Below are 113,999 nucleotides of genomic sequence, written 5' to 3' on the forward strand. Positions count from 1 at the left end.
TAAGAGAATATCTTGATAATATACGGATTCCAGTAGAAGCAAAATACGGAAAAGGTTCAGGAGAACTGTATGAAAAAGTCATACTAAATACCTTTTTGCAAGGGCTACCCCCAAAACTATATAGAATGGTAATATCCAAAAATATTCAGACGTTGGATCTTGCAGTTCAGGAGGTAGAGCGATTGATCGAAGTTGATACGATGGTGGCTAATCACAGTAAAGCAAAAATAAATAGCCTAGGCAATTCAAACGCAAGCATGACCTTCAAGGGCGATCAGGCGTCTCCCAATTTCTTTTCAAGGGATAACTCCCCAGTGCCACAAAGAAATAAAACGCAAGGACCCGCTAGGCAGAAAACAGTACGTTTTCAGCCTGTCAAACAATCTAGTTATGAAAATAACCATACAGTAATAAGATGCTATATTTGTGATCGACCTGGGCACATCGCGCGGGAGTGCCGTTATGTCCCCAATAGTACACCAAGAATTGCTCTCGGCAGTATGCAAAATTATGGCAACAATTTGTTCGGAAGAACAAATTTTAGCGCCAGTGGTGCACTAGGTTATAGCCAGGGAAGATTGCGGGAATCAGTACCTTACAACGCGTACCAACCAAATTTGTACAATCCTCCCCCCAATAGACAGATTAATTACCGATTTGAAAATCCAAATAATCGCCAAACCCAAGATAACTCGAAAATGCTATGTAGAAATCTCGAAAATTTGCCGACAGAAAATGAAAATTTTGCGAGCCGACAGCATTGGCAGTCAGTACCAGCAAGCAGCGCCGACACCAGGCGTCCAAGTTACCGTAATGATATGCGGAGAAGACAGAAAGATGTAAATCAATTAGATATGCCTACGGAATCTCATATGTCTGAATCTCTATTGCAGGCACTGACGCACAAAGTAAATCAGCAGGAGAACGGATCAGGCACCTCGCCAACATAAATGGCACCCAGAGGGTGCCCAGAATATTTAATAGGTCCAAACTCTTAGTATTTCCATCTGTTAGGAAAATTTATAACAAGTTACCGATATTTAACGATTTTTGTGTGACAAACGTTTACTTTAAAGCTTTAATTGACAGTGGTGCCACGGTTAATATCATAAGCTCATGCGTATTTAATATGTTGCCTCCGCATATTAGGCAACAAAGAAATTTTAATAATCCCAATTTAACTAGCGTGACAGGGCATAAATTGGATGCAAATGGTTCAATTCGCCTAAACGTAAAAAGGGATAATAGAATCTTTCCGACAAGGTTTATAATATGCGATAACTTTCCGTACGAAGTCATCATCAGCGCAAATTTTTTAAGGTCTAAAAGAGTACTATTAGACGTGGCTAACGAAAGGCTTGTCTACCCGGCTAAGGTAGGGGAAGAAATTTCTACCTTAAGAAACTGTAACAGAGGTTACGAAGACAACGTAACAGTAAATACAATTTCTGGTGGTATAATGTCGCAATCTTTTAAACCTCATGTCTCGCAAGGACATGACATTATCAAAAAGTTGTTCAATTATTCTGAAACACATCGCAGAAACGAAGTAAATTTAATTAATAAGTGTCCTGAATCTGCAAAAATAAAAATAGGAGGTATGCGACAGTATAGATCAAGCCAAATTAAGAAAATAGCGGAATTATGGAAAAAAGTAGTGACCCTCATTGCAGTTCAGGTACAGCCAATGCTATTGACGGATAGCGCCAGTCTAAATTCAATAGACAATGAAAATAAAGAAAAATATTACGGATTCGCGATAAGGAAAACAAAAGTCCCTCCCAAAACAATGCAAAGAATTCAAATATCACAGATGGTTGAGCCAGTAGACAGCAAATCTGAAATATGGTTTGCGACCCCGTCAAATGAAATTCCTGAAAATCTGCTATGCGAGGAACAGATTATATCTTACGACAAAGGAGAAGGTTTTATTTGGGTAAGAAATAACCACGAAAATGACACAATTACAATAAAAAAGGGGACGTTTTTAGTCCGGATACAAGTTTCATCAGAAAATGATTTAAATAGATGGGAGAATTCCAAGATAAACTTTGTTATCGGCATTAAAACCTCAATTAACAAATACAGTCTATTTAAATCGCAATATCGAAAAAAATTTAATATGGATCATATTACGGACTTGTAACTTTAGAAAAAATTATTCTACTTATTATGGAATTTAAAAGTTTTAATTTCCACATCTGAATATGAAATCGGACTTATACCATTTTATTAACATTAAATTTTAACGACTGGTAATCCCGTACCGAAACAACCATTTCATGTGCCGTATAAGCACAAAGAGTGGTTAAAAAATTAAATCAATGAATTAGAAAAAAAATGAAATTTTACGCCCCAGTATAAGACCGTATTCTGCATCAGTGATCTTGGTACCCAAAAAGAATGGTGATCTTAGACTTGTAGCAGATTATAGAGCCCTTAACAAACAAGTAGTTAGCGATAAATTTCCTTTACCAAGAATAGATGAAATTCTTGACTCCATTTCAAGCAAAAACAAAATTTTTACTTCTTTGGATCTTACCCAAGGCTATCACCAAGTGAACATAGCCGAAAAAAATGTCTAAAAAACTGCGTTTTCTACAGCTGAATGTGGTTCCTATGAATACTTAAAAATAGCTTTTAGGCCTCAGACAAGTTCAAGCGCGCAATGTAGACCCATATTACATCTGTTAAGAGAATTAAAGAATATCATTCATTTTGTTGATGATGTCATATGCTTAGGAGAAAACGCTGAACAACACTTAGCAACATTAGCTAAGGTGTTCAAGAAATTCAGACAGGGCAATTTAAAATACCGGCCTGAAAAAGTAAATTTATTTCAACCTAAAATCAAATTTTTAGGAGTAGTAGTGACACAAGGAGAGATATCCCCAGACCCCGACAAAATAAAATGTGTTGAAAACCACAAACCCACAAGAACTATGAAAGAATTAAGAGGAATTTTAGGTCTTACTGGCTACTTTAGAAAATTCGTGCGCAATTATGCCCAAATTGCGAAACCCCTCACGGAATTAACTAAAGGGAACTCCCAAAATGTTACCTGGTCCCAAGAAGCTCAAACTTCCCTAGACCGTCTCAAAAAGGCACTCACTTCTGAAAAGATATTATCACTTCATATTTTCGAAAACAAACAATTTGTGGTCAAAACTAATGCAAGTGCAAAAAGCATTGACGCTATGTTTTCGCAAATTATACCAGTAGAAAACCTTAATCTTCTAGAGGAAACGCCTAAACAAAAGAAAATAGAAAAAGTTATATGCTATTCGAGTAGAACCTTAACAAAAGGCGAAAGTAGTTATTCCGCCACAAACTTAGAATTATTATCTATAATCCACCACTTGGAGAAACTAAGACACTATTTAATCGGTAAAAAATTTATCCTACGATCAGACCATAAAAGCTTGCAATACTTGCGCATATTTAAAAACCCCATAAGCATTGTAGTCAGATGGATTATGAAAATCCAAGACTTAGATTACGAATTTGAACATTTAAAGGGTAAGCAAAATGCAGCTTGTGACTTTTTGAGTAGATACCCAGAAAATATTCTGTCGGAAGCTGAGGAAAATGAAGTTAACGCTATCAATGCTAAGAGCAAACATGAATGTAACAAAAATAAAGTCAAAGACACAGTAAAAGAAAATAAGGTTAACTATTGTCCCCTGTCCTTAGAAAATATAAACAGAAAGCAAAAAAAATACGAAATGTGTGTAGCACTTATTTATTATTTTGTGAATGACGATGCGTTACTGGATAAATTCAAAACTCTTAGAAAAGAGATAGACAATTTTTACTATGATCTTGATGAAGAAATACTATGTAGAATCGTGACTGCTGAGACACATAGAAACCAAACCTCAATAATATCTGTATTACCACAAAACTTAATAATACCTGCCTTCAAATATTTTGATTCAGATATAAGTGGACACTTAGGAGTAACGAAAACTTTCCATAAATTTAAACAATATTTTTACGTGCCGTCGGGACTAACAAAACTTAAAGAATTCGTAAGTACATGCGAAGCGTGTAACTTAAGAAAAAACCCCCAAGCTTATCCTAATCCTCCAATGGGAAGGGTCCCGGTAGCAAAATACCCCTTCGATATTGTCTCATTTGACTTATATGGAACCAGCGGAGGCTTGTCTGTTTCCAACAGAGGCCAAACTTGTATTCTTTCAGTTATAGATCACTTTTCTGGATTTACTTTTGCAAAAGCATTAAAAAGTCAAGGCGCTTACGCCACAAGTAAAGCGTTAGCGAAATTATTTTTAAAATTTGGCATTCCAAATAAGGTTTTAAGTGAAAACGGAAGCAATTTTGTTTCAAAAGTAACAGAAGACTTAATGAGTTTCCTTAACATAGAGAAAATGGTGACATCCCCATATCACCCACAAGCTAATGGTAAAATAGAAAATAGGCATAAAATATTTTCAAATGTTTTAAGCATTTATACAAAAGACAGCAGGAACGATTGGGATCAATTCTTAACCTATTTAACCAACGTAATCAATATTGTTCATCCAGAAACAACTAAGAACCCTCCGTTTTATTTACTTTTTGGTTATGATTTAAGAAGTCCCGTATGATGATATTATTCAATCTCTGCAGTATTATAATTATACGGAGGATTAAAAACACGAACTCATATATAGGGTGAGGAAAACTTATAAAATAGTTAGGCAAGAGTTGGAAAAATGTAAAATGAACCAAGAGCTAAGAAACCAACCAAAAGTCAAGGGGAGCATAAATTTGAAAATAGGAGATTGCGTCGACCTAATAAACGAGGCAAAAACTGAAGGCAATAAGCTTTCCAACAAATATTCTGGACCGTACAGAAAAGTCAAAAAGTACAATAACGACTATACTTTTAAAATGGAGAACCCCGATAGTGGAAGAACATACAAAGCACATGTTAGCCGAATAAAAAGAGCAAAATTTCCTGAAAGATGGGTATCACGTCCCTCATATACTGATTCGTCAGATGCCGAAAATAAGCCCCCTAAATCAAGATTGGCAGAGCTAAAACCTTTTAATTTCAAGCAAGACTATTTCGAGGATGAGAGTGATGAGGAAAACTTTGAAGAATTTTTAGCTATGAAAAATCTAGTTTTTCCCCAGAGAAAATCGCTAATACCAGAGAGAGTAAAAACGCCAAAAGATCCAAAAAGTTCATCATCGGAGAGCGCGGAAGAATTAGATTATACAATATATCCAAAAGCCCAATTTTTCCCTGATAGAATTTCAACCCCTTGTCCCCCCAGAAGATTTCCAGACGATATGGTTTCCCCGGCAACACCAATAGAGAGGCCCCTGTCATTGCAGGAAAAATTGAACAGAGCTCTAGAAACTCCGGGTATTACTGTAAAGAAAATTCCTCCCAAAGATTCAACTAAAACATCTGCGAGAAGCTATGGATTTAATAAATTTCCCAATAAAAACGAGTCAAAGTACGTTGCCTAAGAATAAAGCTCCCGGGGATGACCGGCAAGGACAATATCATGATATAACTGTGTCCAAGGTCAAGCCTAAACAATGGACTTCATGGAGGGAAACACTAGTGCAAAGAATGCCCCACCCCCCTGAAGACATGGCATTTAAACCGTGGAGGAACCCCACGAAAACTTTTGATTCCTCTCAAAGCTCTCAAGAATCTTTCAAATCTCCCGAGTTGAAAACTCAAAGCGAGGACTTAGAGAATAAATCTTCTACTTCCAGAGGAGTAGAAATTTACGAAGGAAGGGGAGGTGATACCTCAAAGATGTGAGGTGCAACTTCTAAAACTTATAATACAGAATCATCGGAAACCAGTTCCGAAGAGTCTGATGGCGAATCAGACCATATAGTAGTTAAAGAAATAGGGAAATCAAAACTGACTTCCGCAGCCGCACACGCGAAGGAAACAAAATTTAACGGGCAAGAATTTTTTAAAAAATAATAAAAAAAGTTTGATCTTATTTCGCAGGCAGAACCGAAAAAGAAAAAACCACAAGAAACAGAAGAAAAAGTAACGACACAGTCATGTAGAACGGTTAAAAAACCCGATAGATGGAATTACACTTAATCAGTATAAGATTAAAAGATGTTTATGGATAGGCATCATAAAGGAATAATAATTTAAATACTTTTAGCTTGCAAGTAAAAATCATACAATAATAAAAAATGCTGTAGAAAAATATTGTTCAATGTGTGTCATGGCTTCGCATGAATCAAAACCGTCTGACTCCATCTGTTTATTGCGTATCAGTTCCCAAAAACAAATTATAACTAAAAAATAGCATATAACTAATTCAAATAATGTCCTTTAATATAAAAAATTTATCTGGACCATTGCAGTACAACGTATCCAGTACAACTTAAAGAAGACGTGACAGGAAGCACTAGATGATAAATATTCATACACCTTAGAAAAGATTTTTGGCTTTTTTTACTACCAAAAGAAACTCTTGAAACCATTTATTGTTATAATAATACGGAAAGAATAGACCCAAGTTACAAAACAGAATTACTGTTACAAGATGTCGGTACGATAATCATAAAACAAGGATGTCGACTTGTAACTAAAGAGTCAACTGTTCGAACGCCGTTAATCACCACAAACACAAAGATAATAAGTCCCAAAATTATCAATTTCAAGGTAATGAACCTCTCGTACACTATTCCCAATATAGAAAATGAGGAAATGAAAACCTCAATATTGTCGAAAACGGAAAAAAATAAAGGGACATTAAAGCTTACAAAAATAAAAGAAGCATTAGACACCCACATTCCCTTATTTACAAATGAAGACCAGAGATTAACGTACGTGGATGATAGATACGGATTATTCTCAACCAATTTCTGGTGGAACATACTACTAGCCGTATGTTTCTTATTCGCGACTTCCCTGGACATAAGAACCTTATTGACTTTTAATTACGGAAAAATCCTGAGACCAAGAAGGCGAAAACCAAGAGAAGAACACCGGGAAACGGCCGAAATGCAGAAGTTAAACCCGGAACCCCAGGAGAACGTCTAAGCCAAGAAAAAGGGAAGACATTAGAAAACGAGTGGGTATAGAGGTCTCCACTCGTCCTTGCTATGTCTTGTTCCCTCGTTGTAAATGTCGTTTACGTACAATCGTGTGGTTATGACGCTGCAACATGCGTTTCTTAAACAGCACGGACGTGCGTGAACAATGCAGGCATGAAATATGTTGTAAAATTAGACCTCAAACTTAATAATGTAGAGTACCTTTTGTTTAAAGGATTGTTTTAAACCTAAGGGAGAGTTAAATAAGTATTGAAGAATTAAATAAGCCTTTTATCGTTGTTTCCTTTCTCAAAACAAATTTGAAGACATCTCTGCTTTAGATTTTCCAATGGGAATTATATGTATATGAAACCAACATGATAATAATGTCGTTTTATTGAAACCAATGTTATGTAGTAATATCAGTGTATCTTTTATATTATCTTGTAGGGTAATCTTCACCCTAAAATGCACCTAATCGTATTGTTTATTATGTATTAAGACTACTTGATTTTAAAGAACGTGGGATTCTACCTCGTTATTTTTATTACAGGAAGTAAGATTGACATATTGGATATCGATCATTACAATGAGTTGTCCAGTGCAGATACAACCCAGTAGCATCTATTTCCATCATACCTCAACCAACAAAGAGTACTCCCCATAGACTCCAGCCAATTTCCATCCCAGCTACGTCTACGAAAATTACAGTTACCTTTTGATCGTTGTTTCCTCGACCATGAACCATAGTACGTATCAGGTAACATTTTATTTTAATCTTAGTATCCAGTGCATTATCGAACTATATAATCATATAAATCACGAGAGCCCCATCGACCAGTGTAAGATATAATTACTTAGATAAAAACTATGACCATGCTTCCGGGCTCTTGCACCATTTGACTGAATGTTCATTATTCTGCATGATCCTGAAAATGAATCATGTGACGTATATTCGAATGTCAGATCCCTTTCTACCGTCTCGGAGAACTCCTCCTCTTCGCCCTGTGTGGAAAGTTCATATATCTGTTATCCCATAATGTTACGAGATGATTTCTTAAAAATGGACCTGGAAACCAACCATTGAATTACAGAAACCAAAATTAGACTCAGCGACTAACCCCTCAGTGACAATATACCCATACCACAAGTTAAAAACAATATGTTGAAGGAGTCACTTTAGTTTGATGTCGACCTGTTCCAAATCAAACTACAATTCCCCTGTGATTAACCTAGGAATCACCGCAAGGGTTAATAGACGCAAGCCATGAACTAACAATTTTATAAGAGAACTGTGATGTCTAAGCGCACGAATGAACAATTTTATATGAGAAATACATTCTCTATGTGCCTTAAAATATCACAAAAATGACATGATGAGAATAAAACGAACGCACTCTCAGTGTTCAACCCATTAATGATAAGGCACCCTATGAACTGTCAAAAAGTAGGTGGGAATGAACCCTGATAGCACATTCCTACACCTGTAGTTGAAAGTACCATTTCCCAATTGACAATTAGCGAAAGCTTGTCGTGTGAACACAATCATGCTCGAACTGTTCCATGAAGAAACTATATCGTAAGTGCTTTAAAAATTTTGCCAAGACAAAAGGAGTGAAGGACCGTAATTTACAACAGAAGGATTGAGTACGCTAAAAAGACATGAATGGTGATGAAATAGATTTGAATTTACATATGTTACTTCTTAATAACTTTGATAACTCAAAAATCCCAATATCCTATCATTAACATTGCTTAGCAAACATCCCCAGTGAAAATGTTATAATGTTGCCAGTGAACATGGTAAACCCAATGTTGTGTGTTTTAAATCGTTCTTATATGTAGTGTTAGATGTTCAGATAGATTTATGTGTAGCGTTGTCGTGCTATTAATTTAAATTGGTTTAGATAGAAAACGGTGTGCCCTATAGACAGCAATATCAAATAAAAACTTGTAAAAGGTAACGCCTCAAAAAAATCTTATGTAAAGGTAGAATAGCCCCAACCTTCTTGGAAATGTAAAAGTAATCAGTGTTAGATGTAGAAAAAAAATCTTTAGTATAGTAGCTAGGCTAGAACCATGAATAATCTTAGTCCGGTAGATGAATTTTAGATAGGGATGTAGAATAAAATAAGAAAAGCAATAGAGAAAACTTTTAGCACTCCTGATTATGCCAATTTAAAAATATAAAATAATACAATATAAATCAAAATTATGTCCAATAAATAGTTAGTAAATTGCATATATTTCAAAAGCCCAAGGGCAAACAAGTCCTAATCATGGGACATTATTAAATAATGGGAAGGGTAATATGTTCCGTGAGTAAAATATGATATATTTAAAATACATAAAATTAAAGTTTCTTCTTTCTAAAGATAATTCTGACTTCCTCTAATTAAGTTTAAATTTAGTTTCAAAAAAAGAAAAGTCCTTGATCATCAATAAAGAATATTGTATTTTAGCCACAGGCAACAAATGGCGCTATCCGGTTTTAGATTTCACTAAGACAGTGGGCAATAAAAAAGATGCAATACACAACGTTTCTCAAGAAGTTTAAACTAGAAGAACCGCGAGAGTGTTCAAATTATCAGAAATATTTAAAACAATTTATTGGACGAGAAGTTCGCATCCTTAAGCCACTTGTGCCAATTAGAGCGCAAGACAAAAACTATGTTTGATAGTGGGGTAAAAGTGCTTTTTGGAAGATTATTAGGACCAGAATTATTTCGGCACTCAGGCAATGCGATTCAGTCATCATTATTATCTCTGCTCCTATTTGTCGTTAATTGAATTGAGCTCTGCTGTATGTCTAAAATATAAGTCACAATAAATATATTGCTTTTCTATTTGTGTTTATTTTATTTCATATGCCTGTATCCAGTCGCAAGACAGGTAATTAGTTCGTATGCCTCCAAGGTAGCGCTCCCGGGGATCTGATTTCTACATACTCTATCAGGTAATTGATTTTGAGATAACCCATGGAAAGGAGGTTACGTTTATATAATTACATATATTATTTTCTCGCTTTCTGTGAGTGGCGCGATCGGTACACTACGTTAAATCATGATATTGCACATGGCGTAGTCCTTAGCGCTATAAGTGGCTCTATTGGAGAACTTAGAACTTAATAAGGTGTAAGTTCATAGCTTTAAAGCCTAAGATTACATTTGACGCGGTCAATTCTTATTACCACAATTATTATTAAGGCCAATTAAATTTTTATCGCTACAAGAGCTATCCACATTTTTATACCCATCACCTTCTGGTTGTCACTAGACTTGCATAATCAGCAGGTAGAATATCATCACTAATACAACCAAGAGCCAATGATCGAGTCAGAATTCTCACAATCCTTAGAGGTTATCTCTTCCTATCCTTCAATGAGGAGTATGTTCCAGATAAAAAAATTAGGCTTTCTCCCGTCCCATGAAAGGATCCAATCATGTATTTCTCATTTTTCAAGATGCACTTGGGATACAAAGGTGATTTGAGAGATTTTTGGAAGTAATGCGCCCTGAGGATTGAGAAAAATCTGATCCAGTCATCAGCCTTTATTACAAAATTCATTGTAATCAGTAGCATATATTCAGTTTCTTCTTTTTCTTTGGGGGGGGGGGGGATTTCAAATTTATTCTAGAAATCCAAGTATGATAAGTGGAGGCGGAAATAACCGGTTTTCACGGAGGGGCGAAGGTCTACAATGTGATGATCAAACATACCCACCTTTCTTATTCAGTACTAATCTTTAGAAAGACATAGCCTTTTTAGCCACTGGGCCCTGGAAATTTTTGAATTTTATTCTACCACACATTGTATTATTCCTCATATTTGCTTTTTAATACCCATTTTAGAGAAGTGAACACCCCTTAGAATTATTATTATGTTACAAAGGGTCTGAGTTAGTTAAAACGAGAGTTAGGAAATATTATTTTGTTCTTATTTATTTGTACACACAAGAACTAAATGAATTTCAACCAACCACTGGAATGTTGTAAGACTGTGGCTTTAATGTTCTCTTTAATTTAGCCCCTTAAACATCCTCGCAAGGAAAAAAGTAGTCTGAAAAAGCAATATTATGGCAGGAAGTGGCTAAAATTTTATATATAGGATTGAAAATTTTCTGTAGCTCTTGTATTTCTTGTTCTTTCGCCCTCTCTTATATACCTCTTTTAGGAAGTAGTAAATGCAATTTTGTTTCCTTTACTTGCAGATAGAAGGACTTAGTAAAGGCCTGAGACAGCATCTTCTGATGCAAAGTGCAGAAAACTTTCAAATATACCGCTGGAATATACATTTTCTCTTTGGTTAATAATTTTTCCATGAACTGTTCTATCACATTTACTCATTTTACGTAGGTTATCCTTTCCATAAGATTTTCCTATCAATCTCAATGGCATATATAATCCGTGTAACCAGCTGTAGAAATTGCTTGCTGTCACTCTTGTTAGCGAATTCACCCACAACCAAGCTTGATTTTGATTTAAGGTTTTCTTTAATTTAGCCCCTTAAACATTCTCGCAAGGAACAAAGCAGTCTGAAGAAGCAATATTATGCCAGGAAGTGGCTAAAATCTCGAATACAGGATTTAAAATTTTCTGTAGCTCTTGTATTTCTTCTTCGTTCGCCCTCTGTTATATACCTCTTTTAGGAAGTAGTAAATTCAATTTTGTTTCCTTTACTTGCAGATAGAAGGACTGAGTAAATGCCTGAGACAGTATCTTCTGAATCAAAGTGCTGAAAACTTTCGAATATACCGCTGGAATATGCATTTTCTCTTTGGTTAATAATTTTTCAATGAACTGTTCTATCACATTTACTGATTTTACGTAGGCTATCCTTTCCATAAGATTTTCCTATCAATCTCAATGGCATATATAATCCGTGTAACCAGCTGTAGAAATTGTTTGCTGTCACTGTTGTTAGCGAATGCACCCACGACCAAGCTTGATTTTGATTTAATGTTTTCTTTAATTTAGCCCCTTAAACATCCTCGCAAGGAACAAAGTAGTCTGAAGAAGCAACATTATGCCAGGAAGTGGCTAAAATTTTGAGTATAAGATTTAAAATTTTCTGTAGCTCTTGTATTTCTTCTTCTTTCGCCCTCTCTTATATACCTCTTTTAGGGGGTGGTATATGTAATCTAGTTTCCTTTGCGTGCAAATAGAAGGACTGAGGTAATGTCTGAGACAGCATCATCAGACGCAAAGGGCAGAAAATTTTGGAATATACCGCTGATATATGCATTTTTTCTTTGGCTAATAATTTTTCAATGAACTGGTCTATCACATTTACTGATTTTACTTAAGCTGTCCTTTCCACAAGGTTTTCCTATTACTCTCAATGGCATGTATAATCTGTGTAACCAGCTGTAGAAATTGTATTTTGTCACTGTTGTTGGCAAATGCACCCAAAATAATGTTTGCAATCAGCTGTTTTCCTCTTTCATAAAGAAATATTCACATTTCACGTCTTCTGGGAGTATCTTCTCATATACTTGACCAACAACCAAGATTTGACCAAACACCGAGCCAACAGACCAACAACCAAATAAACAAAATCTGACCATCAAGACGGCAATTTCTGTACATCGTTGTGGCTCAGGCGAAAAAACGAATAAGGAGCATAAAAACCTTTTCTCGTTTAATTTTTTTCAAGTGAAGATTTGGCATTCATCATATTTATTCTAGTAAATTCAAAATATTAACAAGTTGTGCCTCTGGTGGTGTGTTAGTTCTCTGTTTGTCTTATTTGATGTTTTCTTTGGCCGGTGAACTGTGAGTGTTTTTCTTCACTGTTTTCTAGCGAAGAGCATCCACCAAAGAACTGGCTTCTAAAGCCTCTTTGGATTGACATAATTTGGCTGCTAGAAATGATAGGCCTAATTGTAGCAAGGAAATTGGTAGGCTAGCCTAAGTGTTGCTAGGCTATTTACTATTTTTGCTTTTTTAGCCTTTTCTCTAACTTAATTCAGCAATTATTTCTTATTAGCACATGTCTACAACTCTGTTTTAGGTCACTTCATGAGAATTTGACTTAATAGCCTAGACTAGAAGTTAGTGGCTGTCCAAAAATATATAATAACCTTCATTTAATTTGTTCATCAGTAAGTTGATGAAAGTTCTCTTGTTAGTTGCCATTGGTGTTGGTCAAAAGACAGAGCTAAGCAGATGTTTTAGGAATAATTTGGGATATAGGCTAGTGCCATAATGAGAAAGGCTAGGATGACACTTAAATTTTACACCTCATCTTTCTTAATTTCTGTTAATTTCAACAAAGAAAAATGTATTTTTTGTCAAACCAGAGACCCAAGAGCAGAGAACTATGACCAGAGATTGAAATTGCACCAATTGCTATCTTCAAGTAGGCTAGGCCTAGGCTAGGCTATAGGCCTATACATATTTTTTTTTAATTTCACAGGTGTATTCACACAAGAACATCAAATCAACGGTAAAATTCTACTTTAGCTACTTTTGACTATCTTGGAAAGGGGTTAGGTTAAGAAAATGAAACTTTCAGGGATAGGTCTACAGGCTAAAGTATGTCCTGGGAAGATATTTTGAAGTACCCACCTCCACTCCTTCTCCCTCTAGACGGTCCTGACCTTTGATGACCTTTAAAAATATGTGAGTTATAGAAGTGAAACCTAGCAAAATAGATCTTCTGCTTAAATGAAGTACAACAAAATTGTTTTCAGCTTCACAACTTTGCTCAATCCCAATTTATAAGGCTTTAAAGATATGCAAATAAATTTCCTAAATTTTGGAAATAAACTATTTATATCTCTTAAAATTCTGATCAAATATTTGAAATTGCATTTTCAGAGCTAAAACCAGAGAAAAAGAAACTGATAACTGAAAATTAAGGTAAAATGTTGTTTTGTCAAAATTTCAATGGGTATAGACCTGTCATGTAGGCAAATTTGATGACCCTTTAGAGGGAGAAGGAGTGGAGGTAGGTACTTCAAAATACCTTCCCGGGACATACTTTAGCCTGTAGACCCATCCCTGAAAGTCTCATTTTCTTAACCTAACCCCTTCCCAAGATAGCCAAAAGTAGCTAAAGTAGAATTTTACCAAATCAACTAGTGCTTTCAAGCTATAGAGCATTTGTAGAATAAGGAGGCTATTACATCAAATTACCTTAAATTGCATTGTCCAGCAACTAAGGTAAATCCTCTGATGTTGCTAGTGAGTGATGGCAGTGATTCAAGTTGGCAGCATTCCATTTTGTTTTCCATGGCTGTTTGAGCCATTCACAATCAACTCCAGATTTGAACACATTGGTGGTAGGGGCTTTTGCCATCTCATCAGTTAAATAGTTCCAGAATGAAACAATTCTATTGGAGAAGAAGTGGTTAGCTCTACATGTATAGACTGGTTCTAGGTGTTTACCCCCCTGGAAAATCTCACTCAAGTTTACTCTGTATAAAATTTGAGAACACACCAGTTTAATCTTTACATTAGAATTAAATTTGGGCTACAACTTTGCATATTAGGGGTGAGGGGGGAGAGTAAAGTATTGCGGATCTGCATGCAAAATTTGTTTTGTACAAGTATCATGCATATTAAATAGACAGATAGAGAAGTGTATTTTAAAGCCTAATATGAGGCCATGAACATAGTAAAATAACATAAATGAAAGGCACAAATAACATAAATGAAAGGCACAAATAACTTTGATCAGTGATCATCATAAAACACTTAAATGAAACACTTCATCAACCTGATAATAGTACTTAATACTTGGAAAATTGGTCATTGAAAAAAATTAACACTTATAAAAAACACTTAAGTGAAACATTACATTTACTTTATACTGGGATTTTTTTTTTTTTTTTAGTTTAAAAATTTCAAGATACCTCATTATTCTTCTGTAATTTTTTAGTGGCCATACCTAGAAGGAATTATTTTCTGACTTCAAACTGTCCCAATACTTTATCCCCCCCCCCCTTATGTGCAAATATATAGCCCAAATTATATATTTCATATCTATTCTGTCACTTGTCTTTTTCTTGTCTCATGCTAGGAGGAAAGAAATTAACAAAGAAACCAGTTTGTTCTTGAGTTTTACACAGTGTAACCCCTACAGAAAAAAAAAAAAAAATAGAACTCAAATATAATTCTAAAATTTGGAAAGCCTTATTTTCCACGGGGGGGGGGGTATTTTCTGCAGGGGGGTGGGGTGGGTAAATTCCAGCCACAGTAAGGGCTCTCTCTTGGAACAATTTCAATGAGTGGCCTCTAGTCCTCTGCAGGGTGTCTGGTTAGAGGTAAGAAGGAGGGTTATTGCTGGTTAATAATTTGTTAGTCATTATCATTTCTTGCCTTTGTCTTCTATTAAACTAGTGAAGGTAACTTAAGTTTTTGTAATCTTGCCAGCTAGTCCAGACATTTGCACCCTTCTATACATTTTGTGGCCTTTTGTTGAATTTTTTTAAGGGAAGCTACATTATCTTTATTGATAGGGGACGCAACAGTCATTCCATATTCTATTACAGGCCAAACTAGGGCTTTATACAACTTTAGCATGGTCTGTAGAGCTCTGGAGGAGATTGTCCATTTTATTAACCCTAGTCTTTGTGAGACTTTACCCAGGGGCAGATCCAGGATTTTTTTTAGGAGGAGGAGTTGCAAAATAGGTTGATCCAATAAACTTGCATTAGGAGGAAGTTTAAATAATGCAAATTTGCATTAATTAAGCAAATTACACTACTTTAGACTATGTTAGGGGGGGGTACCCCCTGGCCCTGCCACTGTCTTTAGCAACAATTATTCCTTTGTGATGTGAATTTCAACTTGTTATCAATAATCAGCCCAAGATCTCTATCTTCAGTTGCAGCTGAAATGGGTTGGGGTTGTGAATTAGTTGAACTTATATTGTAAAAATGACTAGGGTGGGTCTATTTGTGAGGTGGTGTCTGCATTTACTGGGCTAATTATTTTAGAATCATCAACATATAAGCTCAGCTTATTTAGAACAACATGTGGGGCATCATTAATATAGATATTGAACAACATTGGCCCAATCACAGTACCTTGTGGAACTCCACTGGTGACTGTTGCAATTTCAGGAAAGAAAGATTGGCCTCCATCACCATGAACCTTGACCACTTGCTTCCTATTTTTCAAGACGGCCATTATCCAGTTGGTTGCAACTGAGTTAATACCAATAGCATGCAGCTTTATTTTCAGTCTTTTATGACATACATTATCAAAGGCCTTGGCTAAGTCAAGAAGCACAACATCTATATCCACTCCTTGATCAATAAGTTCAATTACATATTTGTAGGCATCTAGGAGATTAGTTTCAGTCAATTGCCCTTGTCTCAAGCCATGCTTTTTTGGGGTGAGCAGCTCATTAGAAACTAGGTGCTTAGTCACAGCTGAATTCATAAGACTTTCCAATACTTTACCCACAGCTGATATTATACTAATAGGTATATAGTTCTCAGCCACATCTCTATTACCCCTTTTGTCAATAGGTGTAATATGTGCCAGTCTCCAGTCGTTTGGTACTACTGAGGTGTCTGGTGATTTTTGGAATAGCTTAGTTAGTAGTTCAGCTAAAACTGAACATGCTTCCTACATAAGTCTAGGGGAAATTCCATCAGGACCTGTTGACTTATTTTGATCCAGATTTTTTAACTGGTTATAAAATAACCCAGAATCAAGACTAAGGGGTGGCATAGGGTTATCAATTTGGTTATTAGGCTCTTCTGGTAGAGTTGTATCATCTGGGGTTATGAATACTGACTTGAATTGTTCACCTAGTAGATTTGTTATGTTCTTAGGGCTGGTACCCAATTAACCTTGATATGCTAAATGGGTCACTGAGTGTTTACCTGTTTTTTTCTCTGATTTCCATTTTTTTTTTTTTTTTTTTTTTTTTTTTCTCTGTTGCCATTTTGTCTATGTTAGCCATCAATGTTAATTTTTTAAGCAATCTGATTTGTTGAAGCTGATGTTTTCTTGCTAGTGTACTACTTTTCATACAACCAAGTATCAACCACCAGTGGTGTTGCATCAGGAGTGGGTGTCTGGATTTCATAAGCCTACCCCCTTGAGCCTCTAAAAAAGGCCCCTAAAATGTCCATGAGAACTGCGAAATTTGAAAAAACAAAGTAATTTCAGTTTATAAGTAGAAAAACTGAAATTAAATGAGCAAATAGTTTGATTGCTTATTTATTTTGAAATCTGACCATTGGGGCCCAACCTCTTTTAATAATCTCCATTTTCCCCTTCCAATGTTGCCCTATATTAAAGACAGTACTTAGTGATGGCTCATTTTTCTTGTTTTTACTTGCCAAAATAAGACACTTTACAAAATGAAAGAGAAATCTACTAAAGAACTAATTATGTTAATATTAAAAAGAAATCAGACAGATAGCTTCATTAAGTTTATCCATTGCTATGGAATTCAAACAAATTAGAATAGTATAGCCATGAAAGGTTGTCTATAAATGAATTTAAGCATGTATAAAGCCATTACTACAAAAGCACAGTTTATTGCTTACACTAACCATTCCCTAAACCCAGGTGGAGTTCATGCTGCATCTGTAAACTTGACTAAGCCTCCAACTTTTAGAATTATCAAGTAAACGTTTGTGTTCTTTTCATTATCTAGCCATCAGTAGAATTGATTTGCTGCTATAAATGCTAAAGCAGTGAAGCAGTTGGTTGAAACAAGATGGGATGCCAGAAATGAAGCTATCAAAAAGAATAAGGAACCACCACTCCACAATTCTGAACATTAAGAACTATTAACTGATTCACCTGAAAGTATTTATTGCCCTAAATTGTAACTGTAAGTAACAAGGTGAAACTGCACCTGTAGACATTTCTGCAGGTAATTACCTTGACAAAATAGATAAACTAAACCCAAGATTTGCTTAAAAACATCTGCAGTGAGGATTGGTGTTGACTGGACATGTATTAGGCTCTGTAATTTAATCCACCATTAGACCTAGCTGTGATCATAAAGGCATATACCAAGTCTACACTTGGCATACTCTAATGGCCTAAAGTTGAAGCTATGACACAACAGCAACTTTGGATTGAGTATGGCCAGGTGATAGAGTGTGACAAGTTGCAGTACTTACAACTAGTTTAACTTTGTGCAATACCATCCATTATACTTTTGCTAAAAACTCAGGAGCTTCCCAGTCTAGTTCCCACAGTTTACTAGACCAGTCAGCATTCATACTTTTCTTGAATATGCTGAGAAGACAAAGATGTAACAGTATTTCAATCAGGGAATTCCAACACCACCCTATTTGAAAAGAATGTAGCTCTCTTCTTTTTGAATCATTTTCTACCCATAATTTGGGGCTATGGATGCAGGCTGTTGTGTTTGGGTCTAAATAGGGCATCTTTGTTAGATATTGTAAAAGTTTCTAGGCAGTCATTACATCTCCTCTTTTTCTTCTGTAAATAATTTTGGGTAAATGCAGCATTTCTAGTCTTTGTTGTTTTTAAAAGAGCTTGGTATGACTTTCAGAAGTTTTGTTGATTTTCTTGGAATTTTTAATATTGAAGTTCTTTCCCCTTTTTGATTAGGCAGGCTACTGTCATGCAATATTCCAGTTTTGGTCTGATTAAACCTTTGTAGGGTTTGTTAATAACTTGATCTGCTGGTTATGATTCTATTGATGAGTGTGAGTAATTTGTTGGCAGAACTGATGATAAATTCTTCTGATACTGCAAGAATCTGTTGATTCACATTTTTAATAAATGCACAGTGAACTGCACTCTCTTCACCAACCATGATCTACTTATGTAGATCAGGTATAATATACCTGATGTCCCAGTCTTTCTAATGAGCATCAACTTCCTGGACATTGTACAAGATGTGCAATGAGAAATTGATGTTGAAGCCCAGAACTGTGGTTGGGAAAAATACTATATAAGGTTGAGAAAATCGAAAAATATGGCTTTTTGAAGTTATTGTTATCTGGTACCACTGCACAACAGTACTTTTTGGATGGACCAGTTTGCTTTGACTGTGTTGTTTACTAATGTGTTTGTTAGTAAATCATATTAGAGCCATATTCTTATTGTATGCTTTGAGCAATCTATATAATCAAGAGATATTAATTAGATTTTCCATAGTTATGAACTCTGAATATGGCTGGTCAGGAGAGTGCATTTCAATTCATATCTAATAGACCTTGGTAGGGATTTACTTGGTTTTCAGTTGCCTTGGTCATGATACTTTTTCATGACCTGGACAGCCTTCTTGGCAAGTCTATTGGTTTTGTGATACCTGGGCTGGATGTGCTTAGTGATATGCTAAGCTCTGGCAAAACTGATGAATTCTCTGGAAGTGAATTGAAGGTTGTTGTCAGACATTAGCTGTGATGGTATGCCATACCAAGCAAAGTGCTCTTAAGTCATGTTATGATTGCATTTCACAAAGTTGCCCTGAGTCTATTGACTTTGAAGCTTTGATAGTTGAAAATTTATTAGGAAATTAGACAAATTCCATTCAATTAGATGTGCAGCCAGCTTTTTCAAATGAAGCGTTTCGAGGTTATGATTGGTCATTGGCTCCTCAAGTTGTTTTGCATTTTGCCATGTTCTGTTCAATATCTGTGATGAACCCTGGTCAATAAACTAGCATCTTTACATTCTGTTTGATTTTGAATAGGAGCCTTGACAGAGTATCAGCGACTAGGATTTTAAGTCCTGGTTCAAACTCCTGACTCATGTCATAAGGTTGGAGCTGAAGCAGTAATAGCTGTACTCATGGTGAGGCTTTTTAAATAGGACTTTGCACAACAGTTTTCAGAGGGCAGTGGTCAGTTGTGATGACAGTGTAGTGACTGAAAGTGTCTATATCCATACACAATGGCATATAATTCTTTTTCAAATTGTGAGTTCTTCTGCTCTGTCTTACTGAGCCCTGTCCTTCCAAACACCAGACACAGGTCACAAGGTTGGAGCTGAAACAGCAACAGTTACACTTGTGGTGAGGCTTTGTGAATGGGACTTGGGGCAGCAGTTTCCAGAGAGCAATGGTCAGTTGTGACAACAATGTAGTGACTGAAAGTGTTTACAGCTATGCACAATGGTGCATAACTCCTTTTCAAATTGTGAGTACTTCTGTTCTATCTTTCTGAGCTTTGCCCTCTTAAAACAAGGTGAACACTGAGCCCATGGCTGGAAGCATCAACAATGAGTTATAATTTCTTGCTCTGGTGGTTGAAATTTTGGGTGTTTGACACTTTAGAGCTTTTCAGATCCTCAAGTATTTTTATATATTCCTCTGACCAATAGGTTTGTTTTAGTTAAGTCATGGAGTAGTTTTTAGTGGATATACTTGGTGTGTATATAGTGGGATAGTTAATCATCTCAAGGAGGGTTAGAAGTCCTTGTGGCATGATGAGTTTGGCATGTGGTTTAGAGTGAAATTTTATTGGAATATGGAGGCATCCAAGTGGAAAAGATTATGTGGCTGTAAAAACTGACTCTGGAGGCCTGAGAAATCACTTTTATTTTTATTGAGATGGATACTCTTAGCTAGGGCACATTCAGGTATTGCATCTAGGTGTTCATCAGCCTCTTCTTACATTGCATCATACATGATCATGCTATTGATGATGATGAAGAAAGCCTCTCTGTATTCAAAAGCATCTTTCATCCTCAACTGAAATTCATCTTACACTGATGAATGAGTTGTAAAAACCTGTCTTTTTTCTCAACCATCACCCTTAAGTTGACCTGCTCTGTTTTGGCGACAATCTCTTTAATAATACCTACGGTTTTCAGTTGGGGTAGTTCTTGCTTAAATTTATCCTGCAGAGTGGCAGGTACTTGCCTAGCTGGGTTGAGAGTTGGGTTGGCACTGTCTTTCAAATCAATGCTGTATTTGACACTGTCTTTGAAATCAATGCTGTATTCTCTGTTGAATTTCCATATTCTTCTAATACTTTTTTATATTCCTCCTTCAGGAATGGTACTCTTGATGATATTAAGTCTATGTTTAGTACCAGCTTATTCAGGTCCAATTCAAGACTTAAACAGTAGCCTAGGATGGGGGTAGCTGAAGTTTCTACTGCATAGAACTGTTGTCTGACACCAATGTTATCTTTGTATACACATGATAATTTGCAGCATCCTCCTACTGGTATCCTCACTCCACAGGAAGTGGCAAGGTGTTGAATTGCAGGTTTCATGGTGGGTTTTGGGGTAATGTGGTAAAAGTATTTCTTTTGAATAATATTGACTTGGGCCTCTGTATTGATTCAGAACTGGACAGGAACTGATTATTGGCAATCAAGGCTGTTGCTGCTTTGTCATTGTTTTGGTTTGTTCAATGGAGTACAGGAAAGGTGTATCATCACTTAAGTCAGCTTCAATATCATCTTCATCCACTGTGTTTACTATCTTACTTTAACAAACTCATGCAAAATGGTTAATCTTTTTCCATATGGAGCATGGATTTCCCTGGGCTAAGCAGGCATGGGAGAGGGGGTATGTTCCACCACAGGAGCAGCATGGTTTGCTTTTTGAACTGCTTGCTTACTGTTTGTTCCTAAAGCTGTTCTGTTTTGGGTAACATCAAATGGCATCAATTTCTTACTTTTTTGAGAATAGGCTTAGTTCTGTGGAGCTTTTTAAACTGTTTCTTGGTCACTTCATGTGTTCTCCACATAAGGGTTGCTTTCTGAATTGTAAGTTCATCATCTTCAGTCAGAAGCTTCTTGTATGTATTTTGGTCTAGTATTCCACTCACTATTCCATCACAGACCATTTTGTTTGAGTGAAAGTATGAACATGGTATCACTAATGTCTTTAGCACTGTAATACACTTTTCTGCACTTTCTACCTCAGTTTGGTCTCATTTCTTGAATAGGGTTCATGCAAAACTATGTTCTTCTGTGGTGAAGCATAAGTCTTAAATTTTCTCAATGTATGGTTATATTCCGTTCTTTGTCTGTAATGATGAAGGTGTCATATGTTCTTCAATAATTTGCTCCAGCCCAGATAAGTAGGTGAGCACAATGGGTTTTCTCAGTTTAGCCTGCTAACATCAATTAATTTTGCTGTTTGAACATGTCCCATTCTATTGCTATGGAGCTGGGTTCCCAGTTTTTGATGGCTTTAAGGACATCCATAAAACCCATTTTGAAAACATGTAATGCATGTATATTATAAAGGTTTATTGGCCCAAGCTATCTACAAAATAAATGATATTTCACACTTTGTGTTGTCTTCACATAAGGGTTGCTTTCTGAATGGTAAGTTTGTCCACTTCAGTTAGAAGCTTTTTGCATGCATTTTGGTTTAGCATTCTACAGATTATTCAATCACAAACAATTTTGTATGGCGCCGAGTATGAACATGGTTTCACTAATGTCTTTAGCTCTGTATTATATTTCTCAATACTTTCTACTGCAGTTTAGTCTTGTTTCTGGAACAAGTATCATGCATAAACTATGTTTTTCTGTGGTGAAGCATAAGTCTTAATTTTCTCAATGTGTGGTTCTGTTCTTTGTCTGCAATGATGAAGGTGTTGAATATTTCTCTCAAATTTGCTCCAGCCCAGATAAGTAGGTGATCACAATGAGTTTTCTCAGTTTAGCCTGCCAGTGGGCCTGTAAACATCCATTGGACATGCTCTTGGAACTTGTCCCATTCTTTTGCTAGAGAGCTGGCTCCTCAGTTCATTGATGGATGAAGGTCATCCATTGGATCCTATTCTGAAAACATTTAACGCACGTCTTTTACAAAGGTTTATTAACCCAGGCTGCCTATAAAATAAATGAGATTACATACTGTACATAAGAATGCTGCACTAGCCCAATTAGGTCATTTCTATTTTTCCACAAAATATAGAGACTTTCTGCCCTATCTCTGTGGTGCATCTCATTGAGGCCTAGTTTCATGCTGAATAAGACTCTTTGATGATGCAGAATTGGTATTTTTGGGCATCTAGTTCCTAGTTAACCATGATTTGGTATTTTTGGGCATCTAGTTCCTAGTTAACCATGATTTTACAGTAGGCTAACAATGAAGCTAGTTCTTGCTTTGGTCAAAGTGTCGGGTACCATGCACACACCCACCATATCATAGCATGTCTGAAGAGGTACTTCGCAGGACATGGAATCCCATGCATACTTGTATCTGATAACAGTCTGCAATCTACCTCAGAACTGTTTCAGAAATTTGTAAAAGACTGGGAAATAGAACACAAGACTTCATCACCAAATTTCCCTCAATTGAATGGCTTGGTAGAAAGATCAGTACAGACTGTCAAAGATATCCTTGTCAAAACTGAGCTAGATAGAGGGGATTATAATTTGGTCTTATTTGAATACAGGAACACCCCTATTAACGGTTTTGCATTATCAGCCCAGCTACTAATGAGCAGAAACTTGAGATCGATTGTTCCATGCACAGGGAAACTTCTCTCCCCATGCAGTCCATTATGGTAAATTCAGAAAACATAGAAATAAGCAACAAACACTCCAAAAGAAATATCATGATAGAAACTCAAAGAAGCTAAATCCCCTACAAGCTAGACAAGCAGTCCAAGCCCAAATTTACAGCAAAGTATGGGAATCTGGTGTAATTAAGAAAGCAGACACTAATCCTTTATCATACATAATTGAGACAAATGATGGGGGAACATATTGCTGGAATAGGAAGCATATAAAAGTTCTTCACCAGCTAAACACACCACTTTCTACTGGCCAACCAGCAAGAACTCTACAGGCTGAACCCCTTGCACACCCATTTTCTGAAAATCCCGCATCACCATCAAACGTGCCAGGCATTTCTATTGCATCTCCATCCACAAATCCACTTATAGCTGCCACACCTCCATCCAAAACCCCTGAATCAAGCCGCCCACAACAAGTTGCCCACAATACCAGCCCAGCTTTCCACACACAAATACCCGCAACCAGCACTGATCTTGCTGCCGATTCTGATTTGCAGAATGTTTTTCACTCAGCCCACTCTGATTGTTCTGTAAAAAAGGAGCTTAACCTCTAAGTATCAAAAGTCAAATGAGATATATAGAGAAAATGAGTGGAGGGCTTTATTCCAAGCGAAGTGAAGTGAGATTATAAGCGAATATTTAATATGTTGTTAGTCCCGGTTAAAGTCAAGGCATTGTAGATAAAACCTTGTAAAGGATGCCCTGCTTCATTGTTTGAATTTAAAAAAAAGAAGAAGTGAATCTTGCGCCTTCTTATAAGTGAAGTGAAGTGAGATTATAAAAAGAAATATGAATTATTCCCAAGTAGCTTTGATGTTACCAAAGTTGAATTGGTTATCCCTTTGTTGTTATTTAAGTATATTTTTGTACCCACCCCCTGGTTTTGGAAAGGAGGAAAGGTGTAACATTCTAACTTATCTTTCTATTCTAGTGACTTGGGTTTCTACAATTATTGAATAAAGTAATTGCTGTATCTAACGAATTTTTACAAAGGTAGTGATCCTGGGAAATCTTGAATATTTTGTAGCATTAGTCTTTGTCTTGGACCATATCACATTTATCTGGGTTAAAAATAATATCTTAAGAGCAAGTTTATTATCCAATTCTTCTTAGAGGAACTAATGAATACATAATTTCTATTAAAGGTAACATTGTACCAGCAATAGTTCTTTCTGACAGGAGTTTTTGTGTAAGTGTTGTCTTGTTCTAAGAACCAGAGACAGTTTTGCTCCTGGCCAGTATTTTAACATTAACTGCACAATGTTTTAGCTGAGTGTCTGGTCAGTGTGAAAATATATCCTTTGGGGTACAATTCATTTCCTAAAAATATTTATCCTCAGTCTTCATTAGAGATTCAAAACCAAAATTACTTTGGGATTTTGTCATTCTTTATTTTTATCTACATTCATGTTTAATGGTAGTGATGGTCTGTCAATGCTGTCTGGGTGGTCTGGACAAGAGGAGCAACCTATAGTGTGCCAAATAGATTTCAAGATTGTAGGAACTTCAAAAGAACTAAGTACACTTTATCTGGATTTGCTGGTCCAAATTTTGATGCATAAGCTGTGGTGTTCCTACTGAAAAATTTACTTTTTTGAACAAAATTGCAACCAATTTTCAATTCCCTGAGCTTCCCAACTACAAAAGCAAAATCTTAAAGTTAGTACAAAAAAAAAACTTTGTGCAGCTGTACATGTGTGCCTAGATTTTTTAGAGTATGCATGTAATAGGGGTTTTGATTAGAGCTAGACTGGTATGGATTTTTGGGGTCAGTATATTGTTGTTGTACTGGTGCAATACAAATATAATTTACGGATAAATTCCCTTCCAGAAAAAAAACCTTACCTAAAATTTAAACCCTGCATTCTCTGCCCATATTCATGCTCACATCTTTCTTTCTCTGGTCTACTACACACAAAAGAACAACCTCAATAATTCTTTTTGGATTTCAAATAATGTAAAAAAGATTTATTTGGAGAAATTTTGAAAAACAATTAAGCCAAATAAAGGTCAAGTACAGACAGTAACACTATTTTAAGCCTGTTTAATTACATAAACATAAATATGTCAAAATCTGATATAAAAAAGTGTAAGATATTTATTGAAACTGATCATTCAGAACCCAAATTTTAATAGCGAGAATGTGAATTTTAATCATTCACATATTAATTTGATAACTTTAATTTACATTCATATGATATGGTCTCTTATTAAAGAATCCATGCTAGGCACACTGGATATAGGTGTGCAGCTAGGGTCTTAAGTTTGGAGAAGGGATTTAAAGGATGTGTTGACAAAATCGTCCAGTATACAGATACATAAGTTCAATTTCCAAGGCAAATAGGTAGATTTTCTAACAGGGGGGGGGGTGTCCAAGGGGGACACCTTGGAATCCCTCCGTTCTTAAACTCATAATGCATATCAAACCTTGCTGCACCAGGTGTGTATGGACAAGTATTGACATCAAATATACTTTGACTTCATTTGCCTCACCTCTGCTGCTCTCTACACCATGGAATCCCTCCGTTCTTGAATTCATAATGCATATCAAACCTTGCGGCACCAGGTGTGTATGGACAAGTTTTGACAACATATATACTTTGACTTCATCTGCCTCACCTCTGCTGCTCTCTACACCATGGAATCCCTCCGTTCTTGAATTCATAATGCATATCAAACCTTGCTGCACCAGGTGTGTATGGACAAGTATTGACAACAAATATACTTTGACTTCATTTGTCTCACCTCTGCTGCTCTCTACACCATGGAATCCCTCCGTTCTTGAACTCATAATGCATGTCAAACCTTGCGGCACCAAGTGTGTATGGACAAGTACGGTATTGACATCAAATATACTTTGACTTCATTTGCCTCACCTCTGCTGCTCTCTACACCATGGAATCCCTCCGTTCTTGAATTCATAATGCATATCAAACCTTGCTGCACCAGGTGTGTATGGACAAGTATTGACAACAAATATACTTTGACTTCATTTGCCTCACCTCTGCTGCTCTCTACACCATGGTTAGACTTAGCTGGTGGCTCCAAACCCAGGGACTGGAGAAGCGAAGATTACCTGAGGAAATCTGGCATCATCTTCTAGATCAGTTGTGCATTAACAAAAAGAAAAAATCAGCCAATATCTGATATTTTTTTTGTGATATCTGATAATGACACTGACCCCCAAATTTGCCAGCCAATATATCGGTCAGGCCTAGTTATGATGATGTGTTTCTGCTTAAAAATAAGAAAATCAATTTTATGTGACATCTCTTTTGAACTTGGTCAAGTGTTAACAAAAGAATGGTTTATGTTGTGTTCAAGCAATGTAGTGAATATTTTCAGAAAGTGTGACAGAAAGCTCAAAAGAGTAACGGTTTCAACCCTTACTCTGACCAGGGGCGTATTTTGCTATGGGACAAGGGGGGAGGGGGAACTGTCCCCTCCAGACCCAGGTCCCTCCAGCTGAAATTTAGTTTCTGCAAAAAAATCTTGTCAAAATTTAGATAAGCCTGCATAATTGAAGTATCCAGAGAAACAGGTCGGTTTTTTTCAGTATATCTTTGCCTTTATGGTAATATATTACTCATTTTTCAGTTTTTACCATCAGTTTTCACTTGGTTTGAGAAAACTGGCTCCAACTTTGCCCCCCACCCTCCAAGATTTTGACGAAATTACGCCACTGACTATGATCCAAATTTTTCATCACATCGCAGTTATGTTTGACAATTCGAACAAGTAGAGGAACTCTATGGGATCCTGACTGCCCACCAAATATGTTGTAATTTACTCAGACTCCCTCTCTGCATTGCAGCTATTAAAATAATATCAAGCTAAAAAAGAGGACAGAGATTTAGCCTATATACTATGCATTGCCTATTATATATAGTCTCCAATAAAAAGGCTCATCTATAAACTACCAAGAACATGTCTCTCATTCCAAACTTAGATCAAAGAACCACCACCCCCTTCAGAGACGCTCTGTAACTAAGACTTAAATGCATATCCAGTACTAAATAGCAAAGTTCCTTTTAAGACAAAGAAGAAAATCATTCTCTAACATTAAATAAGATGTAGCAATAACAGCCTTAGCATCAACGCCTGCTCCTGCAAAATACTTCTAATATCTGGAAGTGCCCACAGGATTTGAGCAAATTGCTGTTGATTTGCTAAAAACAAAAATAAAATGAGGTACTAGACAATTTACTGTTAAAGTGCATTGTTCTGGGTATAGAATCTAACAAAAGCTGTCTAGAGCTTTTCCTAATGTTAAAAAATTAAATTTCTCTGTTGCAACACCAGGGCTTATGCATCAAAATTTACAAGCAAACCCAGAAAAAATGTACTTAGTTCTTTTGAAGTTCCTACAATTTTGTAATCTATTTGGCACACTATAAGTTGCTCCTCTTGTTTGGACCATCTTGACAGTATTTTTAACCAATACCGTTACTATTATTAAATATGAATGTAGATGAAAATAAAGAAGGATAAGCTCCCAAAGTAATCTTGCCTCTGAATGAAGCCAGGCTAAATATTTGGAGGAGATGAATTGTACACCAAAGGATATATTTTTACACTGACCAAACACTCAGCTGAAACATTTTGCAGTTAATGTGAAAATACTGGTCAGAAGCAAAACTTCCCCTGGTTCTTAGAACCAGACAGTGTCTGCAGAAAAACACCTGTCAGAAAAAAAAACTATTGCTGTTACAATCTCACCTTTGACTGACATTGTGTATTCATTAGTTCCTCCAATAAGACCTAGATAATACACTTGTTCTTAAGACATTATTCGGCAGAATAAATATCTATTGAACAAAGCAAAAACAATGGCAAAGCAGCAATACCCTTGATTTCCAACAAAAAGTTCCTGTCCAGTTCAGAATCAATACAGAGGTCCAAGTCAATATTATTCCGAAGAAATACTTTGACCACATTACCCCTAAGCCCGCCATGAAACCTGCAATTCAGCACCTTGCCAGCTCCTGTGGAGTGAGGATACCAGTAACAGAAGACTGCAAATTATCATGTATATACAAAGATAACATCAGTGCCAGACAACAGTTCTATGTAGTAGAAACTTCAGCTACCTTCATCATTGGCTACTTGGACCTGGTTAAGCTGGTACTAAACATAGACTCGAAATCCTCAAGAGTAGTCTACCATGCCTGAAGGAGAAGCACAAACGGGGATTAGGCGAATATTAAAACTCAACAGAGAATGCAACATATATCTGAAAGACAATGCCATTCCAACTGTCTACCTAGCTAGGCAAGTACATGCGGCTCTGCCAGGTAAATTTAAGCAAGAACTACCTAAACTGGAAACTTTAGAGATTACTGAAAATGTTGTTACGCCAACAGAGTGAATCAACTCAATGGTCACTGTTGAGAATGAGGACAAGTTCATACAACTCATTCATCAGTGCAAGAAGAATTTCAGAGGAGGGTGAAAGATGCATTTGAGTGCATAGAGGCTGATGAACGCCTAGCTGCAATTCTTGAATCAGCCAACTTTCAGCTCCAGCCTTGTGACCTTAGTCTGGAGTTCCAGCCAGGATCTGAGGTCCTAGTCGCTGATACTCTGTCATGCCTCCTATTCAAAACCAAACAGGCAGTAAGGATGTAAGAGAGAGAAAAACGGGTAGAGTTTAGGTGAAACAGAGGAGCAAAAAAAAAAAGAACAAACTTCTAATAATAAAGATCCGAATATTTCAACTCCACGTCTGGAAGCATTTAACAACGCGAAAAAACATTATGTGCACATTGTGCGGTTATTCAGGTTTTTATAGTGATTGCTGTATTTTGGAGGTTATTAATATGTGAGTTTTGTGTATATATTTTTTTGTCTTTTTCTTTTTATCTTGCGTTTAATTTAATTTAACTTAAATTTTTTGCACTTGATAAAGGCTAACGAAGAAGAACGCTCCCGAACGTGGGGTCAAAATATTTTGATTTTTATTATTTAAAGATTGTATTTTTTGTGTTTTTTTTGCTTGTTTCACCGTTTTACTTAAATTATACCTGTTTTCCTCTTTTTTAAATTCTGTAAATGGGAAAGCAATGTGGACTAAGAAATTATTTACTAGTACTGGTCAGGGATCATCACAGACATTGAACAGTACATGGTAAAATTCCAAACATGCATCAAGCACATGCCAAACAGCTCGGAGGAGCCGATGACCAATCATAAACTTGAAACACTCCATTTGCACAAGCTGGCTGCGTATCTATTTGAACGGAATGATTTTGATTTCCTAGTAATTGTGGACTATCAAAGCCGTTTTTCGAAGTTTTCAGACGCAGGACAACATCGTCTAACGCGGTCTTAATCCGACTTAAGGGCAAAATGCTTGGCATGGCATACCGTCACAGCTAATGTTTGACAACAACCCTCAATTCACTTCGAGAGAATTCATCAGTTTTGCCACAGCTTGGAGCATATAACTGAGCACATCCAGCACGAGAAGGCTGTACAGATCATGAAAAAGCATCATGACCCAACGCAACTGAAAACAGAGAAGACCGCTACCTTGGTTTACTAAAATACCAGAATGCACCAATTGATGGCTGCGCAATCGACATTCAGGAATGCCTGACGGAAAAACAGCCGCGATCGTACCAGGTGCAGATAAGTGAAGGTGTGATTCTGCAGTGGAAGCACAAGCACCTATTATGTCGCCCACATCACAAATAAGAAGGTATAAGTTTGGTTCGTGAAGGATTTGACGATGGCATACTGCCTGATAGGGCTGCCATGTCGGCACCCTCTCCACTTGAGGTGAACCAGTCCATGCCCACATTGCCAATCCAAGATAAGAATCAAACACCTGCACCCCCCCCCCCCCTAGAGCACCACTGCATCGTCGCCTCTAGAATCGAACAAGACGCCAACGATGGCATGCATAAATATGGCCGCTTGTAAGAAAGTCCCTGAAACTCAACCTGTAGGAGGAATTTCAAAAGTAGACTGATAGAATCTCCCAAGAGGAAAAGTGATTCTTTTTTTTTGTAAGTGATAAGAAAGGAATGCAGCATTCTTATATACAGTGTGTGATTTCATTAATTTTATAGGTAGCCTGGGGCAATAAACCTTGATAATAGACGAGCATTACCTCTAGTGCATGACTAGCGCAAACCGTTTTAGGGAAGTATAAGATGTGTGATCAGCTGCAATTAAAGTTTCTTAAAGATTAAGCTTAAAAAATCAACCTTTGATCATATATAAGTTAAATCAAATTGACAAACCTTGCTTTACTATTCACAGAACACAAATTAGACCCATGGAAGGATTTTGAAAGAACTATAAATGAAATAACCTCTCTTTTTAGCTAGAAAATTTAACTATGATTTAGGTTGTGCTTTGACACTGGTGTCCTTGTATCCCTAATTAACTGTAAGAATTTGTATATACTCTATTATTTGACAAGTTTTCAGGGGCATTCCAAAATTCACATCCTCAGGACATAAAACCTACTAGGCATTTATATCCAACTAGGCATTTATATCCATGGGTGTAATTTCAGCATTTTGGTTCGGGAGGGGGTGAGAGGAGCTCCACTTCCCGGTTGTCTGGAGGGTATGGGATACCCTTCAGGGGAAAAGGAAGTGTTAAGGGGCTCTCACCTGAATTCTGTTTTTTTTTTTTTTAATGCAAGCTTAAATGTGTTTAAACTCTCTGAAAGGTTTTTTTTTCGGTAAGTCATTTATAATGCAAACTAAACACCAAATGGTTGAAAAGTAAGAGTGGTGTGGGCGTGTCCTAAGTCTTGAATAGCACATATGTCTTCAAGTGCTAACAAGGAAAAGTTACCATTTAGCAAAGACGCTATAACTAAACAGTTAATTTAAAAGAAAATTACGCAATGCATAATAAACAATACACACATCAAACAAACATAAACATGATAGTCCTGCTTCCGCGCCCGTCCCGTGTTGAGGTTCACCTGTGGATTCTCGATGCCCAGCGTGCAAGGCGTGTATCTGTTATTGTACTCTTACCTTACTTACTATCAAACTTCCGACAAAACCAGCACTATCGTAATTTTTGAAGTATCGGCGGTAATTTAAAAAAAAAAAATAGACTAAAATGTACCTCTTAACCTGCTACTGCTTTATGTTTTGAAAAAAAAAACTAGCAATACATAAACCAGTGTCTCCCCAATTATTATTTTTTGGCTTACGTAATTAATTGTAATATTTTTCTAATTATTGGGGATAACTACAAACTTTTGTAAATTTGCTCTTACTTATTTTTTATATGAAGTTCGTTTTAATCTATGTTATTCAAGCTTCAGTTTTGGAATCAATTGATAGGACTAAATATGTTTGATGCCATGTTTATTTGACTTTCTGTGTTTTAAAGTTCAGTTTTGGGATTAGAAAACACCTGAAATTTCGTAGATATTTCGAACTTCAAGTATATAATTACTTTACTTAAGATTGATTAGAAACTCAAAAACAGATTTAGAAAACCATAAACAAGGCCACTCCACTTCATTTTCTTTTCGCGAGTTGCTACATTTGGTTTCTCTTTGCACAGAAGTGAAGTTTGCGAGAAAGCATTTGACATTATTAATACAAGAGAGTTTAAGTATTTGTGTTTTACCTACGATTGGTTTGAAACTTTAAAAAGGTTTAGAAAACCATAAACAAGCTAAATCAATTTCTTTTTCTTCTAATATGAGTCTAGTTGCAACATCTAGTTTCTCTTTATCCAGACTTGAAATCCATACAACTGAAACATTGATGATTGTTGACGCCCTATGGCCCATGGATGGTGCTGGGGGATCTTTAGCCTTTATGCTTTTTAGATTTGAGTGTTTTTTATTCATTTAGAGCTTCTCAGTGTATATCTTTATTGATGCCTACAGATCTTACCCTTAGGGAGAGCAATGTGGTCAACATACGGAGACACTTTTTTATCCCACTATTTTTTTCAGTGGAAAAAGGGAAGAAGGCTTGTACCAATTTTCAAGCGACATTCTCTTTGTTCTGTGTGCCCATATTTATGTTTACGTTTGGTCAGTTGTTTTGATACATCCCGTATTTGAAGCTTCTTTCTAGCCATGAGATTGTTCATTAATTAACCCAAAGAATAGACGCTCATTTCAAGTAGAACCAATTGACGAGAATAAGAACTTGATCTACTTTTGTACATCATTCTTTATTTCTCTTTAACGACCCTTTCATACTACCCAGTATTTATTTATTGATGCCTACAGATCTTACCCTTAGGGAGAGCAATGTGGTCAACATACGGAGACACTTTTTTATCCCACTATTTTTTTCAGTGGAAAAAGGGAAGAAGGCTTGTACCAATTTTCAAGCGACATTCTCTTTGTTCTGTGTGCCCATATTTATGTTTACGTTTGGTCAGTTGTTTTGATACATCCCGTATTTGAAGCTTCTTTCTAGCCATGAGATTGTTCATTAATTAACCCAAAGAATAGACGCTCATTTCAAGTAGAACCAATTGACGAGAATAAGAACTTGATCTACTTTTGTACATCATTCTTTATTTCTCTTTAACGACCCTTTCATACTACCCAGTATTTATTTTTATCCTGTAAAATAGACAGTCTGTTTTCTTAGGAATGACCCAAACGAAGTATCACTAGTTTGGTTGCTTGCTACTGATGGTTCGTAAGTGGGATTTCCGAATTTTACTGCTAAGGATATCTTTTCTGTTGGTTGTATACAATGAGTGTTTAGTCTACTATATCAATTTATGGAAGTGGGAGGCTAATACTGGAGAAGGTGCTAGGATCTTGGTTGTTGCTGATCCTCAGATTTTAGGTAAGCCTGTACAGTGAGCTAAATTAGAAATTACTTATAGAAATGATTTATTTATATAATTACAATAATATTTTAAAAATAATTATTACATATAGTTACAATAATTTATATTACCCTCTATATATGTAAATCCCTATAAAGAGTACTGTGAAGAAAAACAATACGAAAACGAAGACATTAATTTACATCATTAATTTTATTTATTTGGAAGCGAATTATAAAAACAAAAGTACAGAGCAGAGAAGAAGAAAAAAGAAAAGAAAACGCACACAACTCACGGTAATAAGCACCAGTAAGGACAAAGACACTATTAAAAATAATGCAATTCTAAAGAAAGGAAAACGAAAAAAATATAGAGCTACTGGGTCAGTGCTGCAAATTAAAAGATGACTTACCTTCAGTAACTGGGCATTGTAAAAAAAAAAATGCTTATTTTTTTACAGAAGCACTGGGATTACAAGATAAGAATTATGGACCCATGGGGGAGAACTTAGAAAATATTTTGTGAAATTGTAGAAAACCGAGCAAAGTTTTGACTCATCTAGATCTAATTGTTTTCCAGAATGATGTAATGTAAAAAATAAGGGACAAAAGCTACCAAATTGAAAAGCTAAAAAAGAAGATGGTGCAGGAAATATAGTTTATTTGGAACAAAATATGAATAAAAACCGTACTTGGCATGTGGTGTGAACTGACCGAAGTTCTGATCTTAAGTTTAAAATGGCCTTTACTTTTCTTTGAAAAACTTCTTTTTCGGCAAGTCTCTTTTTAATTAATCAATTCCTAAAAATCTTTGAGAAATACGGAAATTTTGCTTGTGTTTTTGAAGAAAAAATATGAAGTTCTATCAGAATTCAAAGTTATTTGATTTAGAAAAAAGTTTAGCTTCGAATCCAGGACACCTTACTTAGACAAAATGCAGTGAATTCGCAAAATCAAAACTTTTCAATAGAAAATTACACAGAAGGACTTTTGTTTTGGAAAACCAGTGTCAGCTCCAGTTCTTAGAAGATGAAGACCTGTCGATTTGCTATGAAAACAAAACTACCCTGTCTAGACAAAGATTTACCTCTACGATGTCAAATAAATTTAATGCGCCATGGCCACTTCTGAAATTATTTGTAAGTGAATGAAGTAGTTTCGTATATAAGAAAGTTCACGTTATCTTGTTTACTTTTCATACTACTACTCGATTAAAATAAAAGAGGCATCAAATGCATAACTTAGGTTAGGTTAACCAAAAGTCGGAATTTGACATTTTTTTTAAATTTTTTTCCAAAAAATCTGGAAGAGACAAAGAATTTTGTTTTCCATTCTAAGGGGGAAAATTTAATATTATGCAAGAATATGACATAAGATTGTTCTGGAAAAGTTTACTTCCCCAGCTAAAATAGTCTCGTTTTGATACCATTCAAGTATGTTTTTTTTTGGAAAACTCTTGGAGATTTTAAAAACTTCCTGGTGACTCCCCCCCTTATGATTCCCATACTCAGGGAAAAATTTCGAGCTTGGATCTCTTACCGCTTCAGAGCTACAGACTGCTGATCACACAAAAAAAAATAAGAGCTGCGATAGTAGTAATGTTGCCCTGAAACACAAGAAATCTTGACCGTTTAGTTTTACAGCGATAACTTCGCTTTAAGGTGGGGGTAATAATAAAAAATACCTTTATTTGATAATTCGAATAAAAAGTGCCCAGAAATCCTGGAATATTGAGTTATTTTTAGGGGGGAGGGGGATCGAGTCCCACATTTTTTCTGATACATTCTAGAGTAGGAAAATATCAAAGAAGCAGTCTTGCCATTTAAAGTAAAATATTTATATGGCAACCAGCTAGGGATATGCATAGAATCAACTTGTTTCAACATCGAGTACATGTGAAACAGTTAATGGATGTTATATTTTGAGGCCTTAGCTTGTACATCCTGCTGTTTTAGAAATAACGACTTAGATTGTGTTAGGTTTTATGCTTTTGGCAAGTTTATAAAGCACTAGCCTATATACATTGTGCATTTTAAAACTAACAGCATTGATTGGATGTCAGGAAGTAGAGAATACGTTTGGGTTTAAGAATATAGCGTGTTTTGAGACCGTCTTTTAAGAAACTTGTGGGTCCGGGGTTTGATCACCGTTGCAGCAAGGTTGGGTGACAAAGTTGCTACTTGTCCCTGTAAAAGAAGACTCAGCAACCGAGACGTCGATTTGACGTTTCAGGCCCCGAAGGATCCTTATTCTTTATTCCTTAAGGAACTTGTCATAATTTTTTTATTTTCGTTTTGAACAAAAAATTCTTCTGCGGTGTTTAATTGATGGCTAAGAAAGAGTTGCGTCCGGAACCCTTGTTGCGGATAGCCCAACAACTTTTAAGAAGCCATGTGTATTCAATTTAATACCAATGTAGTAAATGAAACGTCCCTCCTATTATTATTTTTTTGGGGGGAGAGGCTTTTACAGCCATAGAAGTTGGGCTCATTGAGCTATTGCTCTTCTTGAACCTATGCAATGTTGAACGTATTCTTTCAGTTGAATGAAGGTTTCTTTTACCTTGAATAGCACTAAGAATGTTGTTATTTTAAGATGAATATAATAAAAGAAAAACATAAAAAGGCGCATGAAATAAAAATAAGCCTTTATCTTGTGTATTTTTATTTCTTGCTGTCTAGTTTTCCAGAGCTTCTGAACTTTGGCTTTTTTAAGGTTTGTATAGGAAATATTAATATTCTAGATGAAGTATTAAGTACATTAAATTCGCAACTTTTTTTCAAAGTTCAATGTAGAAACAATAGTGAGTTTGCAACATGCATCCAAAATATTAAAATTGTGCTCTTTGAATATTGGTTTGTTGGCCCAATGAAAGTATTTCAATGAAACATCTCTTAAGAGTTTGACCTGTCTCCCATTTCTTGGAGAATTCCTACCTTTGGAGGTCAGACTGTGTGCCCTTAATTTCCCTATGTATTCTAATTTTCTTTCAGGCTATGAAAATGAAAATATCATTACTAGATGGGATTCTGATAGATATTTGCGCTCTACTTTTCAAGTGGCATCAAATTTTTTCAAGCCTGACATTGTAGTTTTTCTTGGGGACTTGACAGACGAAGGTAGCATATCAAATGATCAGCTTTTCTCTGAATACGCTTCCAGATTCATGACTCTTTTTCATGTAGATTCATCTGTAAAAACTATATATTTGCCAGGTAAGTTAATCAATATAGAGAGTGATTCGTGTCAGGGAACTTATGTTCCTGGTACAAGCAGAGCAGAAAGACGAAGATTTCTTATTAAGTGATCAGCTTTCCTCTGAATGTACCTCTTCGTGCCTCTTTTTCAAATAGATATAACAGTAAGAACTTTTTGTTCGAGGTCAAAATAAATTGCTTTTTGTTGAAAATAACTTCTTAATTATAAAAAAAGTGTACTTCTTTATAGTTTTCGTTGTTGTAACCAAGGCCGTATCCAGGGGGTTAAGGGGTTTGACCCCCACTCCCCCGAAATGTTTGTCCGACTCGAAAAAACGTAATAAAAATGAACGTAAACCAATTTTTGATGCTTTTTTAAAGTCTTTTTTTCTCTAAATCCCTCCCCCTTTTTTTAAAACTCCATTTTTAATCCCTCTCTCCCGAAAAAAAAAATCCTGGATGCGGCTCTGGTTGTAACCACCCAAGAAAAAAAACATTTTGCCGTTTACATGTACAAGCTGTTCTTAAACTCATTTGACATTTCTAACACGTAACTATTTTTAAGTTTTTTTTTCTCTCTCTCTCTCTCTCTCTATCTCTCTTGTTCTCTGCTCTATTTCCTCGTTTATTTTTTTACCATCATCATGGTTTCTTTATCTTCTTAAATGCATACAGATTAAAATTCAGTGTTGCCCGCTATTTTGTTATTTGTGTGCACTCTCACGTGCCATGAATTGATCCTTACCAGTGTTACTTAGGTTGTTTTGGGTTATAATTTTTCTTTTTTAATTTAAAAAGAAGTGTTTTGTTTTTTGTGTGCACTCTCGTGGGCCATGAATTGATACTTACGAGTGTTACTTGGGCAATTTTGGGTAACTTGTCTTTTTAATTTAAAAAGAGGTGTCGAAGACGTCCGATCAGATTGGCAAGAATACAGTTTCTTTATTACATTAGAAAAAGCTACTCTTCCTTCTTTGTTCTCCGTCTGAAATCCACACAGCCTGAGCCTTATACAAGAAATTCTGTAATAAGAGAGTGAATATAACGGACCATGGCAATAGGTCTTGTGGAAGCGTGAAGAAATAAAGTACCTTCCTGTTAGTTTTTATGTAAACTACCATAAAGAGGTATTATAAACTTTTAGTACAAAAAAATGTGTAGTTCCCATTAAAATTAAATTGTTTCATTTAAAATATCAAGAACATCAAAATAAAACCCCCGTGTACCCTTCTTAGATCGATTTATAAAGGAAAACCATAATTTCCAAGGTTTTTCTTTTGGTTGCTTCAAAATTATGAATTTTTCAGGATATCATACTTTCGTTACTGTTGCCACGTCGAACCATGGAAATAAATAAAAACAATTAATTAGTTAAAATGACAATGTATTTCGTCCATACAAATTCAAACAGCCATAAGTTGTTGATTTTGTGTGTGAATTTCCACTTAGTCTTTCACTTTCCTTGATACTTTTAAAGCTATTGCCTCAAATAATGAAAGAATATTTTCTAGTACGATACCTTTCGTAAGACATTTCTCTCCATGAATTAGTTCATGAAACAAGGGTTAGGTAAATAATACCTATGTGGAGCTATCCTTTACTGTCTCTCTCCTGTAAGGACAATAAATAAATGGCTTAGAGAAATTCATTTGAACTGGTCAGGGATTTGGAGTTCTTGAGGATTTGTCTGAAATAACTGCGTGGACTGGAAAACAAGAGAAATGTGTCTATAAGATAATGAATTAATCTGAAATCTAGATTTAATTTTAATTTTGCAGTGTCATCCATTTGGCAACTTTTCATCACATTCTGGCAGAAGTTAGCCTTCATTTACTCAGACTTTACTCTAAGTTATAACATTCGTTAAATGAGAATATTAAAAGTAATGATTTATGAGAATTTAAAAGGCTGTTGAAAATGAATTGTTTTCTAAATATGAATTTAATGATTAATGTAATAGGATTTAAATTTGATAGATTCAATTGGTAGCAAATCGTTTAATTTAGCGTTTCATTTTGACTGAGGTGTGTTAAGGAATGAGTTGAGTGTTAAGTTGGTGATAACAGGGTGCATGTGGTTTTAGTTGTGTTATGTTTTTTAAACCTCTTCTGAGGTTAATGTTAATTTTTTTTTGGCGGGGAGGGATTTGTTTGGTTATCCCTCCTCCATATCATGCTGTTGCATTTGGAAATGATGTGGTTTTGTTAAGGTTTTTGTTAAGAATTTAAGCTAACATATTTTGTTTGTTGTTCAAGCCAAGAGACTGTAAGTTTTCTATATAGAAGTTTTTGACAAGGCGGCTCTAATAGTGTTCTTCGTGTTTCGATGTGACACTATTTCTAGGAGATATGGGTTATTGTATTTCTTATTATGGGACGTGATCGTCTCTTACTAGGTTGCTAGCTACCACTGCAACCTGGATTGATATCAAAAATAAAATACAACTATTCTTGGTTGAAATTAAGGTCATCTAAAGATTTCAGAATACATTATTTCTGGGCTCAAGGCAAAGTTCTTGAGACCCAAGCCAATTGGCTACCAGATTTTCCAAAACTACTTAGCCAGCGTATTATTTTTTTGTGTTAACTGGGACACGTCAGATGAAGAGGTCTTCGGAACTTACAGTGCAAAAAATATACTTAACAAATTATTTTGCTCAAAAGGCATAAGATTTGCATTACTGCTCCTTTCTTACTTATAATATATGTGTCCTTTCTGTGTCCGTTTGCTTGTGTCCTTTTTTTATCTTTAGTCCTTACTTCGTCTATTGTATATTTTTTGACGGGCACTAAATGAATTATAATAATAATACTAAAAATGGGAAAAATCTCTCTCAGAAAAACCTCTCATTTAACGCTCTTGTTAATAAAAGGAAGTTTTTGCAAAACAGTAGTGATAAGCGGAAATAAAATCATAATTAAGACCTGTCTAAATGTCATTTTCTTAATAAGTATTTTTTGTAGAAAACACTAAAATATTATATAACAAAATTATATTACTCCTGCTTTCCTACTTATGATTTATATTATAGATTGGAAAATTTCTTTCAGAAAAATCTCTCATTTCGTTTTACGTTCTTGGTAGTAAAATAAAGTTTTCACAAGAAAGTAGTGATTAATGGAAATCAAATCAAAATAAGAAAAAACGAAAAATTTACCTAATAAAATTTTAAAATATAATCTAATAAGATTTTCATTGCTGCTTCTTTCTTACTTCTAGTTATCTTTTTACAGGAGACAATGATATTGGAGGTGAGGGGAATGACCCATTCCTACCATCAAAACTAGAACGCTTCACGGAAGAATTTAGCAAAATGAAGTCTCATATTCTAAAGACAGTTGAATTTATACCTGTAAATAGAATTGCTTCAGAATCATCTCTGCCAGAAAAATGCAAAAATAACTCCCTCATATCTTGTGTAGTTCTTAGTCATATACCGGTTAATGTATATGGAAAAGAATATGCTAGTCATATAATGATCAAAATCAGTCCCTTATTGACAATATCTGCACATGAACACAGTTCTTTTGTTATCTACCCAAAAATGGACCCCTTATATATTGAAGATATCAATGATTTTAGAGTACATAATTTTAAAAGTGATGAAAGGGTGGAAATTGTTGCGCCTACATGTTCATACAGAATGGGTAAACAAATTTACGGATTTGGTGCCTTAGTCATTGGTGACGACAAAATTATTAGCTACAATGTATTGTGGTCACCTTCAAGATTTGTTGCTCTAATTGTGTATGTTTTCTTCGTGTTCATTGTTTGTTTTGTTGTGTCTCTTAAAATTTCCAGCTGGTTTATTTTACGAACTATGGGGGTATACTAGGATACAACCATTTGTAAGGCTGTCTTTGATGAGAGGGTTAGGACATCAAGCCTTATATGTTAGCAATAGTTGCATATTGAACCAGTGAAAACAAATGAAAAAATACCATGAGAATGCTGTAGATAGATAATTCAATCATCGCAATTAAATTATATTAAGCTTTTACAAATCATATTATACAATAAACCATATTTACAATTATATTTACAAATATATATTTACAAACAATATCTGTTTACAAACTTACATTTATGTTTTTACATATTTACAATATTTATGTAATAACATTTATTCATATATACAACATTCATTTATTTATACACAAAATTTATTTCTATATACATATAAACCTTTATATGCTTACAAATTATATTTACAAATATATTATAAACACGTTATATTAAATCATAAGCAATTTTGTAAATAGATAATAAAATTATCTTCATGCTTTTACTTTTGAAGATTATATTTTATGGTATGTCTATCTTCACCCTGAGAGATGTAATCAAATAATCTGTTATCCGATTTTCATTCGTTTTTACTACTGACTGATACCTTTTCTGAGTCAATCTGAAATTAATTCAGCAGTAGAGAGGTTGACACTCTCTTTCACTAATGGTAGACACCCTCTTCAGTACATGTGGATTACTTCAGAAGTTCATGTCAATCATCCCCTTAGTTCGACCAACTCCTTTTGCTCAGTTCTCAATAGAAGATTTGTTGAGCAGTCCCCTGGTTTCATTGTTTGGCTGTCCTCTGCTTAATCCACGCCCTTTAGGGAGAAGTTTTTCAGTGGTATACTGAAGGCATGTATGAGTGCAACAAATGCAGGTAATCGGTATTTGCAGGTGTTTTATTTACCATTGCCTTTTCAAATATTTGAACGAAAATTTTACTGTCTACAGCAAGTGCTCATAATTGAGCTATATTTTACACATTTACATTTTATACATAATTAAGCTTAAAAATTAAGCATGAATTTTAATTAACTTAATTAAAAATTAAGTCCCCTGGTTTTTTATTGTTGGGCTTTCCCCTTCTTAATCCCCCGCTCTTAGGTTGAAGTTTCACAGTGGTACACCGAAGGGATATATGGGTGCAACAGATGCAGGTAATCGGTAATTGCAAGTGTTTATTTGTCATTGCCTTTTAAAATATTTGAACCTAAAATTTTACTGTCTAAAGTAAATGCACATAATTAAGCTGTTCCATTTTGGGAGTATTGTGAAATATACTTCTTATCCTATTACAATAGCCCTTGTGTTTGAGCTGTTGCTCTTAAAGCATTAGAGACATAAAAGTCGAAATATAGCAAAAGAGTGGGGAGATTAAGGAGGAGGCGACCCTCTATGCACAGAATAATTTTTCCACGTTTTAATGTCACTCTTTACTTTCATTGGAAAGTAAAGTTTCATTTCATTTGATTTAATTTCTGTTTGTTTCTAGTATCTCACCTAGGGTTGAAATTTTTCTAATGAAAAATAGCATAGATATACAACATGTATGAGGGTGGCAGACCTGTCTGTTTTAAGTTTTGAATGTTGCTTTTTGCTTTCATTTGGCGAACTTGTTTTTCTTGGTGAATTTCATTGCATTATGTCCCAAAGAACGCACCCCTGTTTGGGGGACTCTTATTCCTGTTTCTAAAATTATGGGAATTTTCATGTGCTAATAGCAATGATTAGCTGATTTGTATACTTAGAATCATTATAAATAACAGATTTTTTGTTGGATATGTTCAGACTTTTTTTTACAGTTTTGATTCTTTGGTCAGGTCTCATTCTTTATTTACAGATTGTGGGTACGAACTGTTTGATCCAAGGCTCTCATAAATGTAAGAGAGGCTTCTACTCCCTCCTTCATTCTCCGTTATCTACATTCAAGTTTAATCAGAGCCAACGCTCTAGCGTTGCCTATAGTAAAGGCCATAAGGCTTTAATGTCTTATTTTTTTTTATAATTTTTCCCCCAGAGGCACTTCATATGGAAGGGTAAGGGGTTGCCAATTAAACTTCGTAGGGGGCTTTTTCCATTGGAAATTGGAAGTTCTAGTGCCCTATTTAAGAATCAAAAGTGATTGGAGGGCAACTAGTCCCTTCCCCTCTCACGCCCTCTTCCACAATTGCATCCGATCAAAATTTTGAGATTGCCATTTTGTTCCAGATAGTACAAAGACTAGATAACAAAAACTCTGGGATCAACAAAACTCCTCAGAGCCTGGAAGTTATGCTCCGGGGGCATTTAAGGTCTTTATGGAAGGGGTGGTCGTACAAACTTCTGAGGGGCTCATTCGATTGCAAATCGGAAATTCTACTGTCTTTTCTAAGATCCAAAAGTGATCGAAGGGCAACTGTCCTCCTCCATGCCCTCTCTTTCCCAAATGCATCTGATCAAAATTTTGAGATAGAAATTATCTTCAAAATAGTCTAAAGATCACATAACAATGCCTTCGGGGTTGACATAACCCCCATAGCCTGGGGATAAGAATTGTAATTCATGCCCCGGGAGCATATACGGTTTTATGGAACAAGTGGTCGTAAAAATTTTCACACTCACAGGAGGCTCACACACACTCATACTCACTTGTGCTTGCAAGTTTTTATATTTTTATAGGCTCTTTTTCCCACTACCCTAGAATTTGAAAATTTTCTCTTTTTGTATTTGCATTGAAAAAAGGCACCCCTCCTTACATATTGAAAAATACTTTTTTATGTTCATTAAAATTACGAGAAAGGAATATTTTTGCTCTTATTTATATTGAAAAAAGGCACCCCTCCTTACATTTTAAAAATCACTTTTTATGTTCATTAAAAGTATAGGAAAGGAATATTTTTGCTCCTCCTCTCCCCCGCCGAATTTTCATATTTTTAATTCTAACACCTAGTGTTAGTTCATTTATTATTTTGTCTTTGTATTTAATTGTGTTTGTATCAATTTTAATTTGAAAATAAGGTGATGAAAATGTGATATTGCATATGCTATTAAATTTTTAATAACAGTTTATCCTGTTTTACTTGTGTTTTATACCAGTTTTATCGGTATTATACTGTTGATGAAATAATCAGGGAACAAATAGACAATATAATAGATCTGGTACATTTTTTTTATTCATTGGGTTAGTCATGTTAGTCATTGCTAAAACTTAGTTATTATTAGAGGTGCTATTACTGCCATTTTTATTACTAATCAAGGCCCATTGCAGAAACCTAGCCGCCTGAGCTCAAAACAAACAACTGCACACGCTTATCCTGAACCCCAATTTATTTAAGGCTTTGTTGTTCACCTCCTCCTATGAAGTTCTAATTTTCCTTAAACACTTTCTTCTCTCCACTTTCCACCCCAGTAAAGGATGAACTGCTTTTTTTCTTGCCCAAGATGTTAATCTTTGGTCATGTATTGTCTGTAAAATGTGATCTAGCTATGTTACCCTCTCTGTCAGTTCATCTCTAGAAAATGTAATCCAACCGCTTTTCGATAGTCTATTGTTTGAGTTTTCAAGGTGCTGCGTACAAATTCAATGAAAGAAAAGAAAAACATGTCTTACACTGTTAAATATGCATACTGAGCAAATATAAATTTGTGTGGTAATAAACTAAAGATATGAGCTGTCTTCGGCTTATGATTATTATTAATACAGACCAGCGTATCAATTGGAGTAGGCTATACTAAGTTCTAGAAGCCGATAAAAATGTTTCACTGCAGTTGAACCATTATGACGCATAAAGCTGTAGCTAAACAACGGATGAAATTTGGAGGATCACGCAAAATGGTTGTTTTTGCTTGAAAGTACAGCAGAGCAAACTATAGGTAAGCAAGGAAGTTAAAAGTAAAGTCGGATTTGGGGCCAAATGTTGCTCGGCTTGTGCCGGCCTTTATATATGTTCAGAAAATTAAAAGGACACTCTTGTTGTAAACATTCCTTAAAAAACAAGAAAATTTTAAAAGGAAAAACGTGATTCGAGAACATCTCTTCACTTCTGTGGAATCACTCCGTAAAAAACAAGCCTTAATCTTAACTTCTGTCACGGGCAATGTTGCCACCTCTAGCACGAAAGTGTTATTTCAGCACTATATTATTATGTGTAGCATATAGTCAATTTTTTGATTATAGCACCGAAAATTGATATGTAGTACGTGAGTTGGGGAGCTGTAGCAATCTAGGAACTGAACGGCGACCTTACGCAGGGTTGCCACCGAGGTTACGTTCGTACCACTTTTGGTACGTTTTAAATAAAACGGTACATTTTATGTTACGGTCTTAAAAATGTTACATTTTTGTTACGTTTTTGAATTTATGTTACAATTATGTTACGCTTTTGAATAATGAGTAAGTTTCACATTTTCTGAGTAATCTATTTCCCCCCCGTGAAAAAATCTGCTGTTCCCATTTTAATTACACTGACATGAGTATCGATATTCTTTCACATCGCGGACATTTAATCTTATTAGGATTAGGATGAGAAAATACCCACTTCGCTTACTCCATAGTAAGTTAAGATTACATTCTCTCTCATGAGCATAAGATTGTCATTTGTTTAGTGACAATAGTCAGTTAGTCACCTCACCAACTTTCAATTTCATCAGCGTTGAGTTTGAATCTTGTTCCGTCAACAGTCATACTGAAATTATATGGAAAAGGAGCTAGCTGAAGTCAGGAAGGAAAATCTATAATAAAAACATGTAAATAATAATAAAAACTATTTTTTTTATAATTTCTTTTTAAATAAGTGATTTTAAGATGAAGTGGTACTTGTCAATTAACTGGTACATATGCGAGAAGTCAAGTTTGGTTAATGCTAATGAAATAAAACAAAATAAGCCAATGATGAAAATATAATAGTTTAGAAACAAATTTGGGCTATTTATTTGCACATTTGGGGGTTGGGGGAGGATGAAGCATAGTATATATTAGATAAGTAACCTAGGTACTTTCCCCCCCCCCCTACACCCCAAAAAACAAAAGTTTAAATAATATAAACGCAATGACAAAACCACGCTTTGCGGTCCGATTCTCTATTGACTGATACCCGTTTGGCTAGTTTCCTTTAGCATCTATCTTGTGTGTGTACCAGCTAATTGACAAGTGCTGATGATATATATATTATTTTTTTGTGTAACAACCTCACCCCACCCTTTCTGATTGGTTGGACATAATATCACGTTATATACAAAACTTGCTCTTTTTATATGGGATTATGAACAGCTGATATTGAGAAAATATATGAAACTGTAAAAATGAGCCATTTTTTTGTTATATCTAAGCATTAGCATTGAGGAGGGGGGTGGGTTGGTTGAGCCGGAAATTTCGATTTATGCTAGACTTTTTCCAATATCATGGTCACTTTTTTTGTCATTATACCCCCCTCCCCTCCCCATCTGAGGTCCCACATATAACTGTATAAATACATTTCATTGTTGTGTCAAATCTTTCGATGACATTCTTTCTTGTTGTATTCTTTCGTGTTCTTTCATATTATAAAGTAAGAATTTTATTGGTTGATCATTTTTTAATATTTCTAGGACTATATCCCGTACCACCAGGGGGTGGGTGTATTTTCAGAAAAGGGGCCATGATATTTGGAAGTAGTATAAAATAACGAATTTAATAATACTGTATTATACTTGTAGGTCACAATGCCACCAGTATTGGAGTTGGTAGCCACCGCTGGCACCAATATTATGCTGGTAGGCCACAATGCCACCGGTATTTGTGTGGTAAGGTACGGGTGTTACCACTTATTGGTGCAAAAATGGTGCTACACCACTTACTGGAGGGAAAAGCCCCCGGCAGCGCCAAATTTTATCGGATGCCCACGTCTACCACACTGGTTCTGTAAATATCGGGTTCGGTAATACCCAATTTACAGTATACCCTACCCCAGGGTATAATAACGTGATCGAGCGGTTAAATGGCCACTTTAAGGCCAAGGCTACCCACCCTGGGTTACCGCTAATATTTCTCCTTGGAGGTAACGAACCCCCCTGTCAATATAATAATGACAGTATCTCGTAACTCTGTTCCTACCCTGTCTGGGTTCCTGGAAAATTAGTGCACAGTTGTAGAAAATATCTTACTTGTAATCTTCCAAAGGTCACATATAACAAAAAAAAGGCTTCCCCAAACGGGGTCTAAATGCAGACTAACCAAAAAATTCATTCTGTACAGCAACTTTTCATAGGGGTGGACCTTCACTTGGCCTAGCCAATCCTCTCAAACCCCATTCAAAATCCATTCTACTTTTTCATAACTTTATCTTTCAATGGCTAAGACCAGGAAGTCCAAAATAGAATTTAGTTCAAAGCTTACGTATTGCAAAAGAATCTAGCTTAACAACCATAATTCAACTTAGGATTAAAAATCATCTTATAGGCAAATATAATTACATAAAAGAAAATGGTTCATTTATCTGAAAAGAAAAGAAAGGGGTGGCACCCCAACATACTGCTTCTGTGTTTAGCATGTTCTCGTCAGAAAAGGAAAATCACTAAATATTTGGCTTTAGAAAAAGACAACTAGACTAATGCCCATTTTTATGAAGAAGATCAACAGTCTTGTATCTGTATAGGTAGGCTTATAGTCTACTTAAAAACTGATTCATAGGGACCATGCAGGCTGGACTGGGGCTCCAACCCCCTGAAAATGAAAATTTCTCGGCATTTCTTTATTAAATTATAGGTTTTTTATTATATCCCCTAATTTTTGTTAATTAAATCTTTTCCAGTTCATTTTTATTAACTCACTGATCTTTTTGTTCCATCTCCCATTAATTTCTTTGTCACACGATTTTTTTTATTTGTGAATTATTTTTCAACAACTTCCGAATGTTCAGTTACATCCCACTTTTATCAGTATAGCGCAACGGTAAGAGCACTTCTCGAGGCTATGTTAACTTAGTTTGTAATCTTGGATGAGACATTATATTTTTTTTTTAATTGGAAAATTAAAATACTGAAAACATTTTTTTCAAGAATGTATAAATATAAGTGAAAATTCGGGGCAAAAAACCGATTCGTTTTTGCATAATTTGATCTTTTTTTTGGTTTTCCTCAAGTCATCGACTTTTTCCGTTTATGCATTTAAAACCTAGGTGAATTTGGTGTTAATGTTATCTAGAACCCAATACTTTTTATGCCCCTCATGTTCGATTATATTCATATATTCTTGAGAAAAAAAATCTCTATTTTTTAGTTACGAAAAATTAAGCAAGAAAAACGGGTTTTAATTCTTATAAAGCAGTGAATACAATAAAATAAACACTTGATTAAACAAAAATACTCCGAATATTTCGGCCCCACGTCCGGGAGCCTTTCTCAACGGAAAAAAAAGAAAAGAAAAAAATGAAACAAAAAATGCTCTTTTTAAAAACCTTAACTTACATCAAAATAAACAAAAAAAACACACACAAAAAAAAACAACAAAAGAAAAAATATAAATAAATAGGAAACAAAACTCACATATTAAATAAACACTTCCATTCACTGGCGTATAAACAAAATCGAATGTCTACATTGATTCAAACACGCCTCCTCACAGTATATAAATGGAAATCAAACAGTTCGTGGTAACGAACTGTAAGTAAGGAGCGACCCGGCTCAATAGTAACCTAAACTCTAAAAAACGGGATTTTGATACCAATAGATACATCAAAGGAATCATATTGTAATTCTTATTTCAAATATATAAATTTCATCAATTTTAGTATTACCTATCAAAAGTTACGTGCCTGGAAAAATTTGACATAATTTTCAAAAAAGGGGAAAAGACCCTCTAACAGTTATAGAATAGTATCGAAATCCCCACCCTCATCTTTAGCGTCTCATAAAACCACACTGTAAAGTTTTCATGCTCTTATATACAAAAATGTGGAATTTCCCATTTTTTGCCAGAGGAAAGATAACGGATGCGTGTTTTTTTTTTTGTTTGTTTATTTTTTTTTTTGTTTTTTTTCCCAGGGGTGATCGTATCGACCCAGTGGTTCTATAACATCGTAGGAAGACTAATTCGAAAGGAAATTAAAAGTTCTAGTGCCCTTTTAAAGTGACCAAAAAGAATGGATGGCAACTAGGCCCCCTCCCACGCTCATTTTTTCCCAAAATCACCTGATCAAAATTTTGAGATAGCCATTTTGTTCAACATGGTGGAAAATATTATAAAAATGTCTTTTAGGATGACTTAATCCCCCACAGTCCCCAGGGGGAGGGCTGAAAGTTATGAACTTTACTCAATGTTAACATATAGTATTGGTTATTGGGAAGCATACAGACTTTTTGAGAGGAGATTTTTTCTGGTAGGTGGGGGAAGGAGAGGGTCGGGGCTATATGGAAGGATCTTTCCATGAAGGAAGTTTTTATGGGGGAAGGGACATTGCTATGAAGGGGGCGCCGGATTTCCCAACATTATTAAAGAAAAAGATCAGGAATTAAATAAAAAAAACAAGTTTTTCAACTGATCAACTGATTGTGATTAAGAGGTCATTTTTAAAGAACTGGAAAAAAAATTCGAACTATAGTTTAAAGAGCAGGGTATTGACAAGGGGGCGAACCCCCTAATATACGTGTTAAAAATTTATGAATATAGAAGTTCGTTACGTAAGTTAATTCTAAGTTACGTATATTTATTACTAATAAAAACGTTCGTAAATAAAATTAAACAAGTTTCGAGAAAGCCATTTAACCAAATATAATATGCAAATTTTGTTATAATTATTCATGTGCGGTGATCCAAAATCAAAACCTGCATTAATTCAAAAACGTCCAAAAATTAAATAAAAAAACAAGTTTTTTTAACTGAAAGTAAGGAACGACTTTAAAAATTAAATCTAACATACATTATTCCGTATTTGATGGGGGGTTTTCCCTCTTAACCGCCTCGCTATTTACGATAAATTTTGACTTTATCAAAAATATATTTTTTTAAAAAATAAAAAAACTTTCGCGTAAAGAGCGAGGCGTTGAGGAGGGGACAGCCCCCTTCATATACAGAATAATTTCTGTTCGTTTTAAGTTTTAACGTCGTTCCTTACTTTCAGTTAAAAAAACTTGTTTTTTTTATTTAATCTATCAAAAGATGAAGAATATATTTATACTTAAACCAAAACAATAAAGGTCAGCTAACCTCACAGTATATAAATGGAAATCTATCAAAAGATGAAGAATATATTTATACTTAAACCAAAACAATAAAGGTCAGCTAACCCCCGGCCCACAACCCCTAATTAAATCTCACAAGTTCATCTACCAATGTTTGCATTATAAATTGAACGGGTTCGTTTGCTTGCAAGCTTAGCTGCGGTTCGTTTACTTTTCCCAGCATTTAACCCATTCTGATCTTTGTTCGCAAGGTCATCTTTCGTTTCAGAACTATTATTAAAATCAGTACAGGTCGAAAATCTTACCTGGTTTTTAATTAAACTATTATAAATTGAATTGATCCTAAATTCCCTTTCATCTCTATTGATACTAATACCCCCATATATTATCTTTTTTATTTCTATAATTTCCCTGAAGCTTTGTAAAAGTCCTACAGTATCTACTATTTTTGTTGGATCATATAAAATACTGTGATGAGGAAAATTATAAACATGTTCTGCAACAGCTGACTCAAACGTTTCCGGTGTTTTATTTAGTTTTAGAGAGCAATCTATGGCATTCTTGTGTTGTTGTAGCCTATTTTCTAAAATCTGTTGTGTTCTTCCCACATAAAATTTACCACAAGAGCATGGAATTTTGTATGCTCCCTTTTGCAAATTTCTCGGTACTTTGTCTTTCCCTTTATTTAATATAAGAGCTTATAGTTTGTCCTGATTTAAATACTGTATTTATATTATGTTTTTTTAATTCTCTTCTTAATTTTTGTGACAAAATTGAAATAAAAGGCAAAGTTATGTAATTACTTTCTTGATTTGACCCATCTTCTTCTAATATTTTTGGTTCCATCAGCTTTTTTTCCTTTTTTCAATTATTTGAGAAATCATATTTTCCGGATAGCCATTACCTACTAGAATATCCTTAATAAAAATTAATTCATTGCTTATGTATTCTGGTGATGCTAATTTTAATACCCTATCAACTAAAGGCTTAGCTGACCTTTATTGTTTTGGTTTAAGTATAAATATATTCTTAATTTTTTGATAGATTTCCATTTATATACGGTGAGGAGGCGTGTTTGAATCAATATAGACATTCGATTTTGTTTATACGCCATTGAATGGAAGTGCTTATTTAATATGTGAGTTTTGTTTCCTATTTATTTATATTTTTTCTTTTGTGTTTTTTTTGTGTGTTTTTTTTTTGTTTATTTTGATGTTTTTAAGGTTTTTAAACAGAACATTTTTGTTTCATTTTTTTCTTTTCTTTTTTTTTCCGTTGAGAAAGGCTCCCGGACATGGGGCCGAAATATTCGGAGTATTTTTGTATAATTAAGTGTTTATTTTATTGTATTCCCTGCTTTATAAAAATTAAAACCCGTTTTTCTTGCTTAATTTTTCGTAAATGGAAAAGCAGTGTGGTCTAAGAAATTATTTACTTTTTAGTTAATTTTGAAAACGAGTTTAATCTTTTTTTATTATTTGACATCCTCCCCTAAAAATTCTTAGTACGTGCCTGGACTAGTGAGACCCCTCAAAACAGCTTTAGGATAACATTCTTGGGGTTGAATTGTGTGAACTCTTCTTTTATTTCTTGTTTTCTTTTGGTTGGGAGTTACGATTCAAATTACAAACGGAAAAAGGCATTTTATGTAAAATAACTGTTGTTTCGTATACAAACTGAAGACAACGATTGAAATAATTTTGTTCGATAAAATAAAAACAAAAATAATCTGTCACTCGGAATTGCTCAAATCCTCATTTTGGAGCGATACAAATTTGAAGTTTGAGGAGGTGAGACTGAGACCGAGCCAGTCTAAAATATTAGACGTGAAGGGAGCGATTAAAATTATTTTTTTAGGGTTTTTATGAAGCTGGATTTATTAAGATCGTTATTATTGAAATTTAACACACAAAAAAAATATAGTTATCTTCTTTTCTGAAAAACTCTAAATTTTCCTGTGTTTATTTATCTTGTATGTATTACTCATCAACCTTTGGTTTAAATCACCAATAATGGCAATTAAAAACAACAACAACAAAATAAGCAAAATAGTAGCCTGGGGTTATATACACGCATCGAAGGAGTGTTCTTCTGTTGTGCAGGTAAACTAGAAGCAGCACTTACAGTTGAATAAATAGGAATTTCCTGAAGGTGAAGAAGCACGAACTGTTATTATCATATACTTTTTATAAACCTTTTAAAAGTTGGAGCGAGGATTTTTAATGAGATTACGTAAAAATATATTTTTCAAATTATACAGGCAACAAATGTTCCCTCCCCCTTGAATTACGGCTCTTGATAGCAATATTAAGGCACCCTGCCTTGAAAAGAGACTTTCCTATCAAAAGTTACGAAAAAGTTACAGTTTTAAGAGTCTGACGTTACGAAATTTTTTGGTCTGGTGGCAACCCTGACCGTCCGTAATTATGGGCAAAATCATTTGAACATTAAAAAGTGATAGTAACATGAGTTTACTATATGACAGAAACTCAGCAGTAAGGCCTTTGATATCATTTTTAAATTCAGATTAACCCCTTTCATTAGTTCATAACTTCAAAATCCTGTTTAATTTGGATGGACAATATTAACCTTCAATGAAAATGCATAGGCTAGAACATCCACCACATGGCTAATATGGGAATAAAGTTCATTTGTGATGCAAATGGATGTTATATTTAGATTGAGGATGCAATTCTAGGTATATATTGGCACATTAGGGGGGTGGGGGTATCTATTCTATGAATATGAATAAGAAATTCATGAATTTCTTAAGTGGTGTTCACAAGTGTGTCTAGCCAGAATTCAATTTTTAGCCAATCAACAGAGCTTATGCAGGCAAAACTTTCAAATAGCCTATTATAATCCCTATAGGCCTATTTACTGTCACAAGCTAATGGATGAGATAGCCTAAGCAAAACAATTGCCTTAGTGTGCTTCATTATTATGTCTGGTGTGGTATATTTGCCTAAAATAAAAATAAAAAAATAATTAATAAGAAAACAAAAATTAAATTTCAGTTTACAAATGTAAACAAAAATGATGAAAATAGTGGATCTTGACACATTCTGATTGGCTGTAATCAAAAATCCTAGACATTGAGTTCTAGAGGCTAGAACTCAATGTCTAGCTAAGCGCCTTGTCTAGTGTGTCTAGCTCAGTGCTGAATTTTACTTGTGAATGGTCATTGCCTAGATATTGGATTCTGGCTAGAGACGTGCCTAGACATGGGATTCTAGCTAGACATGCTTGTGAACACTGCTTTAGAAAAACTGGAAAAACAAGGAGAGAAGTGAAGATAAAGGCTCTCCCCCTTTAAAATGTGTTAACTAGGATTATTCTGCACATTATGCAGTAAGAATTGTTTTCATAAAATGTTTCCTTAAGTCCAGCTGGACTCTTAGGCTTAAAATACTGGTTGGCTAATTTAAAGATTTGTATATATATACACTGTCAAATTAGCCATCTGGTGGTATCCTGCTAGGCTAATAGCCTACAAACTTAGGCAGCTCAATTCAGGGATTGTCTACTTCTCCCAGGTTGTCTTCATAATGAATTGTATCTGCTTTAGTTCTTGTACTATTCAGAAAGATGTAAAATTCTAGCATTACTCAGTAAATTTATACAAAATACTATAATTGATATAGGAACAAAGTTAGCACCCTTCTTGAGGCTTTTTTTATGTTTTTCTTCAAATAGATACTAACTTTTTCACTTAAATATATCCTCACCCTTTTTGACCCAATATATATTCCTGTCTATAGGTTTGTACAAGACTAAAAATCAAAACAGGCATAAGCAGCAGAATCATTACCATATATGCCTAGCCTCTGCAACAACCATGGTATTTAGAAATAGACCTAGCATAAGATAAGGAATGTAAGGGTAGGCTTGCTTTTTGTTTTGTTAAGATGTTTCATTCAGAGGAGTGGCAATCCTGTACTGTTAGCTTTTTGATAATATCTGAAAAACAAAAGTTAGGCTAGCCTACCTATACATCCTACAATTATTCTATCCTACATCACAACACTTTTCAAAGCTTAGATTAGGGGCAAAGCTAGGGTTTTGAGTTTGGAGAGGGAAAATAAAGAATATACTGACAGAATGGTAAATTTTTACCAAACCATATTATTGACTTACAAATAAAGTGAATATACCAGATATATGAAAAGCTATAAAAAGAGAAAAAAAAGAGAACATGAACAATTTACAAAAACTCTTTATCCCCAGATTAGCTAGAAATCATCTTAGAAATTTGACAAGAAAAGTAACTGCAAAATATGAAAATTTTTGGCAACAGAGACAAAAGATAAAAAAAAATTCAAAATGAGGCTTTTCAAAAAAAAAAAAAAAATAACAAAACACGTAGTCACTCAGTGACCCATTTAGCATTCCAAGGTCAGTTGATTACTAACCCTAAAAACATAGACAATTTACTAAGTGAACAGTTTGCCAGTATTCACAACTCCAGAAAATACACTCTACCAGAACAGCCTAATTACCAAATTTTTAACCCTGTGCCAACCCTCAGCCTTCATTCTAGGTTAGTCTATAAGTAGTTAAAAAAGCTGTGTCAAAATAAGTCATGTGGTCCTAATTGCATTTCCCCTAAACTTTTGAAAGAAACATGTTCAGTTTTAGCTTAGCCACTAACTAAACTATTCCAAAGTTCATTAGACACCTTAGTAGTACCAGATGACTAGAGATTGGCACATATTACACCTATTCCCAAAAGGGTGTAATAAGGATGTGGCTGAGAACTATATACCAATTTATATAACCTCAGCTGTGGGTAAATTATTGAAAAGCCTTATGTATTCAGCTGCAATTAAGCACCTTTATTCTAATGAGCTGCTTACCCCAGATCACCATAGCTTTAAAAAAAGAAAATAAACTGAAACTAACCTTCTAGATGCTTATGAATATTTAATTGAACTAAATGAAAAAGGAGTGGATGTAGATGTTGTGCTTCTTGACTTTGCCAAGGTCCTTTGATAAACTGTTATGGAAAACTGAAAATAAAGATGCATGCTATTAGTATTAACTCATTTGCACCCAGCTGGATAATGGCCTTCTTGACAAACAGGAAGCAAGTGGTCAAGGTTCATGGTGATAGAGGCCAGTCTTTCTTTTCTGAAATTGCAATAGTGATAAATGGAGTTCCATAAAGAATTGTGCTTGAGCCAACATTGTTCAATATCTATATTAATGATGCCCCACATGTTGTAATAAATAAACTGAGCCTTTATGCTGATGATTCAGAATAATTGGCCCTGTAAATACAGACAATAGTTTACAAGCTGATATTAACTTTTTCTCTAAATGGGAAGGGAGTTGGCACCTTGATCTAAACATCAAAAATGTAGAACTATCCATTTTTGGGAAGACAAACACTGGTCATGTATACAATCTAAGTTGAAATGATGGACAAACTCAACCTATTTCAGCTGCAACTGAAGATAGAGATCTTGGGCTTCTTATAGAGAACAAGTTGAAACTTACATCCCATACAAGAATGGTTGTTGGTAAAGCATTACCAAGACCAGGGTTAATAAAAAGGACAATCTCCTCCAGAGCTTGACAGACAATGCTAAAGTTGTACAAAACCCTACTTTGGCATGCTATAGAATATGGAATGTATGTTGCCTCCCATATCAATAAGGATGATGTTACTGCCCTTGAGGCCAGTCAACAAAAAGCCACAAAATGTATAGAAGGGTGCAAAAGTCTGGATTATCCCACAAGATTAAGAAAACTTAAGTTACCTTCACTAGTTTATAGAAGACAAAGGGGAGGCATGATCATGACTAAGAAGTTATTAACCAGCTTTAACCCTCCATTGCATATCAAATTAGAAACCTAGCAGAACAGGAAGCAGGTGGTAAGAGTATTTGGGGATGGTGGATCAATTTTCTTCTCAGAATCAGCAGATGTAGAAAGCGGAGTACCCCAAGGCACGGTTTTGGGCCCAACTCTATTCAACATCTATATTAATGATGCATCTTCAATCATAAAGAATAAGATTTGCTTATATGCTGATGATTCCAAAATAATCGGTCCAATTTATGACCCCCAAAGTACCAAAGACATCCAAGCAGATCTTGACGCACTCTCAACGTGGGCAAAAACCTGGCGACTAGAATTTAATATCCAGAAATGCAAGGTCATACACTTTGGAGCAAACAACCCTCTCAGCCAGTATTTTATGGAATCCAATTGTGGTTTTAAACAGCCACTTACAACCAGTCACTGCGAAAAAGATCTGGGAGTCTTGGTTGATAACAAGCTCAAATTCAACTTGCACACGCAGTCTGCAGTAGCCAAAGCCAACCAAACTCTCGGTATAATAAAGAGAACGTTCTGCAGTAGATCTCCAGCAGTGATTACTAAGCTCCTAAAGGGCCTGATCCGACCAAAATTAGAATTTGGGATGTCCATTGCCATGCCAGTTAACAGGCTTGACCAATCGATTCTGGAATCGGTGCAGCGGAGAGCAACGAAATGCATAAGGGGTTTTCAAAATTTGCCATATTCTACCAGACTCCAGAGGCTCAAAATACCGTCCAGATCTCTCACATACCGACGTAAGCGAGGAGATGTATTGATGCCATTCAAATTGATCTGCAACCACGATATCATCCCTGACTTAGTCCAGTTAGATAGTTTGTCAAGAACAAGAGGGCACCCCTTAAAGCTCTATCGGAAACGCGCTAATACCAGGCTGCAAAACAAATTTTTCTCCAACAATGTGGTTGGCTTCTGGAATTCCCTTAGCCAGAATGCAGTCATGTCCCCTAATACTGAAGCCTTCAAGTCAGCTGTTGACAGAGATTGGTGCAGCAAGCCATGGCGCACAGTTTGTGATGCGCCCGATGAGCTGAGCCACCATCATCATTGACCGGCGTCTACAGGATTCGTCCTTATCGCTGGCTAGTGCGATATAAGGTAATTTTTAAGAAGACTAGAGGCCACTCATTAAAATTCTCCAGAAGAGAGCCCAGATATGTGTCACAAACCACTTCTTATCCAATAGAATTGTGTCATACCTGGAATTCTGTAACTGATGAGATAGTAAAGCCCCTACCATCAATGCATTCAAATCTGGAATTGATTGTGACTGACTGAAGCAACCATGGAAAATAAAGTGAGATGCTGCCAATTTGAATTATTGCCATTGCTCACCAGCAAGATCACAGAATTTACCTTAGTGGCTGGACAATGTGATTTAAGATAATGTCCAAGACTAGGCAGTATTCTGTAAATATTTAGTACTTGGCCACTTCTGAAGAAAACATTTTAAATAGATAATTTTAGTTCCATGAAGTTTCTTATTTGATTCTCTTTCCAAATATTATTGCTGCTTTTCTGATAATGCACCTCATCCCTGATGTTTTTAGTTATAGCTATAATAATGTACTTCTTTGTTGATTGAATTTTGTTGTATATCATAGGTTCATTGTTAAAACAGGTCTCTGTAGTCTACTTAATAAAATTCAGTTTTGTCTAAGTAAATACAGCAGGCTTTGGGTTATTTTTTTCTTAAAATGATCTGAAAAAGTGGATAACAGCAAAAAGAAACATGATAATCTGATTAATAGAAACATTCTGCATATCATAAGGTAAGAACACCATTGTTTAATTTTTTTATATTCCCAGGGATATATCAGGGAGGGTAGGGTGCATTTTCAGAAATGGAATGATTATATTTTGAAAGAGCATAAAATAAGAAATCTAATTGTATTACTTTTATTTCTCTAGTGTGTATCCTTTAGAAGTGGCCAACCATCAAATATTAACCTGATATTTTCTAAGCTTAGACTTGGCAAACTAGCAACTATAAACTCAGCAGAAAGGTGGGAGATCATGGTATTTTATTAATTTTTTTTTCAAGAATATGCCAAAATTGGAGGTCATTTCTATACTGATTATAAGACGGAAATTTGGGAAGTATCATCCTTATCTTTGTTACTTGCAATTTGACTTGATTGATTCATGTCCATCTAACTCTTGCTCTTAGTATTTTTTTCTACTTATATAAGGGGTACAACCCCTTCAGCAGGTGTATTTACCTTCAAACAGAGTTCTTCTGTATGTTTTGTAGCTCCTTCCAGGGTTTGGTATGGCCTTTTGGGGTGACAATATTGGTCAACTTTGTTGATCAATAATCTCTTCTGGTGAGACATTGTTAAAAATCTTGTTCTAGTGGCAGTTTTGTTGATGAACATTGTAGGTGAAAACAATATATAATTGAAATTCTTTTTTTTCAAATTTAAGTGAGAAATTTCATGGATGATTGTCATGGGGAACATCATTCTTATTCTTATGATTTTAGAAGAGTAAAAATGGTTAGTTTGCCTTAAACATCATTATATTGATTATTAACTTAATCTCTTCCCTAAAATAAAACATAAGAAGGTGCTATTTTTAATTACCCACCCATTTAACCCCTCCAAATGTCACAGAAGAAATTTTGTAGTGTCTAATTGAAGCTTTCAGAATCTGATTAGACATTTGAAAGGTGTATAAGTGAGAAATACGGGAGTAAACATGAGTTTATTTGAAAATAGCAAAACAATGTTCAATTGATTTTTAAAGTATTGCCATTTATTTCCGACAGTAATACAAATTTGTGTTCATGCAAAAATTATTTTTGGTTTGCAATTTTTGATAAACAAATATGTTCTTGCAATTACTGATCAACCCACAGTCTGTAGAGCCAGCATTGATGCAGTAGCCTATTAAGAGATCTATTATGACTATTAACCATACTTTATTGAATCTAAACAAGGTACTAAGTACAAAGAAATGCATATATGAAAGCAAAAGGTTTTGAAAAACTAAGAAAATTGGCTTTTACTATATGATATTTTCCTAAAGGACAATTCAGAAAATAACTGGGATGATACCTTATTGATTAAAGCCTGGGATGCTGCTATACCTCATGTGAAGTTGGAGCTAGAAAGACAGCAAAAGGAGGAGAATGGCAGTTCAACAAAAAATGACACTAAAAAGTATTTTAGCAGGGACAAAAAGTGGAGAGTAAATGACCATTGTACGGCTTTGTATTCTGAAGATGGACTACTGTATGAGGCTGAGATATCATATATTGACGAAATTGCTGGAACTTGCATAGTGAAATTTGTTGGTAAGTTTAATTCCCTTTTTTTAACTTCCTAATTTATAGTATTTTCAAATTTATTCCAACATTTTCTTTGGATAGGAGTTGATACAAAATTCATTTTAAAAATGGTTTTATATACTTGCAATCGCAGGCAGAGCAATAGAAGTGCCTAAATAAAGAGCAATGTGGGTACAGTATATTATGTTTTAATTTTACTTTTTCTGACCAAGGCACTTCATATAGAAGGAGTTTTTGAGTTGTTGTAGAAATTTCGAAAGGAGCTCATTTGACTGGAAATTGAAAGTTCTAATGCCCTTTTGAAGAGTCAAAAGTGATTAGAGGGTAGCCAGCCCTCCCTCCCCCAACCCACAAATACATCCAGTTAAAATTTTGAGATAACCCTTTTGTTCGGCATAGTTGAAAGGTCCAGTAATTATGTCTTTGGGGTTGAAAACCCTCCCCCTAGCCCTCAGGGCAAGGTTTATAAATTAAACTAGTTTCCCATTATTAACATTTAAGGTTCTTATGGAAGGAGTGGCTACATAAACTTTGGAGAGGGCTTATTTGATTGGAAATCAGAAGTTCTAGTGCCCCTTTTAAGAGTCTAGAGCCAAGCACCCCCACATCCTCTTTTCCCCAAATGTATCTGTAGAAATTTGAGTCAAATATATTGTTCAAAATAGCCAAAGAGTATATAACAAGGCCTTCAGGGTTAAGGTACCCCTCCAGAGCATGGAGGCAAGGGTTATGAGTTATGCCCTGGGGCATATAACGTTTTTGTTGAAAGAATGGTTGTAAGAACTTTAGAGGAGGCTCATTTGATTTTAAATCAAAAGTTCTTCTAGTTCCTTTTTAAGATTCAAAAATTTATAGGAGGGCAACTAGACTCAGCCCCTCCCCCCACCCCTGACACCCTCTTTTTCCCAAACGCATCTGGTTTGAAATTGTGCATTTGTCATTTTCTTCAAAATAGTCCAGGAGTACATAAAACAATGCTTCCAGAGTTGACACCCCCCCCCCTCCAGAGCCCAGAAACAAGGGTTTTAAATTATTCCCTGGGGTTATATTACAGTTTTATAGAATGGGTGGTTGTATAAACTTTTGATGGGGCTCATTTGATTGGAAATTGGAAGTTCTGGTGGCGTTATTGAGAGTAAAAAATGATTAGAGGGCAAATACCCCCCCCTATGTCCATAATTTCCCAAAACACATCTAGTCAAAATTTAAAAGAACAATTTTGTTCAGCATAGCTGGAAGGTCCAGTAATTATGTCTTTCGGGACGTCAACCCCTCCCCCACACTCCTCAGGGCAAGGGCTGTAAGTTAGGCAGCTCATCCATTGTTCACATATAGTTTATGATATTGCAAAAGATGGGCTTGTTTTACCTTTACTTTCCAAAAAGACAAAGGGCATTCAGGTGAGCCTTTCAGAGAATGTTGAGCCAAATCAAAACACGTTAAGTGCATACAAGTTGTCAAAAGGGTGTAACTCAGGAATGCCTGAGTATATAAATTTGGAACTTTCAGGAAATTATTAGGGAGATGATCAATAGGCCAAAATGACAATATTTGCACACTGCTACTACTATAACTACTACTATTGCTTTCATTACTACTGCTACCATAAAACTACTGCATCTGTAGCAAGTACTACCAAGATTGAGGATACTACTGATATTAATACTGCTGCTACCACTGTTACTACTACTACTAGTGCAACACCATTACTGTTACTACTGCTCTTAACTATGATACTTGTACTATAAAGGCTATGCGTGTGAAGGTAAAAATTTGACAGAATATGGAGAGGAAATTTGAAAAAAAATCAAAATACACTATGTGCACGTTGATTGTCAAAGGTCATATCCAAGAATGGATTTGGGTATTAAGTTGGAACTTTCAGAGAATGCTTAAGGGAGGAGATAGATTGACCCAAAGGTAATATGTGCTTGCTACTATAAACACTGCAGTCACTGCTACTTTTAGTGCTATTACTACCGCTAAACTACTCCAACTCCTACTTTGATTGCAGCTACTTCTAAAGCCAAGAGTATTAAGATGAAAAGGGGGTTCAAAATTGTACATTAGCAGTATTTTTGGAATGGCTTACCATATCAAGTGAAAATTCTGGGGTATCATGAGAGGGATGTTCAACTGACGAAAAGGCAACATGTAGGCCTACATGCTATTGCTCTTAATAATACTGCTGCTACTGCTGTCACTACTACCACTAATGTGATGCATGTTTCTTAAATAACGCCCATTTGACCATAAGTACAGTAACAACAGAGAAGAGATAAAGGTATTAAATAGTAAATTTTAAGGTATGTTGAGGGGAATCATTAACTGAATGAAAAGACAATATGTGAACATAGTTTGTCAAAAGGGTATGTCTACAATATCTCAAGTGGCTAAGTGTATGAAGTTAAAATTTCTAAGGAATATTTAGGAGGATGTTCTAACTAAATCAAAGGACACTTTATGCATCCAGGTTTAAAAGGGCGCATCTACAATATGTTGAAAACAGCAAAGGATATCGGTTGAAATTTTCAGGAAATACTTAGCGGCATGTTGAACCAAATGAAAAGACGCTGTGCATCCAGGTTGTCAAAAGGACACATCTGAAATATCTCTGGAACAGCCAAGGGTATAAAGTCGAAACTTAAGAAGTTGTGCTGTGGGGGATATCGTTAGGGATACAGTTGTGGGTGATGTCAAACTACAAAAAAAAAACACTATATGCATCCATGTTGTCAAAAGGGTGCACCTTCAATATCCCAGGAATAGCTAAGGGTATGATTAACAGCTTAAGGAGCCCAACTTAAATATCTAGCACATGCGCCCTTTTGATAGCCTGGATGCAGATAACTTCTGTTGATTAATTCCAACGTTCCTCATGGTTTCAACTTGTCCCCCTTGGTCATTCTGAGATATTGCGGATACATCCTTTTGGCAACCTGAACTTCGGTTTAATCTAACATTCCCTAAAAGTTTCAAGTTAATATCTGTAGCTGTTCCTGAGATACTGCAGCAGATATACCATTTTGACAACATGGACGCCCATTGGGTGTTTTGACTTATTTAAACATACCCTGAAAGTTTTAACTTAATGCCCTTGATCATTTCTTACCTAAGGGAGGTGCCTCCTCCACAAAACACACATAGTGTCTTTTGATTTAGTTCTACATTTCCCTCTATATTCCTGGAAAGTTTAAATTGAACACCCTTAGCCATTCCCGATATATTGCAGATCACCCTGGATTCAAGTTGTATCTTTTGATTTAGTTCAACATGTCCCTCAATATTCCCTGAAAGTTTCTACTTGATAACCTGAGCTGTTGCTTATATGCACCCTTTTGACATCCTGGATATACAGTTTCTTTTTATTGAATTTAAAATCCGCCTTACTGAAAGTTGCAACTACATACGCTCAGCTATCCTTGACATATTGCAGATATAACCTTTTATGAACCAGTGCATTTCAGAATTAATCGTTTCAGTAATTCATTCGTTCCTTTAATTACTAGTGTGATAAATCGTACGTAGTGCTTAGTTGGGAGTATTGAACGGGGAGATAAAGTGGATTTTCAATTTTTGACTAGGAAGAACCAAGAGGAGCTTATCAGGGATAGGAGATGTTTGAAGAAATATGTCGTTGATTTGATTCGTAGTCCGAAATATTCTTTCTTTATATTGATCTGCTAAAAATCCTGGCAATAAAGCGATCTCAAAAAAGTTACAGAACTAAGAGAGTATCAAGCGGAAACAAATCAACTCGTTTATATTCAAGGTAGTAACATGAAGAAATCAGTACTATTATTATTATTATTATTTAATGGAAAGCCCGTCATACAAAAATAGAAAAAGACGGAGTAATAAATGAAAAAAAGGAAAATAAAGAAGAAGTACACATAAACTTAGCAGTTATACATGATGTTTTATAGTGACAAACGCTGGAGCTAAGATTTAAATCAGCTCTTTGAACAAATTACAAAATATTCTATCCCTCCACGATTTTGTAATACTACTGCTACTACTAATAACTCACTGCAGCACCAAGCCACCTGAGGCCAATAGAGCTACGCACGCTCCTCCTCCATCCTAATCTATTCAAAGCCTCTCTCTTTACACTCTCCTAGGAAGTCCCCATTTCCCTTAAATCTTTCCTTACGACATCCTCCCACCCCCTTCGAAGATGACCTACTTTTCGTTTGGCCTTCGACGGTTGGCCGATAAGGACAATCTGCCATCCTTCATCCACAGAACGTGCCCTAGCCATCTCAACCTTTTTCTGATTATAGCCCTAGTAAGCGGGATTGAACCACACTTTTCGTACAGCCTACTGATTGAAATACGGTCAGTAAACCGCGTACTCAGAACAATCCGTAGGCGATTTCTCTGGAAAACATCAAACAAATCTTCATCCGCTTTTTGGGGCGCCCATGCTTCAGAGTATTATTTGACCACTGTCATCACTATAACTTCCAATATTCTTCTTTCTTCTTCTAATTCACATCAGGCGGGCTATTCAGTTAGTACTATTTAGCCCTTTTCTTTTTGCTTCACTCTGTGGGCTACAGAACTACTGGCTTGATTGCCTCATGATTACTAGATATTTTCAGATATCTTTCAGTAGATCTTTTGACTCTAGGAGTTCAATTATGAGTTGATAGATGTCGATTACTATGCTCTGTGTGCAGGTATAGTTGGCTAGGTTCTTGGCTGATAGTGAGATTTTGTGGTGTTTGAAGCATTTTAACAGTTTGCAAAGCAAGGTATGTTGTGCAGACGTCAGCATATTACATTCAAATAGGCAATGGTCAATTGTTTCATTATTCATATTACAATGCCTACAGAGGGGACAGGTGAATTGAACCACTTGAATTAGAAAACTTATACGAAAATGCAAGAAAATTTAGTCCATTTGTTCCATAGCGAATTCTATGATAAATTTTAGAAAGTTACTTATTGGGAAAGGGGGAAAGGATAGGATTAATCTTATTAAAATTAATATCTGATAGCCTCCATCGGTAAATATCTCTAATGGGGATTGGTCTCCCACTTGGCTGGTCAGTATTTATAGCATTTTTTGCTATTTCATCAAACTGATGATTACCACTTATGCCAGAGTGGCTAGGAATATACTGAAAATAAGTTTTTATACCACTTGAAGCAAAATTATCTATAATCCTGAAACAATGATAAGTGTCAATGTCCAACTTATACTGTGGAGCTGAGGCCCGCAACTCAAGGCTGGATAAAGAGTCGGAATATACAATAATGTTATTTGAATTTGCAATCAAAGGTTGCTTTTCCTTAATGTGTTCTAATGCCATGATTATGGCATTTAACTCAGCAGACATTATAGATAAATTAATATATAATCTCTCGCCCATTGCAATTTTCAGGTGAGAAAGGAAAGCACCACTTGCTACCTTCTCATTCATTTTTGACCCATCAACAAATATTTGGAAGGGATTTTTATAGGTAATTGTATTAAGTTCAGCAAATTTTTTCTGGGCAAAAGCGATGGGGGTTAAATCTTTAGTCCACTTTGAGAAATCAGTATTTTTTATGGGATTTGACCAATTCCATGGAGGGGATTGGGGAAAGTGGGTGCAATAGACTTTGCTGGTACGGGGAACTTCTTCTGAATGCTGGCATACTCATCTGCAATGCCTCTATGCATGGCTGGATTTTTTTTACCAGTTATGTAGGGTGTGTGAGCTATTTGATTCAATTTTTGTAAGATGTTTTGTCAAGAGAAAGCTACGTCTCTCCCTTATTGTTGTTAATCCACTCTCCATAAGCAGAAACTTGGTGCTTGTGGGTTTCCTAAGACCAAATGTGAGACATATTATATCATTTTGTGTTGTTTCAATTTTTTGCATCTGGGTCTTTGCACATGCACCATATACGATGAGCCCATGGTCAATATGGGGTCTTATATGTGATTTATAGAACTTGAGTAAGGTTTTCTCCTTACCTCCCCAGGGTGTAGAAAGAAGTCTTTTTAGTATATTTGTTTTTCTATAGCATTTTTTTATTGAGTTTGAAATGTGGAGGTGGAAATTAAGTTTTTGGTCAATCATGAGACCTAGGTAATTAATATGATTATCTTCTGGAATAGTTGTTTTATTTAGAGTTAGTTTTGCATTAACATGGTTTCGCTTCCGGTGAAATTGGATTATTTTTTACTTGGTAGGTGCAATGGGTAAATCTGAATATTGAGAGAATTTTCAAATTGGAAAAGTGACTTTTGCAGATTTGACTGTGCTATCTCAAAGGTGTTGCCAGATGACCATAGCACCAGATCGTCAGCATATTGTAGATTCGTGTGGGATAGGTTCATGTCCCAGAGATATAGGGCAAACAGGAGGCAACTGAGGACTGCTCCCTGAGGTAGGCCTTTGGTTGTTGTCTTTTGGGGTGAAGAGGCAAACCAACACAAACAATGAAACTTGGCACTTCTATGAAAGATTTTATAAGAGATACTAGCTTGGGGGGTAGTCCAAGGTTTGCAAGTTTATTTAAAAGGATTTGGTGGTTCACATTGTCATATGCCCCTTTCAAAATCTAGGAAAGCTGCAACTAGGACATTATTTTTTGAGAATGATTCATTTATTGCATTTGTTACAAAATGAAAGTATCTGTTGACGAATGGTGTTTCCTGAATCCAGTTTGAGTGTGAGGGATCATATTGTTTTTTTCAACAAACCAGAGGAGTCTGTGATAGATCATTTTCTCCATTATTTTCCCCATCACAGGAGTAATCATTATGGGCCTATAGAACTCAGGGTTCTCTTTTGGGTTTATTTTTCTTTAGAATTGGTAGGAGGGACGAACATTTCCATATATTGGGGAAATTAGAAGATGCCCAAGCGTGATTATAACAATTTAGCAGTTCTTGTTTGTATGAAGGGGTGATATTCTTTATCCATGTAGGGTGTATATTGTCATAGCTGCTACTAGTTTTGGTCCTAATATGATGTATTGCATTATTCATTTCCTGGATTGAAAATGGACTACTTATGTACTCGGATCCTCCATATGGTTGGTAATTTTAGTTGATGGGACTCTAGGACATTTTTCTTCGATTATTTGATGTTAGCTTATTAACAAAAAGAGTTGCAAATAGCTTAGCTTTTTCATTATCATTGTCATAATAGGTATTATTATGTATAAGCTCATACAGGAGTGGGTTGGGGGAAGTCTTTTTCCCACAGATGTTGCTTATGACTTTATGTATAATTGGCTCATGTGTTTCTCTCGAGAGATTATTTTCAAAATTATTCCAGTAATTATATTTAGCATCTATTATAGTCCTTTTTAGGTTAGATTTTGTTTGTAATTTTTTTAAATATGTAGTAGGTGATGGTTTTTTTATGAATGCTGTCCTAGCTGCATTTTTGATTCTCTATTTATTTTGGAACTCATTTGTCCACCAGGCTTTACGAATGTGTTTAGGGTAGGTTTTCTTAGGTGTTGTCCTGGGGATACCATGATTAGCTGTATTTATTAGTAAATATGTCAATACTTCAGCATTCGTGTCAACTGTTGTGTTTGAAATGTATGAATTTTGGGTGAAACTTGTGATTTCATCATTTAGCTTATTTTGGAACATAGACCAATTTGCTTTATTGTTGATATATTTGGAGGTATGTGGTAGAGTTTCAGCAGGCTCATTTAGGGAGCACACTATAGAAAAGTGGTCAGTACATAGACTATCAATTTTATTTATATAAATTTTATTCAAAATATTTAATGACACAATTTTTAGGTCAATTGTGGAGAATTTTAGGTCAATTTTGGGGTTGAAATAAGTATTCAGGTTTGGAGGGGTAGCAACAGCTAATTCATTATTATTTGAAGTCATATACTCAATCAATTTACCAGCTTTATTTTCTGGTTTATTCCCCCACAAAAGGCTGTGGGCATTGAAATCTCCACAAATAATGATATTTTTTAACATATTAGAATTACTTATATAATTAAAGAAATCCGTGGCATCTGTAGTTTGGCCATTAGGGTTATAAAAGCTTATTATGTAGGTTTTTATATTATTCAGCCAAACATTGATACCAATTGCATCTACATCATTTGTAAAATCTGGAAAATTGATGAAACAGAGTTTTCTATTATTTTTAACCGATAGAGTTACACCACCTCATTTTCCCTCTGATGATCTATTTTTTTTCAGCATAGTGTATCCCAGGTATTTAATTTGTTGATTGTTGATTAAATGAGTTTCCTAGAGGCAAGGAATATTAATGGAATTATTATTCATAAAAGATATTAGTTCATTTAGCTTATTTTCTGTGAGTGATCTTATGTTCCACTGGAGTATTAATATGTGTTGTGTTGTTGATTTATTTTTCATATAACTGTGTATCAATGTTCAGCTTTGTTAACAGTAAAGCAAGATCTTTTTTTGCTTGAATGAGCATATCATCAGGGATGTAGATTTTTGCCAATTCTGCAATGATTTTTGTTTTCTGTTGTTGATGTATGTTCATGGCCTGAACTGCATTACAGTTTAGAATGAATAAGCATATATTTGGGGATTGCATTTTTGGTTGTGCATCATGTTTGTCGGTTAAGGGATTAATTCCTGGTAGTGTTTCTGGTTTGTTTCTTCTTGGGAGGGGGGGGGGGCAGGCTGACCTCATCTCACTGGACACGGCGGCTTGTTGACTTGGGGATTCCTTCTGATAGGGATGTGAGCTAGGGGGCTTAGAAGATGGTGTTTTATACGGGGTACTTGATGCATGGGGGGGTTTTGGTTGGTTTTGTTATGGGCTTTATTTGGTATTGTTGGGCAGCATTTTCTTCCATTGCTGCAAAGGGATATGGGATGGCCTTCTCTGTTACTATTTGGAGTGTTAGAGCTCTTTTCTTATATGCAGGGCATAGTGATTTATTTGTAGGTTCATGTGGGCCTTTGCAATTGATACATTTAGGCTGAGTGTTGTTGAAGTTGTCAACTCTTTAGGATGGTATGCTTTACAGTTACTACACTCTAGGAGAATTTCATTGCATTTGTGTGTTGTGTGTCCCAGTTTGAGACACTTCTGACATTGGATAGGCTTAGGTTTGTATTCCTTGTGTGGTTTGATTTGCCCAAATAGGAATAACTTTTCTGGGATACTAATTTTTTCCTTCAGTGTGAATAAGAAGGATCTACTAGTTTTTAGGCCATTGGAGTTAGGTTTGCCAAGTTGGGTAACATCTTCAACTGGGATTATGTTGCCAGTCCTATCTGAGAGCCCTTCTTTTAACTCCTGAATGGATATCTCTGGGGGAACATTATAAACTACTATTTTTGTTGGTGATTGTTTTGGGTTCCATTTAGATGCATTAATTGGGGTATTCAGAAGGGATTTTAGGTTAATTATTGCGTCTGCTGATTTCTGATCTTGGACAGATATTAGCAGAGATCCATCACGATGAATATTAAAAGAGAACATTGATTTTAGCAATTTAAAAATTGCAACTCTTATTGCAGTAATCTTTTTTATTTCAAAGGGGGTAGTAGGAGTAATTTTAAGGTAAATTCCTAAGTTTTGGAGGGAGGATCTTGGGCAGGGAGAGGGGAAATGCTTTTGATTGGGGAGATTTTTTTCCTTTTTTAGAGCTTCTTTGAAAAGGACCTCTTCTAGAAATGACCATTATCATCATTTATGGTGACATTAGCCCCTACACTTATCATTGTCCTATTCTCAGAATTGGAGCTATCATTTGAACTTTGAGATAGACTGCTTGACCAGCCAAGATTGGTATCACTATTATTGGCATTTGAAGTGGGATCTGGGGGGACTTTTTTTTGGAGGACTTCTAATCATTGCCTTTTGGAAAAAGCTTTAAACAAAAAACAAAACTAAAAACAAGAAGGGATAATAGAATGATATCAAACCGTCTGCACTATACTATGGGGAGGAGAAACACCACAGTATAGCCCTGAGGATGAATTGAGCAGGATTAGTTTGGTACAACTGCTGATTAAATGCGATTAAAAACTATTAGATACTGATTAAATACTTGTGCTCATCTTTCCTCAATTTCTTGATCATATTCTAATCTTGGTTTGCAGACTTATCTTCCTATTCTTCTAAACTTTTCTGAATTGTGAAAAAACACCCTACGCCTTGGCTACTCTACTTTTAACATCTTCACTACTCCCACCGTTTTTACTAATAATACTACCAATGTCAGTAAAACTGCCCACCTGATCAGTCCTTTTGTTATCCAACGTCACCCTTTCATCTTCACTTATTCCTAGCTTTGGTTTTTTACTCTTCTTAACATTAATTTTCAAACCTATTCTCGCACCCCGAGCTCGCAAAACCTCTAGAAGTTAATTAATTTTGCTCACACTTTCATCTAGGATGCTTAAATCGTCAGTATAATCTAAATCCAGGAGAGTTTTCCTCCCCATTTGATTCCCTGATCTCCCGTTGCCTTTCTGGTGGTCCTTACGACAAAGTCCATCAAAATAATCCATATAAAGGAGGATAGAAAACAACCCTGCTTGACTCCTGAATTAATACAAAACCAGCTGATAAGTGATAACCTCATTTCCTACCTTAACCGCAACAATATTATTCGCGTACATAGCACTGATCACTTTAACGTATTTGTCTGGTATGCCATACAAGGATAAGACCTTTGCTAAAGCTTTTCTATCAACAGAATCTAACGCTTGCTCATAATCTATAAAGTTGAGTAGCAAAGGTGTTTGACAACTCGGGCACTTCTCAATTATTAATCTAAGAGTGAAAATTTGGTTGACACATCTTCTACCTCTTCTAAGACCACACTGCTCTTCTCTTAAAACTTTGTCTACAGTATCTCTCAGTCTAAAAAGTATCATATTACTAAGTAATTTGCTACCTACAGAGACTAGACTAATGCCTAACACCAGTAACAGCCCTCCTATATACCCTAGTATCTTATATTGATCCTGCTAGTCTTTGGTATACTATGACATAATCCATAAAGTTTGCTGTCTTACCATCACGTAAATACCTTGTCTACTGATTGGCCATTTTATCACCGAACACTGTATTGGTTATAACTATATTGTTATACCTGCAAAATTACAAAAGTCTGTAGCCATTACTGATTTCTTCTCCTATACCAAATTTACCTAGGCTAGGATACCATCTATCCCTATTTCTACGAACCTCGGCGTTAAAATTGTCTAATAAAAACACCATATTTCTACCTGGGACCCTGTCTAATTGCTCCTGTTACTGTAAGTAAAATTCATCTGAGTCGCTAGCATCTCCGTCAGTCGGTTCTACAGGGGCATATACTACCATAACTGATACCCTGAACTTTTTATTCATAACAGTAGCAATTAGCATTCTATTATTAATACCTTCCCAGCCTAAACAAGACTTTGCAGCTTCCTTATCCATCAAGAGCCCTACTCCCTGTAAATGTGCCCCATCCTTCCTGCCTGAGTAAACAAATTCTATAACACCTAATTTCATGCTTCCTGCCCCTGAGATACGAGTTCTGAAACCTTGTGTGTCTTATAAGTGTATTTTTGACCATTTTGATCTTTGTTCTGTTTTATCTTGTATTGATAAGTCGTATACTTTTGCTCATGCATCTTCAGGATTGGAGCGCAGGTTTAAAACCCAACGTTTTTAAGAGCGACGCTGAAAGTATTCAAGACCCCCCCCCCTCCCCTGGTTGGTGGTCCTTTCGCCTTTCAGTCTTATCCCCCGGCCTACCCAATACAGAGCAGTATACCACAGGAATCCATCCCTTGAAACAATCCTCTGCCCCAAGTACTTACGCGTGCCCAGTCAGTCCAACCCCCAAAATCACTTCACTCAGTTCGGACCATCCCCAAACCCCCCCCCCTCACTCATATTCCTCCCAAAAATCCACTTCCTTTCGACTCCTTTCTTCTCCGTGCATCCAAGAAGTTACCGACCGGTTTGGACTCCACCCGTTATTTGCCGAAACATACCCCACCCCGCCCCGCTCAGAGACCCCCGCACCGTACTTCCCTCCCTCAGCATCATCTTGCCCCCCGACCCCCCCCCCCCCATTTAAAGAACACTCCCAACTTGACTTATTCCCAGATCACCAGGAAACCTTTCTCCCTTCCCTTGCACTTTATCCCCCCTGGCTACCCTACCAGTATGACTCCGGTAAAGAGTAAGCAGGCAGAATGATCCTCTTTTAACACCTCCATGCAGAGTTTCTAAAACTTCAAATAGTTACCGCTGTTTAGAGTCTCCGCTAGTATCTGCTCAATCAAATGCAATTGTATTTGAAAAATATGGATTTGATCCCCCTCTCTCTTGATCTCGAAACCTAACTTTATCCTCCACCAAAGAATCCATTAGAGTCCATGACACTCGATTGGATATAAAAAAAAGTATAATGTAAAAACTACACCTTACCAAGTTGCGGTCGATTACCCCATAAGTTCTTGAGAAACGCTGAAAGCCTTAACTTTGAAAAAATCAATGAATTAGACACCCTTTGTAAAAATATATAGATTAGATGCAATCATTATTGCTGAAGTTCAAGCTCAAAATTTGCACATGTTAAAGATTAACAATTTTTCTCAATTTATCAAACTCAGACCAGAAAACCATCCTCTGGGTAATAAAGGTGGCGGAATTCTGTTCTTTATCCGTAATGATTGATATCAAAGTGAAATCCCAATTCAGAGTCTTAATCCCTTTGATGAAGTTATGTGGGTGTGTGTTCGACCTAAAGTCTTGCCGCGTCCTTTTAATTTAATTGTCCTTTGTTGTTTTTATTACTCCCCTAATCAGAGATCCGCTGACAAAATAAATTTTATCGAAAAATTACATGCATGTGCTGACTTTGTACTATCAAAATACCCACATGCAGGAATTTTCCTGATGGGTGACGCAAACGATACAAGACTTGATTCTACATTTAACGCTTTTAATTTAAAACAGCTCTTTAATGTCCCTACTACAAAAGGCAATACTACTCTTGATTTAATTAGCACTAATCTTTCGAAGTTTTACAAACCCTTCTCCACTCTGCCCCCTCTAGGGGGTAGTTACCACTTTAGCCTTTTCCTATCTCCGCTGTCTAAAATTAAACAGTCGTTTTCTATAACTGAAACCGCTTATAGACCTCTCACTAACTCAGGACTTTTCAATTTTGGCTCCTAGATTACTACTGAAAATTGGTCCACTGTGTATCAAACAAATGACGTTGACTACATGGCTTTGTCCCTCCAAAATCTATTGAGGAGTAATTATGAATTCCACTTCCCTGAGACAAAATTTTATACGTTCTACAGATAAGCCTTATGTTACTGAGTATCTTAAAAAACTTATAAGAAAAAAAAACATTTTTCAAAGCAGGTCGTATTAATAAGGCTAATAGTCTAAGGAAGTTCCTAAAGGAAAAATTAAGAAAAGTAGTCTCTAATTATTATAATAGTAAAGTCAAAGATCTATGTTCTAGCAAGCCCAAGCAATGGTACAGAAAAATAAAAGAAATATTCAGAAAAAGTCCTTCCGAAATTGATTTTCAACTCCCTGAACCCCCTAATAAGACTGCCAATGATTTGAACTTGTACCTTGCTTCCATCGTGGAAAGTCTCCCCTCTTCCACTGGCTCAAGTCCAACTATTCCTTCCAATACTTCCTTCCCCTTTATTTCTCCCTCTGATGCTATAAATAAAATTCTTAAGCTTAGAAAATCAAGTATTTGTCCCTTGGACATCCCAGTTTACTTAATTAAAGCCTTTTCGGACAAAATTGCTGAGCCTTTATCAAATATTTTCAACCACATCACAAAATTTGGTAAATTCCCAAGTTGCTGGATACAAGGTTTTATAACACCTGTCCCTAAAAAATGCGCCAGTCTGACTTTCGCCAACATTTGCCCCAGTACGCTCACTTCTGTTTTTTCCAAACTTTATGAAGGTTTCCTTTCTGACTAGATTAAGGATAAAATATGTGCATGTATGAACCCCCGGCAGTTTGTAACTTAAAGAACACTTCCACCTTCCATTTACTCATGTACCGACGGCATACGACTATGAGTAGCTTTGATAAACCAAATGTTTGGCTGAACGTTGTCTTAGTTGATTTACAAAAAGTTTTTAACCTGGTTGACCACACCACCCTAATTCGTTCACTACTGGTTAACTTTAAACTTGATCCTCTGTTAGTAAATATTGTTATATCGTTTCTTTCAAATAGATCCCAAGTTGTTAAATACAAAAATATTTTCTCTAACCTCCTCCCTATATGTTGTGGAATTCCTCAAGGAAGCTCATTGGGACAAATCTTATTTATAGTTATGATTAAAGATATTGGTAAGGAATTCCCCCAAAGGTGGAAATACGTGGATGACTTGACGATCTTCGAAAGTATGTCACAGGAATATTAAAAGTGACCCCCTTGAAATTCTAACCCACATTTCGGATGAAGCTAAGAACCTAAATATGAAAGTAACTTCCACTAAATCAAATATAATGACGATAAATTTCTTGAAATCTATTTCCGCCTTCCTTGACACTATCCTCCCAAATATTTCTGTGTCTTCCTTTAAATTACTTGGGGTTACAATTTCCTTTAATTTAAAGTGGGATATCCACGTGAAAGATATTGTCCGTAAAGCTAATGCGGCCAAGTCTCTCCTTAAGCTCTTGAATAAATTTAACATCCCCCCATCCCATTCTTTAAAGATTTATACTTCCTTTGTCCGCCCGCATCTTGAATATGCTTGTCCAGTTTGGCATCCTGGCATCTCCCGTGATGAATCAGGTAAAATTGAATCTATTCAAAAAAGAGCCCTAAGAATAATTTTTAAAGAAACTTTGGTACCATATTCACTCCTTCTAAAAAAGGCCAAGCTGGAAACTCTTGAGCACAGGAGAGGAACGCTGTGCCTCCGTTTTGCAAAAAATGCAGTAATAAACCCTCGCCCGGAAAACATTTTCCCCAAAAGACACTCCCCATCCAGACACCGCCTGCCACGTACTGTATCTGAACCCATCCCTATCTTGTCCCCCACCCGTTGTTTAACTTCCAGATATAAAAAAAACCTTTGTCCCCTTAATTAATGATAAAATAAACCACTAGTTTTTTTTTTGTTTTTTTTTTACTGGTGATACCCATGCTGGTGTCCGTTTGGCTCTTCAGTTCCCTCCTCTTTTTATATATTCTCTTTTAAACCTTTGTAACATTATTTTTTATCTACATTTCTTTTTTGGTTTTGTTTTAATTTGTGACTTTTTAACTTTCTTACATTTGAAACTTTTTGTTTTTTAGACTAATGAATGACTTTGCCTTTCTGATATTGTTGTTTTTGGCATTGTTTAGCCAGTTTTTTTAGTTGTTGTGCTATCTCTGTCTTTTTTTATTATATGACCCCGAAATGCGAATTCGGCCCTTCGGGGCTTGTGATAGTCATTTTTTGAAATAAATATCTTATCTTATCTACCCCTAATAAGTCCAGTTCGAATCGTCTGAATTCGTCAGTCAAAATGTCGATACGATAGTAATTTTTTAACGTCGTAACAATCCAAGTTCCAATTTTCATGTTCTTTAAATCATTGAAATTATTTTGGCCTCAGAAAAAGCAATGATCCCGGATACCAGTGCAGGACAGGGATCAAGATATCTTCTCAAGTCTACACCGAAGCTCTTAAGCAGGCTTAGAACCAGACAGCACGAAGTCCCTCAGTATGAATGGAGGCTTCGTGCGACAACATTGTTGCACAACCCAAAGAGACCCCAAACAGAACAGCAATAAGAAAGTTGTGTTTTGAAAAACACATAATACAGAGAGACCATTACCTCAATGGGAAGAAAGGATTGAACTCTGTAGAGGACACCAGCCTGGCGAGAAAGAATACCCCAAAGATAGGAAAGATGAGGTTTATAAGAAAGGTTAGAATCCAAAAATACAGCCAAAATTTTAATTACCCGAGTTTGTGGAATAAGGATATTATCAAAATACAAATTCAATGTACAAGGAAAAATTACCAGGGAGCGATGACCTGCCGTAAACATTACTGTACCACTTTTATCTCAATATTTTGACCGAATGTGTTTGGGGAAAAGAGGTAGAGGGGGCTAATTGCCCTCTCTCACTTTTGACTCTTAAAAAGGGCACTAGAACTTACTATTTCAATTGAATGAGCCCCCTCCGAAGTTTATGTGACCACTCCATCCATAAACTCCGTAGGCCTATTTGTTAACAACGTGCAACTAGTATAACCTAGAGACCTTGCTCTGAGGGCTGACATCCCTAAAGACATAATTACTTGACCTTTGAAACTATTATGAACAAAATTATTTTACCAAAATTTTCATTGAATGTGTTTAGGGAAAGGATGGGTATGGAGGGGGGGGGCAGGTTGTCCTCCAATCACTTTTGACTCTGAAAAAAGCCACTAGAACCTTCAATTTCCGATCGAATGAATTCCTTTTGAAGTTTCTACAACAATTCCTTCTATAAGAAGTGCCTTGGTGAGAAAAAAATACATTGTAGCCACTTCGGTCTTCACTTCTGCAGCGCTATTGAGCTGGCTATGATTAATTAAAAAATCCAAAATTAATTAAAAAATCCAAAAAGAAGTTTTCAAAGAAAACAAAGAGTTGCATCAAACGAGAGACAAGCCAAAAAAGGTGAAATAAATAATTGAAACTCGAAACGCACAGAAACAAACATCAATGAATAAATGAGAGGCACGGCGAATAGAAATCACAGTAAATAATCTTAAAACGAACAGAGATTCCAACAAACACTACAAGGGCCTTCTAAGCATTATACAAGGGCCTTCTAAGCATTCCAAAGACCAGAGCGTCATTGGCTCTATACTGAAAACAATTTTTATTTTCAGGTATTTACTTTTGTTTGTCATAACATCAACAAACAAAGAAAGGAAATCATTATGTATAATAAACTTGTACAACACATGTGTAACAAGTATACTGACTGTTTGATATATAATGATATTCATTCCTGGAGTTCTCTGCAATTTCGGATTTATTAAAGTTTTACAAGAATAAAACTTTGAAAGTATATTTTATTTTCAGTAAGTCCGAATGAGGCTCTGGGCTTTAGAATGCTTAAAGGGCGTTAGTCATATCTAACGTTTGTGGTAGTTTCTGTTTACTTTAGCTTTGGCTGGATTATTTGTTGTAATTTCTGCTCGCTTTGGTAGTGACTCGTATTCATCTCATGCTTGAATTATTATTTGGCTTAATTTCTGCTCGTCTTTCGTAATGTAGCTCTTTACTTTTCTTTGAAAAACTTCTTTGTGGAAATTTGTTTTTAATTGATTTTGGTTTGTTCTTTTATTGGTTAGTAAAAGTAATATTTTCGAAGTTCATTTTTTAACTTTACAAATTGACTTAGTGGGTTTTCTGAATAAAGATTAAGGTTCTGGCCTATTATTTATGTTTTGGAGAAAAGAAATTTTGCAACAAATTTTAATAATAGTTGTATATACAAAGTCTCCATTGCGGAAAACAACATTGTGCAACAACGTTGTGGCACAAAGCCTCCATTCATACTGAGGCCTGAGGGACTTCTTGATGTCTGGTTCTAAGCCTGCTTAAGCGCTTCGTTGTAGACTGTAGAAGATATTTTGATCCCCGTCCTGCACTGGTATCCGGGATCTTTGTTTTTTCTGAGGCCAAAATCATTTCAATGATTTAAAGACCATAAAAATTGGAACTTGGAATGTTACGATGTTGAAAAATGACTATCATATCGACATTTTGACTAACGAATTCAGACCATTCAAACTGGATTTATTAGGAGTTTCAGAAACTCATATCCCAGGGGCAAGAAGCATGAAATTAGGTGATATAGAATTTATTTACTCAGGCAGGAAGCATGGGGCATATAGACAAGGAGTAAGGCTTTTGATGGATAAGGAAGCTGCTAAGTCTTGTTTACGCTGGGAAGGTGTTAATAATACAATGCTAATTGCTCATTTTATGAATAAAATGTTCAGGGTATCAGTTATAGTAATGTATGCCCCTGTAGAACCGACTGACGGAGAAAGCAGGGTTGTGTTCTATCCTCCTTTATATGTATCATTTTGATGGACTTCGTCTTAAGGAGCACAGGAAAGGCAGTGGGAGACCAGAAAATCAAATAGGGAGATTAAACTCTCCTGGACTTAGATTATGCTGATAATTTAAGCCTCCTAGATGAAAGTGTGAGCAAATGAATGAACTTTTAGAGGTTTTGCGAGCTCAGGGTGCTAGAATAGGTTTGAACATTAATGTTAAGAAGACTAAGTCACTAAGGCTAGGAATAAGTGAAGATGAAAGGGGACGCTGGGTAACGAAAACACTTATCAGGTGTGCAGCTTCACTTACCTTGGTAGTGTTATTAGTAAAAACGATGGAAACATTGAAGGTGTTAAAAGAAGAATAGCCTAGGCGTAGGGTGTCTTTTTCACAATTCAGAAAAGTTTAGAAGAATAGGGAGATAAGTCTGCAAACCAAGATTAGAATATTGGAAGCTACAGTGATGACCGTGGTCAAATATTGCTCTGAAGCATGGGACGCTCCGAAAAGCAGATGAAGATTTGCAAGATATTCTCCAGAGAAATTGCCTACGGATCGTTCTGGGTACCCGGCTGACTGACTGCATTTCAAACAGTAGGATGTACGAAAAATATAGTTCAATCCCGCTTTCTAGGGCTATAATGAAAGAAAGGTTGAGAAGGCTAGGGGACGTTCTGTGGATGAAGGATGACAGATTACCGAAGATTGTCCTTTTCGGCCAACCGTCTAGGGCTTAACAGGAAGCAGGTCGTCCTCGTCTAGGATGGAAGGATGTCATAAATAAAGATTTAAAGGAAATAGGAACTTCCTGGGAGGCTGTACAGGGGGAGTATTTGGATAGAGTGACATGGAGGAGGAGCCTGCTAAGCTTTGTTTGTCTCAGGCGGCTTGTTGCTGCTGTGAGTTGTTAGTAGTATTAGCAGTATTGCAAAATCGTGGGGGGATGGAATATTATTCAAATAAATGGACTAAAATTCGAATAATTTTGGGCCTTTTGTAGGGCTCAAGTAGCACTGACTTCTTCATGGTACTACCTTGAATATAAACGAGTTGGCCAACCGTCTAGGGCTTAACAGGAAGCAGGTCGTCCTCGTCTAGGATGGAAGGATGTCATAAATAAAGATTTAAAGGAAATAGGAACTTCCTGGGAGGCTGTACAGGGGGAGTATTTGGATAGAGTGACATGGAGGAGGAGCCTGCTAAGCTTTGTTTGTCTCAGGCGGCTTGTTGCTGCTGTGAGTTGTTAGTAGTATTAGCAGTATTGCAAAATCGTGGAGGGATGGAATATTATTCAAATAAATGGACTAAAATTCGAATAATTTTGGGCCTTTTGTAGGGCTCAAGTAGCACTGACTTCGTCATGGTACTACCTTGAATATAAACGAGTTGATTTGTTTCCAGTTGATGCTCTCTTAGTTTTGTAACTTTTTAAGGGTCCCTTTATTGCCGGGATTTTCAGCAGATCAATATTAACAATAGTATTTCGGACTAGGAATCAATACGGTTCTGTAACTTTTTTGGGGTCGTATAAAAAAGAATAATTTGGACTAAGAATCAATATAGTTCTCTAACTTTTTTGGGGTCGCTTTATTGCCGGGATTTTTAGCAGATCAATATAAAAAATAATATTTTTGACTAGGAATCAATACAACGACATCTTTCTTCAAACATATCATGTCCCTGGTAAGCTCCTCTTGGTTCTCCCTAGTCGAAATTGAAAATCCACTTTATCTTCCCGTTCAATACTCCCTCATAGTTTATGTTGGGTTCCTTAAGCTGTTAATCATATCCTTAGCTATTCCTGGGATGTTGAAGGTGTGCCCTTTTGACAACCTGGATGCATATAGTGTTTTTTTTACTTAGGTCGGCATCCCCCACAACTGTATCCACAACGATATCCTCCACAACACAACTTCCCTGAAAGTTTTGACTTTATACCCTTGGCTGTTCCAGAGATATTGCAGATGCGGAAAGTTCTCCTGCGTAAAATGTCCCCCTGGTAAATTTCATCCTCGCTGCAAATTCCTTTAAAAAATTTCTTGCTCACAATTCTGCCTGAAAAATTCTCCTTAGTATACTCTCATTCGAAAAATCACTTGTTTTTGTTTAATTTCTGATCCTTTTTCAATTCATACCGGAAATCCCACCTATGTGGGAAATTTTTCCTGCCCCCCCTCTCCAATGGAAAATTTCTCCACGATTAATTATTTCCGAAAAAATTCTCCCGTGGAAAATACCCCTCCACAATATAATCCCCTTGAGAATTCAAACCCCACTGAAAATTTACCCGAGACAATTCTCCCAGAAAATCTCCACATGAAAAATAGCCCTCCAATCTTTTCGGTCACTTAAAGAGGCCACTAGAACTTGTTAATTTTAGTTTATATGATTCCTCTGCCGATCTTCTTGGACTATTGGTTTGTACGATCATCCCTGGGAAGAACAAAGAAAAAAAAATGCATCCGTGATCTTTCTTCTGGCAAAAAAAAAAAAAAAAAAATTCCAAAATTTTGCAGAGGAGAGCTTTAAACCACAATACTAGGGTTATCTGATACGCTGAACCTATTGGTGCAATTTTCAATAAGATTTCATGACTTTGGGGGGATGTTTCCCCCCTTTCCCAAGATAAGGCAAACTTTCTCAAGCTTCTGACTTTTGATGAGTAACATTAAACTGAATGCTTTATATATATTCGGAATCAGTTAAGAAGGGAATGGGAAGAGACTGGTTGCTTACCGATCACGTTTGACACTTGAAAAGGACACTAGAACTTTCAATTTCCAATGAAACAAGCCCGATCTGACGTCTCTTCAACCTAAAGTGGCCTGGGGAAAAACAACCTTAAAGCCATACCACTCTTTACTTAGCCACCGCTATTGCGCTGCCTATGAAAATAGGCGTAGATGAGAAGAGGCATTTTCAATCATACAGTTTTGCATGATTTTTGGTCTTCTACGGGGTAGAAGCCAATTTGGCCCCCATCCTGTGGGAACAATTGAACTTGGATTTGAAACATTTTATCTTTTTTCTAGAAAAATCTTAATTTTTCTGTTTTGTTGTGTTTAAATGCATGTCTTGGTTGTTTATGAGAGGTTCTTTTTTTCTTTAATAAAATTATGTCGAGAGACTTAGAGTGGATCTAGTGGTGGATTATTTGTTGTTATATTTCGAAGGGAGAGATGATACGCATCATCTTGCTGTTTGGCTAAAGCATATGAGCTTCTGTTCGCTAAGCAGTTGCTTCCGTGATAATAGTAATGTTGCTGGTTTGAAAATAAATTGAATCAGGGGGCTTATCATCTCCTGGAAGTTTAAATTTTTTAGTTAGGCTGTGCGGCATTTCGTTTGGTTTATTTCAGGCTTCCTGTTTTACTGTTTAGGTCTAAGGAATGTGTTTAATTGTCAGTGTGTTACTTTTTTTTAATTTTCTTAATTTTAAAGGCTATGACAATCAAGAAGAAGTTAGTTTAAAATCGCTTATGAAGTCAGGAGGAACGCGAGCAAGAGACAGACAAATGAAAGATTCCGAGGAAGAGAAACACGCTGTAAGAAATATATAGCTATTTTGTTCCTACTGTAAGGGTACGTTCTGAGAAGAAGTAGAAATTGTGCTTTGGCCGGAAGTTATAACGCCGACCGATAAAGATTGTCTTTGGGGGTATTGATTATTTGTTCAAATTTTTACTATGGATTAAAGTTAGAGAATTTGTTTCTACTTCCAGCAAAATCGTGTTTAAATCAAAATTGTTAAATTTTTACAGATCATATTTTATCTTAGAATGGCGTCCAAAGAAGTCTTTTTTATCAATAAATTTTCCAGGAATACTTTACAGAATTGTTCTTTCAATCTCAGATACCATCCTGAATTCACAGAGCAACATCGTTTGAACGTTTTTTCTTGATTTGATTTAACGTATTCTAATGGACCCTATTTAAATGCATAAAGATTGGTAAATCCTTTATTTAATCGTTAAATCTCAGGATTAACTCAAGAAGATTATAGAAATCTTTCAAATGCTGAAATACGAATCCATTTCAATTTTTGTCAAATTTGTTTCAATAAATTTGAGTTTACTAGGACTTGTTGGGAAAGTTGAGGAGGGGCTCTGTGCTTGTACCTACCCCCACTCCTATTTTTACTCGCACGAAGCTCGGAAAACCTGAACAGAGCAAATAGGCTTGGAGTAAGAAGGTCCGTTGACATACTCAATCTGTGTTCTGGACTTGCCCAGCATGCGCAAGTAGATGTCAGTATTCAATGAAATGCTTTTTCAATGCGCTAAATAAAATGGTTTCATATTTTTTTTTTTGCGCTTTATGACTTTATTGTGGACCAGCAAATCTTTTCGTCGAATCATTAAAAAATCTAAAGAAATAGATGCAGACTAATTTACAGATATAAATAGCCGCGAAGCTGCAAAATTTGACCTTTAGGAATCCTTCTGAAAAAAAAAATTGCATAAAAACGTAAAGCTTGAAAGCGAATAAAGACTTATCTTTTCGCCCGTCTCTCCCTAAAAAAGGGAAAACCTTTCAAACGTTTCACTAGTTTCTTTGTTACGCTCTGTTTCAGTTTATCCTTCGATTACTTGGCTGAACTGACGCCCCCCCCCCATCTGAGGTTAAGCGTCATGTATATGTGACAGTAACGTCGTTTGGTTCATTTAATTATGGTTACTGTGGAATAACTAGCACGTTGGAAGGCGTGACTCAATATTTCACAGAATTTCGCGAGGTCCCGATTTTGTAGTTCCCTGTACAACGTTCTGCTGAGCATAACCCTTTTGCTGCGCATACGAGTTTTTCTACTGTGACTTACTTACCCTTTCAGTAGGACCAGGTATCTTCTGCCTCACCTGGCATCTGAAATTCAGGTTTTTCATCGGAGCTTGTTCAACCGTAAGCCGCCCAGACTCAGAGCCTGTCACGATTGAAATCAGTCAGAATTTTGATGAGCAACGAGTGGCTGCATTGATTACATTGATTTATTTGAAATGCATTGATTTATTCTCTACCTCTTCATCTAATAATCCTAAATCATATCTTGAATGATTATATGTTCTAGCCGACGACGACAAACGCCTTTCTTTTGCTCAACAGGTGCGAATTTTGATTCAAAATTACCACAAAGCCTTAATACCCCCAGTCTTATATATGGATGACATGCGCTGTTTATCAGCATATACGGGTAACAAAAGTCTCTAAAACAGTTCTCGTCATCTCAAGAAGTCCTGAGTTTGTTGTCCCTACATTCATCAACAACTTCTATCTCTTTAAAATTAACTTCTATTTTCATCGTCACAAAAGGGAAGCAGGCTCAAAACGAGGACTTCACTCAATAAACTGTTATCTGGAGTTCTGAAAAATGGCACGAGCCCAGGAAACATAAACACACTCTGCATGACTGCTCCGGTCATGGGGCTCGGAATAAAATATATCTGCGAATTGCATTATCAGATATGCGTTTATCTGAATATCAGTAGTTGTGTCCTTTCTCCTTTTATACTCCTAAGGGCACACACGTAGCTTGTTTCGGTGCCGATTTGCAATGAAAACGGCGCCGATTTGAGCTTGAAAATATTACCTGATTTTCGGTGCCAGTTTACAAAACAACGCAGTATTTCATCGTGATCATAAAAAAAGAATTCCACAATCGTTTCCTTTTCTTCAGGTGGAAAATCAAAAGAAATAAATGATAATAGTAATGATTAAACATTTAATAATAAAAGAATTTAATAATTTAATAAAGACGGGATTCAAATTTTAATTCAAATTTCTTAATGAAATTAAAAAAATAATAATAAAACAGCTTAATAATAATAATAATCTAACTAAATAATAAGTTGAGATCAATCACGCAACTATTGATAAACTACAGTTGACTATTGGTGTCCATAATGTTTAGTTTTGAAAATCTCGCGCAAAGGGCATTGTTTTCGTACTGCTATCGTTTGCCTACTGAGCTGCTGAAATCGGTGTCCGAAAAAAAACTATGTGTGCTCAGCCCTTTAAATCGATTTATTTAAAAAGAACGCACAAAACTGGCAATACGATGAAAATTATTATTTTTCGGTGTAATACTTGCTATACAAAGAAAATGCAACAAACAAAGCAACTAACTTATCCAAATAGTTCAGTATTAAACCTACCCAATCTAAAATACTACGTGGCATAATTATGCTCAATATCCTTGTACAAAGGCCTGAACGAAACTTCGTTCATATCTCACATGTCATAGGACAATCAGCTGTGGTTTGGTAACAGGTATTGCCGCCTTGCAAGGGAATGATGAAATGGATGAAGGGCATTTTATTGAATAGGGTGGTTCAAAAGGGATAATCAAAGTTTTGGCAGAGGTTCTGACGGTGGTCAGACAGTTTCAAGTTATAAAGAACTTTAGCCTCCCTAGATGCAATTAATAAGGCCTTAATCTGCATTGTTTTCTACGAGTATGACTCCTGTGATGCCTGACCAAAGTGCCATGCCAGGCAACTGTACTCTGGCTAGGATAGATAAAACTTTGTAGATATTGAGGAGGTGTGAGGAAGGGAACCCGTGCCTTGGAAGTGATTTCGATGACTGAAGTCCAAAATTACCTCGATGTCAACATATGTTTCCCATCGAAGGTCTGAGGTTATATTCTTTTCTAGTAGTTTTTATTTTGCCCAGTTACTTTAAATGCTAGGAAAAAAATGTACCCGAAATATGTTGGCATGCATTGTTCTTGTTTCTAACTGTCACTTCTCTTGTAACTGTGCGACTTTTTTTTGTTTTTGTCGGTCTATCCAGACAAAAAAAAAATTAAAGATTAAAAAAATAGAAACATGCCTGAAGCATGTTTTTATTGGTTTTTGACAGTCAATTAGCTCTTAGAACTGCCCAACTTTCGTTCTTATAATTTATTTCACGCTATGTCATTATTAATGTTTGAAAAAAGAGAGTTTGAAATAGGTTGGTTTGTTATGTTGTTTATTGTCATTCCTAATGCGATTATTTTTTTTAGTCGGCAAACGATTTTTTTTTCAGTTTTTGTGTTATCCTGTGTTGTTATGAATCCTGTTAGGAAACATGATTTAAAAAATAGGCAAGCTTTTACTTGTTATTGCCCATCTTTTTTTCTTTTGTTGCTACGTACTATTTTATATTCTGTTTGTACGAATGGTTTTCTTTGTTTTATTATGTTTGTACGGGGAAATGTTTATTATGGGCTTGCTCTTTTTTTCTTCATTTGCGTGCATGATTTTCTTCTTCATATGACATTCACTTCTCAATAAATATACGTATTATTTTCTAGCTAGCTGTTGCGGAGGATGACGAATCTGATAGTTCGAGCATGCAAACGGATCCCACAGAGCGACCATCGACGCCAACTGCTTCTTCACGTGCTGAGCGATCAAGTGCAGAAGGAGTCTGCATTTATGGAAACCAACAGAAATTCTGCTTCCTTTCAAGAGTAGTAAGTCTTTTAAGCGATGGGTGTTAATTAGTAGAGGGCTCCATAATAAAGTGGATGAAGTCCACTCTTTGACAGTTTCAAAATACGGATGTCCCACTGTCTGAAAATAAAACATCTATCATCAAGCTCTGAACTAAGTTTGAATTGCTACAATTCCCAAGATATCGTGGCTGTTGCTGAAAGGTCCTTACACAGAGTCATTTCTGGGATGGGGGTTGCACAGTTTTGACCTCTCCCCCCTTTCCGATATTTCTCCGACTCGTAAATGGGTCATAAAAATGCAGGTAAATAGACCATTCTTCTTAAAAAAACAAGGAAAATATTTTCACGACTCGAAAAGTGGTCTAATAAACGCATATGAAAAAAACCTTATCGAGACCGGAAAAAAAACACATGCGATGTAAAATCCTTATTCTTCATTGTTTCGGTCCCTTACGGTGCAAAAGTTCTTTCGCTACCCCCCCCCCCCCACCCACCCAAAAAAAGTCCCTGGGTATGGCTATAAAATATAATCATATTTTTTGCTATGGAAATGATCAGCGATTTTTTTTCCATAGATCTTACGTCAGAAAATTTTAGCCTACCGTGGTAAAATTAACATAAAATTATAATAATAATAATAATTTATTTACAAGCTACTATATAATAGGAGGAGTGGATTGACACAAAGAAAAGAAAAAAGATAGAAAATAACAAATAAATAAACATTCCCTAGATGAAAGTACAAAGGTATCAAATTTAACATAAAATTTCTCGCTTGCTGACCAATTGTCTGCGTAGTGCAGGTGCCCATCTCCTGATTCCCTGCCTTCCGCGGGGAGTGCAATGCGTGGTTAGGGGCAAATCATCCGACTTTTCCCGTGTCTTCCCTCCAGCTTTTTCTAGGCACTTATTTAGAACTGGGTTGACTCTGGCTGAGCCTACAGAGTCACACCGCTGACTTCTGTTCCAAACCAAATAACCACTGACACCAGGACTTGAACCCTTGTCGTCGCAGACCAGGGAATCCATGTCTAACGCGCAAACCACTCGGCTAGGACAGCCGAAAGTATTAAACAACAAAAGAATTGAACAAGAGACCTAATAATGTCAATATAAACAATCACTCAAGACCTAATTGCCAAAAAACCTCTTGTTTTAAATTTGTATCTCACTTTTTATAAGACATCAAAATATCAGCGGCATCAAATTTGCAAACAATTTTCGGTGTCTATAGCGCCGAGACAAAACAATTCATAGTAGTAAGAGTTAAAATGCAAAACTCATATATCTCGCTAACCTGGTGGAAAAAACCAAATGGTTGCAACAGGTTGAACAAACTAAAGCTTTACGAGAATGTCGACAACGATTCGAGAGGATTTTCTCATAGCCAGTTCTAAGTCTATCCTCAACATCAGCAAATGCAGTATAAAATGGAGCAAATATCTTGTGAAAAACAATAAAACAAAAGAAGAAACTACACAACCGTAAGAAATTCGATTCTAAAAATAACGGTATAAAGAATTTCACCAGACAATGGAAATCTATGATCAGTGGGCATTTCAATTTAAGGTTCATGCCCTTAGCGGATTGAGCGGAATCTGCTTCGTTGACATCGTTTATTCATTCATAGAAGGTCCAAATGGTCTCTCATCAGCATCAAGTGTAGTATATCTATTCGTCATCAGCAAGTGTAGTACTACATGGAAGACATATCTTTCGACTATAATTAAAAAAAAAACGAATAGAACTGATGGAAATTTGATTCTAAAAAGGAAAAAAAAGTATAAAGAATTTCACAAGACAGTGGAAATCTATGTATGATCAGTGGGCATTTCAAAGTAAGATTCATACGCTTATTCAGCGGAATCGATTCGTCGACATCATTCAATTATTCACAAAAGGTTCAACTAGTCTCCTTGGAATAGCCTCCGCAAATTCCCCGTGATTTGACAGCGTTGTAATAACCACAAACCAAAAAGGTTAGGTTTGGTTCACGTTTGTTCAGTGAGACTGCAAAATGAAAAATAACATATCATTAGTTTCAGGCTAGGTCACTCAAATCTTCATAATCAAGAGAGGAGCTACTGGCCTAGCTTCTGGACTTGCCACCTTGCTAAGTATCTAAATGCACAGTCAAGTGCCGTGTTTACTACAGCATGTCAAGTGCCGTACAGACACATTGATTTTGCTAATTTTTTCATACGCTATTTTGTTAGTGCCCTTAACAGGTGACCTTAATTTGCGTTTTCTTTGTGATTGTAAAACTAGAATAATTTAGCGTTAATAAAAGTTTGGTCGCTTTTGGAACCCGCTCAAATAATCTGCGACACGTCACTCGTGATTGTGAACAAGATTATCAGATCCAGTCAATCAATTTATTATGTGGTATTCGTGTGTAATAGTACTTATCAATAGCATTTATGTTAGATACCTCCACAATCTGGTTTTAAACTGTTTTTTTCTGGTATGCTTGTGCATACCTGAAAAAAGAAAAAAAACAACTCATTGCAGCGCGAACGTCGGATTTGTGCTTATTTTGACTCTGGACTAGGACTGGCCTGGACTAGGACTCTGACTCTCGACTAAAATATATATTTTATTTGCCAACTTGTAGTCAAAGATCTCTTAAAGCTGGTGAATTCTTGAGTTTAATGTATTTAACATAACTTTAATATTAAAAATGGTGCTATGGTGTTTGAAATCATCGTAGCAATAACATAGGTATATTAAATTCTGTAAATGACCACTGCTCGCTTGTTCTTGTTAGTGGCGGTTGTTACTACTAAACATCTGCCATAGTAAACCCTTACATTGTTTTGGACCATAGTTTTCAGTGAAGGATTCGAATACCAGGGAAGTCCACTTATAAAGGAGTATTTTTCAAACTCTGGAGGACTTCTCCCCCTCCCCCTTCCTGCTTTTGTACTCTGGATGTATAAAAAGTAAAAATAACATCAACAGTTGTAAAACTGTTTTTAAAGGGTGAGAAATTGTTTGTGCAATGTATATTGTATGTACTACACAATGTTTAAATAAAATATGCAAGCTGCACCAGTCAGGATACGCAAAAAAAGAAATATATATTTTATAAATGATACACATCTAAAAAAAATACACATTATACTCGTATTTTGTTAAATAATCTATGTTCTCAGCCTGTTTCAATAATTCATTAAAAAAAATTGCAGTTATTTTTCTGTATGCAACCATTTCTGTGTACCATTTTTTTCCCTATTTAATTGAAAAAATAGATGGTTGGTCTAACTTCTTTAAAAATCATATATACTATGATGGTATTATTGTCTTTTAGCTATCATCAAGTTAGTGGGCAAGTTCCACCACCACCTCTACCACCACCACTTGCCCTTTTGAACACTGAAGGTTTGGCAGGCGATGAAGCAGATGCAATGTCAGCTATGGTGATGTCTTGGTATATGGCAGGATATCACACCGGTAAGTCTAAATACATAAACCACCAAAAAATGGTGAAATTTTTTTTTAGGGAATATCAAATGCTTATAAAAGATATGGTATATACGGTCATCAAACATGTAAACATGGAAACGGAGATAAGGCTGCCAGAGAAAAATTTTCTGGCAGACATTCGAGAATGACTCTGATCCTTTGGGTGACACAGACGTCGCTGGTGGCTGAAAATTGCAGAGGAGGCTGCTGCTTACAGATCGTATTGGATTACGTCAGTCATCCAGCCGTTCTTTGATACGGGGAAGGATGGATCCTTGTATGGTTCCCGCCGAAAGCAAACATGTAAACAGAGCTGCTACCACACTTCCCAAAGTAGGCTGAAAAAACTTACCATTTTGCTCCGTGTCTTAAAAATGGCTTTCTCTGGATTTTAAGTCTGATTTACATATGTTGATTTTTATAAATTAATAAAGATTGTGTTCAACTTTGAACCTGGCTTCAAATGACATTTATAAAAGTCTTAAATTAAGTGTGTTCAAGGCTAAAATTAAAAGTCAGAGATAAGAAAAGCGACTAAAAAACAGGATAAGGAAAATAAAGGCTAATAATGATTTTGTTCAACTTTGAACCTGGCTTCAAATGACATTTATAAAAGCCATAAATTAAGTGTATTCAAGGCTTAAATTAAAAGTCAGAAATAAGAAAAGCGTCTAAAGAACAGGATTTTTGGCGAGTAAAATTCAGAGTAGAAACTACGCATCAAATACCTCGCCTTTATAGGTATTTGGCTTTGAAAAAACGTTTCCCAATAAAGAAATTTTTCAAAGAAAAATAAAAAATCCAGTGGACAAAAATCCAAAGAAAAATAAAAGTCCAGTGGACATTGTCCATCATGAGTCAGCCCAAAAATCTCGATCATCCCTAGATTCTATGACTATCTACCTTATTTCTGCCCTAAGATGGATGAATGGATGATAGACTAACTATCAACAAGCGAAAATGACATAATTTTTATATATTCCTTAAAAAGGCTTATGCCAGCTGTGCCACTCACTCAGGCTATCTGTCTTAGCTTTTTCTCCAATTAGCCATGGATTGATGGCAGCATGATTTTAAATCAAAAATTTAATAGGGTCTTAAATCCAAAAATGATCAAAAATAAAGTCATATAATAATCCAAACTTAAAATCACAGTTTATAGAATTAGCAGTAAGTTTATCGCAGATGATTTCTGGCTCTTCATTCTCGGTGCGAACAAAAAGCTCCTCCCACTTATTTGTGCACTTATTGTCCACTTATTGGTGAGCCGGCCAAGTGGTTTTGTCAGTAATTGTTCCGTAGGTGATTATTCTTTGTCTACCCGTGAAAAGATCTAATGCCACTTATGTTTATACTTTCTCTGGAGCACTCGCACCTCGGTCCGGGTTTTTATAATGGGTGAGATAGGGAAAGATCATACTATATAAACTGTGCTTAAAATGAACAGAAATTACTATGAATAGATAAATGGAACCCAAAACAAACAGAAATCAAAATTAATAATCATATGAAACCGAACGATATCAGATACTACTATAAATGAATAGGTTAGTCCTAAAACGAAAAGAAATCAAAATGAATAATCAAGTCACGCTTAAAACAAACATGCATTGCCACAAATAAGAGAAGGGCTATCACACCCTAAATCTACCAAAGACCAGAGCGTGATTTATGCTTTACCAAAAACTGTTTGTTTCAAACCAGTGGGTTTTATTTGTTACAACATCAACAACAACACAAGGAGAAAATAATATCACAATGCTAATCAAGGTTTACTAATAACATCTACCGTCGATAAGAAAGTGGCTATCCTCCCCACCCTCCCCCTTAGGTACTCAAAAAAGCTTTAGTGTCATTTGCGCTTTACTGAAAACCGTAGGTATTTGGAACAATGTTATCTTTGTTTTTCAAAGCGTCAAGAATAAAAAAAGAAAATCATAATGTTAATCAGGAATACAAGAAGAAAAAAAAACAATTCTTAGAATAATTAAATTTGTGACTGTACTTTAAAATAACAGTAATAATAATTAATTAGTACGTATGCAAGAAGAAAACAATAAGAAGGGCCAAACATAAAACCCGGCAGACTTTAATTGGAACCATGCCTTTTGATGTCGAAATTTGAAATTAATGAATTTTGCATATTTAAAAAAAAAATATTTCTTTCCAAAAGATAGACATGTTATTCAATGTTTTCTACTTTCTTTTTTTGTCTTCAAACATGTTTTACTCTTATCCTATTTTGTATTATAGGATTGGGTGGAGGAGGAGTGTCGGTAGAGTTTTTACGGGGAATATGGTTTTACAGCGGTACAGCATGGTACTTTTTTTTGGCTTCAAATATGTTTTACTCTTACCCTATTTTGTATTATAGGATTGGGTGGAGGAGGAGTGTCGGTAGAGCTTTTACGGGGAATTTGGTTTTACAGCTGTACAATATGGTACTTTTTTTGTCTTCAAATATGTTTTACTCTTACCCTACTTTGTATTATAGGATTGGGTGGAGGAGGGGTGTCGGTAGAGTTTTTACGGGGAATTTGGTTTTACAGCGGTACAATACGGTACTTTTTTTTACAAAATTTTCGCTTTGATTTTATATCATTCTATCTTATAGAAAATTGATGCCTGAATTTAAGATTTAAAATGAATGCTGGTAATTTTTTGTTGTTTGAAGGAGTATACTAAAATGAATCAATAAATGATTCACCAGTTCATTTTCTATATGTTTGAAAGTAATGTGTTTAATAGGAAGAGGATATGGATAAAAATTTACTGTATATTCTGACATGAAACTAGATTGACTGTTTAATGTGAAACGATAGTAATTCCTGGAAATTTCAGCAAGTTTAGCTTTTACATTTTTTCATCAGATTTAGGTTTTAGTAATCAAGATGATGAAAAAGAAACTCTTTGCGATTGACTTTTTTGTAAATTTCTAGTGGGATATATAGTTTAGCGAAGATGAACGTGAAAACGTTATTTGATACCTTTTTTATACTCTTTCATAATTCAAGAATCGCTTCTGGGGCTAGTTGCATCTTGAGCCATTAAAGCCCAGAGGTATTTCATTTTTGTTACCACACAAAGAAGTTTCAACAGTAGTTAAGTTATTGAAAAGTGGCTAAAAACATTTCGCTAGTTTAAAAATAAGTTGTTCAAGAGTAACATGCTCCAAAAATACTTATTTATAACAATTTAAACCTCATTTATTAGGCAACTCAAATATAAACCGTTTCCTACCGTTTCATGTTTTGCGAATGCCGTCGACAAAAATAGCGCGTAATTTTGCGATTCGAAACTGCCGTCGACAATTCAGCGTATATTCCAATTCAAGGTATATATTTGCACATTAGGGGTATGTGTAAATTTCATGGTAAATTTGCAGTTGGACACATAATTTAGCTAGGATGAAAGTGAAAACATCATTTGATGCTTTTTTATGCTCTTTTATTATTCGTATGAAATACCTTTGGGGGCCTTTTAAGGGCTCAAAATGCAACTAGCCCCAGAAAAGATTCTTGAATTATGAAAGAGCATAAAAAAAGCATCAAATGACGTTTTCACTTTCATCTTAGCTAAATTATATAGCCCACTAGAAATTTACCGACTAAAGGCCAGTGCTTAAATGACGCTGGCCTTTAGAGGGTTTGGGAGGCGGTAGCTTGTTAAGCTTGTTAATATTTTAAGCCTGTTATGATTCTTAATTTTAGTTTTTGTTCGACTTAGAATTTAAACATTCATCCATAGCAATATTTGTTGTATTTATGTTTGATGTAATTGTTCATTTTAATTTAGTTTGATTCAGGTCCCAGTTATTTTTTCATAGTAGTTTACGTTCCTTTGAAGTTTGAAGTAGTATATGACTTTATGTTCGCTCGTTTTAGGTTTTAATATGGCTCTTTACTTTTTTTTTGAATTTTTTTTAAATATTTTTTTAAGTGATTTCTGTTCGGTTTTCAATTTGTATAGTTTGATTTTTGGTTAACTTTAGTAATTTTTTAAAGATTTGATTTTCTTTCTTAAAAACATAAATTTTGGATTTTAATATAAATTTTGGATGAAATTTTATATTCAGCCAAAATGCGATCATTTGTAGTTTCGTCAGCTGCGGAATAAATAAAACTTGTGCTGTTGGTTTTGGAAGGTAAGTTGAAAATCTGCATAATTGTTGATCTTCTATAGAGCTTAAGCCACACTTCAACCAGATTAGTTTTTCTAATTTATTATCAATACGGAGGCTGCCCTGGCCCTTTCTTCCTGCCCTGAAATCTTCGAGTAGGCCAGCAAAAAAAAAAAACGTCTTTCCGCGCTACGGATCTATGCAACCAAAATTTTCTTCCAGATTTTATTGTCCTCGCCAACATTTTTTTAGTCTAATCTAGTTTACCTGAAAATTTCATGCCGATCGGAAAAACAGGACGTTTGGCCCATTTTAAGGTTTCTCCAATAAATTCAAGCATTTTTTTCAAAACAGTTTCCTCTTAATATGAGGGGTTCTTCCGCCGTCCAATTGTTAGCTAACAATGTTAGCTAACAAAAATTTGTTTGGACGGCGGAAATAGAATTGTCAGCTAACAGAAGCAGTTAGCTCACAATTCGCAGAAACATGATATTGGGCAGGGAAATTAAAAAAATTTCTAACTAAGATAGGGTTGCTATGAGTTTATTTCAGCTTAATAATACCCAACTGATACCAAAGCTTAGGAATTCAAATAATAGAATATGGCAAACTGGCCCTATCTTATAGAAAAAAAAATATAACTATTAATGCCAGCAAGTGAAACAAAGGCACTAAACTTTTATTAATTGGCAAAGCACATTGAATTTAGGCGAAAATTAAAATACCAGTGCTTAAGCTTTCCTAAAGTAACTGTTTAGTGCATTTACATAAATTATCCCATGTATGGAGGAAGGGGATCAACCTAGTAAAAAACATAATTTGATTGCATAAGTGAAATCGTTAGATTTTTAATCATATCAAATTGCTATGACTACGTGGCAATTTCGTTGTTTTTCTATTTTTTCAACGGAAGAATTGATTTTTTTTAATGATTACCAGAAAAGATATTTCCAAAAAAAAAACTAAAAGGGGAAACGAAGAAAAATAAGAAATAGCAGCAGTCCTCGATTCTCTATCAATATTGTAAGCATAAAAAGTACCCATCTTGCTTATTTTTGAATATTTCGCTTTAAATTCCCCAACAATTTCCTTCAACAAGTATTCGATTTGTTAGAGAAATCCTCTAGCAATGTTAGCTAACAAGTTTTAGTTGGACGGCGGAAAAGCGATTGTTGGGAAAAATGTTAGCTAACAGTTTTCTGTTGGACGGCGGAAAAACCCCTATGGTTTTGACCAGCGTACATGCCCAGTAATATTCTAGTCGATCAAAACAAATTTGGGCCTGTTTTTAGTACCGCGAGTCAGTACAGAGTAAATTCGAGGACACGAAATAGATTTGGGCCTATTCTTAGCATTACGACTCCGTACAAGATAAAAGAAAATAAATTCGGGCCTATTTTAGCATGACGAGTCACTACCATCAAGGTTTTTTTTGTAGTCATTGAGGTCTAAACTTCAAAAGCTTGTGTCTTCTTTGAGTTCCACCTGGTCGTGTCTGCATTCCCTGTAAGTTTCAACCCTATCAAAAATGGTGAATTTTTTGGCCCAAATTCGGACAACCTGACTCGGTAAATTAGTTCAGAATTGGCCAAAATTAGTTCCAAATTACTGTCTGTAAATTTTGTATGCTTTCTTTAAATAAGATATACCGTCTGAAGCGGAAAGGCTTATGACTGGGAGTTCAGTTTTGCATTGTTAATAAAGTCAAGGTACCACAGCTTGAACTTGATGGGGGCAGTAAAGAATAGGTAATAGTAAATAATAAGTGCGATTTCCTTAAAAAAAAGCCAATTTCATTTACGTGACAGAAATTTATTTTCTTTTTTTGAAAAGATTTGAAATACACGTGCATTATTTTTCTTTTTTTTCTTTTACTTATTTATTCTTGACGTGGATTCTTTTGCATTTGCATTTTAAGTCTGTGACTTTATGTAGGTTTGATTAGAATTCGAATTTTTTTTAAAGTAATTAATTCGCAATTTTTGTATTTATGAGGGAAATAAAAGTATAATAATAATAATAAAACTGTCTGGCGTCAAAGAATCGACGCAACGTAATTTTTTAAACATCTTTCGTTTTCTTCAAGGTACACTTGTCCCTGTGTACATTCATTTTTAAATCCGATTGAGGAAAACCAAGCTGTTGCTTTCCAAATTTTTTCTGTTTTCAACACCTTCGTTGTAAGCTCCAAACTGATCAAAAACAATAGTTTTTCCGGCCTATTCGTAGTGCCTCTTAAAAGAAAAGTTTCTAGTCCTAGGAACTAAATTTTTTAAAGTTTAAATCTCTTCAGAAAAAAAGGCTTTGTTGGCCTTTTTGTCAGGCGAACCAATATTTTCTTTCATTTGTTTTTTCTCTGATTTGGGGTATCCTTGGACCAAGGGTTTTCGTCTTTAAATTTCAAGCCAAACGAAATAAAATAAACGCCTAATTTTAGGGGGCGAGTTCCCTCAATCCAATTTTGGCATCAGTATCCCCTTGGCCATGGAACTTATGGATGTAAATCTCAAGTCGTGCTGAATTAAAAATGTGGCTTTGTTTTAGGGGAACTAATGTTTTTGTTTCTGTTTTTTCTTATGCATTAGGGTCTTTTTTGTCCGAAGTATAAAAATACAAGTTTTGAGCTAATCGGAAAAAGTTTTTAATCCCTTTCTGGCCCTATTCTCGGGAGCATTATTCCCTCAAACTAATTTTATTTCTTTTTATGTTATGTTTCTCTTAGCCTTCAGACTTGTGGCTGCTAGTTTCAAACTGATCATCAACATTGGATTTTTTGGCCTTATTCCAATCCCCCTAACCCCCCCCCCCCCAAGAAAAAATGTGTAGTACTCTTAGCTCAGGCAACGAATCTTGAAAGTTTCAAGCCAATCGGGAAAAAAAGTTTTCTTGGGTCGTTTTCGGCAACAGTTTTGAGGGGACTCGTGTTCCCGAACTAAATATTTGCCTTGCACATTAGATTTCACTTCTCAGGTACTTATGATTTTAAGTTTCAAGCTCTTCAGGCAACAAAAAATCTGTTGGCTTTTGAAAAAGTATTCGTTCTTTTTTTATAAATTTGGGTGCTCTTGACCCAAGGACTTTCAGATATAGTTATTGAATCAATGGAAAACAGGACTGGTCCTAACTTTTTTAGACCTTTGTCCCCAGCCTAACTTTTTTTTTGTAAATTAAAATTCCCTTAGCCGAGGAACTTATGGGTGTAATTTTCTAGCCGTTTAAAGAAAACAGTCTGGCCCTTTTTGTGATATTTCGTCTTCTGGAACAACTAAAATTGGTTCTTTTGTAATCGGGTTAGTATCTCCTTTGGATGTAAAGTCGGGGCTGTAACCTGCTTATTTCAATACCCTAGAAATTTAATGGTATCAAAAAACGGAGATTCTGATTGCTAATTTTAGTTCTCAGATAATCAGTGGAGTATTGTTATATGACTTAAGCACTATTAAATTGTATAGTAGTGCCTCCATATGTGCAGGGTACCAGTGGATCATTACTTGCTATTAAATAAAATAGGAGGGTTGCCCTCTCCTCAATCCTCGCTCTTTACGCTGAAGTTTGACTTTCTGTTCCAATTATCTAAGAATGACTCCTGAAACACAAGGGCCGTTTAAGTAGAATAATAAACTTTTTTTAAAGTTCTTAAAAAACTTTTGCGTAAAGAGCGATGTATTGAGAAGGAGGCAACCCCCTCATATATGTAATAATTTCTGTTCGTTTTAAGTTTTAATGCTGCTCCTTACTTTCCGTTGTAAAAACTTGTTTTTTATTTTATTTTTGACCGTTTTTTAAATAATGCCGGGAATTCTGGCTCCTCCTCCACGGAAAATTGTCTTCCCCACGAAAAATTCCTCCATGGAAAGATCCTCCCACTTCAACTCCCTCCTGACCAGAAAATCCCTCCCTCCCCCCTCAAAAAAAAAATATTTGTATACTTCCAAATAATCAGTACTATATGTAAACAATGGTCAAAGTTCGTAGCTTGCAGCCCTCTCCCCAGGGACTGGGGGGTCAACTCATCCTCAAAGACGTAGTTATTAGCATTTTCGGCTATGCTGAAGAAAGTGACTGACTCAAAATTTTGATTGGGTGACTGGGTAAAAAGGGGCTAGGTTAGGGAGGCTAGCTGCCCTCCTATATTTTTGGTCACTTAAAAAGGGCTCTGTAACTTTTAATTTCGAATCAAATGAGCCCTCTCCTCACCCTTTAGGATCACTGGGTTTATACGATCACCCCTGGAAAAAAAAAATACGCATCCGTGATCTTTCTTCTGGCAAAAAATGCAGAATTCCACATTTTTGTATATAGAAGCTTTAAACCTCTACAGCAAAGTTCTCTGATATGGTAAATCTGATGGTGTGATTTTCGTTAAGACCACTTGACGTCTTGGGGGTGTTTCCCTCCTTTTTTGAAAATCGGGTAAATTTTCTCGGGCTCGTAACTTTGGACGGGTAACATTGAACTTGATGATAAGGTAAGATAGATAAGATTTATTCATGATGAATCACATACAATAACAGAGTTTGTTCACCAATAAAATTTGGAATGAAATACTCTTATTCCTTCTCAAAAGGCTCCATGGCCAGCGATATAAAAGGAACCTCGATCGTCAAACAACTAATAAAGGGCTCGGCACACGTAGCTGATTTCGGGAACTGATTTCAGCATCAGTGGATAAACGATAGCTGTAAGAAAAATTTTTTGAAAGAAAAAATTTATTGCGCGAAATTTTCAAAATAAAAAATCATGGACACAAATAGTCAACTGGAGTTTTTTAATAGTTGCAGGATTGATCTCAATTTAGTTCTCAGTTTAGTTCTCACCTCAGTAATGGGGTCTTTCACCACAGACATCTCTGGCTGACTATTTATTTATATCCCTATTTTTTGTGATGATCATGATGAAAATCAGCGCTGATTTTGTAAATCGGCACCGAAAACTAGAAAACTTTTCAAGCTCAAGTCGACGTTGAATACGCACTGATTTGGAAATCATTTCCCGAAATCAGCTACGTGTGCCCAGCCCTTAAGATCAAAAAGAGACCATACCTTAGGCCTTGGAGTCAAAGCACAAAGATGAAATCAACACTCAGGGGGCATCAACTCCATAGTAGGAAAAGAAAAGAAAACTAAATGGTTCTTAAGTAAAGGGCCATTTAGTTAAAGATTTTTAACTAAATGGCCCCTAAGAGGCCTTTTAAAAGTCCCAATTGAGTGGCACCTCTGTACTGAAGAAGGTAGGGAATTCCAAACGAAATATTTTGAATAAGCATCAAAATTCAATTATTTTGATGTATTTATTGTTGTCAAGACTCTGTTTCTTAGAGTTTTGGTTACTGTTGAGCCGCATCGATCCTTACAGTTCGTTACCACAAACTGTTTGAAAACTGTTGCACTAGGAAGAACCGAAGACAATAGTGTTTATAAATAAAAATAGGAGAAAAGTCACTGTTCATTAATTGCCTCCACAAACACTCCACCCACCCTTCCGGACTCTAAAAAGTAGAGTCCTAAGAATTAATGATCCCTACTTTTTGCTATAAAATATAAGTGACTATCCCACTTATATATAGGGAGATATTGTCATTTCAGTTCTTTCATCTATTGGTATTTTAAGGATACATGAATTAGTAAGCCGGTTTATAGACCTTAGATCCGAAGGAGCACCAGCCTGAGCAACAAAAGCCTGACTTTATTGAGAACCTTCATTCTTCTCCTTTTAAAACAGTTCGTGGTAATGAACTGTAAGTAAGGAGCGACCCGGCTCAATAGTAACCGAAACTCTAAAAAATGGAATTTTGATACCAATAGATGCATCAAAAGAATCAAATTTTTATGCTGATCTCAAATATATAAGTTTCTACCCATAAAAAAAAAAAGTTACGCGCCTGAGAAAATCGCCTTATTTTCGAAAAAAAGGGGAAAACAACCCACTAAAAGTCCTTGAACTTTAATGAAAATTACACCGTAAAATTCAGCGTATCAGAGAACCCTACTATAGAAGTTTCAAGCTTCTATCTGCCAAAATAAGGAATTTTGGAGTTTTTGCAGGAAGAAAGATCACGGATGCGTGTTTTATTTTTTTTTTCAGGTGGGATCGTATCGATCAAGTCACCCAAAACTAAACTAAACTAATAAATGTGTCTTTGAGGATGACTTAATCCCCCACAGTTACTTGGGGAAGGGCTACAAATTATAAACTTTGCCCGTTGTTTACATATAGTATTGGTTATTGGGAAGTATACAGACGTTTTCAGGAGGGGATTTTTTTTCTGGTGTGGGGAGGTTGGAGTAGGGGCTTACGGGGGAGGATCTTTCCATGGAGGATGTTTCCTTGGGGGAAGGCACATTTCTACGAAGGGGGCGCCGGGTTTCCCAGCATTACTATAAAAAATGATCAGATATTAAATAAAAAAAACAAGTTTTTTTCGACTGAAAGTAAGGAGCAACATTAAAACTAAAAACGAACAGAAATTATTACGTATATGAGGAGGTTCGCCCCCTAGTCAATACCTCGCTCTTTACGCTAAAGTTTTGTTTAGTACTTTTAAAGGAACTCTCTATTCTGATTAACCGGCCTTTGTTTTTCAGGGGTTTATGATTAGAACAAAATGTATTGACTAGGAGGCGAACTCCCAAATATACGTAATAAAAACATACGAATATAGTAGTTCGTTGCGTAAGTTTATTCGTAATTTACGTCAGAACAAATATCGAGAAAGCCATTTAGCCAAAAAAAAGTAAAGTTAATATGCAAACTTCACGTACGGTTCAAAGCTGCATTAATTTGAAAACGCTCAGAAAGTAATTTAAAAAAGCTAGTTTTTTACGCTTAAGTTTGACTCTGCCTCACAACTTTATTTTTTAAAACAATAAAAAAACTTTAGCGTAAAGAGCGAGGCGTTGAGGAGGTGACAGCCCCTTTCATATACGGAATAATTTCTTTTCGTTTTAAGTTTTAATGTCGCTCCTTACTTTCAGTTTAAAAAACTTGTTTTTTTTTATTAATTAAGGTTTAGGTTAATGTTGTCAAGGGAAAGCAATTTGCAATTTTGCTCATTCATTAGGAAAAGTTCTGTATTTTTGCTGCATGTTTTCATTAAACAGTTGGTAAAGAACTGTAAATAAAGAGTGAAGCGGCTCAACAGTAAACGAAACTCTAAAAAACGGAATTTGGATACCTATAGATATATCAAAAGAATCGGCTTATTATGCTGATTCCGAACATATAAGTTTCATTAAGTTTAGTCTTACCATCAAAGGCTACGAGCCTGAGAAAATTTTCCTTATTTTCGAAAAAGGGGGAAACATCCCTTAAAAGTCGAATAATCTTAATGATAATCACACTATCGGATTCAGCGTATCAGAGAACCTTATTGTAGAAGTTTCAGCATATGATCTGCAAAAATGTGAAATTTTCCATTTTTACCAGAAGAAAGATCACGGATGCATTTATTTGTTTGTTTTTTGTTTTTTCCTGGGGTGATCGTATCGACCCAGTGGTCCTAGAATATTGGGACAGAACTCATTCGAACAGAAATTAAAAGTTCTAGTGTTTTAAATGACCAAAGAGATTCGAGGGCAACTAAGACCCCCCCCCCCCGTCCCTTTTTTCCCCAAAATCTTCAGATCATAATTTTGTTAGCAATTTTGTTCATCATAGTTGAAAGGCCCCAATAACTATGCCTTTGGATATAGCATACCTCCCCCCCCCCAGACAACCCCAGGGGAAAGGTCCTAAAGTTATAAAATTCGCCCATTGTTTACACATAGTATTTGTTATTGGAAAGTATGCATATATTTTCGGGTGGGGGGGGGTATTTTCTGCTGGGAGTTTTGCCATGGGGGGATTTCACTAGGGTGAACTTTTCAGGGGAAATTCTACAGTGGGGGAATTTACCATAACTCCAATACAAAATCGTTTGTATGTCTTGTTTTGTGTTTTCCGTCTCAATTTTACGTGTGGAGATGTTAAGGGTAATTGTCCGGGGTAAATTTCCACCTGGATTGAATTGTCTAGAGGATAATTCTGTGGGAAGGTGTATTTGGAGGTAAAATAAAAAAACAAGTTTTTTTCAACTGAAAGTAAGGAGAAACATTAAAACTTAAAACGAACATAAAGTGTGCCATGTGTGAAGGGAGTTGCCCCCTTCCTAAACACCTTGCTCTTTACGGTAAAGTTTGAATTTTGTCACAATTTTTTAAGAACGACTCTTGAAACACAAGGGTCGTTCAATTAGAACAATAAGAAGTTTTTTTTTAAACGTACTGAAACCCTTTAGCATAAAGAGCGAGATGTTGAGGAAGGGGTAACCCCCTTCATGTTCGGTATAATCTCTGTTCGTTTGTTAAGTTTTAATGTTGCTCCTTACTTTCAGTTAAAAAAAAAACTTGTTTCTTATTTTATTTTGATTGTTAGACGTGAAGCGTCAGCTAGATTTTATTGGAAATAGTGGGAGGTAGGTGGGACAGGATTCCTCTCACATTTATGGTAATTTGTGCCCGTCGTAAGCACTCTACTTTTGTATAAAAATAATTTTCAATTCAATATTTTCATAGATGTATTTTATAGTTTAGCTCTCCTTTTATCTCTTTTTTCTTTTAAATAATTTTCATATAAACTAGTATAAAGATATTTATTTTCCAGATTTTTGCTAGTTTATGCTTATAACTTCAATATTCAATTTAATTTTGAATATACTACTCGATTATATAATTGAAAATTCATAATAGATTTTCTGTTTCTAGGTTATTATGTATCTCTTAGAAGGAGCCGAAATCAGGCAGAAGCTAAGGAGAAGCACTGAATCGGCGTTTTTATGCTTTGTAAAATAACTAAAAGTCTTTAAATGTGTTCATTTTCATTTTTGATTGTATAGATTCAACTTTGAATTTTATAAGCTTATTAAAATATAACTAAATTTCATGTCTGACTGAACTAGTTCTATTTATCGAAGCTTTTGGTAGCTTAAAATAATCAGCATTTTGGAAAATTTGCTATGATTCCGTTCAAAACCGTGTTTGTTTGTTTTCTATTTTCACCAAGCCACTTCGTATGAAAGGAATTGTAGAAATTTCGAAGAGGGATCATTCGATTGAAAATAGAAAGTTCTAGTGGCCTTGTAGAGAATCAGACGTTATTGGGAGGGGGGGCAAGTAACTTAGGCTATAAGCTGTGCAAGTTACCCAATTTTTGCATATAGGTTCTGTTATTGGGAAAGGGGAGTATATTTGGTCCTTAGTTTCGAAAGAGGCTAAGGGTATTATGGTTAAACTTTCGGGCCATGTTGAGGGGGATGTTGAACCAACAAAAATGTGCTGTGTACTTATTACTGGTACTACCGCGAATACGAATACTACGGCTATTACTACTGTGACTACTACTACTACGGGTATTACTGCTATGACTACCACATCTACGATTATTACAACTACGGCCACCATTATCACAATAACCGTGACTGCTACGGCTACTGCGATTACTACTACTAATATGACTAATGCTACTACTGCGAGTACTGATACAATGACCTTTACTACTACCACTACGACTACGTCTACGACGACAACTAATTCTGTGACATACTATTGCTACTGCGAATACTACTACTACAGCTACTACTAATACGTTCATACTGTTAGTGTTTAACTGATTCTTATAAACTACTTCTTATTTCTTTAGTGAGAGATATGTCATTCGAGTATGTATTGTCATCTGATAAATTAATAGCTCAAACATTCATCTTTTGCCCTTTGTTTAAAAGAGTCCTTGCCAATATGAACAAACAAACAAAAAATGTGGTTGGCCGTGCTATTTTGATTTTAAAGTTTTTCCTTAAATCGTCCCTCACTATAAATTTGCTCCAAGTTATGCAAGTTGACCATTGTTTACTTTGTTTAAATAAGCCTTGGGAAAATGAGGCTTGTTTCAGCCCGGGTTTCCTTAAAGTGTTGGGATATTAATTTGAAACTCTAGGGAAATATTGAGAGGGATATTGACAACAATAAAAACACACTGTGTGTATAGCCCTACTCGTTGTCAAAAGCGCGTTTTAGCAATATCTAAGGAACGGCTGAGGTTGTTAAGTTGAAACTTCAAGGTATGACGAAGAGTGATCGGAGGGCAACAAACCCCCCTTTTCTTTTTAAATACCCCCTTCCCTAAACACTGTCAGGCATTCTAAAAAGTTTAAAAGATCTAATAGCTGACCTTCAGGGATGCCAAGCCCCGGGGCAAGGATTATGCATTGCACAAAATATCTCTTGTTGTCAAGAAGGGTTTATCTCTGGGAAAAAGGGGAATGTTTGATTCTATATGTGTCCGAAAGGTTGAGGGTATTAAGGCGAAATTTGGGAAACTCTGCAGGGTAAGTAAAAAATTCGGTTTTATTACAGTGATATCTTTTGTTAATTACAAAAGGCACTAAATATTACAACTTTCTTTCAAATGAGCCCTGAAAGAGTTATATATGTTTTTCTATATGGCGATAGTTATATATGGCGACAAAAAAAAGAATAAAAAGAGGATACATTGGAGGAAAGAATGATTTCCTTGTCGTTCAAGGTGAAAGGATGTATCTGTGTTGTGTTGGGTTTGAAAACATTGATTCCAATGAAGTAATTTCTGTTTCAGTTCCTACGCGATTTGTAAGGGTTTTCAGGCTATTTTTCGAAATTCCATAAGCTTGTTTTCGCAACTAACTTTTACCATTAATATTAATTGAAATAAAACTTAGAATTCCTAAGTTGTTTAATGTTAATAGAGAAAATAAAATGGTTTCTCACTTTTCCGTTTATGCTTAATTTTCTTATTCTAGTCTTAAATTTTTCTAACAAATAACCTTGTTCTTTCTTGATGAAGAATTGTTAATATACTCTATATTGTTCCCAGGATAACAAGAAAACCTTAACTGCTTTCACCTCTTTTAGGACAATGATATTTAGCAGAAGGAACTAAAAGTGATTCATTTTCCGACCTTTGAAACGAAAATAATGACAAACAATTAATCATCATTTAGGATAATGTTTGTTTGGAGTGCACCTGAACAGCGGCGTCATTTCATTCTGAACTAAGGGGGGGGGGGGGCAAAGCAACCTCAGTGGGTCCCCCAAAGTGGCCGGATCACAGTTGTTAAAGAGCAACGCTCCTTCACAGTGGTTAGCACAGGCCTCTCCCAAAATCAACTAATAAGAGTAAGAAGCAATCTAAAAGTTTTTAATAAATACAGAGAACTTAAGTTGGAAAGTAATTCACAGTTTTATTGCAAAACTGGGAACCAACGAGGTCTTATTTTTCCAAAAATATCAACCATAGTCTCGAAATCCAATGATTTCACACAATTTTTTTTCACTAAACACCAACATCAGATCACTGAACCTTTCGTCACCCATTGCTGATCTTAAATAGGTTTTAATCAGGCTTAATTTAAAAAAGAATCTCATTAGAAGCCGTTGAGATAGGCACAGTAACGAAGATTTGTATAATTTCAAAACGTCAGAATATGCTATCAACATTGCCTTTACTAAATTGTGAAGTTCTAAGAGATCTTTGGGCCTTTTACCTAAAGAGTCGATATATCTTCTCACAAGATCTGTTTGCAAGGCAAACAGGATTGTGTCAATGGAAACTTCTTTGTAATGCGCTGACAGACTAGCTAGTCAGCTCGTATTGAGAATGTGCGGCGGAGCAAGATCTAATGCAGAGATTGACTCTAACAGTAGAAGAGCGTCCGTGAAGCGGCTTTCAAACTCACAGCACAATCTGTCTATATCAAGAAAATAATCCCTTCTGAAAGCATCTTTAGTTGATTTTTTCACTTCAGCATGGTCACATTGTCCCAGAGTCGACACGGTTACAAAATCAGGTAAGGTGGAAGCTACTTACTTTGCACACTTTGGTCTTTTTTCATGAGGAACCAGAATTCTGAAAATTTTGCAAAAGTCATCAGTGAGGCCACACTCACGGGAAAATTTTATTGCTTTATGAAACATAACATCAAAAGCTTTTTCAGTTTACATGTATAATAATTTTATCACGTGAAGCTGCAGTAAGACCAGTAGCTCTAGAGAAAACTAGGTCTACCATATGCAGCTGCTCAGTGATATTGTGGCAAAAAAAATTCCGCTAGATGGAGTGTAAAAATAAATTCAAATGTCTGAAGACTGGTTGTGAGTCCTTGGGCCTGAGGCCACGTCTGAAGAATGTTTTGGTAATTGATGAAACAGCCAAGATACAGTTGTATCTATTCAGTGCTCTGTTCACCAATATATATAAGTATACCAATCTTGTAGTAGAGGATTTCTCCAACTGAGGAGTAGTTATGCCAGCGGCTTTCTGAGGATTAACAAATAGTTGGTAGTGTATATTGCTATTCGCAATAAAACAATACAGCTCTTGATAAAGGGAGAAGAAAGATGCCATTTGTCTCAAGTTCTAAATACAATCACCCAATATAAGGTTGAGTCTATGAGTACGGCGGTGAATGTAAATTACATGCGGTGCAACTGCTTTAATACCAGCTTGCATACCTGAATGTGGCTGCTCATGACACTGGCTTGATATTTTCATAGAAAAATCTAAAAAAAACACCAAATTCGCCCCCCCCCCTTTTGGATGTCAAACAGTAAATTCAACCCCATCCCCCATCCAAAACTTTCTTGAATTGACATCAATTGGTAGGTATCTTGTTTGTTTTGTTTTTCCATGCTTTTCTCGCGTTTTTTATAAGTTGGTTCAAGCCAAGTCCCCCCCCCCCCCCCCATTGATAAGACCTTTCAATTGTGAAGTAGAAATATTGGTCTTTGATTGTTGGTTTCAATTTCCTTTTAACCTATTAATAAATCTTGTGCTTTTTCCATATTTTCATATCAACAAATCCGTCCTATTAACAAATGCTTTTTCCATACGTTCATTTTGTTGTAATCTTGGGTATGTAAGATTAGGTACTGTCCTTCAAGATTTTTATCGATTCTTTAATTGTCCTTTTATGTAATACATTTTTCCTTATGCTTCCTGAAATAAAACAAAAATAAATGATCTGAAATTCTCCCTTTAATTGTCGCAATGTACAAGAAGCTAAATTCCAAGACAATCAATACAATTCAGAACAGATTCAAGAACAAACTGAAAGGAATAAAAAATACATAATAAACATATATTGAGGGGATCACTGCTCCGGAATCCCGAAACCGACATGTAAAATTTTGTTATAGATCCTGGGTCACCTTGTTTTATTGTAATGAAAGTCGGGCACCGTGGCTTTTACAACAAGACAATAAAAATGTGTCATGAAATATGAAATAGGAATAATAAATAAATATGTTTTGGGAATGAAGCTCACAATAGATTGTAGTGAAGTACCAGCTCCATTAGAAACAGATTTGTTTTAAGTGAAAACACAATTTTTTCATACTTAAGATCAAATCAATATAATTGTGACTACTGATTTGGGGCCACTCCAAAATCAGAGGGGGGCTTTATCCCAGCCAGCCCCTCCCAAATAACGCCCCTGCACCTAAAGTTGGCAAATAGCATAAGAGGCTTGAGGCAACTTTGTCAAATTGCAAATGCTTAGAATCTGGACGTTCAGACTGTTAGTGTTTAAACAACTCTTATAAATTACTTCTTATTTATTTAGTTAGAGATATGTCATTCAAGTATGTGTTCTCATCTGATAAATTAATAGCTCAAAGATTGATCTTTTGCCCTTTGCTTAAAAGGGTCCTTGATAGTATGAACAAACAAAAAACGTGGTTGGCCGCGCTATTTTTAAGTTTTTCCTCAAATCGTCCCTCACTATAAATTTGCTCCAAGTTATGCAAGTTGACCATTGTTTACGTCATTTAAATAAGTATTGGGAAAATGAAGCTTGTTTAGCCCGGGTCTCCTTAAAGTGTTAAGATATTAAGGTCAAACTCTAGGGAAATATTGAGAGGGATATTGACCACAATGAAAACACACTATGTGCTTACTGTTTGTCGAAAGCGCGTATCAGCAATATCTAAGGAACGGCTGAGGTTGTTAACTTCAAATTTTCAAGGTATGACGAAGAGTGATCGGAGGGAAACAAAACCCCCTTGTCTTTTTAAATACCCCTTCCCCAAAATACTGTCAGGCAGTCTAAAAAGTTCAAAAGATCTAATAGCTGTACCTCCAGGGATGTCAAGCCCCCCCCCCCCAAAGCCCTTGGGCAAAGATTATGCATTGCACAAAACGTCCCTTGTTGTCAAGAAGAATTTATCACTGGGGAAAAGGGGAATGTTTGATTCTATGTGTGTCCAAAAGGGTGAGGGTATCAAGGCGGGAAACTTTGCAGGGTAAATAAGAATATCAATTTTATTACAATGATATCTTTTGTTAATTGCAAAACATGGGCGCCCATATGGGGGGGGGCAGGGGGGCTCTTGCCCCCCCCCTGGCTGAATGATGCTGCCTTATTTTTATATTTTTGTTCTGAGATTTCTATTATATAGCATTAAAAGTAGTAATTAGACGAAGTTTGCCCCCCCCCTGGAATTCAGCTTATGGGCGCCCATGTTGCAAAAGGCACTAAATATTACAACTTCTTTCAAATAAGCCCTGAAAGAGTTATAGTTGTTTTTCCGGCTCCTTGTTGTAAGTGATAAAAAAAGAAAATAAAAAGAGGATACAGTGGAGGAAAGAAGGATTTCCTTGTTGTTCATGGTGAAAGGGTATATATGTGCTGTGTTGGGTTTTGAAAACATTGATTCTAATGTAGCAAATGAAGCAAACACCAATCGTGAGGGTTTTCAGGCTATTTCTCGAAATTCCATAAACTTGTTTCCGTGGCTAACTTTTACCATTAATATTAATCGAAATCAAACTTAGCATTCCTGAATCTATATCTGATGGCCTTCATTCTTCAATGGGCAGCTTTATTTTCAAAAAGTCTTTTTAATTTTTTTTTTTACTTTGACACTATTGGTGATGTTTTTGTCTTTACTAGCTATGAAAGTTTCAGCAATAGCTCATAAACCTAACAATGAGAGTTAAAATTCGATCTTTGTTGTTGTGAAATCTTGATTGTTTGAATTGTTTAAACGAAGACTCAAGCAACCACATGTAATTTGAGAAAAGTAGAAGAAATCGAGAATCTCATTTTTAATGAAGGAAAGACTCCATATGCTATTTTTCAATTTTTTGCAGAAGTGGAAGCAAAATAAAAAACATATATGCGTAGGTGAGTTATACGATACAAAATAGATTAAGAAGGTGTAGCTTTGGAAATCAGAAGGATGTTAGTGGTTGATTTTTACGGACGAAACTTTTATCAAATTTGACTGTTGGTTTTGCTTATTCATGTTCAGGGTTAAACATGGCATTGCTAACGACAATGCGGTAGTTTCCTCAAAGCATCATAATTTTGAAATAACCAAAAGCGAAATCGGTGATAGTGCATTAGATGGTCACTTTTATATCCTATGCAAGGAAACCAGTCGTGCAATAAGAGACCAAACCCGCCAGAGACCGGTTATTTTCAAAGAGACCGCTGTTAAGAAATGGAATGCAGAGTAGTTTTCATTGCGTTTACGATATTTAAAGTGTTGTTTTTTGGGGTTTAGTGGGGAAAGGTACCTAGGTTAGGTTAGGTTATGTATTTAATATGTCCTTTGCTTTACCCCCCACCCCCTAATGTGCAAATATATAGCCCAAATTTGTTTATAAACTATTATATATTCATCCTATTTTATTTTATTACATTAGCATTAACCAAACTTGACTTTTTAGAAGTAACCATCTAATGCACCAGTACCGCAAAATCTTAAATCTTTGTTTTCAAGAATGAATTTATTTAAAATGTGTCCAGGGGAAAGTTTTCTCCAAGCGAGAAAAATGAAGCAGTTCTTGGCCAGTGAAAAAAAAGGAAAATGTAAATGTGTGGAAGTTAAAGTTGAGGGGAGGTTCTAGAGGCCAAAGTGGAGGTTGAAACTTCTACTCAGTCGTCTACAATGCAAAAAGAGTGAAAAATCAGATAAATGTCCACGGAACAAAGTAATAAGAAACTAACCTCAGAAAATAAAAACACAAAACGAAGAGTCGTTTTCTGTTATCTATTTTCACATTCTTTTTCACTGAGGGTGGCTGAATGGAAGTTGTTCGAAATATTTATATTTTCTTCTTTTTTTTTCCTCTGTCTGAGAATCGCCTCCCTTTTCTTGTTATCTTACGTTTTTTCGTATTACCATGCTTCTCGGAACCTTTTTTTATACTGTATAATATTTCACCGAGGACAATAAAGTGCACTGCGCCGCAAAGCAGACTTTTCTATATTTTTTTCTGGGAAAAAGGACACCAAAAGCACTTTATTTATAGGAAAATGAGGTAGGATTAAATATGAAATTACATGTATCCATAATGACTACATCAGCATGGGCCCAGTGCCCAAAGTTATTAGCAAAATCTTGAGAGTGGTTCTTTTCTAATATATGCTTTCAAAAAAAAAATATAACAAATAAATAACAAACTGTAGTTTTGCACAGTGTGAGACACAATACAAATTCGAAATTTAATAGTGTTTGACGTTTGCATGGATTTCTTGTAGACTGAATTACAGCACTTATCCCAAACTTCGAAAAATATATATCTGATAAAATTGGCTGTGCTATATAGGCCTACCGGTAAAAAAAATTCCGTTCTAACGAGACATATAGTTGACGCTAGAATTGGTAGTACAACTCGATGAGGAATTGATTTACACAAATTTATTCAGTGTATTGGTATTTGTGTTCCTAAAATTTGTTGTGAAACTTAATATCTTTTTAAGTAACACTGGGTTTATTTAAAAAAAAAAGAAGATATACATCATCGATTCCCTGAAGCGTGCTTGTGTGGGAGAAAACCCTCCTAATAAATAAAAAAACAAAAAAAAAAGAAAAAAAAAAAATAATTAGAGCTCAACTTACCGGACCCGAAAACCAACGAACCTCCAAACAACACCCAACAAAATTATAATAATTATAATCATATTCAGCTGCAACTAAACCCTCCTCAAAAAACAAAACTTAAGTGATATAGAATAATCCATTCAAAATATACACATCAAAACAATGGTTCTTTAGCAACTTACGAAATTCCTGAAAACCCCCAACATTCCTCAAATCTTCTGGCAAACTCTCCCAAACTAACGGAACAACATGGCGAATTGAAAACCTAGACCTAGACGTGACCATAGCTGGTCTTCGCACTAACTGAGAAGATCGTGTCAAATGATTGTGAATAGTTGACGCAAGACTAAACATTCCTGAAAAGCATGATGGTAACTCCGAAGCTAAATATTTAAACAAAAACAGAGCATTATAGAATACGCATATTCCTGCCAACGGTAGAATTTTATACTCGCGGTAAAGATGCCTCACCGATACAGATAGGTCAATTTGATTACCATACAGAACTCTTAATTGCCATATTCTGCGTTACACGGAGCGGATGGAGGCGAGTTACAAATGTTTTCGACCAAACCATACAACAGTAAATGAGATATGGGTGAACCATAGAAAAATACAACATTCTCAGGATTTCACACGGAAAAAGATACCTAAGTTTACGCATAATACCAATATTACGAGACAATTTTGCTGCTAACAGATGCAATATGGTCTTTAAAACTAGGGCTTTCATCAATTATAACACCAAGGTATCTAGTACTAGTAGATCTTACAATAGTATGGTGCCCTACTTCTATCCTATTAATCCGTGGATAATGTCAAGTAATTCTACCATAAATAAAAAAATTCGACTTATTATGATTCAGTTTCAATTTATTCACTCGCATCCATTTTTCAATCGAAGAAATACCTTGTTTCAATATAGTCATCAACTCATTTTCAGTTCTAGCAGCTACAGTAAAATGAGCAGCATCAGCAAAACATTGTAGAATTCTTTTAGTACCGTAAGTATCAAGGGCTAAAGAACAAGACACTTTACTTGAAGCTCTACAAAGGTCATTAATATAAACCAAAAACAACAAAGGGCCCAAAACGGAACCCTGGGGTACTCCAATCGAAATATATTCAATTTTAGATGTAACTCCATCTATCACGACACACAGAGTCCTTCCACTAAGAAAACTAACTATCACATTTAAAAAATCACCACGTATACCACTACTATATATCTTTTGATGTAGTATATCGTGATTAACAGAGTCAAATGCTTTAATAATATCCAAAAATATCGAAGCTACTTCAGACCCTTGTCTAAAGCATCATGAATAAAAGTCGTTAAAAACAAAACTGCATGCTCTGTAGAATGATGAATCCTAAACCCAAACTGACTAGAACTAAAAAATTGTGTTTTCTCGAAAAAACGTACCATCCAACTATGAATCAACTTTTCAAACACTCTAGAAATAAATGGCAGTAAAGAAATCGGTCTATAATCACTAAAACAATTCTTATCCCCTCCTTTAAATATCGAGATAACATTCGCGCACTTTAGACAATCGGGAAATATTCCAGCTTTTAAACAATTGTTTACCAGTCCTAAAAAATGACTAGATATAACAGGTAAAATCGACTTCAAAACCTTCAACGAAATAAAATCGCCTCCTGATGCACCATTTTTCCTATTATTTATAACATCAAATAATTCATCAATAGTTACAGATTTAAGGTACGCAGACACATCACAATCTTCAGGTAGGAACTGACGAAAATCTCCATCTTGATCAAATACTGGCACCGATGATGACACACGCTGCCCAATAGTAGCGAAGTGATTACACATCTTATCTGCAACATTATTATTCATTCCTATATTATCTGGATGGATCAAGACGCTACCAGGGCAAGTCACCGACTTAATCAATTTCCAGGTCTTACTCGGGTTACCCTCAACTTTTTTAAACTTAACCTTATAATATTCTACCTTAGCCTGTCGGAGTACAGCATTTAACCTACTATTATAAACTCTATATATTCCTTTATCATGAGGATCATTGCTCCTTGTTGACAACTTATATAAAAAAACGTCTTCTATTAATTGACTGTAACAAATTCTGTGTAATCCAGGGTTTATTCGGAAACACCCTTCTCTTCTGTATTCCTGACACTTCACAACACTTCACAGCGTCCTTGATATAAACGGAGAAAACTGGTTGTTAGCTACAATCGTTCAGTGATTAACGCATTGACGTGTTCCTAGGGCCAAGACCGTATCCAGGGGGACGAATAAGAGGGTTTACCCCTCCCCAAATTTTTGTTCGACTCAACAAAGAAGCAAAATGCAAATAATTTTTTTCTTGTGTTTTGTAAAGTTAAAAAAAAGTAGAAAAAAAAAATCCTAGATATGGCATTTCCTAAGGTAGGGATTCCATATTCTAATTCCAGATGAACTCTAATTAATTTGTTAACTAATATCAAAATATCCTAAAGTATTCTTATGAATGGTTTATGTTTGATGCTTTAAAAGCTTTGAAGCACAGGCCCACTAACCTAATTTCCTCTACACTTGTCTTTAAATAGCTTCTGGCACCGCACCGGCTACAGTGGACGTAAGAACAATCGAAAAAGAAATGAAGCAACAGAAAGACAAGATAACACTATCAATATCAACATATAAATAACTTTGCCCTTGCATTTGGACTCAGGATGCAATTCTGACCCTAAAGGTATGTCAATTTCGTATCTATATCAGTAATTTAAACTCTTTCAAATTTACAGAAGGATTTCTATCTAATCTATTTTTTTAATATTGTCGGACTGTTTGCTATTTCTGCCCATAAGTGAAGCTTTGAACATGAAGTAATTAATGAGCGAATTAAGAATCTTTGAATTAACACAATGTTTTAAAATAATATAATTAACTACCCTGGCACTGGTGTAGTGGATGTACCGCACCCTCTAATTGTGAGTTGTTGTGTTCGATCCCACATGGTGACAGGGAAATCAGTGGTTATCATTTTAATTGTTAATTTTTTATAAATTTCAAACATCTTAAATTAATACAACTAATATCTCAAAGAGTAATATCCTGCCCTTTGTTTAAAAGGGTCCTTGCTCAGTATAAATAGTTAAGTTCATATAAGTTTATTAATCCACATTCATAAACAAATAAATAAATTAAACAACACTTTCACGCTGGAGAAAACCTACGAAGGACAAATAACAATTGTGGAGAAAACCTACGAATAAACAAAAAACAATTGTGGGTCGTCATGCTATTTCAATTTTAAAGTTTTTTCCTGAAATTTTCTTCACTGTAAATCATGGTCGCAGCGGCAGCTGCAACCTAGTAAAGAGCGAACCACAGTCCATTGTAATCAAAAGTTGAAAAACGTGTTTTCAAAAAACTGTCTCGTGAGAAAAAACTACCATCTGACACTGAATTAGGAATGGTAACTATTGTTTCGGTTAATCTTAGAAGTAAAAGTTTATTGGGAAAAGAAATTTATGTTGATTTCGAAAAAGAGCCTCACGCCCCTCCAAAATGGCGTCAGATCAAAATGACAAGTGTACCATTGGAATCAACATGGTCAAAACCGTGTACAGGGAAGTTAAAGGCCCCCTCCCTGAATAACAAGGAAAATCTCTTTTTTTTTGCATCGGTAGCACTGATCTGTCTCCCGTTTTTTGGCTGTTTTTTTTTTTTTTTTTTTTTTTTTTTTTCAACAGGTCTAGCGGGCTACAAGAACATCATAAAGAGATTCTTAATGGCTCATTCAAAAGCTATTTCTCATATCTACGTGCTTTAAGGTATAAGGAAATATATTTTTACTTTGAAAATAAGTTGAGCTTTCTTGTCTGCAATATGAACACGCAGAAATTTATGTGCAAAAATTATCTTTTAACTTTTACAATTGCTTTTTTTAAATACATTTTTTGTTAGTTTCTGTAAAGTAAAATTTTATTGCAAAAAGAAATTCATGGCAATTAAACCCCTCGAAAATGGCGTCAGATCAAAATAAAAAGTGTACTATTGGAATCAGCAACGTCGAAAACCTTGTACAGGGAAATAAAGGTCCCCCTCCTTGAACAAAAAGGAAAATCACTTTTTTCATCGATACCACTGATCTGTCTCCCGATTTTTTTTATTTTTCTTTTCAACAGGCGTAGTGTGCTACTAAAACATCATAGAGAGATGCTTAATCGCTAATTTTAAACGTATTACTCATATCTACGTGCTTTTTATCAATTTTACAATCCAAAAGTGCCATATAGCACTAAAAACGACACTTTTGGTACCGCTTCTTAATTGGAAGAATTTGGAAGCATAAAACGGTACCATTGCAATAATTATGGTCCAAAGCCCCTGGTCCAAAGCCTATGGTCCAAACTGGAGGTTTATTATATCACTCACATATAATCCCCCTCCAGACCCTCTTAGTAAGTTTCATAAATCGCCTACTCATCTTAAAAGTAAAAGATTATTGCGAAAAAATTTAACTAAAACTAAAAACTTTTCAACTGAAAATCTACCAAAAATTTAGCTTGAACGATCAACAGTTTTGAATTGAACCTTTAAACTTCACTCTGTGATGAGCCTGTGTGCTAGTTCTAACGGCGGTAATTAATGGGAAAGGACGTTCTTGCCCCCTTAGTTTTTTGCTCCTGCCTAGGTTTTGAAAAACACATTTTTTGGGTCATTTAATTGGAAAATATTCTTTATTCATTGAAAAAATGGGCGAAACAACCGAAAGTGCAATTTATGGGAATGTGCTATCAAGTCAAATTTATAAAAAGCGATTAGGTATAAATGTAAGCTGTTAAATGAGCCCTTCAACAGCTCTATTTTATTACAGTAGCCTTCTAGTTTCTGCTTGTCAGTAGGTGATTTACAAAGCCTTGTCTTCATTATGGCTTTTTCAGGGGAAGTCGGCCGAGTAAAAACAGTTTTGTTCATCGAAAAACAAACGTTCCTGAAAAACATGTATTGTTTTCTAAAGCATGAACAATAAACTTTATGTAAAAAACCAAAAATTCTTTTAGCTGTCAAAGTTTTTTGGAGTATTTTTTAGAGCTATCTTATCTCCCCAAGATCGGTGATAATTAGAAATTATATTAAAAATAAGTTTTCAACTGAAACTAAGAAGTGACATTAAAATTTAAAACGAGCATACATTATTCCGTATTATTCCGTTATTATTCCATTATTCCGGGTAGATTAAAACAATCAACAAAAATGGCTTAAAATCAAAGTAATCAGCCGACTTTCTGAAAATTTCCGGTTGGCTCCAAATGAAAAACAAACGTTCCTGAAAAAAAATGTATTGTTTTGTGAAATATGAATGATGAACTTCATGTTATAAAATGGAAGTTTTTCGTAGCTGTAAAAGGTTGTTTTCAGTATTTTCTATAGGTGTCTTATCTCCCCTAGATCGGTGATAATTAGAAACTACATTAAAATAAGTTATCAACTGAAACTTCGGAGTGTCATTAAAAATTAAAACGAACATATACTATTCCGTATAAATAAAAAATACA

General features: G+C 35.6%; 2 protein-coding genes across 2 annotated transcripts; both read left to right on the plus strand.

Annotated features, from left to right (window-relative positions):
• The first annotated feature begins 12,695 nt into the window (after window positions 1-12,695).
• Mppe (Metallophosphoesterase) lies at window positions 12,696-43,286 on the plus strand. The gene is made up of 4 exons (XM_089092097.1): window positions 12,696-12,806; window positions 33,069-33,272; window positions 36,248-36,469; window positions 39,685-43,286. Exons 2-4 carry the CDS (start codon window positions 33,113-33,115, stop codon window positions 40,284-40,286), a joined length of 984 nt encoding a protein of 327 aa, XP_088948223.1. The 5' UTR covers window positions 12,696-12,806; window positions 33,069-33,112; the 3' UTR covers window positions 40,287-43,286.
• An 8,500-nt stretch (window positions 43,287-51,786) lies between these two features.
• Smn (survival motor neuron) lies at window positions 51,787-87,434 on the plus strand. The gene is made up of 5 exons (XM_089091431.1): window positions 51,787-51,870; window positions 58,250-58,517; window positions 79,985-80,088; window positions 83,838-83,999; window positions 87,292-87,434. The coding sequence occupies exons 1-5, from the start codon at window positions 51,841-51,843 to the stop codon at window positions 87,304-87,306; spliced, it is 579 nt and encodes a 192-aa protein (XP_088947557.1). The 5' UTR covers window positions 51,787-51,840; the 3' UTR covers window positions 87,307-87,434.
• The last annotated feature ends 26,565 nt before the right edge of the window (window positions 87,435-113,999 follow it).

Source organism: Artemia sp. Qi Xiang Cuo, chromosome 7 (assembly GCF_049724085.1).
Source record: "Artemia sp. Qi Xiang Cuo chromosome 7, ASM4972408v1, whole genome shotgun sequence".
NCBI classification, from domain to species: domain Eukaryota; kingdom Metazoa; phylum Arthropoda; class Branchiopoda; order Anostraca; family Artemiidae; genus Artemia; species Artemia sp. Qi Xiang Cuo.

Bases quoted from the DNA above. Each gene is read 5' to 3' on its own strand.
- Smn (XM_089091431.1), top strand. From the start codon at position 51,841: ATGAGTTTACTATATGACAGAAACTCAGCA. The intron at 58,518-79,984 runs GTAAGTTTAATT...TTAATTTTAAAG, and splicing joins TTGCATAGTGAAATTTGTTG to GCTATGACAATCAAGAAGAA. The intron at 80,089-83,837 runs GTAAGAAATATA...ATTATTTTCTAG, and splicing joins CCGAGGAAGAGAAACACGCT to CTAGCTGTTGCGGAGGATGA.
- Mppe (XM_089092097.1), top strand. From the start codon at position 33,113: ATGGTTCGTAAGTGGGATTTCCGAATTTTACTGCTAAGGATATCTTTT. The intron at 33,273-36,247 runs GTAAGCCTGTAC...ATTTTCTTTCAG, and splicing joins TGCTGATCCTCAGATTTTAG to GCTATGAAAATGAAAATATC. The intron at 36,470-39,684 runs GTAAGTTAATCA...ATCTTTTTACAG, and splicing joins AAAAACTATATATTTGCCAG to GAGACAATGATATTGGAGGT.